Source organism: Drosophila sulfurigaster, chromosome 2R (assembly GCF_023558435.1).
Source record: "Drosophila sulfurigaster albostrigata strain 15112-1811.04 chromosome 2R, ASM2355843v2, whole genome shotgun sequence".
NCBI classification, from domain to species: domain Eukaryota; kingdom Metazoa; phylum Arthropoda; class Insecta; order Diptera; family Drosophilidae; genus Drosophila; species Drosophila sulfurigaster.
The window spans coordinates 24,470,742-24,606,928 of record NC_084882.1 but is presented as its reverse complement, the minus strand read 5'-3'; the positions used below and the strand labels follow the sequence as shown (position 1 = coordinate 24,606,928).

Here is a 136,187-nt window from a genome sequence, read left to right as displayed (position 1 = left end):
AAATTCTCTGCGGTAATTGTTGTTATTGCATTGCCGTTCGGCGGCGGCATATGCATTGTTTAATTTGTTGCCAAAAATAAAACACGTCAATTAAATGTGCAAACAATACAGCGAGAGAGAGGCGAACACGACGCGTGCACAAAATATGAACCCGTTTCTGGTTTTATATGGCATGGCAAATTGGGAGCACGATAAGAGTGTAATCGCTGCTAGCTAAGCTACCTAGATTGTATACCCTGTATGATTAACTAAACTTTTTATAAGCTAAATAAAAATAATCTCTGATTATTCTAATATTAACATCACATAAATTTAAATGCAGTCATTAAATTAATAAGATATTTTTTTATAAAGCATACCCTTCGAAACCTTCCGGTTACAGGGTATTTTGGCGAGAAAAACAACACAAATTGCCGAGTAGTCCAAGAGCATGTTATTTTGTTGTGCATGAAATGATTTTACAAATGATTGATTAACCGTAGCACCATACACATTAAGTATACGCACAGTTGCACACACACACCGATTGTCATTTCGCATAGTTTCTGGCCTTTAATGTGCGCCAACAATTTCATTATATAAGCACCATTTTTTTTTGCCCATTTCCCGATTTTCGTATCCCAATCAATAGTTCACAAAATTTAAAATGTAAATTTGTAATCGATTGCCCATTGAGCTTTTCTTTAATGTCAGAGGTCGGCAAAAGACCGCAGCAAACAAAACGCCTTGATTTTCAATGACATTTCCAAATGGCTTTCATGATATTAAATATCCAAGTGACAGCAGGTGCTGGCCAGCGTGTGGTTTATCATATTTGATTGCTTGACAGCTGGTAGTCAACTGTCGCAAATGACAGAAATCGGGTTCATGGCATTTATTTCTTTATTCAATATTCTATTTTTCGCACATATTTTTATTTTTCTTTAACATTTCGCTTGTCGCCACGTGCAGAAATGTGACAAACAATTTTCATTTAAAATTGCTCAGCTCAGAAGCAACGAGCAACAGCAGCAGCCAGTGAAAAAAGCCAATCAAGTCACTGGCAACAATAGACGCCAGCAGACGTCTGTGTGAAAGGGCTGAGTGACTGGAAGCCGCATCAATGATACGATTAGACTCTCTCAGCTCTCGCAACTTTTGCCATTGGCCACGCACTCAACTGAAACAAAGTTGCTAAAGTTGTTGTCCTTCCCTCCGTCTCACACCAGTCAATTGCCCTGAGGCGAAGCAAATGTGAATGACAAATGCTTGCTAAGAAAGAATGCAGCACAATTGGGCATCAATCATGCGCAAAATTGATTAGTTCAACTTTGAAATGAGACGCATTTCGTTGGTGCCGCAGTGTCCATCTTGCAGCTTGCAATAACAACAAAAAACACACACACACACAAACTTTTACTGCGCATTCGAGAAGCTTCATTGTGATTAATGAGTGTAGCGTAAAATAGCCGCCTGCAGTCAAGCTTATTTTGTAATAAAGCAAAAGGCTAAAAGTCAACTCATATATGCCCTCAGCATGCGCGCACAAGGTCATTAGTTTTATGTAAGTCAACATGCCACCTGAGGATGTGTGAATAAATTATATAACCTTTGCCATCAAGGACCTTTAACTAATGCCCCAAAAAAGTTGTCTGCCAAAGGGAGCACAATTTAAAAATGAAATTTCGTTAGCAATCTTTATTGCTTCGTCGCTGCCAAAGGAGGAGACAATGGACTCTCCAATTTCCAGCTTGACATAAACCTGTTTTTCACAATATGCTCAGTATACATTCGAGCATCACTTGACACTGCACACGCGCCTGCACTTTTGGCCAAATTCATTGAATTCGCAGCAGCAGCAAATGGCAACAGCAGCAGCAGGAGCAGCAGCTTGCAGCAACAACTCGAGTTACTGGCAACAACTCATAGCCATTTCCGGCACGTCACACATTTTTGGAATGTTCCGTAAAGATGACAATTTTATTTCCGTGCTTGCAGCACTTGCAGCGCCAACATCTGCAGCCAAATGGCGCCGCAAGCGTCAAGTGTGCACATTTCTCTACCACTTTGCCGGCGTTTTTTTTTTTTTCTCCTTTCTATTTTACTTTCGCACTTCTTGCCGTTGTTGCTATTTGTACTCTAGCGGAAATGCACTTGAAAGTACGCACGGATTTCCGGCTTGGTATACGTCTCTCAATTGCACCAGCAACAACAACAGCAACAACAACTGTAAACTCAAAGCACCACGACTAGTTTAATGCACAAACGATTGCACAAATGGCAAAGTCGAATTGAGTAGCCATAATTGCAAAAGAGAATGCGTAAAGCAGCGAGGGAGGGGGAAAACTAAGAGAAAGTCACATTTCCTGTCACGTGAACGCACAATAAATGAACGCAATTAGCAGCGTGCATTTGTGGAGCTTCAATAAACGACAACTCGTAGATTTTAAGCTGACGCTTTTAGATTACGACTAAGCAATGAGACAGACATCAGGATGTATGTTAGTTTATAGCTTTGTTTACAGGCATCTCGCTCTTCGAATGGCATGGGTGTGTCTTGTAGGTGTCGTGTCGGTGGCGTTATTTATGATCCTTGCACCAAAATACCCATTGACATTTTCCCCAAGCTGTTACACGCTCACGCCCTTTTTGGTTCTATCCCTGGGCACGTTGTGTGAAAACCCAAAAAATTGTGCACATAAAAGTATGCATTAAAGTTTTATATGTCACTCATACGCCATGTTGCACTGAAGCCACAGCCGCAGCCACAGCAAACATTTTACGAACTGCTCCTGCTGACTCCTATGAGATTGTGCAACAGCAACAGCAACAGCATCAGCAAGAGTAAGTCAGGGAGCTTTAATGTCATTTTTTTATAATTTGTGTGGGGCAACTACTAGGAGTAAAAAAAGTGTTTGCCAGCCACTTGACAGCAAATGCGCATATCAGAAAACTTTTTGTTAATTTAGTGGAAAATAGCATGTCGTTACGAGCATTTATCTTCGCACAAGCAGATTGTGCAAAAGCAAGCGAAGAACAGCAACACGTGCTATATAAACACCAACCACAACAACAACAACAAAATACACAACAATTTCTTTACTGCGTAAATGTTGAATTTGCTGTTCATATTTTAATGCCTCATCAGGATGCAGTGGGCTGACATGGGTCATGAAATTAACTTGATGAAGACATTTATGACAGGTATTAGAGGATTTATAAAAAAAATCTAGTGAATCACACTGTGTGGGAGCCGCAAATGGAATTAGCAGGAAAAAAATTCATTTTAGCATTTTATTAAAAATAGAAATATGAATATAGTACAACAAAATAAACATATTTAGCATTTTATTTAAAATAAAAGCTGCAAAAAGTTTATGCAAACTCGTAATTTAGGGCAACTAAAATAGACAAAAGAACCAAGTGGAGAAAACTCAATTTAAAATGGAACAATAGTAGATGCAGAAGAAGAAAGGAAAACAATGGAAAGCAAATTGTGAAACGAAAATTCGCGTGGTCATAATACAAACAATAGCCAGATAGAGATAAACTGATATTTAGCATAGAAAAATATAGAAAGAAATTTATTTATTCAGTGCAAGACAAATAAGTAACAGATGCAATTAATAAAAATCAAATAAAAGCGAAATTCTTAAGCTGTGCTTCACTGTTTTGTTAAGCCAACTGTCGCCACATGTTCCAGCCATAGACATAAATAACACACAAACTAACTAAGCACTAAGGGAAAGTTTTATGGCAAAGAAAAGCCAATTAACCTGGCCGCAAGCAATTGCAGCATCTTTGAAACAATTCTTCATGACTTTGTTTCGATTACACGACCTTACATTCTAAGCGTGTTAATCTAGCCACCGGCTGTGTCTAGACAGACATTGTTCCTTCTCTCTATGTACCTTTTGGGTTGTGAATGGGGTGAAGCATAAAAAATGCTGCCGTTGAACGTGTTTATTGCGTAGAGAAGTATTGCAAACACGTCGTAGGTCTTGAGCAGCCATTTATATGAAAGCACACTGATGATCGTTGTGGCTGTTTGTGATTGATGCTAACTCACATTTCACTCATTATGCATTTCCATTCTCTACTTTTCACAGCGTCACTCATACGCATCGTTGACGTCTCTTTCTCCCTCAACAGTTGATGGCATGCTGCGACCAAAGCTGATTAACGGGATACAAAAAGTTGCCACTGGCAAACAACACAACATACGCCACTTGAACAACAACAAAGCGCATTTGTTCAATGTATGTTAGCTGTGGTTGACAGTTGGGGCTGGTTGCTTCCCACTGTTTATTTTATGGTATAAACGTTTACATATGATTACGCGTATGCAGCCTCTAACAACCAACAACCGGCAACAAGCCACGCCTCATTGTCGACAAAACGCCCGCATGCAACTGTCGCGTTTCCCTGACACACGAGTTTGGCCACCCGCACCCACAACAACACAACAACAACTGATGCCACGACCTCCGCCCCCATTTGCAAACTTGCTTTCCATATTTTCATGTATGTATTTTTATTTTCAATTTTCCCATCATCGCACGTTTCGTGTAACGTTTTACACGTGAGCTGGGAACAACACGCTTAGTTAGTTGACGTATGTACCGTAAAGTAAAGTTTTTTCTTTTCCAAATAAAAAGCCCTGAAAATTAATGTGCATATTTTCATGACAGGCAGCAATTTGCATATCAAGTGCCTCGGGCAGGCGACTGACTCTCGAGCGGCGGCGCACACAAAAGGAATATTTAAGAATCATTGCCTTTTAGGCAAAAAACTTTTCATAAAGCACCGAAAAAACAATCAAATATTACATTTTATTGTATATATCATCATATTCATAAATCTTGATTGCTGTCTGACAAAACTGAACAAGCTTTGGGGCAACTTGCAATGTAAATATTTATGGAAATATGTGTAAATAAAATCAAAACAGTTTTTGTTTCTCTTCGTTTTATCTGTTTATCGACAGTTCGACACAAACTGCAAACTTTGTTTGAAATAAAGTTTGTAGATTAAGTTGCTTGAGAGTAAAACTGCATGTTTTTAAATATTAAAATGAAAGAAAAATCTGAACATAAAGAAAGATCAAGGAACACTGAAGGATAAGCTGACTTTACTCACATAAAATGGGTAACAAATACCAAAAGAAAGTAAAGATATTCTTTACAATAATAAGAGAAAAGTTGAGTTGCTTTTCTCGAAATAGAAATTAAGTAAATAAAATAAATCGAACTACATTATCTTCATTACGCAATATCACATAATATCAATCACATCACAAGTTAATTCCCACCCACTTTCTATTTTTGTTGAACGTACTTCTGCAGTTAATTGGCACCTAATCCAACTACATTCTTATGACACACATTATTTTCTTTCATTGATGGAAATTTCATTCATGTTGAATGAATGAAAGCCCACGCTCCAGCTCGTCGTTATGTTAAGAAGGTCAGCAGCAGTGTCTTATAGTTAACAACGCAGTTGCGCACCCCTTATTATTTTGTAATAAAGAAAATCATAACAAGACTGTCATGTTGCGACCCACACAAAAAATAATGTACATGTTGCCTCGTGTCTAAACGCCTTGGGGCAATTAATAAATGAAAAATAAATACCACGAAATTTGATTATACCCGTAATTTTGTTTTGTTTTGCAGCTGCTTTTCTTTTCACAGAGATGCTCCAGTAGCTGCGAGCTGACCAAAAAAAGCACAGTCCAAAAAGTTAAGTTGAACAAAAGTCAAAGCAGTGCACAAAAATATTTCCATAACAAAAAAGTTTAAAAATAAAACAACTGAAAGAGAAACTTGCAAATGCTGAACCTGCGAATATCCTGGATGCAAGATAGATGCAGAGAGATATTTATGATTGTCGGAAATGCATTTCCTCCTAGTTTATATACCCATTTTTTGAGCAGTTGACAGAGTATCATAATAATATTGCCCGCAGTCATGCAAACGTTTTGTTGACTGAGTTTTGTGTTTTGGAAACAGAGCTCAAGCTGCAACGTTGGCCGAGTTAAGGCCAACCGAGCAACCACTTTGCATGGGGAACTTTATTTATTTGCCATCCAACGGCAACAACAATGAGAATATACAGAAAAAAAAGGAAAACAACAACAACAAAGTCAAGTTGAACTTAACAAGCAGCTGAGGAATTACAGAGCACTGCTGCCATCCGCAGTAAGCTTGTCCTCTTTTGGTTTCATAATTTCATGTTGCATAATTTCGGGCGTATTGTTCGCAAACGAATCAAATAACATGTATAGTAGTTGTTTTGTTGCTTTGTTGCTTTTGCCTTAATAATTTGAATATCATTGTATGTTGTTCAGACGCCCACTTACACTCACACACATTCCTTTTTGCATGTCAAGTATTTTATTTAAGCAATTATGCGTGGCAATAATTCTAAAATATATACTAAGTACGTCAAGTGTATCTTGTACACACTTGTGTTTGTTCACACTCGCTCGCACACTTATGAGTAGCAGTGTTTACTGTGTGTGCTTGTATGTGTATGTGCGTGTCTGTGTAATTGCTTCACAAGTGTTTGTGTTTGTTAAGAGTCCACTACAAAGTGAGTGCTGTTATTTTAGCCTTTTTATAGCTACTTTTGCTGCTGTCGACACAAGGAATTATTTTTATCGTTAACTTGTATAATATAATAAATATTAACATCATAATAAATGTAATTTAAATCTAAAAACTGTTGCTCCCATTCATTTGAATAGTATAATAAATAGTATTTTCAAACGAAATTTAATTGAAATGTAAAATATATTTCTCCTGTAAAAAATAAACGTTTTATTAGCTTTCTTTCCCATATTTCACAATTTGGCGCTCCAACTATCGATTTCCGATATATTTATTTTCGATACTTTCTTATTGTAAGTGTTGTGTAGTAATTATTACTTAGTGCGTGACGATTACTTAGATTAAGTGTTGTATAATGTGTAAAAATTAAGTAATAATAAAGGAAGCAACTCTACAATCTCACTTAAAATTTTTCTTTTAATGCTCTCCCATAAATTATTTTTTTTCAACGTGCGACTGAATGATAAATTTAAAAAATATTTTCAAATAAATTACAGCTATTGTTTGCCTGGTTTTCTAAGCACCTGCCATCACTAGCACTCCACGAACATTACACACGCAACCTTAAAAAAAAAACACACACTCACAAAACTGCAGCAAAAGAAAAAATGTAAAAACGTTTTCCATTCGACTAAAGTGTGTTGCTGTAATGTGGTTTGGTGGTTTGGGGTCATGGAACCAACACCACATAGCACTGTGGCACTGTCACCACCACCGCTGGCCTGCTCTAACCGCTCACGACACAAGAGACAAAAAACCTTCAGGCTTCCATTTTGTTGTTGTTGCTGTTGTTGTTGTGCTGTCCCTTGGCGTAGTTGCTGCTGTTGCTTCTGCTGTTATCTACGGACAGGGACAAAGGCATTTGCTGCTAGTGTGACAGTAGCATATTTTGTTTTAGTAGCAGTTTATTTAAACAAAAAAAAAAAGTCAGAAGCAGCCAGCAGCCACTTGAACGGACATTTCACCTTCGCAGCAAAGTATGCTATATAAAATTCCAAAATGCCAGACAACGGACAAGCAGCAGAAAAGGACTTAAAGAGTTGCTGCTTGACTTTAAGTGTTGCCAAGAAATCGTTGTGCACAATTTGAATGGCTTTGTGAGCTGGGCACGCGTCAAAACGAAATCAGTGTTGTGCCATTCAAATGCCGGTCATTATCAAGGGGCAACCTCAAGTTGTGGATGTGCAACAAATGCAAAAACAAGTCGAGAAGATGGTCGAACGTAGCTGAGCTGATAAACCAGCAAGTGTTCAAATGCAATTTGGCTTGGCATTGAGCACGCGTCGTGAGTCGCCTGCAAGCTTGCAGATAATTGCATTTAGACGCCATTCTCGTCAGAGCCTCGTGCCCATCACCCCCGACGTTTGGTCGCCTTGAGCACAACTACCCAACTGTGCACACTCCGCACTTAATCAAATTGAGCGCTTGGCAAATGTCACTGAACCTTGAGTTGAGTGGAAAAAGTGTAGTACTAGTATTATTTGCCACACAGTTGTTGCGAGCTTCGTTGTGGCATTAGGTTCAAGAACAACACAACCAAATGAACTTGACGATTGCCAGGACATTCGCCTGGGCACCCAAACCCAAACATAAACACAATGCAAAAAAAAAAAAGTACAAAAATTGAACACAGAAAAATACAAGAAGAGAAAACGCAAAACGACAACATCACGTACAAATTTGTCAGTGGCAATGGGAAACTAGTGTAGCGTCTGGCCAATTGGGTTTTGTGCCAGGTGCCAATAGCATCTAATTGCAACAAAATGCTGCGAAAAAGGAGTGCCACCTCAGCTGTTGCCCCATTGCCGCCACACTGTGGCAGCAGCTGCTGCTGTGTCACGCTCTACAAAATTTACATTTCCTGCTGGCCAGACCATAAAATAATTTGTTTAATTCCATTAGTTGAGTCTGAGTTACGTGCTTTGCATTAAAATTCCAATAGAGAGAGAAAGAGAGCGAGAGCACAGCGCACATGGCATGCTGTGCGGCATGCGGCATGTGGCATGTACTAGCAAAGTAGCATCACTGCAAAATTTGTGCCAATTAGAAGGCGCCTTGTCCAGCGCCATGGGTGGCATCTTGTCAACGCCAGACGATGCGAAGAATTCCTCGCATCAAACTGCGTAAATCAAATGTTTTGTTTTTTTTTTTTTTTGCCTCCCTCAACTTGTTTTTCCTTAGCAGTTTTGTTGTGTATTTGTGTGCTGTGGCGTAGTATCCTCACAGTAACCATATTTATGCGCAAGTAATACATATATATAGTTGCATATATCTAATGAATTTTTAATACACTTTGACCTTGCACTTTGAGTGCGCTGCGTTGGCCAACTTGTCAACTTGGAGACACTCGCTGAGGGTCAGTCAGCCAACCATTCAGCCAGCAAGCGTTGGGTGTGTCTTAGTCAACTAGTAGCTTTCAGCTGAGACGCGTTTTATATATATGCATGTATATAAAAATAAAATACATGAAAAATGCGCATACGCAATGCTATCCCAGGGTCAGGTCACAGGTGTTTGTCAGCTTCAATTGATTAGCTTAACCTTTAGCCTGATAAATGAAGTTGTATGAATGGCGATATATTTAAAATAACAGCGCCAGCTTCATTTAAATGCATGACGAATTTCCTATTCGTATTCTCTTGTGTAATCTCAACAGATCAGCATGGGTTCCAATTCGAATTTGCTTTAAAGTTTCACAGTCGAGTGTAAAGATAAGAAATAAGAACCTTGCCTCGTAATCAAATCATAAGTCCTTTAAAAGGACCTTCGCACTGTATAATTTTTGCATTTCGAATTCCAAGTATGCTGCCCTTTGTTATCAACTTAATATTGTTTTGCTGTCACAATTCAAAATGTGTCTTGTAATTGCAATTAGTTTCACTTCTCAGAAGTGAAAGCAAATTGCAATTCTGTTGCATATTTACAGCGTGCTCTTCGACTAAGTGAACTGTATGAAAATGGAAATATAAATTGATATCGTGGCCAGCTAACCGGGTGAGCCAATTATTTTGCGTTAGTGAGCTGTGACAACGCGCCACATGCCACAGCTTGTTGCAACACACACTTGGCCATTATCTGGGCGTCGCTATCTAGGTATACTAGCAATTTTTTGTTAAGTTCAACCATGTTATATGAATAATAGCAGTTTGCTGGCAAGCTCCGATGGTATATGTGTGCTAACTATAAAAAATTACTCGACTCGACGTCATGTCCAGGTCAACACTTATAGTAACTCTTTGTCTCCCTCTCTTTCTCTCTCAGTGTGCCTTGCACATTTTATCAGTTTTCACTTTTGACGACATTCGTGGTAAACATTTTTCTTCGCCTCTATCGATTTTCCACGACTTAAAACCGCCGCCATTTTTAATGGCTTTCATTACTTGCGCTTGTCTTATTCTTGTCCCCCTTGTCTCACTCCGACCTCCGCCGAAAATTGCAGCGATGAGCTGTGTGAGTTGATTAACAGTCGCGACGTTGTCCTTTGGGCAACTCCTTCACGCTACGTCGACTTTCATTTATCATGAATTTAATTATGAGTGCCGTGCTCGCGCGATGTGCATAATTTTTATTAATTATAAAATATATATATACTCTATAAGTGCTACAAAATGTTGCGACTAATTTGGGCTGCCATCACACTAAAAGGTTAACATTTGACCTTAATCAGACGGCAAACTAAAGTAGAGTAGAGAAGAGAAGAGAAGAAAGAGAAAGTTGATGAATTATCCTGCACATCTCAAACCGCTAATATTAAGCTTTAGCTTTTATTCTTTATTGCCAATGTAATCGATCAAATGGCGTGCAGCTTATTTATAATAATTGCTTTGCTATTGCCATCGATAAAATCGAAAGGGTTGAGATTAGAGCTGCAAATGAAAGACATTTGAAAGTGCACATTTTGCGCAATTAGGAAATGGACAACGTAATTTGAAAGCAATTTTAACCGTTGGCCGCTGTGTCAAAATATTCAAATATTTCGGCATGAAAGAGGAACCGATTAGCGACTACTGACGACCAGAGAATTTTGTAGAAGCATTTACCGCCAAAAACACTTTCAATTAATAATGCAAAACCTTTTGCCATGCATGAAAGCAAAATACAACGCATTACGCATACGCCGCGTATAACAATAAACCGCTGCTCGGGCTATTAAAAGTGTAGGTAGACCCCAGTTTACACACATAGAAGTAGGCTAAAAGGAAACACTACCAGCACGATAACATGCAACTAATGGCTCACTGGCTGGCTGACTGACGAGGTGGAGCAAAAGGCATTCATCATTAAATATTTACACTTTCATAAATGTGTGAGTGCATTCAGGTTGTTAAATATTTTACGATGATTCTGACTTTGTAGACACACTCAAAGAAGACAAAGCGGAGCCAACACAAAGCGTACGCGAATGGAAGGTTTCCCCAAAAGATATACGAATATATTTTATATATATAAATCGTTGATTGTGTAGCGTGAAAAGTCATGCAAGCGTGAATATCGCTTGCAACGCACTCGCAACCTGTATTTCACAATTTAACAGGTACTCGCCAGTGGCTTTCACTTGGAGAAATGATTATTTTTGTTCCATTACACATAAAGACGAACGAAAGAAAAAGATGTCCTAAATGCCAAATAATGCGCTCAAGCATTCTTAAGAGTGCCCAAAGGTATGCGTAATTATTGTGCCTTGCTGCGCAGATATAAAAAATATTATCTAAATGGACATGGGTTTAGGACACTTTGTTGTGTTGTCCTTCTTTTTGCCTGTCCTAACAAATTAAAGTTGCAAGTGCGTTGAACCAGATAAACCGAAAAAAATATATATAAAAGTACAAATTATTAAGAGTTGGAATATTTGAAGCTGAAATGCGATGCATTAAACGAATAATATATCATCTAAATTAATAAAGGTTCATTAAAATATAATTGCATTTAATGCTGTTCAATTTAATTGTTATCATATTTCACAGTTCAGTTATTTATGCACTTAATAAAGCAAACTTTTTTCTATGCTTACCTAAATTTAATTACTAGAATATTTGCAAAAATCATTAAATTATTTAGAAATGAAAAAATGTTTACACACACTGGAAAATAAATGAATTTATGTGTTTATTGAAGCAAGTCAAATGGACACTTGAATTAATTTTAAAGCCCAGACAAAAACTGTCGCAACGCATTATAATTTTTGCTGGTTTTTCCCCCACAACAACAACAACAACAACAACAAGAGACAAAATGCATACTCATACAAATTAATTTCAAGAGATCAAATCGGAGTGCATTACTAATGACTTGCACGAGATGTGAAAATCATTTTGATAAATGTATATGAATTAATAGCCATTTGGCCTATTAAATGCCTGCAATCATTAAGCACATTATACTATAAGTTCCATTTGCTTGATCATAAATTTCGCACTCGCTTGTTCAACAATTTATCATTTATAATGTGGCCATTGCAATTCATTAAACCGGCGCAATTATATTCATAGGCCGTAATGGCACAACAACATTTTTGGACAAATTCCAGCGTAATGCATAGATCGATTGGTCGAAGACTATGAAATACCCTGGGGAAAGGTGTCGGAAATAAATAATAAATAAATACGGAAAACAAATTTAGATTGTATAATAAAATATGCAACTTGTCTTGTAGTTTCGCCCATATATATTTTGATAATAATACTTTTATTGTTGAAAGATTGAATTACGAAAACTATGATAAGTTATCTAACAAACTAAGTCTAACAAGTTTAGCCAGTAAATCAAACTGTCAGTCAGGACACACAATTTTGTGTATATAAAAAAAAAACAATAAATATAGACAAAAAAAAAAATAAATAATCTTGCTTAACTATTAACTAGATTATCAGAGTTCCTTTAATCCAGTTTGCAAATACAGAGTATGTAATGCGAGCAAATACAACTGTGTTGCGTTCAAGTAAACAGACAACACAATTTACTATCCGCACACTATCACAAACAGACATTCATATGCATATGTGTGCTTACACACATGTAAATGTATTGTCGCATGTGCTAATTAAAATATACTTGTACATGCCACAAGACACAACGCAACACACAAACCACTCCATGCGAGGAGACACCCACAATGCGTCAAATGTGGCGTATACGTAATATACAATTAAACACACATTGCGGCAGGACTGTCGGTGGAATGGCAACAACAACAGTTTTGTGGGCCTGTTTGTGTCCAAGCCAATGGGCCTTTGTCCTTTTTTTTCATGTTATCCCTTCATTGACTTGTAATGTAACGAGACGAACGGGAAAGGAAACGAGACGAGACGAGACGCATCGAGGTGGAGTTCGCTCGTGCGTTGGCCTAATTGAATGTAAGCAAACCAATAAAAAGTGAGCGCTAAAAGGCAACATTAAGCAGCAGGACCAACACGTCTCATTGGCAAATTACCGCTGCGCATTGCCTACACGGACCTGGGCATTATCCTTATTCCTTTGCTCCGCACAGAAACCTCAACTAACCCGGCAGAAACGAATCATTCCTAAGTCGCGTTGGGGCTGCCGCGAAATTGCGCAATAAAATTGCATTGTCTTTATTTTTAGTCTTTAGTTTCAGTTCCATGTCGTGGCATATAATGTTAATGTTTGACTTTTCCACACACACACACACACACCCGGAGACATTTATACAGGAGAAAGTTAAATTAAAATTTCATGGCTGCGCACATTCAGTTCGAAACCTTATCCATTCCTTGCTCACTACGAAGCGAATGAAATCAAATCATCTGGTTCCAAGGAAACTATATAGCACGCCAGCAAACTCCGCAAATCTTTACGTGCGGTTTACCATATTCACTGGCTTATGGCAGCGTTGATTGCAAACCTTTTTTAAATGGCTTCAATTACATGTTGACTTGGCCTCAAAATGCGTTGACAAGTCTAGTTACTTGTACATTAAATGGGTATGTCAAGCTGTCAGAGATGTTTATAGAAATTTCTTGGAACTAGAAATGCTTTGAGAGGTTAAAATTTGAATTTGTTTCAGATATTAATATTTATAATTATCGATCATTGTAATTATTTCCTATTCTTGAAAATATTTTAGTGATTTTCTATTATTTTGTAATACATCTTTTAGTGAACTAATAATTTAATAATTCATTGCTGAACTACACAATATATTTGCAGTCCTTTAAAACTCCTTTACACTATATTAATATTTATTTTAAGTAACCTCTTCGATTGAATTTACTTTAAAACTCATATAAAAAACCAAATGCTTTCCGTTTTGAAGATAAACCTCAAATCAATTAATCAAATTAACTTTCAATTCACTGAACTTAAAATGTGTTTTTGCAATTTCAAATTAGAACAAATAAAAAAACTGTTTTAAAGAAAAACTAAATTCTAAACATTTCCCAAGTTTTTCACGTTTAATGGACTTTTACCACAGCGGAAGCAAAACTTTTTTGTTAATTAATAAACAGGCCAGATGCCAGCACAACTTTTCGACCACAAATTAGGCTTATCTTGGGTTAAGCGTCACACAATTGAATTCGAAGCACTTTGCAAAAATGGTTTGAGATCAAAGCAATAGACTCAGGAAAACGTAAAAAAAAAAATTCTTTCTTAAAATTGATATTCAAATCAAACTCACTCAGTTGAAGGTTCTGCGCCAAATACGTAAAACAATTATAATTTCACTCATGAAACGCGTGACAGTTCGTTAAATAATTATTATTTTTTATTACTTTTTTTTTGTGTAATAATTTGACAAAGCGTTGTGTTAATTATGCATTTTAAATGACACTTAAAAATTTAATGCATTTTTTATTATTATTTTGATGTTGTTTGTTGTTGTTATCGTTATGTTTGTTGTTGTGTTTATTCTCTGAAAGAATCGAAAAGAGAGTTTTGTCGCCTTTTGTCGATAATATGCAAATGACACAACAAGTCGGCAGCGACTGATTCGAAAGTGCGGCAAAGTGAAACTTCAAAACTTGAACGCAGCGACGACGACGGCGACGAGTGTTGCAACGTCGGAAACGAACACGAGAAACACGAACGGCGATACGAGAATGAGTTGAACGTCTGAACGTTGACGACAGGACGACTCGACAACAACGACAACGACAACGACTCGATAACTCGACTCGGAGGACATGCCACCTGCATGTCGGACCTGAAATCCAGCGCCTGCCGCTGCGTCTGCTGCGAGCTGCGTTCGTTGCGAAACTGTTTTTGGTTTCCTTTCACTTTTTTTTTTCGGTTTGGTTTGGTTTGGTTTGGCACTTTCGTCTCGTTCGCAGCAGCAGCAGCAGCACCGACAGCAGCAGCAGCAACTGACTTCCTGCGCACAAGTTCGAGTTGGATGCGGTGATGCGGCTTTCGCTCAACTCGATTCACTTCGGGTTGGTTTTCGCTTTTTTTTGTTTTTACGACGGCTTTGAAGGGTGGTCCAAGGGGTGGTAAACACAACATGCTTGCGGTTACTTTGGCAACACACTTTCTCCAAAATGACGTAAGTTCCACTTGCCACTTGTTGGCATGTTGTTCTTGTACTTATTGTTGCTGCTGCTGTAGTTTAAGTTAAAGTGCCGTGAAGAATGTTGGCTAAGAACTTGGCATTCTCAAAGTTTTGCTAGTTTGTTAAATCCGGCCAGATTATTAGACAAACTTATGGTAGCCAACTTTTTTAGCCTAGCAACTCCAACAACATTCTTATTTGTTATATAATCTTTACACACATTATTTTTTTGCAATTTCCTATTCTTCTTCTAAACTTTAGGAGTCAATACATCACTTACACGTGGCGCTCCCCAAAAAATGCCAAAAAGACCAAACGAATCGAACCGAAACGAACCAATACGAACCAAACACAACTACATCGAACTGAGCGGTCCTTTTACAACACGTTTTCCCTAGTTGCGCCTCAACATGTTCTAAGTGGGAAATGCGTTTTGCGGTTAGCCGCAACATTTTCGCCGGTTATGCAAAGTGTGACCAACTCATACCAACCACAGCGTTAGGTAATCGAAGAGCAACGCGTTAATTAAACACAGTTCAACTAGAAACCGGGTGCAAATGAGGTGCCATCGACTTTGGGGGTGCATCAATGCAATTAACGCGGCGTATACGCAACGTACGTATATTGCATAGGGGGGAAAGAAATATTGAAAGTTCAAAAGTCATAAGTTTGAGGTCATTTAAAATGGGGGTAAGCAGCATCTTTACTGCAGACACTTCTCACAAAAGTGTCGATTACAATTTACCTGATTTCAATACGAAAAAGTGATGCGAAGAGCTCCCAACTATGACTCAGAGTCTGTGTGAGTTATGGGTCAAGCACCTCTCAAATGTGGACCTGTATGCCATATCAGGTTACACCGCAGCCAGTCAAGTTATTAACCTGCGTTCAGCACCAAAAAAGATTAAACAAAAAAAAAGAAGCTGTGCTAAGAACGAACTTCTAAATCGTAACTCTTCAAACATTGGAACACCCATGAGAGGGTTCTTAAAAAGAGGGATACATTAATTTAGTTGCAGCCTGCAAATGTAATTCAAGATCAAAGGAAGATTATTACACTGATCAATGGACAGCCACAAAATAATATTATCGCTGCTTCCGATCGCAATGTCCACGTTTTTTCTTAGCTTCCTGACAACCGGGCAGGAAGAATCAATTACACTATGCGCCGCATCTCCTGTATCAACAAAACGAGCGAGAGCAACAGATGGGCCCACTTGAGATCACTAACCATCTCCGATTACTCCAGACAGCACCTCAGCACCTCTGCATCTTCATTTTTTCTCTTCTCGTTTTTTATACGAGTAAGTGAAAGAAACTTGTGGACGGCGGGGATAACGAGATGTCAGTTGTGTTTTTGCCTGCGCAGGAGTAAAACAAAAACATATTAAACATAAGCCGGGAAGCGATGCACGAGATAAACGAAATGAATTGGAGTCTGAAAGTGAAGCCCCCATTTCTATAGAAGTCATTTGAAATGCGTGTAGTATTTTTTCGCCCCGTTTATTGTCGTAGAAGGAAGTTCTAAGCAATTGAAACAAAGGCAATTTGTGTTAACAATGTTTGCAACTTGTACAAATTAAGACGCGATTTGTATGCCAAATGGACATTGCAAAGGGGAACTCATAAAGCGAGTTTAACACTAGAAAGCCAAAAACTTGTGTCTAAGACATTTTAACTGATGTTTTCTCAATCTATCCTCTGATTTTGTCAGTCTTTCTATCACTACTTTTTGTTCTATAACTTCCTAAAAAGTTCTGTCTCCTTATGTTCACTTTATGAAGTTGTTCATATGCGTGCAGTCTAGGGTTAAAGTAACCCCTACTCTAAATAGGCAAATAGGCTATGCCCAGCAAAAATTGAATCGGATTGCGCACGCGTTCCCGCCTCATTTGGAATGCGCAGCGGATAACACATGCTATGACGGCAATACGCCGAAATTATGCTAAATACTCGTATGTGAGAGAGCTGACAAAAGGTTGAACTGGGCGTGCGAACCACGGCTGTCTGGACATGTTGGGCATGGCAAATTGTGGGGCAGTCAGTTGCGAATCTATGACCAATCATGATGGGCACATATTGTATTGAAATGCGTGTCTCAATTTGACAATTAGGCAGCAAAGCATTGTTGCCAACGGACAGGCAGCAGCTGGTCAACGTTTTCTTGGATGCTTACGTGCCTCATGTCGCGTCTGCCAATGCCGGAAGATCGTACTCCAAGCTAAACTAAACTAAGCCCTACGCACACAAATCGAATTAGGTGTCAGGAAGTGTGTCTTATTCGCTTTTGTCGAGTTCAGCGTCCAGTTTTTGCACTTGAAACCCAAATTGCGCAATTCCCAAAATAACTGCGCACACATCTTCCAATATGCTCAGTTGTTGTTATTTTTAGGGTTGGTTGGTTGGTTGGCTGGTAAGTAAAAGTACCGCTATACACACAACAAGTGCGCAAGTGGGGCGTCGCAACCCAACCCTCTGTGATGTCATCTCCGACGTACTTATTAACTGTTTTAGCGAGTCTCGAGAATACGCCAAAAATATCCAACCGAATTGATCTTTAAACACCCGCTCCAAAATTATATACGCTACTGACATGTCGACGTCAAACGACTTAACACAGGCATAAAAATAAGTTTAAGTTTAAAAAAAAACACTCGCGAAATAATCAGTCAAGTTGCAAAAAACGTGTTTTTCCCGTGAGATTAAATTATAATTCCAAGGGTCTAAAAGAATACGAACGTGATAAGATATGTGGATATATGTTATCCTACAACCAGTTACAAAGTAAGATAATGTACAAATTATTAAGAACAAAAGCAAATGAATAGAAAAATAAATATTATCAAAAATTAATAATAGAGATTAAATTATAATTCGCGGGTCAAACTTGTTTGTGAAAAATGTATGCTAACGTGAAGCAGTTTCCAAGTAATATAAATCAAAATTTAGAAATAATAAGTTTTAAAGAAGTTTCTCTTTTATACGCTAACAAAGTGAATGAATTAAAAATTGTCCAATTGGGTATAGCGCATATAATATGCACTTAAATTGCAATTATAGGTATAACAAATTTGCCCCTGCAAATATGATATGGTAAGTCAGTTTCTCTCAACTGATTTAGCTGAATACATCATGAGGTTGTACATTTGGCAGTGTCTGCTGTTATTCAACTGGACATCGGTGGTCCTTAGCAAAGTCTACAAGTTCCCTATCAATACAAAAACGGCAATAAATAAACGCCAATGGACGCGATCGACCCACGATGATCTCGGCGGTTGGTTGGTCCGTATTGTCAATGGGAACGGACACTTTGCCTGTTGTGGCGCATATATTGCACCGCTTTTGGTCGTCACATCAGCCAATTGCATTGAACCGTATCGGAATAATCTAGCTGATGCATCAGCTGAAGGGATTGCCATGCTGGATGGTGAAGATAATTTCTCATTTATTGAAACGGTTTACATTCCCGACCAATTCAAAGTGACGAAGAATTTAATGGACATCGCTGTGATCAGACTGAGACGTCCCATCAAAGGCAAATTGACCGAGTTTATAAAGCTATGCGAACAGGATATTAACGATTCCATGATGATGACATCATTTGGTTGGGGCTACAGCAGTTTCTCGATACAAGCTCCCTCATTGGATCCCAGAAATTCCACTGTGCCCGTTCAGGACATTAATATGTGTAAACAGAAATTTTCGAAATATCGTCGAGTAACAATCTCCAAGAGTGTGTTCTGTGTAACACATCCCACCGATCGTAGACAGTGTCTCTATGATCCTGGCTGTCCATTGGTTTGGAACAATCAACTTTGTGGCATTGTGTCTATCGACTCAACTTGTGTGGATCCCAGTAAGCCGGGCGTTTATACCAATATCAATCAAGTTAAGGAATTTATCGAGAAGATTGATGAAGAAGTGAGAGGCAGTCGGCGGTCTGATTCTATAGATTGATTTTTGTAAAACCTTCTTTGAAACCAAATCGCAGCTTCGAAAGGTCAATCTTACACAACACTACTTCGAATCGGCTAATACCCAAATAAAACCGAATCTAATACAAATAAGTTCTACATGGTTAACGAAACAGTAAATTTCGCAACAGTTATAGATAAACACTTGTTGAAATGAGAGCGCGATTATTATTGTTGTCAGTGTTATTTCTATGTACACTATCATCGATATGGTGTAAAATATATCGCAAATCAATCACAAGAAAAGTAAAAGTGGCAAACCGACTGTGGGGTGGCATGAAATCGAATACGGGACCGAATATGGGCGGATGGCTGATTCGGATCACAAATGCCGATGGTGCATTTGCTTGCTGTGGTGCCTACTACTCGCATCATTTGGTTATCTCATCGGCCAATTGTATGGAACCATTCCGTTGGAATCCGTCTGGCGTCACTGCCGAGGGTACCGCCTTCAAAGAAGATGAGACCGAAAATTTTGCCGAAGTCGAGTACGTTTATATTCCTGATGATTTTGTGGCTGGCCAAACTAAATCGGATATAGCACTGATTCTATTGCGAATGCCGATCAAAGGCAGATTGACCGAGTTTATCAAGCTGTGCGATACTCCGCCAGATACGGGCATCTTTTATAATACATTCGGCTGGGGATATAGCAGCATCGTTGTGCAGAAACCATCAACGAACCCGAGGACTGTAGTTGTTCCGTTTCAGAATAAGGAGGAATGTGCAACGAAGTACAAAGCTGGATTTCTATCGGATACGATTCTGTGCGTAGTTCAACCGAAGGATCGTCGAGATTGCCTCTACGACGACGGCTCGCCGCTGGTTTACAAACAAGAACTCTGTGGCATTGCTTCGATTGGCTTCACGTGCCAGAATACTTCGACGCCTGCCATTTATACGGACATCATGAAGATAAAAAATTACATTAATGAAATTGAAAACACTATTAGAAAAGATTCTAAGGGCCGGAAAATGGTTAGAACTCTATGGGGAGAAAATAATTATTAAGCTTGTAAAACAAGTTTTAGAGCAATAGTTTTTAAAACTTTTATATTTTCAAATTTAAACCAATACATCTTCGAGCAAAACTTATTTTTTTTTATTCTTTATAAGATGAATTTTTTTGCAATTTATCAATTGTTGAATTCAGTTGTAACTTGTTTTATAAAGTTGCATTAGTAGTGGTTGTGAATTCAAATAACTATTAATTTCGCGCTCCTGGGAGGAGCAGCGTTAACAACGTACTGCATATTTGAACTCTTCTTCTTTTCAATCAACTTATCGAGCAACCACCACAAAATTACTCATATGTTATCGATAACATCAGATTACTTTGCCAGCCCTGGGTACAGCTGATTTGCCTATCGATAATAATTGCAAGTGGCTAACTGCTGTTCGTAAACTAATTTTTATTCAAAACTTTTTGTGTCAAATTAAAAAAACGGCAGTATTTATTAAAATAGTAAGCTTGGTTTGATAGTCAATCGTTGAGTTCTAATAGTAGCGTGCCAAGTGTATCAGTTCAACAAATGCTCAGTTATTACCGCTGTTATGCTAAATTCCATAGACACACGCACACACACATACATGCGCTAAATAAAAATTAGCTCGGCAACTTTCTTGGAAAAAGAATTGCAGCTCATAAATTACAGCGTCGATCGGCGTCGAACATTGAGAACAATGGCCCATTTAAAAAAGCTTTACCTAGGCACATCGCTAGACGATCTGGACAAGCACACTGCAATACCAGAACATCGCAACGTGGGTATGAAAACGTAAGTGGAAACTTCAACACACGCCCAAAGCTGTCTCAGAAGACGCTTGGCAAACGATGCTGTGCATGTGCACATTATGCTGATGTCAACAATTTTTTCAATTGCTTTTAGATTACTGAATACGGCAAATAAACTGCTCGAGGTTGCCAATGAGCGTATGCGAGATGGCGATGAGGAATTGGTTTACATCACATACGTGAAGTACTTTAATATGCTGTCCATTATACGCAAGAGACCTGATTATTCCAAGAACAAGTCAGAGGTACATAAGATACTTGGCGACAATACCGACAATCGTAACGCTATGGATAAACTGGAAATAATTTATAAGTCCTTATCCAATCGCTATAAGGAGCTGGAGACATCCAAGAGCAGAATCTCAAATTCAAATCTAAGCACATCAGCCCAATCAATGAGCAATGATGTAATCAATTCCTTGTCAGCTCCAGAAGCATATACGAAGTTGGGTATTATTAGCTGCGAGGAGCTGTACAAGCGGATGCAACAGAAGTCTGTGCTGGTCATGGACTGTCGCAGTAGCGCTGACTACGACGCTTCCCATTTGAACTACTATTGTTCATTCAATGTTCCCGAGGAGCTGATAACACCAGGGTAAGTAATGAGGTCAAATTATTCATATTATTCTTAAATATATATTCTTATATTCATGATATAAGTTTCCTATGAACATTTGTAATTAGTTGTAAATTAAAAATCATTTCATCTTGCAGCATGTCCGCGGGCAGATTACAGGCACGTCTCAGTAGCAAAGACAAGGCCTCCTGGGCATCCCGTTCGGTGAAGGAATCTGTGGTGCTTATGGACTGGAGCACGACGGAGGTGCCTATTGCCACCACGCCTATTGCCGTGTTGTTGGACATATTGCAAAATGTAACTAAAACGCATTTTATTAAATTTTGTATTCTAATTTTCAACATTTTCTTTTGCAGTGGGATCCAGATGTAAACTATCGTGCCCCCCCCTACAAATTCTGGAAGGTGGCTATGAAAATTTTCTTATCCGATATCCAACTTACTGCACCAATCCCTCGGTATCGGCGCCCAAAATTAATAACAACAATGACAATGACGCAATCGATGACATTGAATATCCATCAATAAATGATATCACCATGAAGGAGGACATAGTAATTTTCGATTCCAAAGAAAACCAACGACCCAGCATCAATCGCGCCAATAAGCCCACAACCTTGCGCACCCAACAAAACCATTTGAAACAACCACAAAGCACTCAAATTATTGAGGAACTCCGTGATCAGCACGCAACGCTATTACAGCGGGCGGAAGAAAACGATAGGCTCCTCGAAGATGCATCGAAGAAATGGCGACGTCTGCACTCAGCGGGTGCTTCCCAGAGCAGCGAAGGACAGGAAAGCCTCTATAATCTGCTTCAGCTCGAAAGCGAATCCAAGGATAATGTGAGTTGGAAGTATTTAATTATTTCTACTATAATTTAATTGCCATATATTTTAATGCAGCGACTTGAAAACTATCGTATACGCGATAGGATCATGAAATTGAAAGAAGACGAAGTGCTGCAAGATGACAATGAGACTACCAGACAAATTGAGATCAAGATTGCGGAACGTCAAAGGCTTGATGAGACGCATGAACGCGATCGCCTCGAACGGGAACGTCTTTTGGCTATTGCACGCGAGACAAAGCCACACTACAAGCCAGCAGTTGAACCAACAATTGCACCCAATGACAAATCACCACCACTCAGTCCAATCGATGAGATGCAGCATAGAATTCTCAATGATCAGTCGATAATTAACTCGCGTCCCGTCTACGATCGGGCAACGAAGCCGCGGAACGAAAGTCGAGCAGCCGTCACCGAGACTGAAGCGTCGCGAATCCGATATTTTTCGCCAGTTATTGGTCACAATGTGGTGAGTGGTCGCTAGGCCTATAAATAGCCTTCTGCAAATCAATAGCTTTGGGGTCGTCTTGTCACGTCACGTCACGTTTTGTGGGCGTAAGTTGCATATTTGTTTTTGCCATAACACCGTTCAGTCGCCCATTGTCCGAACACAAAGCATGTTCGAGCCAATTTCACATACAATTTCGAAGTGCACCAAATGCGACAACTGACAACTTGCGTTCCGGGCGTCAAACTTCAGCTGCCAGCAACTTACAATATTTACACATCCATTATTCCACTTCGACGTGTAATTTGACAATAAGCCTAAACTATTAATATAGTATAAGAGAGAGTATGCATTGACCATATTTTTTAATATATATTTATTTTTGCTTGCAGGGATTCGGTCTAACTGGTCTTAAGAATTTAGGCAACACTTGCTATATGAATAGTATACTACAGTGCCTAAGTAACACGTCACATTTACAAGATTTTTGTGTATCAAACGAATACAAGAAGCACATAAGTCGTCAAAATAAAACGAATGGACAGGTCATCGAAGAGGTTGCTGCACTTATCAAGGAACTGTGGAATGGCCAATACAAGTGTGTCGCCAGTCGTGATTTACGCGTAAGTCATGGCAAATACATTATTTATATTACACGATTTCCAATATTTGCTTATAATTTTTTACAGTACATTGTGGGACAGTACCAGAAGACATTTAGAGGCGTTGATCAACAGGACTCTCATGAGTTTCTAACCATTCTGATGGATTGGCTGCATTCCGATTTGCAGACAATTAAAGTGCGGCGTAGAGCCAATAGTGTGCTAGCTTGGGAGAAATCCTGGCTGGAATTTACAAAATCCCAGGAGAGTATGATCTTGCATTTATTTTATGGACAAATCAAAAGCACAGTCAAGTGTGTTACCTGCAGCAAAGAGTCGGCTACATATGAGTGCTTTTCGAATCTCAGCATGGAGTTGCCGCCCAATGCAAATCTTTGTCAGTTAAATCAGTGTATGGACTTGTACTTCAGTGGTGAGAAAATCTACGGCTGGAACTGTCCCAAGTGCAACACGAAACGTGATGCCATTAAGAAATTGGACATTTCTAAGTTACCTCCAATTTTGGTAGTGCATCTGAAACGGTAGGGATTAAGATTTAGAATTTTTCTAATTAGTTGGATAATCATGTTTTTATATGTTTATTTCCTATTATAGCTTTTATGCGGATCCCAGTAATAGCGGTGGATATGTTAAGAAACAAAATTATGTACAGTTTCCTTTGGATAATCTGGAAATGAAACCATATCTAGCACGTGTCGAATCTATGTCCTCAACAAAGACATTCAGATTGTATGCCGTATCAAATCACTACGGCACCATGGAGGGTGGCCATTATACGGCATTCTGCAAGAGCGCTAAATATGACCGCTGGTTTAAATTCGATGATCAAGTTGTTTCGCCTTTGGAATCATCGAATGTTGTCTCCAGTGCCGCTTATATATTATTTTATACTTGGCTGCCGCCACTAAAAGGAACTTGTTAGCAAACTTTATATAGGAACTAAGTTTCCTTTATTGGAACTAATTTTTTTCTTCACCTTATTGAATTGTTATTTTTATTTTCGTTTTTCTACCATTCACCCGAATTCTTACGCATTTACATTTACTTAGCTCTTAAATTCTAGTCGCTCCACTAATCTATTGCTTGTTTGTTGTTGTTCAGTTTACGACCTGTACGTAGTAACTAATCTAAGCAAACATTACCATACCAATTAATACTATTATGTGGGGTGTGTATGTATATAATAACTGATTGAGAGGAAATAACTCAAGTTATTGGATATTTGAGCGTGTTCGGTTTATGAAAAACATAAGTGCATTACACGTATAACAAAAGACCAGCTTAATATACTTTATTATATTTTACAAGCATACTTTAAACCAAATAAACGAAATGAAATTTCTAAAAGAATTGCGCCTTTTTTAATATAGATTTTTAATTTAACGTCGGAAAACTGCGCTAGGCACAATCCAGTGTAACCAGTCAATACCAGTAACAGAATATTCTGAATATTTCGTAAGAAAAAAAGTATATTTTGAAAAGCATGTTGCGGTCACACTGGATCAGTTTCAACGCTCCCAAGCTCCACGTAGCTGATATTTTTTGTAAACTCGCGGAATTTACACGTCCAATGTACCATGTTGGATGTTTAGTCTATTATTATTAGTTGTTTAAGTGAAAAGTGCACTTAGAGGAACGCGTACAAGTACCAACACGAAGCCACGCAGCCATGAATATACCAGAACAAAGTCGTTTTGCGATCTATGCCTTGGGCATCTTTTTCTCCTACTTTCTGTATGGAATTGTGCAGGAAAAACTAACGCGCGGCCGTTATGGGGATCAGGTGCAACCCGATGGCAATGTGGGCGAACGTTTCACCTATACGCTGGCGCTTGTCTGGGTGCAATGCATCTGCAATTACCTTTTCGCTAAAGGTAAGTTGTATGCCGGCAATACGCATGCATAGAAACCTCTCTTACACACACTTGTTTGCTTCACAACAAAGGGATGCTAACAGTGAAGCCACAAAAGGAGGATACCACCCATACGGGCTACTATGCGGCCAGCTCACTCACCTACCTCCTGGCCATGGTCTCAACGAACATGGCTCTGCGTTGGGTGCCCTATCCAACAGCTGTGGTTGGCAAATCAGCCAAACCCATTCCCGTGATGATACTGGGCGTGCTCATTGGACGCAAATCGTATAGTTGGACGCGATATGCTTGTGTCTTAACCATTGTGCTGGGTGTCATACTGTTCATGTTCAAGGAGAGCAAAGTGTCCAATTTGCCCGCTGAGACAACGGGACTGGGTGAACTGCTGCTATTCTTGAGCTTATCCATGGATGGCTTGACCGGTGCTGTGCAGGAGCGGATGCGTGCCTCGAGTGCGCCATCTGGTCAACAAATGATGTTGTCGATGAACTACTGGAGCACATTGATGCTGGGAGGTGCCATGATAGTGACAGGTTAGTGGAGATTATTGAAATATGCTATATTTGCAGTAAATTGTTGATGATGCAATTATCTGCAATGCGCAATTAACATAAGAATAGTTTTACTCGATTTTTACGCTAAACGTTTGCACACTAATAAATCATAGTAATAATGACAACCGATAATGGCATCTATCTAATCTTTAACACAACAAATTATTTCACTATCTGCAGTATGCAATAAACATAAATTGTTTTTGACTTTATTTTAATTTTAAAAGAACATTCGAACTAACAATTGACAGTCACAATGATCATAAATTTTTATTTGCTGAGCTGATAAATGGTCTAACTGGAAAGTTAGTACAATTTTTTTTAATATATAAATCGCTCAAATATGTTTGTTGGAATTAGATTAAGTGTAGATGCACTTATTAAGAAATTAATTAATTTATTTTTTTTTATATCAATATAAATAATTACATATATGCATTTCCTTTCTTTTCCAGGCGAAGGCATGGCGTTTATACAATTTGCGCTTCGGCATTCGGAAGTTTGGCTTCATCTAGCCATGATTGCACTGTGCGGAGCGTTGGGTCAGCTCTTCATCTTCCTAATGGTTGCGAATTTTGGTCCTTTGGCCTGCTCTGTGGTCACCACAACACGCAAGTTTTTCACAGTGCTTTGCTCTGTGCTATTGTTTGGCAACGTGTTAATTGCTCGCCAATGGTTCGGCGCCTTCTTAGTGTTTGCAGCACTCTTTGTTGATATGCTGTATGGTAAAAATTCAGCGGCTACGAACAAAAAACCACCCGGCGAGGGAAAACTAAAAGAGGAACAAAAGAAACTGACTTCCTAGAATTTAATACAAGTGTAGCTTTTTGTGTGTTGCGTCACACAATACAAAATGTAAATGCAAGACAAATTCGTATGTAGCTTAATTTAATTTGTGCTGTAAACCGTACAAACGCTAACTTTTATGTATTTAAGAGAAACATTGCATTCGATTTTTATCTTAAAACTATATAAATTAAAGCATTAGAATTAGAGTAGACCACAATAAATTGGTATCACAATTTTGAATTTGGAACGTGTGTTGCCATTCAGCCAAAACAAAACAGAAAACAAAGTGGCAGCCTGACATATTTTTAAGTGTTGCAAAATTTGCTGAGTCTGTGATATCGATAACATATTGGTATCTTACTAACATCTCTGTTAGTACTATTGCGGTGCTACACATTCATTAGTTTTTATTAATAAAATGTTAGTCTTTCGCTCATTTTATAATTTTTTTCGGCCTAATTAATAGTTAGCCTAATTATTCGACATAGATTTCTATTAGATAAAATATAAATTTAAATAAAACACTAATCGAAAAAGTGTAACGGCAATTCACCAAAATTCGTGCATGCTTTCTGTTAATTAACATTCGGCAAACTGTTAGAAGTTTTGTTGTTTTCCTGTGTCGGTGGGTGTGTGTGTGTGGCCTAACGAATTGTTCGCTATGCACACTTAGCGTTTAACGCTCTCGGTTTCGATTTTATTGTTTTTGACGCAGTGTTTAAATTTAAATCGTATGCTATATATTATAAATTTGTGTTCGTTAACAGCAGCAACGTGCGTGGCAGCTGCATAATAAGAATTTGACCAAAGTAGCATACAAAAAAGGGAAAAATAAAACAAGTGAATTGCAAAACAGTGCAAATGAAAAATTGATCAATTTTATGCAATTCCTTCAAAAGTCATGTGTGTCAAATGTGTTAAATAAGTGTATTATAAAAAGTGTCGGCAACAAAGAGCAGTGCAACTAAAATAATTTGTAAAAAAAAAAAACAAATACTGTATTTTCCTATTCGGTAAGTTGTTGTTGCTGCTACCAGCTGTTTGCTTGTGTGTACTGCAAGGGTCGCCGCCACTGTGCATGCGTACATATATATTTATATATCATCGTTTGTGTGTGTGTGTGTGAAAGATTAATTTTAGCAGCGAACTAAATGGAAAGTGATTGGCACATAAGAAAACCAACAGCGCTCTCATTTAAAAATATTTATTTGTTTGTGGCGATTTTCATTTTGAAGCAGGGTCTGAAAACAGAATCTGCAAATGAAAATGACAGAATGGCACCCTCCCAACACTGTAACACACACACAACAGAGAGGCACACGTGAGTGGCAGTTGGACACGCTTGCTCTTGCTCTCTCTCGCATCGCCAAGATGGTGGTTGATACCGTTAACATTTTGCCGGTTGCTATTGGTGTTGTTGTTGTTTTTGTTGTTCTTGCTGTGTGTGTGACGTAAACTAGACGTTTCCCCAAAAACTTTTCGTTTTGTATTATGTAAATTATATGATTCTTTCTTTAATACGTACAAGCTAAATAAGTATTCTGAGTGTATATGACGGTGACTCTGATTTATGCTTAGACGTCCCCCGTCCATTGCCCGCAGATAGCGAAAATCGCATTTGTTGGACGCTCTTATCAAGCAACAATAAAATGAATATATACGTATAAATCCAAAAGCAAAACAAAGAATCGTAATCGTCACTCACCACTCAAACGTTCAAATACATTCATATGTATTTCTGTATATGTGCCTCATATGAATGGTTTTTCACGCTGATAATTATGAATATAGTATAACAAAAAACAGTAATTAGCAACGCCAATCGTTCGATTTTTTGCATGAAACAAAATTTGTCTGTCGAGGCGCTAACGAAACTGAATGTTGACTTAGATAATGTCTAATGCTATTGTAAATTAAACAAATTAAGCCTCTTTTTGATGGCAATAAACTTTGCTAACGCCTTGATATTTGATAAAATGGAGACAAAAACATTTTCAAAAAATAAACAAAATTATTTCAAGTAATTTTTCGACATTCAACAAGTTGTCTTTTCTGCAGATGCTTTTTGGAATGTATCTTTAGTTGGATTCTGCACGTGTTTCTAGCTGTCATCGTTTGCTACGGTTCAACTGAGGCCAATAAACGCTTTTGACATTTACAGAACATAATTACAGTGAAAGCTCGCTAAATAGTTCGAGAAAATCTATTGGATTAAGTCTTTAAAATAATGGCATGTGAATAAAGCAATTAAATATTTTGTACTTCAATTGTATTCTCTGTTCCCTTTTGAGCAAAAACAAAAATATTGTAATCAACTCAGCATTGTACGTCATTTGTGCTTTTACTGTGCAAAGAAAATGAAAATTGTGGGCCATACGAATATCGAGCGGTGCTTTTACTATTTATAAACACAAGTCTATTTTTCATATTTCACTTTTTGTGTGCCCAACTGTCTGCTCGCTTTGGTTTTTTCGGTTGTTGTGCATTTCTTTTGGGGGGTCTCTCTTGTTCAAAGCGTCCACTATCAACGGCATCATCATCATCATCATCACTTCCCCTATTTTCACCATTTCCACCCACACCAATGATGTCATCCACGAGTCGGTCACATGTTTGGGCTTACGCCCAAAAACGCAAAAAATAAAATTGAAACAAATTTATTTGGTTTTGTACTCGCAAAGATTTTCGCTTTCGGCATATATTGCGGATGGTAAAACAGAAAATGCGAAAATTTTATTGTTTAATTGCGATACTGATTTTGTTGTTGATTGATTGAATTTACTCGCCATGCATCTGCAATATGTCATGACGTTTCATTCGCTACAATTTCCTTTTGTTTACAAGAGCTGTGTGTTTTCTGAACTTTTTGGTTTATTTTCGCATTATCTCTCTCAGCTATATCTCGCATATATATTCTGAAATGTTCAGACACTGTACAGAATTGATTGGCAAAATACTTAGAATCTAGATATATAAATATATATTTTAACTAGCAGTTAAACTCCTTATAAATAAAAATTATAAAATGATTTTGTTTAATAATAATTAATATATTAATTACATATATGTAATTCCTGAAATAACCCTACGTAACTCGTATTAGAAGGTTGTTAAATAAAGGTAGCTGAAGTAGAATAAGTAGTTAATCGCAACATTTTATTGCGGTCAATGACATGTTCTTTTATGACATGTTGTTCACCACTTTCAATTATAGAAACGTTGTTTGCGTCACTTAAATTGACGACTCGGTAGTGAAATCAATATTTATTTAAATAAAATATCAGTAAATACTTTCTTGGTTATTTCGTAGAAATTAAAAATAAAAATGTTTATGAAAATATATTTGAAATGCAATAACTTAAATTATTATTATCAGCAATCTTTAGATCACGTGTTTTTGCTGCTGCTTTTAATGCTTATGTATGCCAGTATTGTACATATGGCCAGATTTTTGGCAATCTACAGAAGAAAATTGCGCATACGCCGTGTATTTCTACGAGCAGAACAGCTGGCAGAGATATTGTTGTCATTTCAAAAGCTCAGCGAAATATACTCTTCGTGCTCTCTCTCTTTGTAACGCACACTCTCTTTCTCTCTTTTGCTGACTACTTGACTTTGCACGGATTTTCTCTCATTGGATGCAGCTTCACTTGCCTTGTTTTTGCACATTTGTTTTGGTTTCACAAGTAAATGAACCCTAACTATGGCACATTTTTCATTCTCTCACTCTTTCGCCTGTCTTACAATTGCCTTTGTATTTTTGATTCTCGCCTCCTGACTGTCAATTTCTGCTCGAAATTCCGAGATATTTCTTTTTGACTTTTTGCTTTTAACTCTTCGTTTGGCTTTGATGGGATTAGCGATGTTTTCTTCCACTTTTGTTATTTTCTTGATTTAAGTATAAAGATTTAGCCCTTATTATTTTTAGATTCAATTTTAATGACTTTATTAATCGCAGTTATAAAATAAAATGTGCCGATGTGGGTCAGAGGAAAATTAAATTGTTAACTGTTGCTTTCCTACCCTTAAATGAAGTATAACAACTTTTCATTTTCTTGCGGTCAAGGCAATTAAGATAACATTATTATGCATGTAAACTCAAAGCTAGCATTATAAAAAGGCAGCAGAAGTGAAAATAATTCAGTCTATTATATTTGCGAGATGTATAAAGAAGGGATTCTGCTGTTGCTCCTAGTTCTACTGGGTAAATACGTTAAATAAAAACCATTTTTGAATATATGCCAACTAGTTTTTTGTGTAGAGAGTTCGTTCCATGCCCACGGTGAATGTCGACTAAATGTTAACTACATTCAGAACTCACTCGGAACTCTCACTTATTACGACGGACATGGAAAACTACAAATACAGAGATTCGCGTCTTTTGATGAGGGTCGTAAACTCGAACTGCACTGTCTCCACCAGCGGGTAATTTCGGTTAAGAATGTGGGATGTAGTCGTGGTATAGTAAATCCAAAAGATCCAGAGAAGTGTGATGCACCAATCCACGCTAAGGTTGAGGCAACGAATGGAGATCATAACTGCCCGGCGACTATGTATCGCATTGGTATCGTGATCCGAAATCAATTTTTCGAGTTATATCGAGCCTGCTATGATAAAGTGAAAGTGCAATCGCACTTTTCGGATGCAGTTATCTATTGGAAACCAATACGTGAGTAACAAAATAATGCCTGATCAACGAGTCAAAATTATTTGCTGCGTTTTGTTAGATCCCAAGAGTCCACGTCCATTCTTCGAAGCTGATAATCTAATCAATCAGAGGCAGGTCGCCTCTTTTACTGCTCAAAGTATGTATGGCGCATTCAAAACGATCTATGGCAATGCACAGACTTATATTAAGGCAGACAGCTCCGGCAGGGCGGAGTCAGTGATAGATCGAGGACATTTAACAGCTGCCGGTGACATGACCTTCTACGATCAGATGTACAGCACCTTTAAGTATCTGAATGTTGTGCCACAGTTCAAGTCCATTAACAATGGCAATTGGTTGCAAATTGAGCATTGGGTGGGCAATAGTATTCCCCATAAAAATGTGCTCCACGTTCGCACCGGAGCTCTGGGTATTCTCAGTCTTCCCGACTTCAAACCACGTCGAACTCTGCAACCTGCCTTTTTGATTCCCGATAAAAGGCAAAATCCTGTGCCTGAATGGATGTACAAAATAGTTCGAAATATGAACAATCAATTGCTGCACGTTTTCCTCACCTACAATAACATATTTAACCCAACTAAGCCGACAGCTCATAAGTGCTGCAAGGTAGTCTCATGTCCTTTAAGGTTGGAAGATTCGGCCACACTTGGATTTACCTACTGCTGCAATCCAGATGCTTTCGTAAAATGTTTGGCTTCTCATTAATAACAATTATGTGTTAATAATGAGTTGCTAGGAAGAATATAACTATGATTTTTGTAATATTCATATTTTACTCTCTTTGATGCTGCGATGTTATCCTATGTTCTTTAAGTTAGGAAGACTCTGCTAGTCTTTGATTTACTTTTTTCTGTAATTCAGAAAAATTTGTTCAATGTTTGGCAAGAAAGCAGAACTAACTTTGCGGACAAGCATAACTAAAAATGTTTATATATTATATTTAAATTTTTCATTCATCTGTACATGTCTACACATGTCCGATTCTTAAAAAATAGGCTGTAATTCCAGAAATATATGTCATTTATTTTTATTTTGAATTGATTCTTTTAAAACGCCAACAATAAATTTCCCATATATGCAATAGTTTATTGTTTTATTAATTTTTTGCATTATTTTATTAGCTGCATCTAGAAATACACAATAATAAATTTATAGGCGTGAGTATTTCGTCCGTCTCTTAATTGCCTCTGTATTTCTGATCCTCGTCTCCTGACTGTCAATTTCTGCTCGAAATTCCGAGATGTTTCTGTTGTTGACTTTTGGCTTTTAACTCTTTATTTGACTTTGATGTGATTTGGCGATGTTTTCTTTGAATTCTCATTTATATATTTATTTCTTTATGTTCTCGAATGTATTGTTATTTTCTTGATTTAAAAAGAAAGATTTAGCCCTTATAAGTTTATTTTTAGAATCTATTTTAATGATTTAATTAATCGCAGCTATGCCGATGTGGGTCGTTGCTTTCCTACCCTTAAATAAAGTTTAAGAACTTTTCTTTTTCTTGCGGTCAAGGCAATTAAGATAAGCTTTTTAACATTATTATGCATGTAAACTTCGAGCTAGCTTTATAAAAAGACCAGCAGAAGTAAAAAGAATTCAGTTTATTATATTTGCGAGATGTATAAAGAAGGGATTCTGCTGTTGCTCCTAGTTATACTGGGTAAATACGTTAAATAAAAATCTTTTTAGAATGCTATATATGCCAACTAGTTTTTTGTGTAGAGAGTTCGTTCCATGCCCACGGTGAATGTCGTCTGAATGTTAACTACATTCAGAACTCAAACGGTACGCTCACTTATTACGATGAAAATGGAAAAATACAAATACAGAGATTCCCGTCTTTTGATGAGGGTCATAATCTTACACTACACTGTCTCAACCAGCGTAAAATTTCGGTTATGAATCTGGAATGTGATGATGGTATAGTGAATCCAAAAGATCCAGAGAAGTGTGATGCACCAATCCATGCTAAGGTTGAGGAAACGGATGCAGATCAGACCTGCCCGGCGACCATGTATCGCATTGGTATCGTGATCGAAAATGAATTTTTCGAGTTATATCGAGCCTGCTATGATAAAGTGAAAGTGCAATCGCACTTTTCGGATGCAGTTATCTATTGGAAACCAATACGTGAGTAACAAAATAATGCCTGATTAAATCAAAATTATTTGCTGCATTTTATTAGATCCCAAAAGTCCACGTCCTTTCTTCGATGCTGATAATCTAATCAATCAGATGCAGGTCGCCTCTTTTGGAGCTGGAAAAGTATATGCCACATTCAAATCGATCTATGGCATAAAACAGAATTATATTAAATTGGACATCAACAAAAGGGCAGAGTTAGTGATAGATCGAGGACATTTAACAGCTGCCGGTGACATGACCTTCTATGATCAGATGTACAGCACTTTTAAGTATCTGAATGTTGTGCCACAGTTCAACTCCATTAACAATGGCAATTGGTTGCAAATTGAGCATTGGGTGGGCAATAATATTCCCCATAAAAATGTGCTCCACGTTCGCACCGGAGCTCTGGGTATTCTCAGTCTTCTCAACTTCAAAAAGCGGCGAACTCTGAAACCTGCTTATTTGATTCCCGATAAAGAGCAAAATCCTGTGCCTGAATGGATGTACAAAATAGTTCGAAATATGAAGGATGAATTGCTGCACGTTTTCCTCACCTACAATAACATATTTCAGAAAACTAAGCCGACAGCTCATAAGTGCTGCAAGGTTATGGCATGTCCATTAAAGTTGGAAGATTCGGCCACACTTGGATTTACCTACTGCTGCAATCCAGATGCTTTCGTAAAATGTTTGGCTACTCTTAAGTAACAATTATGAGTTAATAATGAGTTGCTAGCAAGAATATATCTACGACTTTTTTTAATTCTCATATTTTACTCTCTTTGAATCATATATTTCTGGTGTATTCAAGCATTCAAGCACCCATTAAATGGGTATTATATTTATATTTTGCATTTATTAACCAATGTATCCAAAAAATTAAGTTTCTTATCTGTACATCTCCAATTCTTAAAAAATGTATTTTTAATTGATTTTTTTTGAACGTCAACAATAAATTTCCCACATATACAATATTTTATTGTTTTATTAATTTTCTGCATTATTTCATTAGCTGCTTCTAGAAATACACGATAATAAATTTATAGGCGTGAGTCTCGTCTCTCTCCTCCTTTTTTGCTCTTTATTTGTGTGCACTCTTGATGTTATTGTGTTGTGCTTTCATGAATTAAAATTGCACGAATGCAATACACACATATATACATGCATATGTATGCACTCAGGCATCTTCTCTCCATCAAGAGAGCGTCTTTTACCGCTCTTACTCTCGCTCTCTCTTTCTGTCACACTGGGTTGATGTGTTTGCATTTGCTTTGTTTTTCTGCATTTGTTTTGGTTTCACAAGTAAATGAACCCCAGCTATGGCACGCTTTTGTCCACTCTCTGCCTTTCTCGCTCTCGCTTTCTTTGACTGTCTACAATTTTGTGCTCTCTATTTGACGGCTCTCTCACTGTCGCTCGCGTCTCTCTGTCTGCCAATTAGTGCTCGAAGTTGCGAACTGTGTCTGTCGAGTGTCGACTGCATTTCGCTTGCGACTCGTTTCGTTTTCGTTGTGACTGTGGCTTCGGTTTATTTTGGTGCTGCATTCTTTTTGGCCGCATTTTCGGCTCTTTTTTTTGGCGTTGTCGTCGTTGTTGTTGTTGTTGTTGTTACTGGCCATGCCAATTGCAGAGTGCAGCTGCTCAGTTGCATAAAACAACAACGCGAAATCGCATTTGAAATTCGGCTGCGACTGCCTCAATTTGTAGAGCAATTGAATTAAAATGTTTACAATAAAAATCAATAAAAATTATATATATTACATATTTCTTATTTAATTGTGACAACACAAAACAATTAAACAAGAAAAACGGAGCAATAAAACAGTTGAAAGAAACAAAATATTGTGCTTAATTCATTAGTTTGTTTTGTGCGTGTTATGCAAACGTTTCGTATTGAAAATGAAACGAATTCGAATTCGTCTCGAAAGTGAACAACAGAAACAACGGCAAAAAAGCAAATGGCAGAAAGCAACGCTAAAAAGCGCGCAAAGGTGGCGAAAAGTGCCTAAAATAAAATACAAGAAAATGTTTATTTTATTATTTCTAGTGTCATAAATGTTGAGCAATAAAAAAAGCAACAACCAAAATCACTGTTCAAATTGTGTCTAATTAAAGTAGAGTGAAGATAATAAACGTATAAGTGATATTAATAGCTTTATAATACACATAAAATCACTTTGATAAGTGGCTACATTAATTGATTTAATTAGGTAATTAATTTGCAGCATTGTAAAACTTGTGCAAAAGTCTAAAAAACAAAAACAAAAATACTGTCAATCAATAAATTATTCATTCAACTTTTGTGGCAATGATTCACAAATGCCGGTTGACAAAAACTTTCACGAAACATTCGAATACGTTTTCCTTGTCAAACATTTCACAATTTTCACGTGAAAATTATGACACAAATTAGTCATCACATAGAGTAGACGAAAAATTAAAATAAATATTTATAATTCAAGAAAACACAAGCAATTCAAACGATGACGCAGCGACGCTAGAATTGCTTAATTGAAATTGTCACAAAGTTTTAATTGCTACAAGTGCAAACAGAGCAGATGTTGAATTTTAAAAATAAACTAAACTCTGAGTAAAACAAATATTATGACTGACAACTTTAGTTTTGGCAGTGCTTTAATTAACAAGTCTACTGCTTCAACTCGTGACTATTCTACAGTTTCACATTATATTCAGTCCATGCTCATATATCCAAATTGTCGTGTCCAGGGAATATGCTCGTTATATTAATATATATTACACATACGCCGCATTGGCAGCCGGCATTAAGACACATTTCATTCCCATACTCTCGCTCGCTCTCTCTTCCTCTCCATTTGTCTCTTTCTCTCATGCTCAGGGCAGCAGTTAAATGGCACACACCTCTTTTGGCTTTACATAAACATTTCTTACCATTAGTTTTTCGGCATTCTCCGATAATTGCAATATTTCGTGCTAAAAACTGCAGCATACTTTGTGGCGCCCAGGAAATGCTTCCATTCCTTTCCTGCGCTAACATGGCGCCTGCTTGGTCAGCATTGCATGCAGCTTGGCCATAAAATGCAAACTGAAGTTGACCTATCGATTTTAGTCTACCTCTCTTCCTCTCTCTCTCTCTATTTCTAACTTCTCTCACTCACTCTCTCTTTGTCTTTTGGTCTCTCTACATATATTTTATAGGCAGTTGGGCCATCTGTGTGAGCTTTAAATAGAATAATGCAGAGCGGCGCTGGAGGAGCCGCTGCCAGCGGCGGTGACTATGAGGAAGTGACCGCCGCTCGCCGCGGCCGCTTTCGGGTCACATCATCGACGCCAGCGGGGCCGCCAGAGACGACGCTGGGACGCTTTCGTCTGATGCCCACATGTAAGCACTAACTTCCCCTCATATATTAGCTCATCTAATCAACTGTGCATCTATTTCACTTTTGCAGCCAACTATGGCGCAATTTCCCCCATACTGCAACGCGGCAGATTTGCCGTCATCCCAGAGGAGCCACAGGCGGGCTCGCCAGCGCTTAGCACACCGCCGCCTGGTGGCGCATCGGAAAGACGTTCGCCCTCGCCGGAATGGGATTTTGACATTGAGCAGGTGAGCAATCAAAAAAATAAAATGAAAAAAGAAAAATATGCCGTCATGCCAGACCAAGCCAAGCTGAGCCAAGGTGTTGGCTTTTGGGGGTAGGTTGCGTTTTTTCCTGCCAATGTCGTCAGCATTGTTCTCATTGCAATGCGCCATTTTTATTGATTCGACTGGGCCAACAATGTTTACGTGGAGTTAGTCGAGTTCTGCATGCGACTCCGCAGTGGGAGTCGTTTACAATAGGAATGGAAAAATAAGCAACTATTTATAGCGCAAATTTTGTTTACACCTATTTGTTTGATGTCTACTTTTTTTGACATTATCGCGGTAATTAATCAGACACGTAAATTCTTGATTTGTTTACTTCTTTCTCACTTTTGCGTAATTTCAAATCGCAGCCAAATTGGCGCCTCTATTATGCGGCTTAAAAGCTCGGTGCTATGACACTCGCGCGCACATCTGGCAGCACCCAAGAATGGTGTTGCTGCCACTGCGCATGGTTTGATGGAGTCACTACACGTTCAAGCAAAGTTGAAATTATGGCAATGCCAAAGCCCAGAGTGTAATATTCTTAAATCTGTTCATTAACTAGATAATTTAATTTAAAAAAAAATTGATAGCAATAAAGTTCCTATATTTACCAGTAATTACAGTGTAAATTGTGTAAATTTACAATTATTTGCATTACACATTAACTTAACTTGGTATTTTTAGTATGTGAATTGCGAGTCATTCTGCAACTTGCCACATCTGGTCATACTGCGCACAAAAACAATTTAGTACCAATAAATTTTTTGTCGTGTTAAGTTGTTAGCTTCTGTGCCGTTTTTTATTTTGTCACCAACGTTACGTTTTTATCGGTCGTCCGCTCAGTCATTTTACTGTTTCTGCTCGTTACAATTCGCAGCAACAAGTTAAATGTACTACAAGAGCAACAATTGTGCGTAAATTTTCAATCACATCAAAGCTGCAGGCAAAGCGCGCGCGCCAACGCTGCCTGTTAGTGTATTGGTGTGAGTGTGCGTGTATTTGTGTGTGTTTACCTGTTGCGCCTTTTTTTGCAAATAGAAAGAAAAAAGGAATAAAATAGAAAAAAACAAGAAAACGCGCATCAAACCCAAAAATGTTTGTCAATGCTGTTACAAAGTGAAAATCCAATTGGCTTTTTGTGTAAATATTCTGTGATAAAGCCTTTTAATTGTGTGTTCGTGCATTATTACTGCGCCGAAGCCGACGTCAACGTCGACAGCGCGATTTTAACGTTGCCCGTTGACTGCGCTAAGAAATGATTGCCAAGTAAAGGCAACAATCACTTGTAATGCGCAAAACGATTAGCGAATTATTCAACAAAAGAAATAAAATAAATAAATGAAAATGAAAAAAATCAATAAGCGGCATCAGCTGCATTGCTGCGTGCTGTGATCAGCTGTTATACGCATACACAGCAACAACAACAATAGCAATAGCAGCAACAAAACGACTAATGGAAATTTCCCATAGCAGCCAGTCTCTGTTGTAATACAATTGCAATACGAAATTAATTGTGCCTGTCATGCAGGCATCACAGGCGCAACCTCCCTCTCCCACTCGCGCTCACGCGTTCGTGTTTGCACTCTCGCTCGCTCGCTGACGCTCTCTTTAGCATTGTGTTGTTGTTGCTGATCAGTTTCTGATGCGTGTTCCAATTGGAAAGTCCAAAGTGGAAGTGCGCGCGTCTGCATTAAAATCGATTGTTGTTCCTGGCTTTGTTGTAGTTGTTGTTATTGTTGGTGCGTGTGTGATTTATTCGGTTGTCGAACAAAATGTCTGATAATTGTTAACAACAACTGCAGTAATAACCACCACAACAACAAGTAACAAGCAATAGCTAGTGACATTAGTAAAATGCTCTGTTTGTTATAAATTAATCTAATCAGACGTCAACACTTCAAGTGTTGCAAACAACGGCAACAACAACAACAATCACAAAGCAAGCAAAAAAAACAAAGAAAAAACGAAACAAACCGAAGCGAAACGAAAAGAAAGAAAACACAATAATTTAATTTTAATCTTTATATTACGCTCTCAGCAAATAGTTTAACAACAAAATTGTGCTCTTATTTCCGTGTAATCTTAAAGTGTTTACAAAAGTTCGTCAAGTGTATTTTATTTTGTTATACACGCATGTGTGTGTCTGTGCTTCACAATTCAATTAAGTTTTATTATACTATACACGCAAATACAAATCTACATACATACACATATATGATAAAGTAATTGTTATATCAACAATACAAGAAATTCAAACAAATACTGCATAATCAAGAATTCCAGTTTGTGATTAATCTCAGGTTTGTTTCAACTTTATTTCTACACAACAACCTTTTATTTTATATTCTGCCTTACTTTCATTGTGTTGATATGAGAAGCGCGTGTTCCTTTTATTTAATTTTTTTAATGTAACTTTAGTTTATAAATCATTTAGCAACCTGAATTTAATCGATGGCAGCAATATATAATTGACTTTTTTTAATTTATACTCATTAAAATGCAGAATTTTAAACGAAAATTAAAAGAAGAGAGACCACTCCCCAGATAATAATTCTTAGCTTATCTCATTTTTCTTTATCAGCTCTTGCTTGCACAAATATCGTATATTACCTATTATTTATCCAGACTTCTGTGTTACGTTTAGTTCGCCAGAGTTTCAGCTTTTTTTTTTTTTTTGTTGTTCGTCTGATTTTTAAATACTTTATGATAATACGAAATGTTTACATTTAACGTTTGCGCATTGGGCACGAGCTGTTTGCGCCAATTACCGTTAAATAGAAAGCCACATACTACTACATATATACATATGTAGATACACATATTTGAACCTTGCGTGTATATGGGCTTTAGATCGTTTATTTCAGTCACATGTTTATATAAAAGCACACGAACCGAAACGAACTGACATTCAGATCAGATTTATCGATACCCACCAAAGTGCTCGGCAAGAATGACCCTCAATAATAATAATATTTTAGGTTGTTTTCGCTTTATTTTTTTTTTTTTTTTTTTTTGTGATTCTGATTTTGAATTCTGTTTGTATTGTTTTTGTTTATCTGAACAATTAGTAGGCCATAAATTACAATTGAAAGCACGAGAACACTTGAAGATCAACGAATACTTTGCTAAATTACTAAAATGAACTTGTTTATTTACATGCAGAGAAGGATTAAAAAAAATGGAACTCTGAACTGTTTTTTGAATATCGAAGACATTTTTTCAATACGTTGCCATTATTTTAAACAATGTTTAACATGTTTTTAAAAATGCCTTACTCTGCAGTATTTTAAGCTATTTCAGAAAATATAATTTTGTTGGTTGAGTATTTCTCAACAATTACGTAATTATTCGTGTACTGCACTTAAGTTCATTTCGAGGCCCCTTTTAAGCTTTGTTGTTCTTCTTGTCTTGTCTGCGTTGGTTTGTCTTCACTTTTGTTTTTTTTTTGTTTTCGCTGTTTCCTCAAAGTTGAATGAACCTCTTTTTCGGCCTTTTTACTTACCTCGTAAATCAATATTTCTGCTGTAAATATTTGTTAGCATGTGAGAAGTGTTTGTTAGTTGGCGTTTAAGCTTGATTTGGATACCCTAGAGGAATTTTTTTAAAGTAGGCATATTTATGAACTTAAAATTTGATTTTAAGTAATTCTAAATTCTAACAAAGTATAAATAAGAAACATTTAAAAAAGTGAAATGAATCTAAAGGTAAAAAAAAAATTCTAAAAATATCGATTTTTGTCACTTTATTCTATTTATACAAAGAAACGTAAATTATGTTTTTTTTTAATAAATGAATTCTGGTTTCCGAAAGATTAACACTTCAGGGAATTCTAATTTTACTAAAAATCTTCTCGTTTCGAACATTTAATTTTGTCATTGACTTTTACTTGTTTAAGGTATTTGTAGTCGATTATTATTTACTGCAGCAAATTCTCTCGTTTTTTTTTTTTGTTTAAACACTTGCGTCAGAATGTGACTAAACGTGTTCAAAGCTAATTATGGCAAACAAACTGTGCATAAGTGCTGCCAACTCTTGTGAATTTACGGCGCTGCCAACTTGAAGCAAAATGTCAAAAGTGATCTTTGATATATTTTCTTTATTGATCGATACAACTTTAAATTAATATTTATAAATAGGCCGGAGGTTGTTAACTTACTTTTGAACACACAAAATAAATGAAAAAAAAATACATAGTAATTATTTAATTAGTTGACAACTCAAACAGTGATCGAGATCTGGTTCCACATTGAGCTATTCAAACGCTCCAGCGATTGCATTTTGTCATTCAAAGTCTGAAGTTGCAGATTAACCACATCGATGCGTTCCTCAAAATGCTGCACCACCGCCTTAAATTCCCGTCTCAGTTTCTCCACTTTGCTTTCGTCAACAAGCTCCGCGCTACGCTGTGTGGACGTGAACTCTGGCTCTAATTGAGGTGTTGGTTGCTCCGATTCAGACATACGATACATGCAGGCAATACCGTCAAAGTATTCACCGGGATATTCGGGATCGTAGGTATCGACTGTGTAGGAAATGCCACGTGGTTTAATGAGCACATCCATGACCAATCGGAGATTGAAACAATTCCAGTAATTGGCATGTATATAAAAGTGTGTCAGAAGATTGAGCTGCTCAAAGTGCTGTGAAGAGAATGTCAATGTTAGTTTATCGAAATAACGTTTATCGATAGACAAACCTGTGGATCGATATCACTAATCTTATTCGCTGACACATTGAGATTACGCAACTGTGGCATGCCACGCAATGCGGCCAGCGGCACCTCCAACAAACCCGTGTTACTCAAATCCAAACGCTCCAATTGCGGCGTCTGCCAATCAGCTGGCAGCACTCCTAACTGCGGATTATCGGCGACATTCAAATGTCGCAAACGCGGCACATGCGACAATGCGGCAAGCTGCTGCAACGAATTGTTGCGCAACACCAAATGCTGCAGTGCCTCCGAAATGCTGAAATACAATTCCTGCAGCTGATTGTTTTCCAGATCCACATTGGTTACAGCACCAAATATATTCACGCGATTTAAAGAACAATTCCTAGCCATCAAATAGCCAGCATTGATGCTCAACAGCAGCACCTTCAACTCTTGATTATTGGACACATCCAAGTGCAGTAAATTCGTAGCTGAACTGAAGGCAAATTCTTCCAAACTACGCAAATGATTCGTATGCAAAATGATTGTACGAAGTCGAGTATTATGCTCCAATAGATCATCGCTGATGTATCGCAATTGATTCTCCGCCAGATGCAATTCCTGCAGTGAAACCAGCTCCTCGAAAAGTAAATCAGGTAGCGCGTCCAATCGATTGGCACTCAGATCGAGGTGACGCAATTGTCGCAATCCCTTGAAGGCATCCGGATGCAACACTTCCAGTTGATTGTTGTTGAGAAACAAATATTCCAGCTCTGTGGCATAGTTAAAAACGCTGTCTCCTAACTCGAAAATCTCATTGTCGGAGAGCAGCAGAATTCGCAATTTATTCGCTGAGACAAAGCATTCCCAGGTAACATGACGCACGCCACATTGACGCATGTCCAGTTCACTCAATTTTGGCAATTCGTAGAATAAATGTAGTGGAAAGTTCACAAATGTCGAGTTCTCCATAATCAACGATTCGATATTTTCCTTTTCTTGCGGTTCATAAGTCTTGCCACTCTGTTGCTGCAACTCAAAGAATGCCGTCTCCCCGGGGATATCGTATTTAAAGTGTCGACAGCGACATATTCCACCAATATTTAGTCGATCAATTTGACAATTATCGTGCAGACTTTCAATGTTTACCAACACGGATTTTTTGCTGTCCTCTTGCTGTTGTTCTGTTGTTGTCTCCAAAAAGATTTCTGAGGTCGTCTGCCAATCCGCATCCTCTTCGGTGCGACCCTCGACATTTGATACAACGAACAGCGTCCAGATGAGCAACTGGGCAACTGTAAAGGCGCGGGCTAACATGGCGTATGCGTGTTTCGGGTTACGCGTTTCACTGGCAACTGAAAATGCGATCATCGCCATCGATTCGCGTGCGAGCAAAATATAAAATTTGTGCTTTGCTATTGTTGTTGTCCACATGCTCATCAGCTCTATATAATCATTTGTTCTATTCATGGTGTTTTGATCTTGCAAAAAAAAAAAATCAACGAATGAAAAGTAATGAAAAACAAATTGCTACAAAAATATATAGAACTTGGCGCTTACAAATAATTGAAATACTCTTTCTAAGAAGAAAAGCATTTTTTGTTATTGATTCTCTAGGAAATTCCCATAAATTATGCTTACTCTTTAAATCGCAAACAAAGTTTGCACAGCTTTCTTTTGTTTATAAATTAATTAGATATATTCCGATCGAGTGTTTATGTTTCAATTAAGTTGGCAGCTGTTAAATTATCCATTTCCTGCGTTACACCTTTCGCATTTTGTTTTTTTATTATTTTATTTCATCTAATGCATATTGCCGAAATGATTTACTTTATCTGAAATATTTTAACGATGCAAAGTTTATGACACATTTCATATGCCAGTTTTATGGCAGGGCATAAAATATGTGGAAATATATGTATATAGGAAAAGCTTTATTATTCTGATTACATATATAGATACGCTTTGAATATGTGTATAGTCTACTTTATTTTATTTTTTATTGTCATCATTTTGACATATGTATAATAATTTTGTTGTAGCTAATTGAAGCCGCACATCCGCAGTGCTTGGAAATACTTTTAACGCAGCCACTATTTATATAATTCCAATGAAATACAGCTTGTGACTTTCTGTTAATAATTTCATTTTCATACCTACAATTTACCACAAGCGCTTAGTCAGCTTTTCATATGTAAATGAGAACTGTCTCGCTGTTGTTGTTCAAGTCGCGAGTAATACAGTAAACTAAAAATGGTTCTAACGATGTCGTTGTAGTTGTCGTTGTCGTTGTCAGCTTATCAGAGTCACAGTTCTAGTATAGTTTTAGCTGTTGTTTACACTCTCCTGTGTTTACCTTGCGCTTTGCGAGAGAAACAAATCATATTCAGCTGATAACGTTGTGTTACTTCAACAGCAGACATCAGACAGCTGGACAGCAAATATTTTTGCCTAGGTGAAAGAGTATGTCAAATGAAGAATGTGTCACTGTCAACCTCAGCCAGATGGAACTATTTACAGCAAATCATTGAATCATATCTGAAATATCTAATAAGCTTTCCATCTTGTAGTACAACCTTGACAAGCTGCCCACGTTTTAAGTTTGTTGCCTTTTATTATATATTTTGTATTATTTTTAAATAGATGGTCAATTAAATTAAATACTAACTAAGCATATTCACCAAAATAAAATAAGCTAATTAAGTAGAAAATGACGTTGGTAAAATATACTTATTTGGCTAGAATATAAAATTATTTACCAAAGTTTTTACTTGAAAAACAAATATAATAATACATATGAGAAAAATGTGTTTAACTATTTATATAGTTAGTCCACGTTTTCTTGTAAACAATCATACAAGTATCATAGAGCATTTGCAAATCGACTTGGGTCAGCAAATTTTTGCGTTAAACAATTTCACGCCTTGTTTGCATATGTAAATATTGTTAACGAATGTGAACGTTTCTATATTATTTATTTAGAATACAGTTTTTGTATGTGTGTGTGTGTGTCTGTGTGTGTGTGTGCAGTAGTTTGGCATTTGTTCAACAAGTTATGAGCGACAGTTGGCCAAATTGAAAGCGTCTTTTTCCTTCCCTTACATCGGCCATAAATTGTTGACATTGCATTAGGCTACAGGTGCGATAAATGATGAGAAATTTTCCATCGAATTGAAATGTGTTGTGTGTTGACATTAAGGCTTTTAATTAATTGTAGAAATTTCTATGCAAGAAGTAAACAAATAAATTAGAATTATAATGGCTTTAAGAAAACACGTTCGACCTGCTTTCAATATTGGGCCTTTACAGTGCTTAACAAAAGTTGAACAAAACTAAACAAATGCAAAGTAAAAAGCAAACAAATATATACATTTGTGTCTGCTGGCAGCCAATTAACTTTTGCCAAAACCGTTTCCGATAAGCGCTCAACGAACAAATAAACAAATACCAAATAATCCAATTTGCATTTAAAAATCCAAAAAAAAAAAAAAAAAAAGTAAGTGTTTGTTTTGAGACGCATAATTATCGATCGATCTATTTATTGGCAATTATTGGTCACATTCTTGAATTGCTTATGCTTTGTAGCTTTGAAAGCATACATATATCTACTTTCGCTTATAGTACTATATATATTTGTGTATGTAGATAAGATATAGATACAGATATAGACTGATGCGATTGCTGCTGTTTTGCCCTTTTGTTGTCAGTCAATTGAAACGGCATGACTTCGTTTAGCGATAAATTTTCGTCGTCGTCGACGTTCTTTCAATTCAATTTGCCGCCAATTACTTTGCATACCAGCACAGTGCTCCCTTCTTACCCCTATCTCTCTCTGCCTCTCACTTCCCCTCTATATCTATTTAATATAACCGAGTCGGGACTTTGTGCTCGGTCGTCGCGCTGAAAAATTGTTTGTTGCGTTTAATTTAAATCAAATTTTCCTCAATAGTTTTGCTGTGCAAACAAATGCTATATACAACAAATATTTCCTTTGTGTTTCTGTCTGCGTTTTATTTGTTTATTTATATAGATTATATAGTCGTATGACAAACAATCAGTCAGGCAGTCAGTCGGTCCGTCGGTCTTCTCGTCATGCCCAATAAATGTTTGTGACGTTTTATGGCGCCTTCATATGTGTGGAGACATTAAATGTTTTATTGGGCTTCGCTGCTAAGTTTATCATCATGTGGCAAAATCTAATTTGGAATGGAGAACTGGCAATATCGAAATGGAATAACTATAATTAATACGCAGACGCGTTTCCATAAGCAATTATTGCGTAAATAAATGACAGTCACTTACTTTCGAGAGATACTCTAATTGTTTGTGCTATCGATGGAGATTCTAAAAATATTTCTGTGCTATTTCAATTTCAAATATTTGTATTATCAATATTGCACATCGCTATTCAAAGAAGAGATATAAAAACAAATGCAAACATTACAGGAAACTGAACTCAGAGATCGTCTACATATTAATTCCTCCTCTTTCAACTTCACTTACTCACTCTTTCAATGTCACTTACATTAAGGCAGTTGCTACATATCTTTGCAAGAAAATAAAGAGTCTTATCAGCCGCAATGGCAACGCTGACCAGTGAACTTGGCCCACATAACAAAGCCAGCCAAAGTAGTGCGAGTTCAATGTGTCCTCCAACTGTATATGATACTCATATCTAACAGCTGATATACATACTATACTATATACAAACATATACACCAACCAGTTGCCTAACTAGCTCCATAATATTATATTGTATGTATGCTTGGGGAACTGTATTCAGAACGTGCTTATCGCTGTTGCCTGTGTCCGAAAATTATTATTATTATACACAACCTCAAACTTGGCGAAATATTCGTATTTTTATTAGTTTCGCTTTTCGCTTTAGAGCTTTCAACTTTGTGACATAAGACAAAACAAAAGTTAACTGAATTAAAACGAAACTTGGACACACTACAATTAAACGAACATTAAATCAAAATGTTCATAATTGAATTGAACTAAATTCCTATTATATCAGCCAGATTACGCGGTGTGACTTATCAAAACGAATCTCAAGAGCGACACTTTTGCCACGTTAAGCGTAACATGTTTGTTTATAAAGTGCTTATGATCAGCTTTCGATTGTTCCTTTGCTCAGACCAGTTCTTGTTAGATCGAGATTCGCTTTTGATGGCTGCCGATAAAAAGGCTGATCTAACCGGTGACACATTTCAGTTGCGGAAGCTTTAGTCAACGGTTGAGATGTCATCAACGAAGTGCTGTTATTATTATTATTGTTATTTGTATCTGCTATGGATGTGGCTTATGATGGGGCTCAACAGCTGTGAGTCGACGGTGAAAAACGCAGCAGCCCCCAAACAAGTGTCAGTGTCTCGGCTCGAATGTAATGAAAATCTGTGTGCCGAATTGAACTATCCACTCGACTCGCAAGTGGCATATTTTTCAAATGAAATCGGCAAAACACTGGGCAATTATACGTCGCTGGTGTTACATAATTCCCAGTTGACTCATTTGCCGTTGAATGTATTCCAAACTCTCAAGCAATTGGAAACTCTCGATGTTTATGGCTGCGAGGTACAACATGTGGCGCGGGAATGTTTTCGTTCAGCTGGCAAACTCAAGAAATTACATCTGGGTGGCAATTTGATAAGCAAACTCGATGGCGACACATTTGCACTGGCGACGCAGCTCGAGGAATTGGAGTTGGCCGATAATGAGCTGCAGGAATTGCCAGCGAAATTATTCTCTGGTCTGCGGCAACTGAGGAAATTGTTGCTGCAAGGTAATCGCTTGAAAGTGCTGCCAACGGATGCATTTGTGCAGTTGCAACACTTGCAACATCTCAACGTCGACTACAATCAATTGACAAAGTTGCCGGCGGGTTTGTGTGGCAAACAAGAGGAGTTGCAGGACTTCTCGGCACATGGCAATCAACTGCAGCAAGTTGCAAGCGATGCATTCGCAACTGTGCAACGTCTCTGCCTCTCTGATAATCCCCAGCTCCACACTTTGCACCTTGCGGGCAAAGTGCGTCAGTTGCAGGCAAACAATTGCAATTTAAAGAGTCTCAAACTCAATCAAGCTCAGCAGCTGGAGCAATTGCAGTTGAGTAATTCGAAGCTGCGCAACTTCGACTTTCTGCGCAGTGCACAAAATCTGCTGGAACTGGATTTGTCCGGGGTGGAGAAGTTGCCTGTGTTGCCGAATCCCTGGCCAGCTAAGCTGGTGGAACGTTTGAGCATTTCACGTGATAATCCCGGCGATTGGCCCGATAAAATTATATCACAAATGCCGCAGCTGAAGTATCTGGATGTTTTACGCAACGGGGAACGTGAGATTTTTCTCATTGATGACGATGATGATAACGTTGAGCAGTTGGATAATAACGATTGGCTGTGTGATAAGCAGACGGGAGAATGTCCAACTGTCGAAGTGGGTGAAGCCGATGAATTGTTATGGACTGGAGATGGTTTCGAGACGATATCATAGACATGATTTGACAAATAAATGTTGTTAATAATATTAAATGCGTTTATAACTTAATTCATTTCATGGTTGATCAACGCTCTGATAAGTACAGTTACTGTGAACGATCTTCAATCGTCGCTCAATCGATCGTTGCACATTTTATTATTGGTGTCATGAGAACGCAGAGATCTTGTCATTCATCTCTCGATCGTTTTGATCGTTTGTTGTTCGTCGGCAATCATTGGAGACGCTTGTCAAGTGCAGCGATCTAGGCCTAAACCAGTTTGACGGCTCCACTAAACAGCTGATAAGTTTTGCCACGTATATTTTGTGGCCATTTTATTGGCGCGTGCTCAAACTACAAGTGCTTTGAACTACAATAACAACAACCATCAACAACAACAGCAGCGGCGACATCGTCGACAACTTTTTCGATATGATACCGACTAGTAACGCTCTCGGGGTTCCACTTTGGGATTAGATAGATTAAGACCCGGTATGGCAGCATTTCGAGTAGCTTCTGGCTTTGGGTTTGCCGCCACATTGGCCACCTTGTTCGGCTCCTTGATAATCTTGGGCGGCATGGTAATGTCCAGACTATCCGATTTCTGATAGTACAAATATGCTGTCGACATTAAACCAACAAGCGAGAGTGTTATAAGTGTCCAGCGTAGACCGGAGTTGAATTTTAGGCCACTTGAATGGAAGAGAAGAGGTGGTAAAATAGCCATTGAGCTAAAAGTTTTATAGATACTCACAGAAACAGCGTATATTTGACCATATTCGTATAGGTTTTATTCAGCTGCACGCCTTCTTCCACCCAAAAAAGCGGCATAATCAGTTTACGTAAATGTTTCAACGATTCAATGCCTTCCACAGGCTCCACATCCAAGTTGAACTGGAGACGCTTGGCAGCCTGAAAAGGAGTGCCAGACATCTGCAATGAAAAATATATAGAATTAATATTAAATTAAAATTAATTCAAACTTTAAACCGACCAATTCAAAGTCTATGTAGACCGCATGATCCTTTTCATTTGGATGCAAACCATCCACATCCTGCAGCAGCTTCTCGGCGCCATTGTAGAAATGAGGCATTGAAGCCATTAATGGGCCACCCACACATGGCGCCAGATTCATTGTGCCCTTGGGTGGACACGTGTCAAGATCTTCGGGATCATTGCAAAAGCAGTGCAAATTTGGATCTTTACGCACATCACCCAAATCCAGTGTATATCTTAAAGAAGGCATTCCATGATACGACGATTTGCGTTGATAAACAGCGCCCAGGGAGCGACAAATGTCTGGAGTGAAGGCCCACAATCCAGCCTCACGTTTGAGGCCAGGAGCAAACACTGTGGAATCGGTGCCAATGAAACGATTGCATTCATCACCCGGCCAAATATCCATTTCGGGTTCATCGGCAAACTTCACAACCATGCCGAGTTTTTTGTTATTCTTGACACCTCGACAAACTGTAAAGCGACCCGCATCCGTGTGGTTTGCCTGCAGTTTAAATAGTAATATATACTGATAACTGATTCATTGAATTCATTCACTTACCTGACCCATTAAGGAGAAAAGAAAGTGCGTTTGATTAACTTGTTTCGCCTGCTTCACTTCGCCCGTGTAGAACACAGTGCAAAGCGCCTTGGCTGCAAATTCATCCGAGGAGCAGTCGACATCGATGCCGCGGAAAAACAAATCCATAAATTTGGCCGTTATGAATGCCTTGCCATTGGGAAAGACAATCGTCAATGCCTTGGCAATCAGCTCCATCATGGGCGCCCTTTCACGCAGCACAGTTATGCCGACGGGCTGTCAAATATGATTAGAGGAGAGGAAAGAGTCGTTGAGTGAAATGCACTCCGAGTCATAAGTATGACTAGTAAGTTTTTTTTTCTTAACGTATAGTTTGATAAATGGCAAGCTAATTGCAACTCATTTACGATGCACAAAAGGCAAATGGATGCGACTAAAGCGAAGCGAAAAAAAAAACACGGACGAATTCAGTATACGACATGTGATTGGTTTATTTCTTTTCATTTTTTTCACGTTTTTGCAAATTGCTAAATTGAGTTTTTTTTTCTCCTTGCGACGATAGATTAATTTTGACTTGCTGGGAACGCCAGTTAAGTGATTTGCATAATTTACAAGGGCTTTGTAGTCTAACAATAGATTACGAGGTCTCTTTTAAGTAGCACTTTTTTGTACTGTCATAACAAATGAAAGTTTGCTTGATAATTTTTATTTAAATGAAGGGTTCTATGGCAAAATGCATTTCAAATTCGCAATTAGCAAACCATTCAAATTACAATGATTGTGAGGAAATTTTTGTAGAATCTCATTAAAGTAATAGAAAATTCAAGAATTCGTTACCTGTATCAATGGATGTGGAAAATTGATAACTTCCTCGCCTGTCAGCGGGCTTGATTCCTTCTCATTGAAGATGAATGTATTGCGCATATTATAGCTAACCGTATCCTCAACGGGATCATCTTCCAAATCGTATTTATCCTTCCATTCACTGGTAAATAAAAAAAATTTCAAATCACTCGAGTCACTTTGCATTTTTTGAAATTTATATTACGCACTCAAAGACAAACGGTCCGATCTCCTGAACTCGCGGTTTTCCACCTTGAGCCACCTCATCGGGATTGGTTACGTTGAAAACATAGATGTAGAAATGCAACGGAAATGGAGTTGCAGACCATAAATCGCGAATATCAGTGCCTGGTTTAAGCGTGACTTGCTGTGGATTTTTATTGATTTTGGAATTAAAATTGCAGATATTATAAGATCACTCAACACACACCTTTGATATCATAAACCTTAGTATACTAGGAAATATAACCCAACCGAATATAATGCCGAATATGAAAGTGCTGGCAGATGCAATCAATAATTTCAAACGATGCACTTGCATCTTTCTTTCTTGACTAGTTTCGCGTTGTGTGACAAAAGAATCGTTATCCGAAAATAAAAAAACTGATTTGATTCGCTCAACGTTCGGTTCAGTTCTGAAGTCGGATTCGCAAGGCTTACGTGCTAAATTCTCTCTCAACGCATGTGGCAAATGTCGTTATAAATCAAACCTCCTCCTTCTCCCACCATCCAGTCGCCCAACCAATTTAATTATATTTTTATATGCTAGACGCTGCAAAACAATTGGAGAATCAAATACATTTCATACTCGGTTCGTATAAGGCCCATGTGAGAATATTGCAAGCTGCCTTTCCCACTTTGCCCCATTCGAACCTAAAGCCAATTGCATAGTACTCCATAGTACAGCAAATCGGAGAGAGAAGCGTGTGAGAATAGTACAGGCTGCGTTCGCGATTTCCCTAGAGACTGCTGCTCTATTGAATAGTTATCGACTTCGAGATACCCATATAGCATCATATCGTTAACTTCATGATCGTTAACTTCATGAATTTGAAATATCTGAATTTCATTTTAATTATTTTTAAAAGAAATTTTCTTAACATAGTACGTTTAATTTTTGAGTTTTCCTAATTTCAAAATATGTTTAGATTAAACAACAGAAGAAGGAAATTACAGATATCCATAAAACTGACTTTGAACTGAATAAAAAAGTGTAAATTTGAAATTTTGAATTTCTTAAGATTCAAAAGATGTCATAAAATCCATAATTAAAAAAAAGCTCATTATTCTTAGAGAAAATATAGTAAAAGAAAAAGGGCTTTCATAGATTTTAGATAAATGATTTATACTTAAATTATTTTTAAATATGTTCTGTATTTTCAACGATAACAAATTTGCATCAAAATTATTTCTATTAAGCATCAGGCAATAAATAAAAAAATTATTCAAAAATGTAATTAAATCGGAATTTAAATTAGATTAACTTTTAATACAGTATATTATATTATATCAGAATTTCAATGAAATTGTTACTTCGAAATTTGAGTTTAGTATATTAAATTTTAACAAGTTTTCATTAAAGCCTTAAAACTCGTCTCTATAAATAAACAGGGCATCTTTTATTCGCCTAATATCTCTGCTTCCATCCTCGTAGTGGAATTTTGACTACGTGTCACCAAATATTATTTCTCCAATATTTATTTCGTATTGCGTCGATTATATTATGTATTTTTGGTCAGCCAAATTGACTGGTCCAACTGGCACTGCTAGAATTATATATACTGCTCCATTAAACCTATTTAGATATGCAGTAAATAAATATAAAAAAAACATCACGATTAAGCAATCGACGATGTGCTGAAAACCAGTTGAATGAACTACGGCATCGATAAAACGAGTTTAAATAAAAGTCGAAACAACACTTTATGAATATAAGTTGCAATATTTGGCAAACGTCAGTTGGCCATAATATTAACGTTAACGACAATGGGCCAAAAGTGGCATCCACTTGTCTATTATCAAGATGCATTCGTGTGTAACGGCCGCCTATTATCCATAGCCATAGGGTATATTCAGAGTAAATAAATATTCATTTGATCTATTAGCTGGGCTTGAGCTACCCACCCAACTATTGAATGCTCTCTCTCTCTCCCTCTCTCTCTCTCTCTCTCCCTCTCTCTCCATTGCGTGAATATCCCATGACTTGGCCACACAAGGCTGCAGCAATCAGCAAAATGATATAAACAGAGCAAAACTATTTTCCATTTATGGAAATTGCATTGACCTAAGCGACACCCGGAACACCTGTTAAGGATTCCATAATTATAACACTTGGTCTTGAACCGACATCTACAAACGTACATGGAAATGCACCTCATTTGACCATTTAACAAGAGGCAAATTGATTGGTATTAAAAGGCCAATAAATGATCTAATAATAATTTTATGACATACTTGAAGTGTCCAGAAGTTTTATCTTTAAAATGCTGTAGAGGACAATATATATTTGTTTTGGTTTTTTGGTTTTAAAGTAAACAATTTTTTAAGATTTACTTACTCTGTATTTGTTTTTTTTTAATGAAAGTTAGTACGGTAAATTTACTATATATAATTAGTAAATAGGAAATATCTTAGTCTATTAATCAAAATCAGATTTGTTATTCTAGTTAGCATTGTTGGAACACGAAATGGTTTTGGATTTAACATGAGATGTAGGGGATTAATAAAATAAAATTGTTAAAACCATGTTCTATTATTCCAAATAAATAAATAGTACAAATAGTTGAAAAAGTAAGAGCAGTACTTGTTTTTCTTCGCTTAAATGCGTTTAGTATTAACAGATATTCTATGTTGAATTTTAAAGTTCAATACGACTTACATCTTGACCTTAAAAAGGCAGTTTTTAACCCCAAGTTGCAATGCATTTTTACTGCCGCTTCTGGACTGCGTCAACATGTGTTGTACAAAAGATTTGTTGCCACCTTGGAGGGGAAACAACAGAAGTCGTTAAAATGTCGTTCGTCTACAGAAACATAAAACAGAAATCGAAACTGCATAAAACATGAAAGAAAACAATAAAAAACAGCAAACGAAAATGAAACTTCCACAATGACAAAAAGCAAAAAGGCAAAAGCAAAACACGTGACGCAGACGTCGATGCGATACAACTGAAAAATTGAGCAATTGTGCAACTGAGCGATTGAACAATTGAGGGGCGCATATCTTTTCCAAGTGACACAGAAAATCGAGTCGAGTCGAGTCGAGTACAAAAAAACACACAGTCAATATTTACATAAATAATCGTAAAAAGACAACAAGATATTCGCTTGACAACAGCCGGACTTAATAATGCCAATTCTCTGCAGCCAGAGACTCGAGCCGGCCTCTAAAATTCATTCAGTTTTTTTGCTGAGCAAATGATTATTTGCTGGTCGATGATTGAGCTGCAAACTGAGCGGCAATCTTGTCAAGTCAAGTCACACTGGCATTTCAAATACGAGCTGCACTTGTATTTATTTATATTCGAGAATATGCAAAGAGAAGAAAGAAGAGACATCTTCAAAATTCTCTAAAATTAGACAAAACATTTTATATTAATTTGATGGAATTGCATTTTGCGTGCTGGGAAGTTCTTTTGTTACTGTATTCCTGCACGATCTACTCTTTATAAAAGGTTTTTTTAACTAGATGTAAAAAATACAATTAATTAAAATTGTACTGAAATTTAGTATTAATAAAATATTGAATTTTCTTTTATTCAATTGCGAAGCTTTCTTATTATTTTCACTTTTTAAACACATCAAAATTACGTAGCTTTGGCTCGACCATTTCTTTGCTTTTCTGCTAAGATATCTTGACCCAAATGCATTGTAAATATTTATCAATCTTTTGGCACGATAAGCGCTTGCAGTCTTTTGTTCACGATAGCTTTTGCCTACGATAATTTTTGCCTACACTCAAGTCACAAAGCTTAAGATTTCAGCCAACAAACTGTCGGCACTTTATGCCAATTAACGATCATCTAGCGAATTCCATGATCGCCGCCCACTAATTTCAACACCGCATCGTTAATTTGTGTATTAATTTATGAGAGAACAAAGACAACTCTTTGTTAGCTCGCAGACAATCTTCGATCTATACGCGATAAGGAACAAAATGCTGTTGGCTAAAAACTATTGAATCATTTGCTCTTTGTTCCCTTCCCGCCATGTATTTTGTTTTTGCAATTAATTGGTTGATTTTTTCGTGGCACATATCGTGTGACAGACGGGCGGGCATTAATTGATTATTTCCAACGCGCCACAATCTACTATCAATTGAATGTGAATCACTCACTCTCAGCTGTTCACGTGTGTGTTTGTGGTTTCCATCAGCAGATCGATTGCATAAACCTTGCACATTACATCACTTAACAGCAATTACGACCCACACAGAAACACATAGAAACACCTAGAGTTATATCAGCGAGTACTCAAAGTCAACCACAATTTGCTTTTCGCATTTGTAATTCATCAATATAGTTATTTACATGTCTGCCTAATTTAATCAGCTATATAATTTATGCATTATTTATTGTCATCATGCTGAGTGTGAATGCCTTCTCAGAGAACTTTTTTTGCCTGACGCTCTCGATGAAACATTCCCATATGGAATTATTCAAATTGTGTTTGAATGCCATTATTTTTGTTTGTTTTCACAATTAGAGAATTATTTTAATTACGTGACTGTCATAACTCATTTGTCACTCGCTCAATCTTGCATTATGCATAGCCTTTGAATCGAAGTAAAAATTATTTACGAAAACACGATATTAAGTAGCCGGCCATAAAGGTCAAAGAACACGTACGACTTTTTATAATATTCAATTAATGTCATTTACTTAATTATTCGAATTGTTCTCTCTGAATGTTGCTGACTTTTTGAAAACAGGTAGAATAAACTGTAAATTTGATTATATTTTTAACGCGAGATTTACGTTTAAAACAAAGTGTTTTAAATGATTAATATTGATAGTTGAATTTATTGACAACCCATTGAAATCAATGTAGAAATACAAATGTATTCTTGCATATAAAATTGAATAAACTGTAATATGTATTACTGATGTATTTAAATCGAGATTTTCATTTGCATCAAACTATTTGTAATGCTAATTACTTAGAATTTTAAATGATTCTTGCATAAAACAACAAAAAAATAAACTTTAAGTTTAATGATAATCTCAAGATTCACATGTAAAGCAAAGTGTTCTTAAAGCTAAATATTTATAAATACATTTTTAGACAAAGCATTTATGTACTCTATCGATATACCAAATACAGTCTTCTTGCTTTTATTGAAAATAGGTAGCGAATATCTCCCACTATTTCTTGTTAAATGATTCTTAAATACTACTCATCTATTAAATTGTCAGTTAAATTTCATTTAATTCTTACATAAAATACTTAAACTGTTCAGTTTCCATTCTAAGAACATGCCGTAAAAATAATTATAGTAAATGTGAAGTGAATGCAGCATTAAAATCATACAGAAAATCGAGCTGAGTTTAGTCGACTCGAGTCGCCAGTTTGTCTAGCTCGTTTTGTGAGTCTCTGTAATCTCGAATGCACTCGTCATTGATTAATAGTTTCAACTACAACATGACGTTCGATTTGCTAGCAATTATTTGTGGCCTGTTGCAATTGTTAATGGCCTATAATTAAAAGTCAGCCACAGCTGACGGGAATACTATGTTTTATATATGTATATAAAAATAAAAAAAAATACCTATAAACTACTTTAATTGTTGCAACTTGCAACTGCACGATTGAGTTACAACGTTGCACTCGTAAGTCTCCCAGCTGGATTTGGTTGTTTAATTAATGCTTGAAAATGTATCTGACGCATAGCCCCGTGCTGCCAGTTCAAAATGCTATGCTTTAATTATTCATTGCACTTTGTGGAAAACCGCAGACTTAAGCACTCCAACAGACAAACACTTCACCGCTCCCCCCTTGGATATTCGAGAACCGAACTCATATGTATCTAATTGCTATTAATTGCTGGGTGTATCGTTTGCATTTATTTTGCTCAATTGCGGTTGGCATTTAAGCTCTACGAAATGCAACGCCTCTGCGGTCGCAAATATTGTCTTCAAGTATCCTGCATTGCGAATTCACTTTACAACGAAACGCGGTATGATATTAAATTTAATTATAGTGCAAAACTTGGCGATATTTGCCTTGAAGTTGCTTCAGCGAATTGATTTCGACATCAAACGAGTATTAGATACATTTGTATCTTCTCTATTTTTAATTAGCAAAAATTACTAAATATAGATATTGTAAAGTTTAGGTGTAAATTATGATATCTAGCATTTAATTTAGTTGTAAATCTGTTAGTAGATTCGCTTGCTCATTGAGCATTTCAGTTTGGAAGAAAAGATCCAAATGTTTTTTGCCTTTTCTACGCTAGCTTCTGAGTCATTTTTTTTTGGAGGGTTGTGTGTATGCTTGGTTGCCATATGTTTGTATTTCCATTCCCCAATATTGCTTTCTTGTGGCGTTTGTTTGGTTTTTTTCGTTTACCCTGTAAGCAATTAGTCATTGAGGAAGAGTTTATTGGGCAGACGCAAACAAATTTACTCGTTACCTAGAATATTAGGTATTAAAATGAAAGGAAAACTTTTGCTGCTGGGTATTTGCTAGTCAATCAAAGTTCATATTGTTGTAATTTGTTTTTTTCTTTTCGTTTTGACGACGACGCGTAAATAATTAAATTAGCTTTGTTAGCGCTTTGTTTTGCTCTTGCTGCTCATACACAAAAAAATATACACACGCATTTGTTGTATTCTTTCGCTGCTTCTGTTTTGGATGAATGACAACGAATGCTCGGTTCTCGGTTCGGTGTTCGCTGTTCGATGAGTTTGAAAATACCGAAACAGAAAATTGCCATTTTTTCTAAATGCTTTACGCCGTTGTTTGTCGACCTTCACCTCGTGCTACAAATTTTTTTGTTGTTTTCGGATTCGTTTTTGTCGTTTGGAATTTTGACTGCGCTGTGTGGCAGCGACATAAGTCTCTTAAGACTGAAAACATGTTGAATGTGGCTTGTTTTGTGGTTTGTTGAGAATTTAAGAATCATTAAGAAATAAACTCGTGAAATTTGAAATAAGTAAAAGAACTCTTTAGTTGAATTTGCTAGCTGCTACGTCACTCCGTCGCTCTCTCATATCAACACAAACGAAAGCTGCTGGCTATGAAACTCTAGTAAGCCACTCAGCAACAACACATGAAATTCTTTTGCAGATACGAAACAAAAGTGAATTTCCGGCAAATCCAATGTCGCCACCGAGCAGATCATTTGCCTAACGAACTGTTCAAATAATAAACAAAACATATACAACAATAATAAATCCAAAGTCCAACGAATATCAAACTGCAAATGGCCACAAACTGCGACTACATTGAGGATAATGTGAAACAGCAGCAGATCACAAAGTCAGGAGCAGGAGCAGCAGGAACAGCCACAGCAGGAACAGCCACAGTTGGCACAGCAAATCGAACGAGCGTCAGCTCCAATGCCTCATCCACGATGAGCGAGCACGCGGAGAAGCAGGAGTGCAACGAGAAGCTGCAAATGCTGTGTGGCAACAATCAAATGGACAGCTTCGAGTGCGCCTTCGAGTCCACCATGGACGACCTGGAGCAGGCGGTGCGCGATGGCTACGAATCCGATTCGGAGGCTAGTGCCAATGGCCAGGCCACAGGTGAATCATCGGGCTCCAGTTTGAGCCAGCTGGCGGGGATCGGAGGACTGCAGTACAGTCAACAGTTGACGCCGCAAATGGAGTTGCAGTTGCAAACGTTGCCGCGCGTCAATTCGTTTGACTTTCAGAGCAGCAGCGGCAGCAGCAGCGATGATGAGAACGATGACGATGCCGACGATGATGTGGATGATATGGGTGTGGTTGGTGCATTGAATTTAAGTGCCAAGTTCGCCCGCAGCAGCGATGCACGCTACGATGCGTATCATCAGCGTCCGCCTTACCTGTTGCCGCCGTTCATGGAGCGTCGTCGTCTCTCCCAGTGCAAGGAGGAGGATGACGAGGACGATGGCGACAAGTCACCGCCGGTGAGTGGCAACGGCAACGATGCACCGCGCTTGGAGCGTGCCTCAAAGGCGCCGCCACGCCCACCAACACCTCAAGACGCCGCCTCCAAGGAGAAGTTCAAGGATCTGGAGCGTTTGCGTCAGCAATTTATGCACAAAATCGATCGCATCAATACGCGCAACATCGAAGAACAGTACACATCGTTGCCCCCACCACCGCCGCCACCACCGCCTCCCATTCCGGCCACCATATTGCCCAAGGCACTCAAGGAGCTGCTGCAGTCAAGTGAATCACCGGCTGCCACGCCTCCGCCAGCGCCCAAAGTTGCGCCAGCTCCTCTGGCCATCCCCGAGCAGTTTACGGTGGCCACAGACGGCACATCGCCGGCTGCCACGTTGCAGTTGCCACATGCGGCAGAGCCGCCAATCATCATCAAGGGCAAGTTCAAGGTGTCGCGGGCCCAGGAGACGCCCGAGCTGCGCATGGAGGCGCAACAGTTGCGTGAACTGAAGCCCAGCGCCAATGCTCAGACCATCAGCTTCCCCTCCAGCTTTGGTGGCTACTCCTCGGTGCAGGGTTTGTTCTCGCAGCGCTATGGCAGCAATCGGTTTCCGGTCGCTGCGCCGCACATGTCCAAGCAGTTCTTCGACTCGTCGCTGGTCGAGATACGTGCCCCATCGCAGTTGTCCCTCAACAACGGCAGCCAGAACCAAAGTCTCAATTGTGATAGCAACAGTTTGGCCAACAAGCCGAGGACGCCCAGCGAACGCGAGCTCGACGATATCTGGATACGTCGTGCTCCCGCATTGCCCGCTCAAATGGAGGCAAGACGCACTGCTGATGGTGCCTCGCCAACCCCATCTGCTGCAGCTGCAGCTGCCACCGTTTCCGCTGTGCGTCCCGTTTCCTTGGGTGGCGTCTCCACAATGCCACGCCTACTGCAGCGCAATGAGAGCAGCCACTCGGCGACGAGTCCATCGCGGCAATTGACTGCCTCCGGTTCAGTTTCCGTCTCCGTATCGGAAGATGTAAGTGCGGGGAATTTGTTGTTGTTGGGAGGGGCATTTTCTGAAGTGACTAACTACGATCGGAATTGCGCTCAAGTGTGAGCTAAGTGTGAAACTTAGAGCTGATTCATTTCATTGGGAATATTCATTCTAAGCTGATAAACTTAATACTTTACTTAATAAGTTAATATACAGTACAGTTGAAACTATTTTTTGACGAATCTTGTGTGTTTGAAGGGCTCCTGCTTTGGAATTTATTTTTGTTATTACGGCTAACGTTCATTATATTGGGAGTATTTAAAAATAGAAGACCATTTCAATCTTAAAAACTTAAAAAACCCTTTATCACTCTCCTTAAAAGTAACGGTTCAAAACATGTATTATTCAATTGAAACTTTGAAAGGCTTTGATTAAATTTTAATCTAAATATTTAGAGAAGTTGAGAACCTACTAAAAATAGGCAATATTTATCATAAAGAAAAAAAGGCCTGTTTTCATTTTTCTTTTAAAATGAAGGGTCTAAAAATGTATTATCAAATTAAAATTCTCAGTAATTCTTCGCCATACTTATTGTATGTGTGTTTAATTAAAAGGCTGCAGCTTAGAATTCTATTGCCGAAAATTTAACAAAATGTCGAACATACAAAAATGGAACTCTTGTTTTTCAATATTAAACAACTTTAAAACTTTTCTTTACAATAGAGAAAAAATTTAAAGTGATTATTTTTGGAAATATATATTTATATTATAAAAATACTACTCATTTTTTACTCCAATAATTGACTAGAAAGGATTTCTTCTGCCTGTTTCCAATTTGTGATATTTTTGACATCAACTAAAATAATATAATCTTCAATACTGTAGTTGAAAGTGATTCCCAGTTTGCTGCTCTAATTAAAAATGTGCGAATCTTAAGTTGTCCCCAGACTGGTTCCTCAGACAAAGAAGCGGGGAAACTACCTTCTAATTTTATGACGTACTTTGTCAATCTGTTGTCTAATCTCTTTAAAGCTCTTATCAAAATAGCGTAACGTACCTGCTAAAAGTGGCACAAAAGCCCCATAAATCAAATTAACAGTTCGTGTAAACTTCAAATTCACGCAAAAAAAAAAAGACGAACAAATTAAGAAAAAAAGTGAAGAAATTAAAAGAAAAGAAACTCACTTCAAAGAGAATTGCAAAAGTGTCGTCAAAAAAAAGCGACAAGCAAAAAGATTTGTATTATTATCTCTAAATTCACACGTCGTCAGCTGACGTCATTTCTACAATCATCATTTCGCGATAATTCAATAAAAATGAAATGAATCTCTTGGTGTTGAAAAAAGACTGTCAAGTCATGAGCAAACAACGTGTTGAATTAAATGTGATGTCGAAATTTGAAGAATCCAAGCCTAAGGCTTAAGTTGTTCTGATTCCGTTCTTTCAGAATCTGCAGACAAATATTATCATATGCTTTACGCATTTTGACTCCTTTCGCAGTTTGCAGTTTTTCGACATTCATTATCATAAGGCGGAATCTTCCACTCGATGTGTGCAGAAAATGCTTCAACTGTCTGAAGCAGAAAAAAAAAGTGAGTGAGACACTTCAAAACAACTTTGTCTGGTCTTGGGTACTACAATTTTATAATAAAGACAAATATTGTAAAACTCTATGCCAGAGAGCATTCACAATTCGTTGAGTTATTTTTAGCACACAGCCAAAAAAAAAAATTTATGTTTGGCTTTGTTTTGTAAACAGTGTGTGGGCTGAATGTGAAAAGATGCATTACCTTTGTGGGGTGTTACCTTTTATTTTTGGTGTTTTTGGACTTTATGCCCAGTTCTCCCTCAGCTGGTTTTTTATTTATCGTATCGTATGTTGACTTCTCGGGGAGGGACCAACCTTATCAACTGACAAATGACACAATTTGTCAACAAAGCTCACTTTTTGTTTTTCACTTTTTTTCACGAATCGCCATAAACACAATCAACAGTAACTCTTTTTTTTTTTTTTTTTTTTTTTATATACATTTATGTATATGAGAACTAGTTTATATAGAATATCCATGTACTCCTATTTACATAGGCTCTATTCGTGTGTGTGTGTGTGTGTTTGTGTCTGGGCAAACAATTACGTCAATGGGGCACTCACCACACCCAATTATAGATAGATACTTACTTGGATGTACGATATACATACATAACATATATAGAGAGTGAGATATATATCTAAACAGTCGTCGTTGTTTGCCCTGCCAATGGCAGGCTGCCATGCAAATCACTTGAATACTCTATCATCTACCCATCTCTTTCACACTCGCACTCTTTTCTTTCTCTGTTCTATATCTCCATCTCGCTCCGCTGAATGCAAATATTGAGCTAGTCGTAGACAATGTCCAACAGCTGATGCCAAACACTCCTCTGCCCACAGTTTTCTGCTCGGTTCCGCGATACACAAACAAAAGCGTGAAGTGCTTCTGGTTTTTGTTTTCATACACTATCTATAAAACGGGGGATTATACGGTTCTGTATGAGCTAGGGAATTATAGCTGATTAAAAGACGCAATATTAGAGCACGATGCAGTATCATTTGTAATAATATAAAGTAATATATTATTTTATTGTTCTTAGAAGAAATGACTCACATAAATTGTACTAAGAAAAGTAATAGGGATTTTAGTTTTCTTTGTAGACGCAGTATTAAAGCTGATCACACTTATTTCAAAGTGTATTTCTAGTTCGTTATAGCTTATCCAATTTGTTTTTTTTTTCTGTCTACTCTCTCTCTCTTCCTCTCTCTCTCTGTCTGTTTTGCCTCGCCCATTTAACCCACTTTGCACATTGGAATCAACGGAATCATCGGCACACTCGATTACTTGAACACTTTTAATACGTCCATTAATTTGGCGTTGTTGTTAGCTCATCGAAGCAACAACAATTGAATATTGGCAGCCCTCGGGGCACGTGACTTGGCATTCCAGCAAAGTGCAAAAAAGAAGACGAAAAAAAGTAAAGCAAAAAAAATATAAAGCCAAATTTAATGTGTTGACCTGTTGACTGTGAAACTGCCGTCGCACAATTTTGGATTTGGCTAAAAATAAATCGGAATTCAACCGCAGGTGTCTGTCCGACTGTCTCGTCTGATCGGCGTTCCGTTTTTGAACATTTTTGTGAAAGTTGTCGGAAAGGTCGTACAATTAAAAGGGTTACCCCAATAGTTAGGGTTTAATACTAAGCCGGCAATCTTTATAAGGCAAAGTTTGAAAAACAGTTTGAGATGAAATTCAATTTTATTGAGCTGCAGATATTTGAGGTTAGCAATTGAAAAGAGTTGTGTTAGAGAGCTTTATGTAACTGGGGAGTAAATTGATTTAATTGTGCCTAGCAATTATCAATAAGTTACGTACGTGTATTTACAGCAAACAAGTTAGACAAGCTGTGCTGCAAATGCACAACTTGTAAATACCCTGTCAATGTTTTTTTGTTATTTGCACAGAAATTAGTTGAAATTATTTTTAGCTATTTAATTAATACATTTCGCTTCTATAAATTTAGCATACGCCGTGATCATATAATTACTATAATTGTTTTGCAAAATTGGCTTTTTCAAGCATTTTTGGGATATTCGCAATTTCCGCTGCAGAGCTTTTGTTTGTGTTGTGTGTTTTTCCCCTGTTGCATGTTTAGTCAGCTGAGCCCATTGACATCACAACAACTGTAACTTGATCTCGCTCTCTCACTAAGCTAAGCTTCAGCTGCGCTGATAACTCTCTCTCTCCCTCTCTCTGGCTGCTGTGCACTGCTTGCTTTAGCCTAGGCACAAACCTTGACAACTCACCATTTTGTAAGCAGCGCGTTTTTGAACCCACTTCCCATTGTTTTGCGTAATCCATAGATAAATTGATTAAATTCGATTAAAGGACGCCACAGGACGACGGCGTCTTCAATTAATAAAGCACATTCGATACTTAATATTTTTGTTGTTTCTTGTTGCGCCACTGCAAATTGCGTCTTGTGTTGATTCTTCAATTGTGGGTTAGGTGGCTAGCTCACAAATTGTATTTGTAGACAATTCGGCATAATTGCAGTACAGCCAGGATAATCGCTGTGGGTGGTCCTTATATTTGTATTTGTAGTTGTAATTTCATTTCTTTTTGCTTTCCGCTGCTCTGTCTGTTCAGTTTGTTGTGGCCTGTGCTGCCAGAAACATGCAGGAAGCCGCTGAAGAAGATCCCAATATTACAACAAGCATTCCCAAACCGCATTCTAATCAAAAACGTCATGTTCGCTTTCAGGAACAAGATGGTTTACCACGTGTGCCCGGCTCCCGACCCTCAAGTGCGCCCGCGGAACCCAACGCCAAGGCGGCCAAAAAGGCCTACAAGAAGATGGAGGAAGGAGCAGCGGTAAGTGAAGAAATAACAACTAATCCCATGCGGAGAATAATCAAAGAACTTTCTCTTGCAGCCGCCAGGAGAAGGAGCAATCGCGTCGTGAGAAGGAAGCCCGAAAAATGGAACGGGAGACGGCGCGACGCATTGAGCGAGAAGCCGCCAAGCTGGAGAAGCTTAATCGACACAGCGAGAAGATCTCACGTAGCACCGAACGCATGGTGGGCAGCGGTGGCTCACGCTCCGGTTCGCTGGAGCGACGACGCAGTGGCGAGGATTCGCCCGTGCTCAATCAGTCGACGGTGCACGGGATTGCGTCACCGAATCGACGGCCCACCATCTTCGATGTGTTTAGACCGCGCGCCAAATCGGATGCCAAACGGCACAAGGATAAACATTTGCTCGATCCCTCGTCCGCCGACAGCAGCGCCACCAGCAGCACATATTCCGTATCCGGCGGCACAACGGCAGCAGCAACGTCCGGCGCAGCGACGTCAGCAACGACGGCCGGTGGAGCGACGGCGGGCAGCGGAGCAAGTGGCGGTGCTGGTGGCATCATGAATTCCATGAAGGTGGCCATGCAGCACTTTGGACATCGCCAGCATCCCGCCGTAACGATAACCAATGCCGACGGCACCGTTTCCGCCAAGAGCAAGTACAAAGATGGCAGCGCCCATTTACACCAAGGCAGCGATGCGCAGGTGCGACAAAATCTTTACATCTAACTGTATTCTATATAAAACTGATTATTGTATACTTTGTTTATAGTATTACCACACGGTGACTGCGGTGAGACCGCACGCCAATGCCAATCAACGATCGCCGATGACCAAAGTTATGGATCTGTTCCGCCATCGTTCAAACTCAGCGGTCAGCGAGGCGGACAAGCGTAAAGCGGTAAGTGTCACGGCTAAACTTAACATACGAATTTGGTGGTGAATTCTTTATAACAACTTAGCGAGTGCACAAACCATCTAGCTATGTTAGATTACAGCGCGCTGTTAGCTAAAATGTTAACTGATATTTCGAAGGCAGATCAGTTAAAACGAGAAATACGCATTTTAAAAAATTGATTAAATTAAAGATTTAATATTTAAAATTATGGTAAAGATTAGTTGAGTTGGCTGACATATAATAGAAAAAAAAATATATTAGATGAAAGCATTATTAACCTAATTTGAATACAAAAAAATTTGGCTTGGCCGGACAAGCAGACGAAAAATAGGAATTGACGACCTATGAAAGTGTTCTCTAAAGCAGCTCGCACTGTAGTTATTCTCATATCAATATTCACTCAACATTGACATATCAGCTCTTTCAACATCCCGTTCAATTTCTTTAAAGTATTTTTATATAATCTAAAATCAATTAAATGTTACTTAAAGTAGATTAGGAGCTGCTTTATCTTTCGCAAAAAAAACCCATACAGTCTGCAAGTGATTATCAGCAGTATTTGAGCGTCATTTATAATCTACACTTTGTGCTGAGTCTGACAACTTCATTAAAAATACAGTTATGAGCAATTTTTTGTATATTTTGATTTGATAAGCGATAATGGCTTAATGCGATTTGATTGATAAGCGATGGTTACATTTCAAAATTGCGCAATCAAAGGTTGCTTATCTGCTGCTGCGAACAACAACGGAATCAATTGAACAATCAGGCAATAATAACAAATACAGAATAAAGTCATGTACGCATTTATCATACTACAGCGAAATGTGCCACATCATGATGTGCGAACACAGTTATTTATTTATTATCAAATCCTGAGAGAGAGAGAAAGAGCAGCAGCAGCAGCAGAAGAGAGAAGAAAGCTCTCAGCAACAAGTACAACACAACAGGTGATCTATGGCGTCAACAGCTGTGTGATGCGACGCTCTTCACAGCAATGAGCTTTTGTACGACTTTCTCTCTCTCTCGCTCGCTCTCTATCTTCGTATGCCGCTCTTGGGCTCTCACTTGTCTGACAGTTTTTGGGCTTTGCGGAAAAGTGCCGCACACAAACACACATACACAACCACACACACATAGGCGGACAAACGTATTATTATTACGTATACGGCGAGTTTGTCGTTGTCGTCGATGGCGTCGAGTCATTTCAATTTTGCCGTTTTCTTCTTTCGCACGCTGCTGCGTTTTGTGTGCTTTTATTTTCAATTGCATTTCCAATTGGACGGCAGCTGATACTAGAGACAACGCGCGCGCATTCTCGTTCTTGTCGAAATTGATAAACAACAATTACAAATAAACAACAACAAAATAAAATACGAAATACCAATTTTCAATTTTGATAAATCTCAAGCGGTGCGGCGCGTGTGAGCAACAAAAAATAATATTAAATAAGTATAAAACGAAAATGAAATAAGCAACAATAAAGAAAATTTATTGCTTTGTTTGAATGAAAATGGAAATGTTTGAAATTTGAAAAACGAAATTGAAAACAACATCAGAAAAAAAAACAAAATAAATAAATTCACAAAGTGCAAGTCAAATAAACAAAAGCATAAATAGATGTATATAAATATCACAAACCAAAAAAGAAAAACATTTTAATGAATTAGCATAATTAAAGAAGCATTTAGCACTTTGCATATAATATCAAACGAACGAAATCTGCAAAATCTGTTCTATTTGTAAACAAATTGTATTTATATGCCAATTGCGACAATTTAAGGCAATTATATATATTTGCATCTTTTCCGCGTGTGCGCATTTTAATTTGATTTACTTACGTTTTATTTATTATATTTTTCAATTTTCAAGTTCATTGACGGCGTCCAAAAACCCACGCGAAATATGCTCGATAAAAATATATAATAATAATATTTGTGTGTGCTTCTAATCTGCATTTCTATTTGTTTAATTAAGAATTTTAAGCACTTTTGAAGCAGCGCATGGAAATGAGCTAAACCCAAAAAAAAAACTGTCAGCGCCACAAAAACAAATGGCAAACATGTGATGTGTCACATTTAAGTGTGTGTGTGTGTGTGTTGTGGTTGTTGTTGTTGGTTTTGTTTCCCTGCTGCTTATTAACGTATTCGTGAAATTTTGTTAAATATTTTGTTATGTTTTCGCTTTTAGTTTGTTAAGATTCTAAGCCATTTTCTTAGTTGCTAATTTGTCAAGTGTCTAACTTGGGGCTTCTATGTTGAGTTTTTTTTTTTTGTTTTTCTTTTCGTTTGGTTTTATAATCAGTCAATCGAATTGTTCAGTTCCACTCCCACGCTGCCATATCGATATTAGATAGGCCTGTAAACCGCATTGATAGAAGGCTTTAAAATCTCAGACGCTCCCTTAATTGCTGCAATAAATTTCTGGCAACTTTTGTTAATTGAATTAACACCAACAAATCATGTGTTTTTCTTTTTTTGCATAACAAATCCTGACCAATATATGTATATAAAGGTGATTTATAAGAAATCATTTTATATGACAAAGAACAGTATAATTTGGTATATTTGGAATGTTGTGGTATATCATTTTGGTATATTTTTTTGCAAAATGGCAACAAAATAAAATCTGGTATATTTTCAGTGCAATAGTATATCGCTAAATCAGTGCATCGGTATTTTAATTTGGTATATTTTGGAATGTGATGGTATGTCGATATATCAGTATACATGCATATAAATTTGGTATATTTGATTACTAAAATTGATATAGTTCGGTAAATTTTCAACGTAACAGTATATCGGTATTTTAATTTGGTATATTTTGGAATGTAATGGTATGTCGATACAGCAATATTTAGGAATATCAATCAAGTATATTTTATTATATTTTCGATGTAATAGTATATCGATATATCAGTATATTGGTATTTTAATTTGGTATATTTTGGTATGTAATGGTATGTCGATGCAGCAGTATATAGGAATATCAATAAAGTATATTTTATTACAACAAAAAACGACAAAAATTGGCATATTTTCAATGCAATAGTATATCGCTATACCAGTATATCGGTATTTTAATTTGGTATACTCAGAAGAATAATACCCTCGGTATACTTTAGTACATTTGCTGCATATTAATTTGGTATATTTATATAGACAATACTAAGCTGTAACTTTTTTACTTGTTCTCTCTGCTACTATTATATATTTAAATAATTCTTTATAAATAGTACGCATTTTTACGTTTCGCACATTTCATATAGTTTTCCTAGTGTATTTCCACCCGTTGATGTCTGTCAAAATAGTTCGACACTCTTTAAAGTGACACAGCTGTTTGGAAAACACATCACGAAAAAAAAGCAAAAACAAAAAAAAATTCCTACCAATGAACTGGGGACCTTCGATTGTTGTTATTTAACTTACAACAGTTGCCCCCGAACATTTGCAAAATGTTATCAATTTGGAGCTTTTTTATCTTTTCGGCAAATAGAAATATTTGAAAAGAAGAAATTTAATTTAGAATACATCGGCTCCACAAAATTACCGATAAGATAGCTAATACTACTTATATACTCAAAAACAAAAACAAATAGAGAACTCTGAGCACACTCTGACTATATAGTATATAGTAAATATACCTCACATTGAATATAATGATTATAATTAAAATAACGCGCATAATAAATGGGAGGCCTGTGATTCCTTCAGAGGGCAGAGCAAAAAAAAAAAAAAAATCGAAAAACCTTTGTGTCGCTGATCGATTGACTTGAAATAATGCTTATTATAAATTAGTATTTAATATAGTAAGTAGACAAAACGCGTACAAAGTCACTATCTGACCATCTGTGTCCGCCACTATCTCCGTAAATAAATCAATGCTATTTATATGACCGGCAATATATATTATAATAAATAGGTTTGCACTAAGGGAAAGAACCCAAAGACAAATGAAAAAAAAAGGGTTTGTTTTATAACGAACTTAATGTAATTTACCTGTATATAATACTCCTATTTTGTTTACTTCATTTCACTTTTCTAGGGTATCTTTGTGTTCACGCCCACTTTAGTTTGGTAACGCCTTTTTTTTGTTGTAGAGGAAGTGAAATTTATTGTTGCCCAAAAACATTCTCATTACTTTTTTTGGCCATACGAAATAATTGTTGTTTGCGCAAATTTTCTTTGTTTTCTTTGTAGTTAGCTTGTTAATTAATCATTTGTCACCTTGTTGTTGTAGATGCTGCCACAGTTCTGAGCACGTCTAAGTTTGAAATGATGTTCTATATATGAGTATGAGAGAGTATTCGGAATCTGTTCACAGATTTATTTATTTATTTTTATTGCACACGTTTAAAGGTCAACCACTTGACGACGTTGTGCTTTGCTCTCTCTCTCTCTTTTTCTACATATTTGTTTGACTACAATACCCTGTAAACCAGAAATTGAAGAGTATTCTAAGCAGCCTCTTATTAATGTCTTTATTTTTCTTTTTAATTATAAAGTGCATATAGAAATATAAAAAGTAATCACATAACAAGCACAACCATTTTATTTTTAGTTTAAATCAAATTACAGGGTATCTCCTTAGTTCATCAGCATTCTAGTTCACTTATTTCCATGTAGGCTTTGTATATGGCATTAAATACAATAATAAAATCGGAATTGACGCAACTTTAGATGTTTGTTTTGGACTCTCCGCTGTTAATTGCATATGCGAAGTTATTGTTTTTAGTTTTTTTGCAATTGCCAATTACGAAATGCTTTGAGGTGTTGCAGCAAGAATTGTCATGGATTATTTATTAGCTAATTTGAGTAAACATAACTGAGAGATTGACAACGAAAGCTCATTAATTAAGCTCCTCTACAGACACTTACGAGTAACTATAAACTTAACCAACATTCTGACATTTTTCATAGTTTGTCTAATTAGCTTTAATGAATTTTTCCACAATTGTTTAGTTGCACATTGTTTTTGCCTTATTTTTGTTGTGTTATTCTTACACATTTCTTTTATTTCGCTATTTAGTATTTTCTTTTATGGCAATTTTTCGCGTCAAGAACGTTGCACAAATATTGACAAGAATAACAAACCCAGACCCAGACCCAGACCACATATAGTCATAGGTATAAGCTATAGGCTGTCGCCTGACTTTGCTCGCTGGGCAAATACAGAAAATACAGAGATAGATAGACACCCGCAGGAAATCGAAAATAATAAAAAGAAAATAGAAAACTATAAGATGAAATATATAGAACAACAATAATGTAGAGACCTCCAAATTGTTTCCACATTGTTTTCCCCAGAATTTTTATTTATTAAACGTGTTTGCGCCTAAATTGTAAAATGTAAAATAACTAAAACTATATTCCAGAAATATTCAGTGTAGCCACAATTCATATATATTTCCTTACACCACAGCAGAGATCAGAGGTGACTGCGTAATCGTTATACCCCACATTAACAACCGCTTTTGAATGGGTAAATGAGTTATAAAAGCACAATAGCGGCAATTAAGCGACTGTTAAACAACAACTTCAACTCGATTTCATGCCTGCTTTCATTGCTCTCACTTTAGTTGAGCTTTCCAGTTACACACTTCACACTTAACACTTGTGTTGTAATAATTCTTATCAAATACTTTGTTTATCTCTGCGTTCGCAGATCGCAATTGTCACTTAACAGAGCAGACAACTGTTAACAGTTGGCTGTTAACTTAACAGCGCTCTCTTTATGTTATTGCGTTTTATCAATTTCCGGCTGAGCTTTTTGAATTGCAGTTTATTGGGTCATCAAGAGTTTTGCTACCTTTCAATCAACTATTTGTTGTTCTTCTTCGTTTTATTACAATTTCAATTATGTGACACAATCAATAAGCCGCACGTGCCACGCCCATTACGTACACATCCGCCCATTAAACGTCGATGCGTCACATGCAGCTTCTTCAGTTGGTTCTTTTGCACTTCTCTCTTCTTCTCTCTCTCTCTTTCAATTAAAAGCTTGCGCGAGGGTCAAGGATTAATTTGTGGTCCGCTTTTGACCCAAACAATGCCACTGTGTGCATGTGTGTGTGCGTGTGTGAGTTTGTGTGAATGTATTTAACATGCTTCGCATCTGTGCTCCACTTGAAATGTGCTGTAAATCAGCCGCCCCCCAAACAAAGACGATGACATTTTCATGGTCAGGGCGATGAAATTTTTGTATATTTTTTTATGATGCACCTTGTTGCAATTATTTCATTTACTCTTTGCTTCCTCGAATATAAGGCAAAAAACAATTTGCAATTTAAAAAATATACATAAATTTGCTGAATTTACATAAATGTAATTTGCGCATTTATTGCGAGTAACAACAAAACAATTAAACATATCACAAATTAAAAATATATCAGGTGCCAACAAAAAACCGCAGGAACAAGTATCGTAAAATACAACAAATCAAAGCGTTAACAGCAAACTGTTGTTGCTAGCGCCATCTAACGTACGGAGGCGGTAACAGTGTAGCTACTGTTAACAAATACAATGCAGTACAATGTGAATGCATTTTGACTGAAACTCGGACACATTCAAACGGCTGTGCTTTACCTCAATAATTCTACTTAATCATAATAAACTTAAGCAAATCGAAACAAAATGTCGGCGGTCAAGCGTTGGCTTTATCGCCACACACACTCAACGAGCTCATCTAACAGCGGCCCTCCGCCCACGTCGCCCACAATAAAAACGCCACGCGGTCGCAGTCATTCGCTGGACGTGCAGTCACTGCATAACAGTGGAGTGCGCACCTTGTTAGCTAATGCAAATGTAAGCAAACCAATTTACACTTTACAGGTACAAAGCGAACCATACACCCGTGTGTACGGCATAGGGGTTAAAGTCTTTACAGCGCGCTGTAGATGATGCGATGGTTTGTGTACTCGCTAAGCTCTGTGCTCTGCGCTGTTAAGTCTGCTAACAGTGCGCGGTTTATTTGAATTTTGATACAAAAACAATTACGCGACAATTGATGATTAATGATTTCAATTTGTTTTTCTTTGCAGCGCGTTGCGGCGCATCAGCAACAATTGGCTGTGCAAAGTAAGTACACAATTTTTTGCATACTATTTACTGAATTAATGCAGCAGAAGTTAAACAGCAAGTGCCAGGTACATGTTAATTACATGTTTAATTAACATTTAGATTCAACTTACAGCAATTTATATTATTTTTTGTTTAAATTTCGTATTAAATCGCGACTTATGCAAACCATGAAAACCAAATTAACCTTGACTTTGAAAATTAAAACAACAACACACATACTGGCGCGTATACATACATGTATGTATGTGTGCAGTATATAAAACAAACAACGCAAAGTAAAGCAAACAAACAAACCGCGAAAATAAGCAAAAGACGAATACGAATGTTGAAAAAAATAAGTAAAAACAAAATCAAAATGACTAAACGATGTGTAAAACCTGAAGTTTGAGTAGCTGTGTGTGAAGTGGGCGCGTCGTTGGGGCGGGGCACGGGGGCAGAAGTATCCAAAGGTGGTTAACAGCAGATAAACAGTTTTTATGTTTAGCTTTGCTTTACTTGTTTGTCATGCATTTTACATTTTTACATGTGTAAAATGCGAGTTGGGATAATAATAATGCTGTTTTGTATTATCGTTGGGTTCACTGCTGATTCTGATATATTATATTAGCACTACATGAGCTTTTCTGATTTCAATATGTATGTATGAAGTGTATATAGTTGAACCACAATTATAGTTGCACACATTCTAACAGCAGACAACTGTATAAATATAGAATATGCAACAATCACTCATAACAATTACGAGCGCGCCAAGTCGTAAACAAAAACAACATTCTGATGAATTAAAAACAACTTGTATACATGCTGGGCGCAAGAATGGTGAAGGGAAGAAAGAGGGAGAGCATGAAGCCCCAGTTGTCATATTCGTGTTCTTATTGCGATAACGGCATACAAGAGATCAACATAGAAATACAAGCGACTCCCCCCCACACAAGCCGCAACATAACAATAACAAGTGACTGAGTGGGTGAGTGAGAGAGAGAGAGACACACACATACTTTAATGCACACGCCATTGCGCCCAGCACGAAAACAATGCGAGAGCAAAGAGCGAGGGTAGAGAGCGAGTGCGAATGCGTTTCAACAAAACTAACTGTTGCTGCATTTTTGGTCTTCGCCTGTATGTTTACCCTTTGGTTGACCTTGAAAGCTTTTTTTCGTTGCCGAAGCCGAGACTTGTTTATGTACAGACTGCAGTTGTTATTGTGGCTCCTGGTGGTTGCATTTTCAATGTCATGCAAAGAATAACAGAAAAACAACCAGCACCTGGTTTGTTCTCGCTCTTGCATACCCTCTTTACTCTTAACTCCCCACTCTTCGCTTCGCATGCACAGACTTCGTTCGCTGGAACTTTGTTTTTGTTGTGCACTTTTTTTTTCTACTTTTTAAGCCTTTGGTTTTGTATGTTGTTTTGTTATTATTCGTCGCCGGCTTCATATCAAGTGTCTGGCCATGACGTAATCTTAAAGCATGTGCAGAGCGTTTAATTTAGAAGGGGTGGACAGGCGGGTGATGAGAGGCACGTCTACTTACAAATGTGTGTGAGTGAGTGAATGACTGAGAGAGTCTGTGTAAAGACACTACTATCCCGCATTGTTGACTTTTAAAAAGCAAAAGCTCAAATACTCGTACATAATTCGCAACCCACGACAATTAACCGACATTGATTTTGAAGGCAGCCAGACGTTGTTGACGCGAAAGATGTGCTTGTGTATGTGTAAGTGTAGGTGTGAGCTGTTGTTGTTTATTTTCTGTCATAACCCATTCATAAGCGAAAGTCTGTTAAGCCGCCCCACACTCACACACATGCACACGTTCGTGGAGCATATCTTACTCTGTTAAACTAGAAAAGACCAGTAGCAAATAGAGAGAGAGAGAGCGAACGCGCGAGAATGAGAGCAAGAGCAGCAGACCATAGACAATGTTAAGGGCGCTTTTTGGTGGTGCTGCTGAGGCTGACTGCTAACCTCTGCTGCCTACGTGACGCAGCTCACACAAATAAGAATAGCCACTAGAATCGCAATAATGTAAATATGTCTTATAATTTGAGTGAATGCAAAACACAGCAGCAACAATGTCATACAAATTGTAAACAACAACAATGCGGAACAACACAAAGAGCAGCCACCTTTGATGAAATGCTATATGTACCATAACACTTGTAAGTCTGCTTACACATACTTTAATACATAGAAGTGTACATATGGATGTTCTTACATGTTGACAAGCGGAGAACCACACCCGCCAACACTTTTCGCTTTCTGGAAAGTGCGTGAATACAATGTATGTATGTATGTATTGAGTATAAGCAGTTAGTCAGCAGTAGAAGGCTACGCAGCGCTGTTAGTTAACAGCAAAGGTCGTTTAAGTTCATAACAGAGGCACAACTACAAACTACAAACCAAATACAAAAGGGGAAGATTAGTCAAAACATGCTTAACAGCGACGCGACCACGCCTACTTGGCCAAACAGCTTATCTAACAGAGTACTTTTTGGCTTTCTATGTTCGCTTTGCGCTCGCTAGCTTGATTTTTGTTGTGCTCACCTTTTTTCTGCTGTTACATATACTCACGCACACACACTTGTATACTGTGAGTCTAGCGTATATGCTTTGCGCCGGTTTGGCACTCGCACACAATTGCAAGCTGATACCGTATATACAACTGCATCTGTATGTATATACTAGCGCTCTCCGCACACTCTTACACTAATACACACACGCATACAATCACTCAGAAGTATATCGGACTGGGTTGGCCACATGGCGGCTACGTTGTCGCCTTTCAGTTAATTTTGAAGCGCCGGCCGCGACAGACGTTAACAGCGCCACGTGAATTTTTTGTGCATTAATGAAATTACTTGAACAAACTTCGAGGCACTTTTTGAATCATCAGCACATAATATAAGCAATACTAATTCATTCGACAAAAGGTTTAGCACATCGTTCATTAAGAAAAAGAAAAACAAAGCAAAACAAAAATACCGAAAGCATTTAATAATAACTTTAGAAATATTTTCAATCATAATTAGTAAGTTTAACGTTGTTTCAAACAAAGAAAACGTTTAACTTACAAACTGGATTTTCTAAAGCGGTTTTCGAACAAAAATACACAAAATACATATTTGGATTTTTTCTTGCCTTTTGCTATAAATATGCATGAGCGAGCATTTTAATCTGGCATTTTATAGTTAATAAACAAAGCAAACAAACTACACACAGTTTATATTGTATGCATTATATATATCTGAGTGCGTGAAGTGGAAAATCCATTAAACATTATTGTGGAAAGTTGTGTGAAAAGTGCAACACAAATGAAGAGGAAATTTCAGCACCAAATTTATAAATGAAATTCAAAAACTCGCAAAACAACAGACATTACAAAAAAAAATGTGTATATATAAATATAAGACACTGCACAATTGCGCAAGTCTTAAAATAAACAAAATTTAATTTCGTTAATTATTGCGGTTAAAGCTGCACATCGAAAAAATAAAAAGAAATATATATATATATTCGCTCAACGTCGTTTTTGCTTTGAAAATCGAATCGTGTCTTTGCCGTGCGAGTAACCATGTGATAAAATATTATTTTTATAAAAATAAAATCGACATTTTGCGCCAACACCCGGCAAAAGATTCTGTTATTTTGTCGGTTTTAGTGCCGCGGCCACTTGATTTCATTTTATTGTTGTTTATATAATTAGAGAACGAAAAAGACACAAAATTGATTTGATTTATATGACTTTTGCCGACATCTGTGACGCAAAAGCTGCAGTTAAAATTTCTGTTTTTGATTTGGCCAAAGTGCGAGCAAGTGATCTTCCAAGTATATAAGTATATATACATATATAGGAATATATGAGAGAAATATTCTTGATTGTGGCAAGTGGAACTAGTTGCTTTTAGCTTGTTTTCATTTATAGAAAAAAGCAAAAGTCCGTCTATAGGCAGTTTTTAGTGGCGTCATTAGCACAAGTCAATATCATTAAGAAGAACCAATTAATCTTATTTAAGTGAGCAATTAAAAGTCTAAAAATTGCAAAAATGAAATATAGAAATATGTTTTAAACTCTAATCTCTTTCAATTACTTGTAGTTTGCAATAATCTAGAACTCTTGCACTGATAAGATGCTCCCCCCAGTTGTTAGCTCATCTAAACGCAAAAAAAAAGTGATAATCCCGCAACTATTAATAATTGCACAGCATTATATTGAAGTGGGGACAGAGGCTGTCGCTGATATGATTTACACACTATTACAATCATCAGCTTTATAAATACTAAATTGCGACACATTTGTATGTCTGTCTGGCAATTGAAATGCGCTTGGAATAGGTCAGTTCTACATAGCATTCTATACATACATACATACGAAAACACCCCGAGGAATCTATAAACAATACAACTATATGAGATTATAACTAGAACGCCATAAGTTTCACTTTTGTTATTTTCGCAGGGGTTATTTATACTGATTAAAATAGATTTGGATTTTATGTGTTAGTTTTTTTTTTTGTATTATGAGTGTTTATATCTTTCACAACATCAGCAGCGTAGAACGCATAACATACATAAAAAATTTAATTAAATTTTCAGAGCTAATTTAATTAAAATTTATGCTCACACACTGACAATGCTCTTGTTTTGTTTATGCCACACAAAATAACAAAACATCATGAATTGCCCAAGCCGGCTCCGAAAAAAACAACAACGCACAAAAACAAGTGTGAACGCCACATGCGATGCTGCTCGACTATGACACACCCTGCATTCCATTCTTCTTTCACTTGCAAAGTTCGACCTCGTTGTTAACCAGTTTGAATGCGTGCAGGGTATAAGAACAATAAGAATCAGGGATTGAAAATATTTTGACGGTGGAGGAAGCTGAGAACGAAGGAAAAAAGAGAAAACAAGACGAATGAAAACAAAAAACACGTCAAAGAAATTGCGCAGCGTAAATTCTTCTATTGCGCTCAGCATTTCGCTTTGGTCGCGTGCTTTATTTTCGTTTTCTCTTCTGCTCTTTAGGTTGGTTACTCTACGTTTTTTGGACCGGCAAAAGAGACTAAAAAGAACAGAAGAAGAAGAACAACAACAGCCTCTGGGCAATCTGTGCAATGCGGCAACACTCCAGCAGAAAATAATCGCCGGCTGGAGGTACAAAAATTTCATTTGCGACGCAAAAAAAAATATACTGAAACGAAGTTTGCGTATGTGTAAATGTATCGGAAGTGTTAGGGAAGGGAGTGCAGAATATTATCTAACAGCTTCGAGGTGTTTTCTTAACGAAGCGGAGACCTTCAACTTGAGCCGTGCCATATGTTAAATTCTCTTGATACGTTTCGGATTAGGAAGCTGCGATACTTTTAAGGGCTGCTAACAGCTTTGCAACCATAATAAACAGTCATTAAAAAGTTAGCATATTCCTTTTATGTAACTCGTTTTAATCTTTAGCTTATTCTTATGTAACATCTTTAGAAGCAATTAGACTGACTTAAACGTTGCATGCCACAAACATTTCATGGAGTTTAATTCAATTTGTTAAAATTTCATGACAAACTCGTTATTTTATCGAGACATCATTAAATATATACAATCCAAACTGACCTTCATATTCTATTCTATTCCCTCGAATAGCGTCGCGACACTTGCTGCATGCAACTATTTATAATTTATCTCAGCTAATTTACGATGCGAAATTATTTTAACACTTGCGCTGCATAAATCGCAGCAACATTTTTGAAACTGCGTAAAAGCTGAGATACTTATAGATATATTATAGATAAAATACTATGCGATAACTTTGAAGAGAAACCAGTTTTTGTTTGTTTTGAAAACTTTTCAGTTTTCTGACTTCGAATAGATCAACAGAAAGCTAGTTGAAAGGGTTCGTTAAACCTTTGTCTCTACTCTCGAAAGTTTTCTAGTATTTTCCTCAGCTGCATTTGAAATTATGTCATATTTATCTAGTATAATCTATGGAATACCAGTTTTGGATAACTCTCGGTGAGGTTCACAAATTTATTCAACACGCTCTTTGATCATCAATCAAATTCTTTTTTTGGAGTCACATTTGACGTTGCATTTTTATGTCCGATTGTAGTTTTCCGATCGTTGATTTTGTAGTTTTTGATTGTCTCGATTGTTGTTTCGAAAGATTAGAAAAACAATACTCACCGCATGATTTTGTGCTGATTGTCGTCTCTCTCTGGGGTCGACTGAGAATTGGGTCAAGTGAAGGAACTTACTTAAAACGGCAATTAAATTTCTGTTCAATTATATTCCGAACAACATAAATATTGTTCATATCTGCTGTTTGCTGTTTTTTTCATTATTGTTATTAATCTTGTTACCGTGATGATTGCCTTAATTGCAACACGCTTCACTGTTGTGTTGCTAACTGCATAAATTTAATACTGTACTTAACATACAGGGTGTCTAAGTTGGGGCTACACAAGTTTATGATATGCTACGCATAAACTTGTTATTGTTAACTCTGGTCTAAGCTGAAGAAAATAGTCGCTAAAAAGGTATATGAAATAGTATCATATTTAGTGGCAAATTATCTTCTCTTCTGTCCCACGATTTACGTATTATATATTTCTCTTCTATTTATTTTTTTTCCCCCATTCTTTAAGCATCGCATGCCACAAAGACACTCCAGGCGGTCCCTGGCTGCTTCTGCTTTTGTATTCCCTTTCCTCGCTTTTCACTCTCGAGTCTCTTCAAGTCTCTTAACGAGCTTCTGTCACAGTCTCTCCCTCATTCTGGTGTCGTCTGTGTGTCGACATCGACGTCAGTTTCAGCCTGACCACGCCCAATTAAAAGTCGTAAACAACATGCACACGAACGAGTAAGAAAAGTCGAATGTCCTTGAGCTGTTTTGGCCTTTCGCAACTTAATCCTGTGTCATGTGACAACCTCGGTAGCCAACTGAAACTTTGCCAGCGATTAAACGAACAATAAGCCAGCATACAACAGCAAGAACATCAAGAACAACGACCAAGACAAGAGCCATATAATTGTTAATAGGGATGGGGGGGATGGGGGGGACAAACAATGCGAATGCGAAGCATCACATACAGTAAATGAGCTTATAGAGATACTTTTTCCTTCTCCTTTTACTTACTCGACAATGCCAAACAGGCGACGTTAAACGGTGGCAATTAAAAGTATTGCCAAGTGAGGGACCCGTACATATCACTGAAGATAAGATAGATATTTTCTTTTTTAATTAAACGCAATAAGCTCACAAAATTAAAGATTGCCTATAGAAAAAATGAAAACAAAAAGAATCGAATTTCATAACTTAACTTTAATAGACCACAAACTTTGTAAGCATAGTCAGTCTACTTAAACAAGAACACATCCTGAAAGTTTCAATTGTTTTCTACCGATTTTGAACGTGTGAACGTGACTTTTAGACAATTCTCAAACCAATCGCCCCATAAATTAAATACAAAAACAAAACAGCGTATACTTAATATGCACTTTGCAAATTTCGACACGCAACCAAGTGATACGGTTTATTCAGATATAGAATATATATATATAGTATATAAATGGGCATATCTGTATATGGAATATAAAGGAAGCAACAGAGCAAAGCAAACACACACACCCACTTTCAGAGGCGTTAATTAGCATGCACGATTTGATGTGTCATGTGTGTGTTTAGGGGAGTATATGTTGAATGGATCCAATATAGTGCCTAACCTTGAACACCATTAACCTAGTAGAAAACGCAAAAGAATTGTCCACATTGGGGTTGGTCAACACAGCATTTGCTTTATTTTTATCGCTCGACACATTTGAATAGGTAAAGCAGAACCGAGCGATTCTCTAACGGCAATTGGCAATTCTAATGTCAATATGATATTGATATGTGTATATTTGTGTATGAAGTATAGAATATAGATATGTGTGTGTTTGATAGAGTAAGTGCTCGTATTTTGCCGAAGAGTGTCGTGAAATACATTTGCACAGCGCTGCTTGTTGAGCTATTAAACGAGTATAAACCAAACACACACACTCACACACATTCTGTTTATATATCGTATATCCCTCATTCTGCCAGATGCAATGCCACGTCTTCTTGTTGCTATTGTTGTTTCCTGATAACGACAGCATTTATAATACTTACAACCTGGTAATGTTGACTTTATTTGTTTGTTTATCGTCAAGCAAATAAATTCTAGTTGCCCACAAGTTCTTTACATACGTCGACGTCGTCGTTTTCTACTATTGTAACAAAAGCACAACAAATTAATTAACCTAACGCCTGGCAAAATGTGGAAAATATCTGAGGGTGTGGGACATTGAAAAAACCGGAAAGGGTAATTGATGTGTGATTGTATGTGACTTTGCTTTGCTGAATAATTAAACAAAATTTCTAGATGATTTGCTAAATTAAAGTTGTGTGGAAATTTAAAACCGAAATTTTACTTAAATTTTATTGTCATTTACAAGGGAGCAGAGTACAAACTGACCGCTGTGAAACTTGCGGTAAATTATACTATAGCTTGACCTTGGGTGAACGATAACTGGAATCTAGATGACAGCTATAAAAACGTTTATTGCAATCTTTTAAGCAAATTCCCATAGCTGTCGGAGTTTGCTCAACCTTAACCCACGACCCGTGATTCCGTTTTGTTTTTACTGTATTTACAAACGTATAAACAATCTTTATATCTTATATGTATACTTAAGATGTTGAACCTTTTTTCTTTAAAGATTTTTGTACCGTTAAATTGCGATTTCCGTTTGAATGCGCAGACATTGCAATGCCCGCCTGCAGGACATATCACAATCATTACTCTCATGAAGGTTCCTGCTCTGTCGCTTTCATTTGACATGCTTTTAATGAGTTTGGGTGTGTGTGTGTGTGTGTGAAGAATGTATTTCCATTTCCCTTGGCTGCTGTTCGCCTTTTGTTTGTTGCTGATGAATATGTTGACAGGCGGCGTTCTTGAAATGAAAACGAAACGAAACGAGAAAAAAGATGAAATAGAAAGAACAGAAAATAGAAAAAAAATATTTGCTTAGTAATTTGCTAATAGCTCGTGCCCTCTACTATCTTCATTATCCCACTCCTCGCAGCTATTAGTACGATCTTCTTTGTTGTGATTGCAATTTCCAAGTTCAATAACTGTCAACAACGCCCACGAGGCGAATGTGAAAACACATCAAATCTAATTAGCACCCACGTAATACAAATAATACAAGTACTACAAATCTACAATCATCGTATCTCCTCTCGAGGCTCTCAAATAAAACTACAAAATACGTTGGGCTCATTTACATAAATTTCCATTGACGTCAATGGCGCGTAGTCTCTGAAACATTGTAGGAGCATAACACACACGTATACTATATACGAATATATAGTACATCCTGTCGACTTATGTGCTAAGGACATAATAAATTAGCCAAGCTAAGGACAGTGCGTGTGCCCCTATTATCCTGTTCTTACCTCATTCTTACCAACACGTGGAACAACAAATAAAACAAGTAAGAAAGTTACAGTCGAGTGTGTTCGACTGTGAGATACCCATTTTTAATAAAGCCAAAATATTGCGGTATCAAAATATACCGAAAATACTAAAAATACTAAAATATACCAAATGGTATATTTGGTATATCGATATACTATACCATTCAAAATATACCATAGACGGTAAAATATACCAGATTGTCAGCCAAAGCAACTAAGACCCCTAATAAGGAAGCGTTTTTGCCCATACAAAAGTATTTCTTTAATAACTTCCACAAACCAAATTTATAGCTCTATCTCCTAAAGTCTATGAGACAGCCGAGACGGACATGGCTATATCGTCTCGGCTGTTGACGCTGATCAAGAATATATATACTTTATAGGGTCGGAGATGCCTCGTTCTACCTGTTACATACATTTCCTGCCGGCACAAAGTTATAATACCCTTCTACCCTATGGGTAGCGGGTATAAACAATAAAGCGAACAAAGCTTATTTCCAATATTAAGCTATGCTTGTTGTGTAACATTTTCTGTGACTCGCTGAAACATTCTTCAAAGGAATGTATTCTTAGCATAAACCATTAACTAACAGTTGAATAGATCTTTCTCTACCGCAAATGTGTTTTTGTTGACCTTTGCAAAGTGTATCTAAGCTACGAATTTTTCCTCCAGTAGCTTTTGCTTACACATTATTGCGCTGTCTTGCTTCTATGATAGATTCTTAACTCGCATAATTTTGTTGATAAATCGGTTTCTTAATGTCAGCAGGTTGGCAATTTCTTTGTTGGGTCTCGGGTGCAAAACAAAAAAAGTCTAACGAATAACGGCGCGTGAATCGCATTTATTATGGCGCCTTTGATACTACGAACGACGTAAAGTTTGTAGATATAGATATAGCAAAACCCACGAGACTATGTCAAATTTGTAAGTAGTTAAGTTTTTCTGTCGCATGACGTGTTCAACAATAACAAAAAAAACAAATATATATATTAAAGTCGTGCCCCTCTTTTGAAGACGTGTAGTTTTCATAAACAAGCCAACAACAACAATTACACAAATTTTTGAAGTCAAGATGTCGCGTTCCATTAGAAGTGCAAACAGAAAAGCGAACCCATTAAATGAATTGTGTCGCCCCGAGGAAGCTCAACTCAAGTGTGTTGAGTAGCCACAGTATCTCGAGTATATTTACCGAGAAACAAAACGCAGCCGGCACATTTTCAATGCAAATGTTGCCGGTCCGACTGCTAATCCAAATAGATGTAGTCTTGGCCGTTATATAAGAAAGGGGAAACAACTTGTTGTTTTCTGATGAATAATCATCCAATGCGGGTTCCCAAAGGTCTCGCGTTTTTATGCACTTTTCGGAAAGCACTTTGTGAAATGCACTAAATGAATCATGCGATGATGAGTTAACAGTAGTAGAACAAAAAGGTGCGTGTCTTCGCTAAATTTGCTTCTTTATCCCCCCAGAGAGAGAGAGAGAGTTTCTTCAACTTATTGATTTATACTATATTGTTTATCGTGTGTCAATGTTGTTACTTCCCCATAATGAACGCTTGGCATGAAAGCCAAGTATTGAGGGCTTGTCAAACCGGTCGCCGATCAATTGATTAAATTCAATTATTTCAATTCGAATTTGTGTAAACAGCAGTGAGTAAGGCAGGGACATCAACTCATTTGTTTTTCCCTTAATCTGTAGTATGACAATTAATATAGCAGCCCATTAGCCAATGAGTGCTAATGACTTTCATATAACAGTTGCCTGCACCCGATGATCATCAATCTTTGTGAACATTACGAATTGGCAACGAGTCAAAAACTGCACAACAACAGCAACAGCAATTGAACAAAAATATTGCATAAAACATCTTCAATGACTTTTTCGTTGCAAATTGCAAACGCATCTCCCTGAAGGTTTCCTTCTTTTGTTCTACTGCCTCCCCCACTCTCCTCCCTCTAAACTCGCAACTAATTAACAAAATACAACAGAAAATGAAATACGCCAAAAAGTCCGGCTGTCTGTCTTATTGTCTCTCTACTCGCTTCCGGTCGCATTTATGCATTTGTCTAATTGCACGCCTCCAACGATGCGGAAACAACCACACAGAGAAAGAGAGAGAGAGAGAAAGAGGGAGGGAGAAAGCAAACGCCTACTACAAGTCGCATATTAAACTGACAAGCTTGCGTAGTATATCATTAAAACGACTGCAAAATGCAAGATTGTAATGACAGTTTTATGGGCTTGTACCTTTAGCCTGAACCTTTAGGACAACCCTTGCAACGCCCCTTGCAACGCCAAGGTCACAGTGCAGGTGCTGGACTACGACAAGTATACGACGCGTATGCCATGAAAATTCGAGCGAGTGGAAAGTTCAAAGTTTGCTTTGAAGGCTATCTGCAGTTGAGAATTGTCGTTGTGGGGTCAGTTTGAGGGCAGAGGTCAGCGACTTTTTATTATTGTTTTTGTTACATTTTTCACATATCGATTTTCTCGAATATTAAATGTCGCATTTCAAAAATACCACACTGTGATAATCACAGTCGAAATGTAATAAAAGTTATCGCATTTCTCGACTTCAGCGCTGCGTCATCGAACTCACAAAATCGGGACATATTTGTTTTCAAATTCGACTATAACAATATATATTTGTGCACATATTTAACACACAAACAAAATGGTCAGCGTAATTGGAGTGTTCTCTCTCTATCCGAAGAAACTAAAACAATTTGCAGAGCTAAGCAAGTTTTTGCTGGACTTTTTCGATTCAGTTTTATAGCCAAGTGGCGGCGACTGTTGGGCGCATGTTCAATGCATGACGCAGGGGGTCGAGAAACTAACCAAAAACCCCAAAACAAAACTAAATATCAGAATAGCAAAATACTTACACTTACATATCCGATTCCCAATCACGTTCAAGGTGAATGCTGCTTCTGGGGCGCAACTTAAACTACAAACTGCCAGCTAAGCGGCATTTTAGTGGTTTCAAGTTGTCACCGCACCGAAATATCCACAATGCAAATAAAAACAATCTACTACTACACAAAAATATGCTTACCTCTGAATTTTTGAATAGATATAATCCGTAAGCAAGCTGGAAAAGAAGTAAAACAAAAACAGAAAATGAAATACGTAAACACTTTTAACTGTTATTTATAGTTCGGGTGTACCGCAATCAATTCGTTGATAACTTGAGCCCAAATAACAACAATGAGTACCTTTCATAGTCCCCCCTCGCTTGCCTCTGTTATCGCCATTTCTGGGGGTCTGTGAGGTCTGACATCTCAGCTCTACGACAAGTGCTAATGTCTAGTGGGGGTCTGTCACAGACTGCGACTTTTGATAAGCGCTTATCAGCTACTAATTTGGTCGTTGCCGCCAATAATAATGTGACAAGTTTTGAATATACTCGTAGTAGCACTTCACAAACTTGACCTAAATGCGCAGTTTGATTTCCATTCCTTGTCGTTCTACTACCATAACAAGCCAATATACTACACTTAGTATGTATAATACATGCATATATATAGTATATTGCCGTTTATATACTTTCACTTTCATAGCACGCATGCGTTGTCCATGTGGATGCTACTCTTTCAGAATTTTCACTTTCATTTGATTCATTTCGTGGAGCAGGTCACGTTCCTGTCGTTTGAATACTTTGTGGCGTCTCTCTCTCTCTCTCTCTCTTTCTTTTTCTTTTTTGTTGACTTTGAAAAATTCGCAAAGTATTTTCAGGTAGAAGGGGTAGCAACCCCCTAAAGATTTAATGCGTCTCGTTGGCGCATTTCCCCATCGCGCTAATGTTGTTCCGAGTGTTCTGAGTGCAAAACCGCATGGGAAATTGCTGTTCAATTGCATGCGCCCAAGGTCATTTCTCTAATGAAGTACTCTTCATTACACTGATGGACACAACAACAGTAACTAAGCCGCAACAATATTTCACTATTGAACGGTTAACAGCCCTCTGTTAAGTGACAGCGGCAGCATCAGACATCAGAATGTTATGATGTCTTTTACTCTCCCACGCGACTCTCTGGCGCTCTCTCGCAGCTTATGTTGCTCTCTATCACTTGTTTACACATTGCACGTGCATATTTGTCTTCTTTTTCATTTCATTCTCGGTCTCAGTCTGTGTTGGCATTTTTAGGCAAACGGTTGTGTTTGTGTGCGTATCGTATCCATATACATATAGTATATATATATGTGCTCTCTTGTGTCTCAATATTTCGCATTTAATTTACACAAATTTTGATTACATTTATGGACAAGACGAATTGTGGTTTCATAGAGAGAGGGCGGGAATGGAATAGGTGCAACTTAACCTCAATTGAGCCCTACGCTCGGTCGATTGCGCAAACATATTTAATCAGCTTTCGAGCGCCTCTCAAAAACTCTATAATCAATAATCGTAATTTCATATTGTGTGTGGTTCAACCTTTCTTTCATTTCCATTTTTATTTATCAATTACCTTCGTCTATTTCTTATACATAAGTAATTGACTCTGCCTCTCGCTTGGCACTTTATTCGCTCTTGTCTTTCGACGTGTGTTAGTGGCGTTTTTGATAAAAATAAAAATATAAATAGAACTTTTGCTTGCTTCACTGCTTGCTGCTCGCTGCTTGCTGATTCTGATTCTGGTCGTTTCTCTCTTTCGTGTTATTTGTTTTTTACACAACGATAAAGTTTATTTAAATGCAAGCCTACGAAGAAGCTATTATCAGCTTTATGCAAAGAGTATTTGTTTGACATGTACATAAATATGTATAAGTATATATGTACATATATTTGTGTTATTGCATTTTACAATCGTTTTGCTGATCAACGGGGACTTTGAACAGTGCTTTGAGCCTAGAGTGTGAGCAGGCGACAAGTTTGTCGTTATCGTTTTTGTGTTCAGGTGACAAAGTCATCGCGAGTTGGGAAATTTATTTAATGCACGAGGATCATGTGACTAAAATGTCGCAAGCAATTGATTTTTTTTTCTGTGTGTACATAGAGAATTCGCAACAATACCGGCCACAGCAGCAACCACAAGCAGAGCAGAGCAGCAGCTGCCGCAATACTATACAACGAAAAATAAAATGAAATAAAAAATATAATAAAAGCCATTCGCGCATTGACACTTGGCCATGTGGGTGGTGAACTTATTCAAGTGCATGTTTCGCGCAGTCGCTGCGCTCTGTCAATGACAGACTGCGTTGCCTGCGCTCGTTCCCTCTGTTAAGTCACTTAACAGCATAGGCAAATGTTAGTTATGTCTGTTGCACTCGCACCCGTTGCTGCTGTTTCCAACAGAATTTGCGAATGTTAATATCTTGCGCAAATAATGACAAAAGTGTTTAAAAATACATGCTCGTAAACATGTATACATGCATTTGTATGCACTTGTACTTATAAAAATAATAACGCGGCAAACAAAAAACAAAACAAAACACACACGCATACGCATAAGCACACACGGCAGCCGTTACCGCTGGCATCGACGTCGACGGCGACGTCGTCTGCAGCTTTGACTTAATTTGAGTGCATTCAACTTGCAGCGGCTACTACGACGACGGTTTTCAAAGCGATAGAGAGCAAAAAAGCACAACAAAGCTTTGACAAGTGCAAGTGCAAGCAACAACAACAACGACGACAACTTATGTGCTTTTCGTTTTACAGTACTACAAGGATTATGTGACTTTAGCAAAGAGAAACCCCAAAGCAAGGGCAAGAAAGAGAGTGAAAATAGTGACACACAAATACAATTACTACATTTAAGACATTTAAGTATATGCATATATACATTGACAAACGCGGTAGCTGCAATTGACAACAACAACAACAATAACAATATCAACAAACACAAAGAGCACTTGTTTCAAAAGTGTGTAACAACAAAAACAACAATAACAACAAAACAACGACAACGGCGTCGCAATGCATGGAATTTCCCATCTCTATCGGCAACACGCCGTCGAGAAGCAGCTGAGCGGCGGCGGCAGCAGCGCTGACAGCTGGTCGCAACACAACAACAGCAGAAACGTCTATGGCTATGGCAGCAACAATGAACCTTCATCCTCGCTGCAGAGTCATCACCTGTACAGTGTGGACTCCTCAAGTAGCTCCAGCAGCAACTCCAACAACTCAAACAACTCGACGATGGGCGGCGTAACAGGCAGCGCCTATGCACAGTGGCAGACAGAGCGACACTCGCAGCCACAAGCTGTGCCGGATGCCCTCAAATCTCTGGCCAATCATCACTACAACAACTCGCCCACACATCATCAGGCAACGGGTGGACAAAGTGGCACCAGCTGCGGCCCACGTAACTCCTATGACAGCTGCTACACCAACGGCTCTGGCATCAGCAGCAGCTTGAAGCGCACGCCATCCTCGAAGCGCAGTTTCCTCGAACGATCTCACAGTCCGGCTATTTATGGCGTAAGCAGAGATTTATATACCCTGCATATACCCTACAGCACTCGAATCTCTTTAATTGAATCGATACCAAAGATTCTTCCCATCTCTATTCGATAGTAATATTCAATCTGTACCGAGATTTCATCTAAAGAAAGACTTTCAATTATCATCATTTGAAAGTAATAATATTTCAAATGATATCTCTATAATTGCCAGATCTCTTAAAAACATTTGTGTATATTCTTTACATTTCTTAATCAACTTTTTTATCCTATATTATCAAGTAAATCGTATCTATTGTCGATAAGTTCGTTCACTTTAAATATCTATCATCATTCGATAGTAATCTCGATTTAACTGTTATCGATTAGTCCTTTTCTTGTAGTAGATTTTTTCCATCTCTATCGCATCCTATATTAATAACCTGTCAAATATCATATTTGCAATTGATATCACGATCAAACGTTTGTCAACTAGTCCAGAATCTTCTCTTTGATCACACTTTTGGTGAATCATTAGTGCTGTGGTGTATATTCAGGATCTGTTCGATCAGACAACGTTGCTAACCAACGCAATTCCTTACAGAGCATGCGTCGCGGCGCTCCCGATTTTGGTTCACCGCCGCCGCAACCATCGGGCGGATATTTTCCACACGATCTCGACGACATCTACGAGAGTCAGGCAGATCATCAGTATTTCACACATACAGGCGCCAGCGGACAACAGCGCAGCAGCGAGCGACCCACTGCCATATCCATATTTAATCGGGTCAACGCTGCTGCAACTTCTCTGGATGATTACAGCATGGGAGGATCGCGTCAGTCGATGAATAGCACTGATAGCGGCTGCATTCCCATGCCCTCTGGCGGTCCCTTTGTGCGTCATCGTTTCGATAATGCATCATTTGCCAAAAGTCTCAGTGTTGACGAGTCTGGCCCAGATGGTGGCCATGCTGCCCACGGTCAGTCACCGCACAAAGAGGGACACAAGAATAAGCACCATCACCATCATCATCACTCCATTCAGGAGATGTTGAAGCACTTTGGCAAGAAGATTCACGTCTGGCCGCGTAAACATCACGATGCCCAGAGTGTTTGCACCTCGCCACAGAATGATCCGCAAGAGAATTTCCGTACACGTTCCAAGAGTTTGGACGTGAACACACTCAGCAGACCGAATCGCATTTTGGATGATTGCGGTGCCACCTATAAGATCTATGATCGCATTGTTAAAGAAGGTAAACTGGGTCTCTAAACAATATTTTGGTACTTGCTGTGCTTCTGCTTTAATTATAATACAACTTTATACCTTTTATATATTATATATCTTTAAGTACAAATTGTTACTAACTTGTTTCTTAACATCTTTACTTGTTAGGTGCTCATATGCGACGTGCTTCCGCTGACTTGGAGAAACGACGCGCTTCAGTTGGTGCTGCTGGTCGAAGCTTTCGAGGGGATGGCACCCTCGATCCACATCATGCAGCTATACTATTCAGAGACTCCAGAGGGGTGAGTAATCGAATTAATCTATCAAAATTACCCAATTTAAGAATAAGATACAGCATAAATATAGGGGGAATTCTCCTTTAGTTCAGCGCTGCGGTTTTCTTTCACCCTCTTGACATTGACGAATGACTTGAAGCAGCAGCTACTTACGTGCCCCTTCATCCTTCTCTTACCACCCATACTTTTTCCTTTTAAATCATTTTCTGCATGCACTACCATAATTTCTATTCAAGGCCACAACTACAACTTTACTTGCACTTGTTGCGGCGTTGCGCCTGCCTTAAGCTTTTTATTTTTATGTAAGCTGCTTAGGGGTTCTCGATTTTTACTCGCAGCCCACAAGTATGCAACGTTTTTTGGCCTCGCAAAAGTTCAACAGCTTTGAATCAGTGAATATTTCTGTATTTGATGCCATGCCTTTATTTTTTGCAAGCTAATGATTGTTGTGGTTTTCCTTGATTAATTGAATTAGTCAGAGTTCACAATAAATAGCTGATAGCTGATAACTCTCAAATTGGTTGTATTTTGTCATCAACCTTAGCTTTATCTATGAGCACTTTGTTGTTGACGTAAACGCAAGGTCAACTTAGTTGGCTAAAAAACGTTCTTACAGTGTTTTGAGTTGTTTACAATTTTTTCACACTCCGCAATGTGGTCATTAAGGCGGAACTGGTTTTTATCATTACTATTAAATACTATGTACTCTTACTACTACACGCGTTTGTGTGTGTATGCGTCTGTTTATCACATGCAAGTACACAATATTTTACGCTCACATGTCAAGAATAATATTGCTCTCACGCCGACTGTTGGCTTATTCCTGACGTCAGCTGCGGTGAAAGCCCCGCGTTATTACCCATATAATCGAGTGGGTGACTGAAGAATGAATGTATGTATTCTTTGGCTGATGATGATTAATTAGCGCGTACATTTCACATAATTCACGTTTCATTGCCTAATGCTTAAGCAATTTCAATTTGAATTCATCTCTGCTCTGTCTGCTCGACACTCAATAGAGGAGTCCATGGGGCAATCTATGGCATAGTTTATTTTGTTTATCAGGCCTCCCTCTCTATCTCCCTCTTTCTCTCCGAATAAACTTACACAAGAAGCTTTTCACTCACTGAGTGCGCTCTGTAATGGCGCAGCTTATCCTACTTGTGGGTGTGCTGCACTCTCTTCGCTCTCTTCTTGTATTTGTACTCACTCTCTCTCGCTTGCTCCCTCTGTTTGTTTTATGAAGAATCTTCAAGAATGCGAACAAACGAGCGCCATGATTTTTTTGGTTTCCGAATACACTTGCAAACAGCTGAGTATATGCTTCGTGCTAATGCAGTTTGTAACGCTCAAATGTCAAAAGTTGTTTTCATTTAGTACGCAGAATTTGAAAGTGTTCTTGCTGTGTGAGCGATGCTATCGCAATGTTTTTCCGTAGAGTGTTTACACTTCGATACGCCAAATAGATTGGACTCTCTTTCGCCGAGTGTTTATTTATTGTATGTATGTGTATGTGTATTGAGTTTGCTTAAGCTTTAGCACTCGCCGCACACACATGTGACGATCATATGGCGGCGGTGACGCTCAACAAAACTGTTAACCAGTTTACGTTTACATTTGGGAGCGCGCAGACGTGCCCGGAACAGGAACAGAAGCAGCAGCAACAGTGAAGAGAATAGCAAAACGCAAAGCAGGCGATTGCAAATTCAACATCTACGCATTGTTCATTACAAGGCAAAAGTGTTTATCAGTGCATGCGCATGCGTGTATAGTGTGTGTGTGAGTGTGTGTGTAATTCTATATATACCACATACTTAAGTGTGTGTACTTAGTAATTAAAGAGTGCGTTCGTCTTGGTGCTTGCACATGTATCGTCGTCGTTATTCCGCCTTCGAGTCGAGCGCGCCGCGCATTGGCGTTCTGCCGTCAGCCGCTGCAGTCGCTGCCCAGGTCCAAGCACAAGCTGAAGCTCAAGCTAAAGCTCAGGCTCAAACAGAGGCCAAATTACCACAAAATCATCAGAAAAACAACAAATTAAGCGTGCGCTTTGACCCAAATCTACCCGATAATGACAGCAATAACAACATCAAGAAGAGCGCCAACAAAAGCGATAAAGAGAGATACAGGGAGAACATCAGTTATGACAGTCTGCATGCGAAGGTTGCGCGTAAGGCGCGCTCTCTCAGCAATTCGCCACTCAACCGAAAGAAGTGTTACAGTCATCTGCCTACGCTGATGTCAAACAACGGGCCCACGGCCAGTGCCAACTATCAGCTGCTGAATAGCGCGAATCTCGCTGATTTTGTAGACGGTCAACATCATTCGCAGCACGTAAGCAGACGCGATGACAGCATCGGGTCCAGCAACAATAGCATCAACAACAGCAACAATGGCGCAAGCAAAACAATAAAAAACAAAGCAAAAAGATTGCAGAAAATTGTCAGCAACTTTGAGTGCTGCTATGCCGGCAGTGCTGCTACGTCGCAAGACAACAGCAATAACGAGTAGTAATAATAGTCAACAGCAGCAGCAGCAGCAGCAGCTACTACAACAGCAACAACAGCAGCAGCAACAACAAAAACAAATGCGCAGTAACAATAGCAACAACATTGCCAATGGTCTCGTACCGGGCAAACGTTTAAACGCGGGTCATTCACCAGCAACAGCAGCAACGGCAACAACAACAACAGTCCCCATTGAGCTGGGCTCAGCTGGACTGCAACAGTCGCTTGTCTATCAGCGACGCAGCAGCCACCACACTCACAGTCACAGCGCCCACAATTCCCCCCTGCGCCACTCGTCACCCGCGCCACCGGTGCATCAGTGTCTTTTGTTGCGACGTCGCAGCGACTACAGTGTTGAGCAGATCGAGCAATGGAAACGGCAGCAGCAGCATGCTGGTCGAAAAATTAGCGTAAGTCTCGAGTGTGTGCGTGTGTGTGTGTGTGTGTGTGAATGTGAATGAGAGAGGAAGAGAGAGCTTTTAGCTTTTGCGACAATGCAATTTCATTTATCTTGCATTTACCTTATTTTGCCTAACAGCTTTCGCACTCATTGTCGGTTCATTTGCCTTGACGACTGTCCCATTTGGTCAATTTTAGCTGTTACAGCGTGACAGCGAGAGAGAGAGAGAGCAAGTTCGCTAGAGAGCAGCAGTTGGAATAAGCTCTCTCTCCCGCTGCCTCTCACTCTGTCAATCGTATCTCTTTTCTATCAGGGCGAATTGTTTACTGAGATTGCAATTGTTCAATTTGTCTGTTTGTCTATGGCATTTGCGATTGTTGCTACTTGTTCCACAATTGCACATTTCAATGCTAATTTCGATGCTATTATTTTTTATGTACTGTATATATTTATGTATATATTCTCTATATACAAACCAAAGATCGAGAAAGAGAGGGAGCGTGAGAGGGACACCCATAAATATTTCATTGAAGTTTGCATTCTTTTATCTGTGATTGCGTCGGCAATTTTATGATTAAGCGATTACGCCTCAGAGAACTGTTTACGTACTTTTCCAACACATGTATCTAAGTACGTACTATATACTATACTATATGCACGTATATATAATATATATACAACGTATATTTCCAGATGCATAAATGTATTAGCTAAATTACACTCTTGATATGGAAACGTGACAATTGTCGCTTGACCTAAATGAATGTACAAAATACAATTTTAGGTTCCCAGTGGGACCTTGAAAACTCTGTTAGACGAGTGTAATTTTGTGATATTTGTTTAAGCACTTAATAGATAGTTATATTTAACTTATTTATCACCAAGTTTGTGTGCTTGCATCTAATTTAATAAACAGATAAGTGCTATAATTGCGACTGTTGAATAGCTAAGCATTGTATCAAATGACTTACTTTTTATTGCAAGTCCTAAAATACTATTTTACATTTTAGAATAATTTACATTAATACACACTGAAAATATATGAATATTTATGACAATTTCGTATTTTCATCTCTTTTCAGTTACCTGTTGCCGATCCTTTCCTCGAGAAAGTCAATCTATCCGATTTCGGTAAGTAAACTTTTATTCCCATGGGGCGTTCTGAGAAACAAATGCGAATTTTGTTGCAAATAAATTAGCAGGCAACTTTTTTGGCAGCTTGCCAAGAAGCTGACACTTTTTTTTCCGCTGTGAGTCTTTGGGCACACGACGATTTAGGATGTGCCATATGTAGCGTATAGAAACCTCAAAAAAGTAATATACACAAATGTCGCCATTTAATTTAATCAACATCATATATTAGAGGGATTAAGAATAGAGAATTTGCGTAGGCGCCCAACGACAAGAACATTATATACTGTTTGGCTATAAAACGCTATCTTCCCTCCCTTTTCCGCTCGTGAGAATCGTAAACTTTGGGTAGGGTCCCAATAATGATGCGTAACTATTTGACGTAAACATCGAACACACCTCCTTGTTTTGGTTTCTTTGAGGCTAATTATAAGTTCCAAGTACAAGCCACAATGATTTATATTTTTCAACCTTTCTCTTCTCGCACTCTCTCTCTCTCTCTCTCTCTCGTTGGCACTCAACGTTTCTCAGTTGCATTTAGTTGCCAATTTGAGGCATTTCATGAACATCATTAACGTCATATTCAATATGATAGTTCTCCTGATCGGTGGATCGTTTGGTTCCGCTGATTTTTTTGAGTTGTTTATTTCGGCTGCTGAGATACGAGTAATTTAGAAATTGATTTTAAATACACTTATACGTACGCGTTTCTCTCGATTCTACACATACACATACACATATATTCAATATATCTTTTCGTTCTTGTATTGTATTTGTATTAGTGTTTTGTTGTATTTTGTTTTGCGCTTTAACGAAAATCTTTTCGCTTTTCCGACCGAGTGGGAAATCAGAGAAAATACAAAAACAGAAACAGACTAGAGGATCAGTTTATGATAAAATCTCGAAACGTTTAGACGGGCGACAAACAAAATAGAAAATTAAGAAAAGCGCCGCCGAGACAACCAAAAAAAAAAATATAATAGTTTTTTCCACTCACCTCGCGTTGCGCGAAGAGTATCCATAACTCAAACAATTCAAAGTGCAATTGAAGGTCTACCGCGCTCCTCCTCACCCCCCGGCCCTCTTCGTGTTCTAACGCCTTCCAAATCGAAGACATTAGTCATTGGTGAAGAATTCAAAGAACAAAAGAACGAATTACTTAAACGAAAACGAATATATATCGTACGAATGAATATATTCGTTCACTAACTAAATACTATATATACATATATATTCGATCGAGGCGCCGCGACGCCAATTTGCAACAAAACCACAATTAAAATTGCTTTGCAATTGTGCAAAATAAAAGCAAATACAACAAATTCAACAGCAACAACAACTATAAACGGAAAAAGAAAAAAAAACTCAAAAGCATTTTAATTAACTTGTGCAGAGGCAACTCAAGAAAAACGAAAAATAAAAAACAAGCAAATAAAAAGCCACTAATCAGAGAGACAACAACAATTACTAAACCAAAACAATAAGACCTAAGAAATAGATATACACACACACACACACACGCACACACACCAATTTGTGTTGCGTGTGTGAATGGTGGGGGGACCTTCACCTTTTTTCAATCTGCTGCCTCTTTGTTATTGTTTTTTATTTTTTAAATTTTATCTGACCGATTAAAGACTTACTGCTGTTTTTTTGATAAATATGCCTTGGCAACAACACTCCACTGCTTTTTAGGGCAGTTGGCTAATTATTTTAACTACTTTCAAATAAAAGCGTGTATATTTCAATATCCATTTTAGCCTTCGCATTTTTTTAAATTTCTCTTTCCTTATTTTTTGGCAGCTTTGTCATCGCGGACAGCGAATAATTTGTTTAAAAAATGTGTAGGAGCTGAAATTATTATGAAGAAAATGTGAAAATCTTTATATACAAAAGTATTAGATATATGAATGTGAATTATTGATATTTTTGCCCAGGAAGAGATTGAAAAGAAATACATTTTTGCCAACAAATCCGAATGTAGTGTCAAGGGAATTAGTTTGTTTATGATACATTTGCATATTTCAATGTTTGTCACATAGTTTTTCCAAATACTCAAGTCAGAAATTATAATATATTGTACCACTGTTTTTGTTTTTTGTTTTGTGTGATATATTCTAAACGTGTGCCGCCTATGAGAATTTAATTAATTTCTTGGCACAAGTGCTTAGCTAATTTTCGTAAGCGCTTAGACAATGTGAAAACATTATTGTGAATATTGCATTTGTTATTTTCTGACAGTTGACGAGGGCCCATAATCTTTGGGTGTAACTTGGCATGTATTTGATTAACACCCTTTTTTCAGTACCGCCTTTTGTATTTGGTATAGTATTAATTGGTTTTCATAGATTGTCGCCTCGCTCTCACTCTCTCCTCTCTCTCTCTCTGTCTTTCTCTCCGTGCAATGCTCGGTTTGCCATTTCTGATGTTGGGGGCAATTGTCGCTTGTGCTTGTACCCAAATTGTTGAATATATTTATGACTGAATAAATTTATAAACTATTTTCGGTTCCTCTATTTGTTTGCCTCTTTCCTATTCTCGCCACACACTTTTATTTCTACGCTAAATTTATGTTAATTAAAATGTCTAAATGTAATTTATTGAAATGCAGACAAAGCGCGCGCGTCGAGAAAAAAAAAGAACATAACAAATAAATGAAAAGGAGAACAATTTATAGTCAACGTTGCTGTGGTTTTTGTTGATTTTTTTGATTGCCTCAAATTGAAAAACAAATTGAATAATAAATAGAATAAATATTTAGTTAGTGCGCTGCAGTTGTCGTTTTGTTTATCGCTGCGTAACAGTGAGAAGCGCGTCGAGGGGCGCGCTGCTGTTAACGTCGCAGTCGCTGTTAAGCCGCTGTTATGTCACTGTAAGCCTTGATACTGGCTTAATTAGTTGTTCAATTAGCGGCCTGAAATAGAATCGAGTGTGTGCCAGTTAATTGACAGCATCCACTGACTATCAGAGTGTCAGAGCTAATGGTGAAACGTAGTGGTGATTGATTCTCACATCCCCCCTTTGCCTTAACCCCATTCCAATTTCATCGGGAATCAATCAAACGCATGTTACAGTTGCACTTCTATTCAAATCATGCGGGCCGCTTGGTGCTCGGCGGCAGCGGTCGACCCACCGATGTCCTCTACTATCCCTTGGAGAGCATCAAGGAGTTTGAGCAAATATCTGAGGCATGGAAGCGACTGCTTGCCCAGTTGCTCAATAAAGGCGCTGGGCCCGGTACATATTTCTGATCAACTGATTTATTGATCTCTTTCGAAATCTCAATTTACATTTATTAGCGACTGATTAACAAAATATTTCGATTGTTTATTCTCTACTTGCAGAGGAGGACGACTCACAGATCTTTGTGAAGTTCTTTCGTTTTCACAAGTGTTATGATCTGATACCCACCTCCGCCAAACTGGTCGTCTTTGACACTCAACTGCTGGTGAAGAAAGCCTTCTATGCGCTGGTCTATAATGGTGTTCGTGCAGCGCCACTCTGGGACTCGGAGAAGCAACAGTTCGTGGGCATGCTAACCATAACGGACTTTATCAAGATCTTGCAAATGTATTATAAGTCACCCAATGCGTCTATGGAACAGCTGGAGGAGCACAAACTGGATACGTGGCGCAGTAAGTTAGAAAAAAAAAATAAATCAATTTAGCCAAACACATGTATATTAAATCTGAGTACATCTTTTTATAGGTGTGCTGCATAACCAGGTTATGCCATTGGTCAGCATCGGGCCAGACGCTTCCCTCTACGATGCCATTAAAATTCTCATACACAGTCGCATCCATCGACTACCGGTGATTGATCCAGCGACTGGCAATGTCCTGTACATATTGACACATAAACGCATACTGAGGTTCCTGTTTTTATATGTAAGTTGAAATGCACTTAAATGAAAGATGTGAGCTATATCACTATCATGCTCGATTACAGATTAATGAATTACCAAAGCCCGCATATATGCAAAAGAGTTTGCGCGACCTGAAGATTGGCACCTACGACAACATCGAGACAGCCGACGAGACCACAAGCATTATCACAGCGCTCAAGAAGTTTGTGGAGCGTCGTGTCTCGGCTCTGCCTCTTGTCGATAGCGAGGGACGACTCGTAGACATTTATGCCAAGTTTGATGTGATTGTGAGTATTCCTTGAACTTGGAAGAAGAATCATTTAGTTAATGAATTTTCCAATTTTTGTAGAATCTCGCCGCCGAGAAAACCTACAACGATCTCGATATCTCGCTGCGCAAGGCGAACGAGCATCGCAACGAGTGGTTCGAGGGTGTGCAAAAGTGCAATTTGGATGAATCGCTGTACACGATAATGGAGCGAATCGTTCGCGCTGAGGTGCATCGTCTGGTGGTAGTCGATGAGCACCGCAAAGTCATTGGCATCATTTCACTTTCGGACATATTGCTTTATCTGGTGCTGCGGCCCAGTGGTGAGGGCGTCGGTGGCTCTGAGAGTTCGCTGCGTGCCTCTGATCCCGTGCTGTTGCGCAAGGTCGCCGAGATGGAGGCTGAAGCGCCGCCACGCAGTCCATCGGCTGCCAGCTCCGGCAATCGTAGCCTTATCGAGGACATACCCGAGGAGGAGACAACAGCAACAGCAACGGGAGCGCCAGCTTCAGCGTCATCGCCAAAAGGCGATGCTGATAGTGATAACAATAAATCCGCCAGTGAAGACAAAGCCAATAATAATCAGCACGAGCTGACGCCCAATGGTGATAGCAATAACAGTCCAACCGAAGTGTCCTTTGCCGATGAGGCGCAAGAGAATGCCGACGACCAGGTCGAGCGCAGTAATTGTGATGAAAATAATGATGATGATGATGATACTGATGCTGATCAGAATCGGGATCAGGATCGGGAATTGGAGCGCAAAAAGGCAGCCGCTGTCGCTATCAATGCGACGGCGCGAACGGGAACAGGAACGGGAGATGACGATGATGGCTTGAGCAGTGCTGTTTCGGCTGCCTCGGCGCTCGGTCAGACGCTGGCCACGCCCACGGCGCGAGAGATGGCGCTGGTTAGTGAATAAATTTTTAATTTAAATAAATAACAAAAACAAGAAACAACCCAAATACAAATTAAAGAAAAACAAAAAATACAATTATGAGAGAAAGAAGAGGAGGAAACAAACAACAATAATAAGAAATAAAAGCAAAAACAAAAACCTAAAATAAAGAAAGAAAATTAAATTTGAATATTATTAGTTGTTAGGCGCAAAAGTTATTATTATATACGAGAAAATATGATTACAACTATTAAATATTATTATAATTATGTATTTTACAAAAAGCAACTAAAAACACATAACAACAAACACACACCTGTTAACAAGAAATGTTTATATATATTATATTTAAAAAAAAAGAAAGCAAAACAAAATCAACAAATTACATTAGCATGTCTTTAAATTATGTAATTGATTATTATATAATAGTATAGAACAAGTCAAAACAAAGTCGTTTCTGTTTCTATTCTACAATACAATACTTGATATCTGGATGAAGATTTTGGAGACTGCGGGCAGTAATGCAAAAAACCATTGGGGGCTTAGAATTGGGTTCAATTCTTATTTCACTTATAAATCACAAGCGCTGGTTTCTCATGTTTAAACGAAATGTGGTTTACAAAACGACATTTAAAAAGTAGCGCCAATATCAATGTACTTCATAAAGTGTAACCAATTTAGCTGGAAAATGTTGCAGGTAATTTCTGTTGGTATATTTCCTCACGTAAAGCAGTATCTTATCAACTTGAAAATACGGCCACACCGTCAACAACTTGCACGTGCATACAAATCGAAAGCACATCGGGTTCTTTGTTTATGTTGTAAAAAAAAGGACAAAATGAATCATTTTGAGATACGTGAAGTGCCTGGAAAAGGTCGGGCGATGATAGCAATCAAAAACTTTGCTGTCGACGAAATCATTTTCGAAGAGGAACCTTTTGTATCCCATCAGTTCTCGTGGAATGCAGCCTATGGCTATGCAGCGTGCGACAATTGTATGAGACCGGTATGTGATAACATTGGAATGCGCCAAGTATTTTCTAATTCATCCATCAATTTAGTTGGAAACACTGGTAGAAAATGTGCGACGCCTCGCCAATAACAATGCTATAGTTGTACCGCTGGTGGAACACGATCCCACAGCCGTTTGGGTGCCACAATTTACACAGTGTCAACGCTGCAAAGTTCGTTACTGTTCTGAGGATTGTCTGGTATACGCCAAGAATAAATATCATCAAGTGGCCTGCATGGGTGCCTTTCGCAGCGACGACTCTCATCCCATTAATGTACTCAACGAGACATGGAAGAAGATGCACTATCCACCAGAAACAGGCACAATTATGCTAATTGTGCGTCTGATGGCCATGTATAAACAAAGCAAGAATAAGCCAGAATTCCTTGAGCAACTGCAATCGTTTCAAGCTTTAATTGTTAATCGTGAACAGAAGATATATCACAAATTGTTGGGCGAGAAGTTTGAGCAGCAAATGGAGCAATTATATACCGCATTTTGCAATGCTTTCAATGATGAGGAGTTCGCAATGGCAAGTTACAAGTTAATATCATGTATAGCACATCTATTAAGTTACTTTTCTTTTACAGTTCACCACACCTGATGCATTCAAGACCCTGATGGGCATATTGGGCACCAATAGCCAGGGCATTGCCACCAGTGTGCTTGCCCAGTGGGTGACTAAGGTAACAGACTTGCCGTTGCCCGAAGCGGACAAAAAACAACTGGACACTGTGATCGATGGGCTATACGAGAAAGTGGGCGATTGTAAGTTGCCTTCACCTTCAATATAATGACAGTCTTACTAAGTTTAACTTAAATCACAGTTGCTGGCGAGTTTCTGAACAACGAGGGCTCTGGTTTATACATTCTCCAGAGCAAAATTAATCATAGCTGCGTTCCAAATGCGCAGTCTACGTTTCCCTACTCGAATGACCTGGTCGTACTCAAAGCTGTGGCGCCCATTCAGCAAGGCGATGAGATCTGTATTTCCTATTTAGACGAGTGTCAGCTGGAGCGAAGTCGCCACTCGAGGCACAAAATATTGCGCGAGAATTATATTTTCGTTTGTCAGTGCACCAAGTGCAGAGCACAAGCTTCTGATCCAGATGTGACTAGCGATGAGGAAGAGGATGACGAAGATATGGAGTTTGATGACGACGATGACATGGAATAGGCTAAACTGGCTACCAGTTTATAGTTGATATTCATTGTGTACCCATTTGATATGGATATTAATGTATAGAAGTAATGCGACTACTTTTGTTCATACATATTAATATATGTATTATATATATTAACGTACTTTAACTATGCGTATATAGATGTAGTTTACAAATGGCTAACAAATCTCTTTAGGCACTGCTTTCAGCAGCAGCAACGGGCGTCAAGTTAATAAGATTATTGCTACTCTCTGCCAACTCGGCAATGGAGACACGGCCACGCTGCTTAATGAACTTGGCCACTGCAGCGAGTTCCGCTTCCGAGACGTAGATAAACTTGCCACGATCGTCGATTACGCCAGTGATGGTTCCATTTGCCTGCAGCTCTTGAATACGTTCGATGGCTTGCTGGGTCTTGAGCTTGAATGCCGTGGCCAAATCCTCGAGGAGAACAACCTTGTTGTCCTTGATGTACTGTATGAAGTCGGCCAGTAAGTTTTCCTTTTCCTCGGCATCGCCCTCCTCGTAGCCTTCTTCCTCCACACTGAATGCTGCCTTCATTTTCAGATACTCCTCATGTTCCTTGCGTTCGCGCTCTTCCTTGGCCAAGCGTTCTGCTTCGGCTTTCTTGCGTTCAACCTCCGCTTCCAGCTCATCCTGCTGCTTGCGTTCGGCCTCCTCCTTGGCCTCCTTCACCTTGCGTTGTTCTCGATCGTGGAGTTCTTGTTCGCGCTGAAGGCGCTTCTGCTCCTTAGCCTCCATCTTAGCGCGTTTCTTGGCGCCCATCTTCTCGTCGAGGACAGCACCCTGTGGTACTCGCTGTCCATCATCGCCAGCTACTGCGTCATCCTCGTCGGAATCGGCTGGAGGCGCTACTGCAGCAGCTGCCACTGGGGCTGCGGCTGCTGGCGCATTCTGACGCAAGCGATTGCGCTGATTGCGAGCGATTTGTGCACGTCTCGGAACACCTTCCTGTGCACGCTGTGGGACGCCACGTTGTGCCTGTGCAGCAGCGGGCTTTGTTTCTAATTGACAGAATTGCAAAGGTCAGTGTGATGTTGCGATTTTCATTCATTGTCAGTGTCTTACCAGTCTTGGCATTTCGGTTCTGAAGGAAGTAAAGTGTGAGCAGCACAATAAGCAGCGCAGTGGCAATGCCTATAAGTAATATCAGGTCCATTATTTATTCAAGATTGCACTAGACAGGTATGACAAAAAAGTTAAACGTCAACAAATGTGTCAGCTGTTTGAGGTTGGTGCTGCCAGATTAACGCAATTATTGTTTGTGTTCGAAGGATGGCAGCTCTGGCAGTTGCCAGCAACTGTACCAGCTGTTTTATTTGATGCTGCCAGACTAGCGGCATTATTGTTTGTTTTTCGTGTGTGTGTGTGTGGATTTTGCTAGGTGGCAGCCCTGGCGTTTGTCAAATTGTAGCCACTTTGTCTCTTTTTCTCATGACGTGTCGGCGAGCTAGATTCTTTTTATAAAACAAATAATCGTAGCTCTTGTGGAATTTTGTTTAAACCGAAATGCGCAACCAACTCATCTGCCTGGCCTTGGTGCTTTGCACCCTGCATACCGCCTGCGGTCTGTACTTTCACATATCGGAAACGGAGCGCAAATGCTTCATTGAGGAGGTGCCCGATGAGACGACTGTGATTGGTAAGCAACAAACAAATTGGGCAACTGCCCTGTTGGCCAAAATACGTATACAACTCTTAAAGCTAACTCTGTTTCTTGCAGTCAATTATAAGGTAGAACTGTATGATCCGCGCTCCAATGGCTTTATGCCCTCGTCGCCTGGCATTGGAATGCATGTTGAGGTGCGCGACAGCGACGACAAAGTGATTCTATCGCGTGTGTACAGCTCACAGGGACGCATGTCGTTCACATCGCACACACCCGGCGAGCATGTGATCTGCATGTACTCGAATAGCACAGCGTGGTTCAATGGCGCCCAGTTGCGTGTGCATCTCGACATTCAGGTGGGCGAGCACGCCATCGATTATGCCAATGTGGCACAGAAGGAGAAGCTGACCGAACTGCAGTTGCGCATACGTCAGCTGCTCGACCAAGTCGACCAGATCACCAAGGAGCAGAACTATCAACGCTATCGCGAGGAACGTTTCCGTCACACCAGCGAGAGCACCAATTCCCGTGTGTTGTGGTGGTCGCTTGTCCAGACTTTGGTGCTGGTGCTGATGGGTTTCTGGCAGATGCGTCATTTGAAGAGTTTCTTCGAGGCCAAGAAGCTGGTGTAAACAACATTGGCAAATCGAACTTGGCCAACTTTATTGGTTATTGGTTGACTTCATCAACTCGTCTCGTAAATGTTTTTTTGATGGACGCAACCAAATTGCGAACGCGAATTTCATCGATGTATCATCCAGATGCGTGTTTAGTTTTAATTACCTAGTTGGGGGTTTCGTGTGCCGCGCTAAAATACTTTTCAGCCTAATTTAAATAAAAATCAATTGTAAAATACTTGTAAAATGTGATCAATCATTGTTATTACTGTGTACTATATTGTTATTGTTATGTTATCACCCACCCAAGTCCCGTGACTTGAAGTTCCCTGACTAAGCCAGACTTGGAGACTCGTTATCAGCGTGTTGAGCCCAAGCACATGACAGGGAGAGAGAGATAACCTGCTGCAAGATGCAACTTACATTTGCTTTGTCGCTCGCTTTTATCGCAATGTTTGCTCTTGAGCGACGGCGACGTGCACACGCTGTCAACAAAGCAAGGCAACATCAACAGCAGCAGCATCGGTGGCCATCGTCGATTAGGCAGTTAGTAGCTGTAGTGCCGTGCTACACATCGGACGTTGGCGTGGGAGCAGCACGCTTGCCAAAGAGCGAGCACATTGTGAGAGTGCAAAACCACAGACATAAAAGCCACAAGGCACAAAACCAAATCGGACACAACGCTGGTAACTTGATCGGCTCAACTTAGAAACAAAACAAAAACCGACAAGCAAGTTGCTTAAACAGCGGTTAAAAACACCTGGAAAATGTATCGAGCTACTGAAATTGGCAGCGAAGAAAGTAAGTTTTTTAGTTTTTACGACCCTAAAGATAAACGAGATATAAAGCTAGATAATGTATCTCACCTCTCTTACTCTCTGTTTACTCGATAGCTTTGCCTGCGCTCGCGGAACTAACACAAGCAACAGCCGATGGAGAAGCATCACAGCTGACGAAACCACGCAGTTCCCTGCCCAACTATGGGTTTGCTCCCATATCAAACATCCGTCTTGAGTACAAGTATCCACGTGCCGTATACTTCATATTGGCCACCAAGTTCTTTGAGGCTTTTGCGGCAAATGGCATGCGCAGTAAGTGTAATGTGGAAACTCTGACCCACTTATTACCAGTGTAATGCGGTAATTCGCGTAGCACAGCTTAGCTAGACAGTACGCTTGCATTGTTCTGCCCAAAAATATTCCACAAGCCACGCTTATCAGCGGACAGACTTTGGTGCATGCACACAGAGGGAGGTCTTATTTGATAACTTAGATCTTAGATCATTGGCTGCTACTGTAGAATGCGATGCAGTGTGATATTTGTACATATATTGATTCAGCAGCAATTTTTGTTTGTTTGATTAAAAGATAAGGATGCAACCGAAAGCTGTTTTAGTAAATAGGAAAAGCATTTGGAATTTTTTCATTAAAGCCAAGTAAAGTTAAGAGAATGAATGAATGATTTTTTTTTACAGATTTTTATTCAAATTTGTTAATGATAGAAGAGGAACAAGAAATTATATTAAGTCCCTTACTATAACCAATTTAAACTTTCATACTATCTTTCTTCTATTCCCATCAGCCATCTTGGTGCTTTTCTTGCGTGATGATCTGAACTTTTCGGAAAGCTTCTCCACGATCATACTGCACATATTCAACTTCTTTGGCCAATTCTGTCCCATTATTGGAGCCGTGCTCGCTGATAGTTACATGGGCAATGTTCGGACTATATCTGGATTTTGTTTCCTCTATGCTTTTGGATGGTTCCTGCTGACGATGACGACGCTGCCCTATGTTGGCATGCCAGTGACAGCATTGTAAGTGGAATCCGCAAACTAATATTATTGCCTAACTTACACTATCGGCAGTTTGCTGGTATCCATTTCCTTTATAGCGGTAGGCAATGGATCAGTGCGAGCCTGCATCACATCGTTGGGTGCACTGCAGTTCAAGTTGCCGGAGCAAGCTGTATTCTTAGCGGAGTACTTCTCCTTGTATTATTTTGTCTATTACTTTGGCATATTTGTAAGCAAAATTATTCCACCGCTAGTCAGAGCAAACACTCAATGCTTCGACAAGACAACTTGCTATCCAGCTGTATTTGGCACATTGGGCAGTTCCTTTATGATGGCTTGGTGTAAGTAATTGTGAAATTAATTACATCTTTCCATTGCTGATTATAATTTGTGCTTTTGCAGTCATCTTTCTAGTTGGTAAATACTTTTATAAGTCGGAAAAGCTATCCGGCGATAATATTCTTTTCAAGTTCTGTGGCTGCATTAAGACAGCGCTTGTGGGCAAGTGGAAGCGTCGAAAGTCCAACAAAAAATACACTTACTGGCTGCAGAATGCTCTGGGTCCTTATGATGTGGACTTTGTCAACGATGTGTCCAAAGTGTTGCGCGTGAGTCAACAGTTAGTTAGCTGCTATCACCACGATATCAAATTGAATTATCTTTGCAGATTAGCAAGCTATTCATTCCGCTGCCCATTTACTTCGCGCTGCTCGCCCAGCAGGATTCAAGCTGGACATTTCAAGCGACTATGATGAACACTACAGTGATGGGTGTGACCATACAACCGGATCAGGCGAAGGCTGTGGGTCCCATCCTTCTATTCATATTGATACCGCTGTGGCAATATATGACAGCTCCGCTGCTGCGTCGTCTGTTCGACTGGGAACTGCAACCGTTGCACAGCGTCACTATTGGTGGAATCTGCTCTGCTGGTGCTTTCTTTTGTGCTGGAGCGTTGCAAGATCGAATTATGGTTAGTTAACAAAGTGCTGCATATTGAAATGATTTGATTAATGAACTACTTATTCTCTGATAGGCTGCACCCATCAATAGCATCAACATTGGCTGGCAAGTTCCGCAATTTCTGCTGCTCATGATGGGCGAATTGTTGCTTTCGATTCCAGGACTGCAATTTGCCTTCACCCAAGCGCCGGCCTCAATGAAATCTGTGGTTACCGCCGCCTGGTTTCTCAACAATGCCTTCGGTAATCTGATTGTGGTGCTTATTACGCAATTAAATATGCTGAGCTCACAGAAGGCCGAGTACTTCTTCTATGCAGTGGTGATGCTGATAAGCATTATCATATTTGCTCTGCTGGCCTTTGAGTATGCGCTGCAGGATCGTAGGCGTTACTTCCAAGCCAGGGACTTGGTTGTGCTGCTGCCTGAAAATCCAGACGAAATGCCCACGTCCAGCAGCCAAAGGGCGAGTGTGTAGTTAAACCTTCAGTATTGGTTTCCACTTCAATTATGGTATGGCTCTTAAAAGAGAAGCAAAATTACGAACAAATCTACATAGCTAAGTTATTCTTACACCCTTTAAACAATTACAGAACTGAAGCAATAAAATATACATCATTTTTATAGAATTACATTTAATTTATGCACAGGAGAAAAGAAACATGGACAATTGAAATTATTCGAGTATCTTGAACATGTACTGCAATTCCAAATTTGTATCATCTGGCAGATCAGTACAATGCACAGCATTCAGCACCTTGGATACACCAAATTTAGAGCGCAAAGTATGCGGACGCAGCAGCTTGGCAATTTCCGGATCCATTGGACCGCAAAAGCTGCGGAATTCCTGATACGAATTCTTCTCGGGATCCTCACAGACAATCTCCAAGCACATGCAAACACCGCTGGCCAGCTGCGCCACCATAGGAATAAACTCAGGCAGGATCCCGCGATAAACTTCGTAGAACTCCTCGCAATTGGCTCGCGCCATGAGCAGCATACGCATTGCTTCGATTTTAAAGCCAGATGTTAAAATCTCATTAAGTATTTGCCCCAGAAAACCATCCTTGATGCAGTGCGGCTTAATGATGGCCAAAGTGCTGTTCTTAAAGCGGCAATCCTTGATAATGCTATGACGCTCCTCGAAAAAGAACTTCAAATCGTTGGGAACCTTTTCTTCGCGCTCTGGACAATAGAAACCATAGCGCACCTCTTCCCGCTCGAAGAGTTGCTGCATGCTGGGCGACAATTCGATCTTAGTGGAGGCATTCTCTGTATTGTACTTGGAGCAGGCTGCGATGATCTCAGCCACATTGTCACCGATCAGTTCCAGGCTAATCGCAGGTCCAGCTAGCAGTTCATTCATTAGCACGCTATAAGGTTAAAGGTTTAATGCAACTGAATATTAATGTATTGTGGTTAACTTACGATGTGTGGACATCGTCATCCTGTTTGCTGGACAGAAACTGTGTAACTGTTTTCGGTGTGAACTGAACCATTAAGGCGTTGTTAATGTTGATCTTGTTGTCTATGAGTGTGGTCAGAAATTCACCCAGATTCTTTGGCCACATGCTGCTCTTAAGCAGCGCAAATGCTCTGCAAGACATTATTTATTAAAACTCTTTCGATATTGTTAGCTTTCACTTACCGCTTGCGGTATTTGGCCAAAGTGTTGCGAGTGACTTCATCGCCATAGTCAACAATATCAAATTGCCGTCCAAACACATTGATCTTCGAGCCAACAAAGAAATCGCGATCACTTAGTTCAGGGATTTTGGTTCGTCGCAAAAACGTCTTTTTGCTCCGCTGATCAAACTGTCATTTGCGTTAGTTTTAGTATTTATTAGTTATTTGAGTTATTTCAATTTAATTTACCACTTCGACGGCGCCGTCGCTTAAATAATATGTTAAAAGATAAGTGTGTGTAATTCCCGCCTCGACATGAAACCATTCAGCCACAAAGGCGAGCCTTCCCGGATTTGTGGATTGCATCTGTGCTCTCATTTTGTATATTTAATAATAAGAAACGCTCCTTGTATTGTACGTTTTTAATGTTAATTGCGGGGTTATAATGATTGTTGTCACTTGGCATGTTTTGTTGTTTGGGTAACATTTCAAAGCCTGCTAAACTTCTACCCGCGTTGCCAAGCGACTGCTGACAGAGTTGCCAGATGTTTTTAATTGAGTTATAAGCAGCAATCGAAATATTTGTTTATTCTGCACTATGGGCTACGAGTTTATTTTTTTAGGCAAAACTTCAGCAGGACCAAGGATCATTAGGTAAGGACAATTCTATAAACTTATATCTATATTTTGGATGACAAGTTAAAAGGACTAGCTATAGGGTAAGTATTAAGCAAAGATTACCGCAAGGATAGTGCCAAGATATAACCTATTTTTTATAAATTACCTATTAGTTGTAGTCATGACTTCAGGATATGAAAAACATTATTATTTGTAATAGGGCTATGAACTGGCCAAATGATTTTCAAATCGTCCTGCTATTTTCGGAGCCATCCAGGATGTTGGATTCTTAGATGACCCCATATTTTTTTATGACAATTTCGTTTTCATTCTAATGAATCGAATGCATTTAGTCCTGTCAAAATATGAATGTATATACCTTTGATAATTTTTGTAATAATATTAATGAACGTGCAGGAAATAAATTTTTGTAGCATACTTTAAGGATGTACCAATTAAAATCTTTTTAATTGTTGATATAACTCGGCAGATTCTGAAATGATTTCGAAGGGACACTCATTTTTGTATTCAGAGAAGACAACATTGACATTCAAAGATTTTCAGGATCAATCCGAAAAAATTATCGAAAATTTTACAAGGGGGTGGCATGCAAAAATTGTTCTAAAAATGCTTATTCCGGCGTAACTCCGCCATTTGACGGACGATTTTGATGTCCTTTTCCAGATCGATAGATATTTATATAAGAATCCAGAATCCTGACCAATATCCTTAAAAGCCCTTTAAACGACCGAGATAAAAGGATATTTTCGTATATAATAAACTCGCCATATCTCCGAAGTCCTTGTGGGTATCAAACTGAATCTAGTGTCAAACAATATATTTTGAAGAGGACTATTAACTGGCCAAAGGACATTCAAATCGTCCCGCAACTTTCGGAGATAGCCAGGATTTTACGAATTCGACAATTTTCTTAATGCTTCGAGAAAATCATTTTTTGTTGCATACTTTTAGGAAGTCTCAATTTCACATATTTAAAAATTGAATCTGATCTAATTGCTTAAATTCTATTAAAATTCAACAGTTAATTATTGACGCCAAGAAATTAACAGTATTTCGAGTTTTTGTTTTTATTTTAATTTCCTCTTTATTTACAGGAAACAAAAAATTAATAAATTGCAAATGAAACTTCGCAATGAATTGGTTGTAGCTTTCTTCCTGTTATTATTATTGTTGTGGCGAAAATCCAGCGAAATATTGATGCACTTCTTTGTTCCTTTTTGATGTTTACCCTCGCTAACAATGCGCATTTGCTGCGCAAGGTTATCGGTGTAGTTTTTGGAATTGTGTTTATGATCGCATGAGTCTGTGGTTTGAATGTGTATGTGTTTTGTATCTGTGCATGTTATAGTAGTAGAGGGGACTATGTGTATGTGTATGTGTGTGACTTAACGGTATATAAGGGTCTCGGCTATAGCTACGACTCTAATTACTGCTTCTTGTCACCCTCCCCACCCTCTTCATCATCCTCATCGTTTTGCGACAGGCTGGGGATGTTATCATCAGAATCGTCATCTTCGTCCACATTGAAATCGTCGAACTTGTTGTTCCAATCTCCGCCGGGACTATTCAGCAAGTTGCCAAACATGCCGTTGTCCTTGGGATCTGCTTTAAGATACAATTTGGAATTCAATTAGATTAACTACGCATTTTTTAGGAAAAACTCAGCTTTCTTACCTTCTTCATCGTCAGACTCGTCGCGCCACTTGGCGAAATTGGCTTTTAGGAAATGCAATTTGGTTTTATCCGTGGTCAGAGTGGGCCAATATGGTCCGCTCTCCTTCTTGGGTATTGTGAATTCAAGGCAACGTCCAATATTCTTGCTTGTCACTTTCTCCGGCTCAACCGCATGCAAAAAATTCAATGTGACTTCATATTTCTTCGATGCATCCAGTGCATTTACACCCTTGAAAGTGAAACTGTTGTCTGTCACTCTATGAAAGAACAAAAATTGTTAAGTATTTGCACTGAAATTTATTATTACAAAAAAATTCAACTTACTTCTGTTCAATGTCCTTGCATTCCACATCGATGATAACGTAAACCAAATCGTTGCGCTGAGCCCACGAAACGGGTGGGGGAATAGAACTGAAATGGGGAAGTATTGAATATTTCATTTTTTGTTTTATTTACAAATAAACAAAACGCGGCTTGGAAACGCGTCTTGACATTGCCGACCATATTTACTATTGCTGCATCGGTGGTAATTCGGCCATAGCAACAACAATGGCATCGATGTTTCTAGAACTAGTTCTAAAGTGCAAAACCAAATCGTTTTTGATTGATTTGCATGGAACAAAAGTCCATGCTGTGGAAATTTCGACAATGGGGGCAACACTTTAAACAGAAATTAGCGCCAACACGAACATAACCTCAAACGTCAGTGAGTTTTTTTCGTTTCAGATGGCACCGCGTACTGTCCCAAAAATACAACAATGCAGATGCGCATGGGACACGCCCACCGCTAGAATGGCAAGCAATACATCTCAGCAACGAATAGCGCAATGCAATTATCACCAAACTAAAGCATTTGAACGACACACATTGCAAAAAATAGACGCCGACGTTAAGATGACCCCACAGTAGTGAAAAGCACGCGTCGCACAAAGAAGCCACAAAAAGAAGAGAGCCGCCGACACAGCTGAGACAATAATATTGAATTGTACTAACTAATGCTAGCACATGGACTTACCCTGCTGCCGACATTTTATTGTTGATACGTTAAGGCTATTTATCAATTATCCAAGCCGCTAACACTGCTTGCAAGTCTATTTTCAGCAGAAAATGCGATTTTCAGCTGAATTGTCCGACACAAAATGAGAATGACTGCTTAGTAACTCGCACAGTGTTTGCTAACGTTCGACTGGCAGTTAATGCCTTGCACAGCACTGTCGATACTATTTTTTTTCTAAACTAGTGTTATTACTCGATATACGCCACTGACATATATCGCTGGAAATAATTTTTAAATCGATTCATCGATATTACATGAACATCCCTATTCTGTCATCTGTGTGAAAAAATAGCAAGAGCAAGAGCAATAAAAGTGAGTCGAACTGTTACTTAACCAAATTTTAGCATAAGTTAAAGTTTTATATTTTTGGTAGCAATGTTGCGTATTACTGCCGGTAAATTCGCCACCGCCATGCGCGGCACCGTTGGCACCACAGCCTCGCGTGTTGCCGCCGTGCGTTGCGTCCACGGATCCGAGGAATCGGCCGAGGAGTTCGACAAGCGTTACGAGAAATACTTTGCTCGTGAAGGCATCGACGGCTGGGAGGTGCGCAAGGGCATGAACGATTTGCTCGGCATGGATCTGGTGCCCAGCCCAAAGGTGATCGAGTCCGGTCTGCGCGCTTGCCGTCGTGTCAACGACATTGCTTTGGCCATCAGGTGGCTGGAGGGCTGCAAGGATAAGTGCGGTGACCAGAAGGCAACACTCTATCCCTACTTGTTGGAGAAGATCACACCAACTCTGAAGGAGCTGGGAGTGCCAACTGTCGAGGAGCTGGGCTACGACAAACCCGAATTGGCTCTGAAGTCCGTATTCGATATCTAAAGCGTTTACTTTTCCTTTAGTTTAATACACACACACATACAAAGCGTAACACACATACAAAGAAATCCAATGTACTTGGTGCGGATGAACATGTTATTGGATTGCAAATAAAAGGAGATTGGAGTAAGGCTATTACATGGAAACAAAAGTTTTTGTTTGACATTCGTTTCTTGGTTATGTAATTGCACCGTGCGCAGGTTATGAATCTGCGTGCACGTTCAAGCCTGCATGATGCGACAATCGAACGTTGCGAGACACTCGCGTTAAATTCAAAACAAATTCGTTTATTGATAATGTACAAATGGAGTTTGAGCAGTTTTAAGCTACACATTATTTCCAGCTCTTGAGCAGCTCAGCTGCCTTGTTAAGATTCTCTTGCTTCTTGATAAAGCAATAGCGCACAAAGTCCTCGCCTAAATGCTTATTGGGTTCACTATAAAAGGCACTGGGCGGAATGCCCTGCAGGCCCATGTTTTTGGTCATCCACTTGGTGAACTTGTAGTCCTTGTACTTGTCGGTCTCCGAATCCAGGTTCAGCTTGCTTGCAAGGGGTGTCCAATCCGCCAGCATGAAATACCCTCCCTCGGGTATTGTGGGACGTAGTCCAGCCTCGTTTAGGAATTTGGCCATAAAATCTCTCTTAGGTTGCAATTCGCGCGGCAAGCTATGAAAATAGCACTCTGGTTTGTCCAGACGTTCAAGTTCCAACTCAAAGCTGCGTGCTACACCTTCTTGCAGTGGCGTTGGGCAGGTGTAAACCGAATTCTGATGAACCATTTGCAAGTTTCTTATCAACTCGTGCGGTCCATAAGCCCAGCCGGTTTTCCAGCCCGTCACCGAGAAGGTTTTACCTGCCGAGCCTATGGTAATGGTGTGCTCCCACATGCCAGGCAAGGTGTTGATTCGTACGTGTTCCACTCCATCGAAGACGAGCCACTCATAGACTTCATCCGAGACGCAGAGCACATTCCACTTGCGACACAAGTCAGCAATGACCTCCAGCTCCTTGCGATGAAAGACCTTGCCAGTTGGATTATGTGGCGTGTTCAGTATGATCATTTTCGTTTTCTCATTGAATAGTTTTGAAAGCTCGTCTTCATCCAGGACCCAATCGGCAGAGCTGATGGGACCTTCTTTCTCGCGCTATGAATACGAAAGGCTCAATAGATTGTAAAGAATAAATGATGCGACAGTTTACCAATTTCAAGGGAATGAAACGCGGCACTCCGTTGGCCATTTTGACCATTGGTTCGTAGCAGTCGAAGAAAGGTTCAATAATGATGACCTCGTCACCGTTATCAACGTGTCCCATAATTGTGGAATACAATGCTTCGTAGGCGCCCGCTGTTATCAGTATATCGTTCAACGGGTTAAGCTCGCGTCCAATGAGTCCGCTGTAAAGCTTCGCCAGAGCCTGCACCAAACGCACATGGCCCTAGACAGAAATCGCATTTAATAATTTAACTCTTAGTTTTCCTTCGTCCACTTACATTGCCTCTGGTGTACTGATGCAGTAGCGGATTTGGATCCTTGGCAATATCAGCGAGGGCATTGGTGACGTAGTCAGGTGCAGCATCATCCGGGAAACCTTGGCCAAGATTTAGTGGCTTATACTGCATGGCTAGGGCAATATATTCGTTCCACACGCTGGGCGTACTGCCCTGCAGGCGTTTTGGCAAATCAAACTTGTCCATGGTGTCCTTGGCTGCGTTCGCTGCTTGATGCTGATGCCGTTGGGTGATCGCAGCGTTTAAAGTGCGAATGCCAGAGAAGCGGGGTAAGGTGCAGACACGGCGACAGGTTTTGAGCATCTGAAATTAGATGAGCTCAGTTATCGTACACGAAGTAGTTTCAAGAAACACGAGACACGCGTACCGTGCGTGTTTTCTTTGGGTTTTGGTTTATGTTGGGTATGTCTGCTATCACAAATGTTTAAATGCAATCGTTTTTCTGAAGAATGAGTATATTCTAATGGACTTATGCAGTTGCGTGACGTTGCATAATGGAACTATTGAAATAATACCAAGTTGGAAAAGGTGCGACGAAAACAGACAATTTGTTTATGCGCTCACCACACAAATCACACACACAACTAAAACCAATATCACAAGCGTTGCTCTCATTCGCAATGCTCTCTTACAACTGTAGCGCAAATTGGCATTGTGACAGCTTTTTTATATTCATGTAGCAGATAAAGCAGCGTTCAGTAACATTGCGGTTAGCGTAATTATGCCTTAATTGTCAAATATTGTAAAGTTTACCACAATAACATTAGCGGCTTATCACAGCACATCTTCTTCGTCTTTTTGCCATTCACAGTACTTGCAACGCGATTAGTGTTGGCAAACGACAAAGTGGCGAATTGCGCGCTATTCAAATTTTTCAAACACGTCAATTAAGCAAATGTCTATAATACTTAATTTTAAATATCAAATATAAGATATTAAATGCAAATATCTATAATACTTACTATTAACTCAAAATTTTTTAAATCTTGCAAATGAATTAGAAACAAAAGAATTTTTGAAGATTATTTTGAAACATTAATACTAAGGAATGAGCTAAGTTTTTGCTAGCTTAAATACATTCAAAGGTAATAATTCCTTTGTTGATCAATTGCTTCCATTACTTCTAAGACTTCAACAGTTCAGATAGATCATCCACTAGCACACGCCTTTGTATGCAATAAAGAAAAGTTGTTAAATGAAATTTGAAAACCATGGGTGCTATTCCGCCTGTAGAGGTATTTTTCAAAAAGTAAAACACATTAAACCATTTTTGGGGGTTTTATTTATAAAAACTGTGTGTTAATTACATAAAATTAAAATGAAATCATGTAAGTAGTACAATTGACAAATGATTAATAACATTTTTAAGTATCTCAACGCAAATGATGCTGGATGTAAGTAAGTAAGTACGTCATATGTTATAAAGGTTGAAGTTTTTTATATGCATTAATATTTTTTTGCTTGTTATGTTTTTCTTTTCATTTTTCGTTTGTTTGTTTTTGTTTTGCAGAGTTTTAACAAAGTAAAGCTACTAAACTTAAATCACAGATAACACTAACGTGTTTGTTACAATATATATGTATGTAAGTATGCTTTATATGCGTATATGTATGTATGCAATTGGGTCTTTTTTTCGAAATCATAGAACGTACAACAAGACTGACTTAATGCTACTTAGAAAATCGCTAACATTATTGCTGAATTTGTTTGTTCGCTTGTAATCAACTTTGCCACATTTGTGTGTGTGTGTGTTTTATTACCTTAAATGCAACAATTTCTCTTATATACTATCAAACAATACGTTTGTGAGTGTTTAAGTGTATGTGTGTGTTGGGGTGTGAGCGTGTCTGTGTGTCTGTAAGTAGATTTAACGGAAACGATTCATCAAATGATATGCGCTTGTTGCTTTCCCTCCATTTCTCCATATCCTCTTCGTTCCCTGTGAATGGCACACATTTTGCGCTATGCGAATGGCAAAAACGAAACTGCATTTAGCTGTGTAGCTGCTTCTTCCCTTTGTTCGTTATATGGACGTGGTACTCGTTAATAATGGACATAGTGCAAGTAAAATGCAATTGCTTAAACATGCACCTCCGGGCAGTCTTCGTCCTTAATTGATGTGTACTGCACTTTCTTGGCCACATTATCAAACACCGGCGTCATCATATACTTCAATTTGTCGCGACTAACGTAGACGAGAGCCACCAGCAATCCCAGCAGGATCATGGTGAGCACGATCAGTAGAAAGATCAGAGTGGCCGTGTGTCCACTAATGTGTGGTTGCAGCTGCCCGTAAAGCTGCTCATCTTCAGCAATATTGAGGAACGAGGCAGCTGCCGCCATCTCGGATGAACACTCTCCCATATCCAGTTGGAGGATGTGCGCCGGCGCCGGATCAACGTGCTGAATGCCATGGAAGCACATCAGACTCTCTTGGTTGCGCACCGTAACGCGTGTGGCCTGCAACCACGTGCGGAACGAAGAGATCTTGCAGTCGCATACGAAAGGATTGAGATTGAAGTCCACGATCAAGTCAACGGTGCGATTCTCACGCTCCTGCAGCTGGTTGAGCACACGCATGTCACTGGGCTTTACAAACTCAAACTTGTTGCGCTCCAGATCGAGGAAGCGCAAATTGTTCAGGCAGCGCACCTCAAAGTTGATGTCCTTGAGCAGATTGTCGCCCAAGTGCAAATCGCGAAGCGCAGGCAAGTCGCAAAACACATTCCGATCCTTGAAGTGAGTAATCTCGTTCTGCTCCAGATGCAACTTCTGCAGTTTCACCAACTGGCTGTTGACGAAGATATCGTGTAGATCCTCGCTCAGCTGCGGAGAACTGTGATCCTCGAAGGCGTCGGTCAAATGCAAACTCTGGAGATTGCCAAAGTTGGAGAAGACACGCGGATGATGATGATTGACCTCATCGTCGTTGCGTGAGATGCTCAGATTGTTGTGGTTCAGTATGAGACGCTCCACACGCGGCACATGGTGATAGCTCTTGCCGCGTATCTCGCGTATGTGATTGCTGCTCATGTCGACAATCTTCAGTTGCTTGTAGTCATTGATGCTGCCAAAGACATTCCACGGCAGCTCGGTGATGTAGTTGCCGGTGAATATGAGTATCTCCACCTGCTCGGGCATATGCTCCAGCACACTGGTGTTATTCAATCCCGCGTTTGTGCAGTTTACGATATATTGAATCGTCCCCTCGTACATCTCCTTGCCACAGGCGCAGGCCGCTGGGAAATAGGGTCCACAGCTGGATGAACTTTCCGCGTTGCTCAGCGACAGTGCTGCGCTAATGGCTAGCAAAGCCACCAGCAGCATCTGTGGCTGCAGCTGTGGTTCGTTGGCCATTTCACTCCTGCTCCCGCTCCGGCTCCGGCTTCGGCTCTTGCTCCGACTTTGACTGCGTCACGAGATATGGCTGCAATTAATAGCAGAGTGGAATGTTTTATTAGTTGCGAATGCATTTTAAACTAACCCAAAGCCAGCAAGGCCACAAAATGCAGTTGCCTGCCACTTGCCACACAACCTCGTGCTGTTGGCAAGCTGGCAGTCAGGCAGGCAGGCAGTCAGTCCCTTGGCTGTAAATTTATGCTGCCCAACTTGCAGATTTATGAGTTTATGAAAGGCTAAGCATTGCTGAACAGCAAAGCGAACACACCTCAACCTCAAACCAGACCGCAGCATATTCACCTCGACTCCACTTCCCAAGTTTTGTTGTATCGTCGTCGTCCCCCCCGCTCCTTTGCTTTGGCCCCCGCGGCCAATCAACGGCACCCACGGCGTATGGGTAATTTTTGTTTAGTGCCAAAGTTTTTTTTTTGTTCGGTAGCGCCAGCCACAATAAACGCCAAAAGGGCACTCAAGCGAGCTGACGAGGTATCCACATAAAGTTACCCCTCAGTTAACATCTCGCATCTCTCCATCTTTAGCACACGACCTTTCTACCTCTGAACAGAGTTCGACCGCAGGCAGCAGCAGGCAGGCACCACTGAACCTTATTATTTTTCGGCTTTTATTGCTATTTGTTTAGCATCGACTGAAGAAGACGCAACCAAGCAACAGACGTGGCCAAAAAACCACTTTTAAAGCTTACGAAACAAAATCAAAGTGCTTCCCAGAGATGAGAGAAAAACCTAAAGATTATGCCTGACACCTAAAAAGGACGCTTACTTTAAAGGACGACTTACAGTTGCTGTGCAAACATTGTTAACGTTAATTAAAAGATAAATGTTACACGGAATTGTACATATATGTTATAAAACTTTACAATTGCCGAGTAGTTTACGTGAGTGCAATGTCCCAATTACTTTTTATATGCCAGAATGCTTATGCTCAACTAGCATGCTATTCTCTCTGTATAGTATTATTAGGCGACTTTATGGTGAAGTCGTGTGCCTGCTATAAAAGTGGCTAAAATAAAGCTGAATATCTTCTTCTCTTGCCCATTGATTACCGACGTTTTGTGGCCAGCTGTGTGGCTCAATTAGTCACCAATGCCTGATGCCCCATGTTTCTGCTGCTGCGACTGTTTGTGTGTGTGTGTGGGTGTGTGTCCAGCTGTGGCCAAGTCTCATTCAATGCTAATGAGGCCATCGAATACCTGTCGCTGTATTGCAAAGCTAACGGCATTTTAATGGCCTTCGACTCACATCACGCTTTCCAATTAACGCTGATGGTAAATACGTTTTTTTGTAGCTTGCAACATATTTTATCCGGACCAATTGACACTTTAATGTGGCGCCGCCAAGAAATATGAACGGAAGTAACGCGTGTCAATTTGACGTTAACCAACACCGGACAGGAAACAGTCGGAGCAGTTCGTTGTTGCTCCTTTTGGTTGCATTTTTGCTTTTGTTGCTTTGTTGTTTTTCATTTTTGTTTTTGTTTTTTTTTGTAAGCTCTTGTGCACTTTTTCACACTTTGTGCACCCGCAGTTGCTGATTGTTGTTGTTGAGGAACAAGCAAGGCATAAACGCCATTTTATGCCCAAAACAAAGCAACAAAAGAAAAGCGCCGAGCATTTTGCAAAGCCAAACAAAATGGCGGACGACGGCGCACTTGAACTCAAACTCAACGTTTATTTTTACGCCTGAGAGTAGGTATATGTGTGTGTGTGAATGTGTGGGTGACTTCCTGTTTGGGCTAAAACACAGAGGCCAACAGCCACAGACTTGTGCAGTTGCACATACTTAAAATTTAACTCGCTTGTGCTTACATTTTATTCCTTTGGCAATGTGTGTATTTTGTGTGTGTGTGTGGCTGTTGTGTGTGTTAACTGTTGCAATAATATTCCACTTCCACTCATTCTGCGCTATTGTTTTGTGCTCCGCCCACCAACAACTCCCCGTCTGACGTACAAATGTTTACCTTTTCTTTGCCTACATCACGCTTTTTAATATTATATTTTATATGCGAATGTGCTCTATGAAGTGCAAAACATTTTAACTATATCAATTGGTGTGAAACATTTTCTCTAAAATATTTGCTATACAACTAAATATGAACAAACATTTGATCATTATCCCACACAAGTTTCACCAGTTTCATCGGCAAGTGTATTTAAAAGTCGAGCAACTTTCGCTGGCTTCTTCGGATTTTGGTTGGTTTGTTTCACGTTTTTTGGGCTTCAATTTATGCATGCGCGTAAAATAATAATAATAACCAGCACAAGTGTAATAATAAAAGTGAGTTTTGTATTTTGCATTCACAATTTTGTTCCTTTTTATACCCCGTGTGTTTTTTTTTGTTGTTTTTAATTCGTTAGTCGTAAAGTGGCGGACACTTAACAGTTGCATTTGCAAAGCGCTGCCTTAAAATGCGAACGGGAACTGAGGATTGTAGATTGCGGTTGCCTGGCAGATGGAACGAGGAGGTTGAATGGAGAATGTAGGAAACGGCAAATACGAAACGGAACACGGTTAATGAAAGGTGGGCACTCAATTTGTAACACGCGATGTGAGCGTTTTCTGCATATGTTAGTGAGTCTGTGTGCGGTCTAATTAGAGCATAAACGTAGAGTGGTTAAAAGGATGACGGTAAAACTGAGGATGAGGATGCCAACGATGGAGAGAGAGATGGCAAAGCACGTGTAGATAAGGCACAAACGGATTGCATCATTAAGCAGTGGCATGTGGCATGCTACGCTCATAGTTACATATCACAGCATTATTCAAATGCAATTAATTCTAAGCTATTTGCGGGTTTATTTCTTTTATGTTACATTCTTTTTTTATGTGAAACTCAACTCGACACAATTTGCTGTAGCGAATTACTTCTAAAGCGTCAGAGTGCTGATTTGCAGTATTTCGTTGCCTACTTTCGGGCGCTAGTTTGCTTTGAGGCCAAGTCACGCCAAACATTTTTGCACTATGGGGTAAATTACCATTTCTATTAAAATTTAAGACATTTTGCAAGTCCAAACTTTGAAAATTTGAATTTAAGAAATTCTGCATTCTGTAAAAATGTTTTTAAAGCATTTTGTTAAGCAAACTTTTCATTTTTATATTTACTACTAAAACTGTGTTTTACTTTTGCTTCTTGAAATTGAACTCAAAAATGTTAAATAACTAAATTGTGCCATTTAATAATACTCAAATATGTTTTATTAAGCCCAAAGTGCATTGCAGCCAGTGTTGCATATTGCATTAAAGTAATTTTGTTTGCCACTGAAGCTGAGAAAATCCGTTTGGCAACTGCGGCAATCGCGTTGCCAACTGCATTACGGAAATAGTTGGAATAGGGAAATGCTAATGCGGGCAACAAGCGTTTAATGTCTTGGCACTGCAGTCATTAAGCAAAAAAGTTTAAAAGCTTTTTGGCCCTCCACCCCTCCCCTCCCCTCCAAAGAAGAAAAATGGAATAGAGAGTGCGAAGAGAATGGACTGAAAGTAGCTGCCGCAGTACAAAAGTGGCTAAGTGGCAACTAACTGTTGTTGGCTAACCATAAATTATGCGGCTGTGGCCTCTACACTTCATACTCCACACCCTCTGCGACCCTCCTCTAAGAGTTTGCATTGTGTGCGTGTTTGTGGTCTTTTCTTTTTTTTTTGCGGGTGGCGCATGCGTAAGTGTGAAGTGTTCTTTTTGTTATATTCTTTTGTGGCCTTGCTTTCATCTTGTTGCGCTCAATGAAGTTATTGGGCATATGAAACATTTTGGTTGGTCGTGCCAAAATAAATGCAATAAGGACAGCTCTTTTGATATGCAATTAAGTGCGACTGCGAGCCTGCTCCAAACTCAATTAGTAAAGTTGCGCAGTAGCAGTGTGCGGCACTGGGGACACGTCCAGAGCCATGTCCTTGCCCATGCTCACGTCTGCCACTGTAGTGCCTGCAAACAGCAAACAGCCACGGGGCATGTCTGCAGCACGTTCGTGGCCCGCGGTAGTGGTCGCATACAATACCAAATTGGCGCACGTTGGCTTCATAATTTCATTATGACTGCTCCGCGTGAAGCAAAAATTACGAGACAGCGCGCACAGAAGTGCGGCATCGTGGCATCGTGGCATCACGGCAGCGGCAACGCGCCGGTGTGTCTAGAGTCCGAGTGCGAGTCTCAGTTTGAGTTGCGAGTCCGAGTCCAGTGTTAAGTTCTGGCTCACGTTGTTGAAGGCGCGGTCCGGCCAACGTCCGTTTAGACTAATTAGCAGTCTGCTAATTGCACTTGAATGGCGGAGTAAAAGTAACTGGGAGCTGCTAGCTGCCACTTGCTACCAAGTGCTGCTCTTCTGGGCGTGCTTTTCATTCCCGTTCCGTTCTTTCTTTCTTTTTTTTTTGGTCTGCCAAGTTTCTCGCACGCAAGTCGCACAACGGAAGTTGTGAAAAATTATCTGACGTCCTGTGTGTGTTCTTCTGTCTATCTGCCAGTCAGTCTCTTCATTTCTCTGTGTGTGGCTTGTGGCTTCGTGAAGCAAAAGGAAAAGCAAGCCAAGCTTCCACTTTATGACGTGCCACTAAAAATTTGGTGCACACAATATAAAAAGTGCATCTTTGCATGCTGCAAGTATGATTTGGTTTGCCATAAGGATTATATGTGAATCTCCGGCTGGCATAGGAGAACAGTCTGCTATGCAGCAGACTTGTTGGCCATAAACTTTGACAATACAATACGAGAATCAAGTGCTGCCATATGGATATATCCAAAAAGTCCAATCATGCAATTGTGTACGTGCAACCGTATTGAGCCATAAAAATGTCGTTTAGTTCTGCGCTCTCTCCTTCTTTCTCTGTCTCCCTCTTTCGAAAATGCCGAGCATCCAATGGCAATACACTTTAAAATGTGTAGAAGAGCAATCTGCACCTGATTCTCGATGTCCCTTGCCTGCCAATCATTTAGCAAGTGGAGCAAGTGGAAGCCAGTTGGGCTCTCAGTTGGTCGATTTGGCCCACCTGGCATGAATGCAATGAAACGACGCCTCACGCTTTTAAAGCGTAAATCGAATTCAAATTGGTAATTGGAATAAAGCGCAACAAACGGATCTCACGCCAAACAAGCAACCAACTGGCAATACTCTGATGTCCGCACCCAAAAAACACGTAGTAACATTCCTGTGTATGTGTGTGTGTGTGTCTGTTGCACGTGTTGCAACAGGGAAAAGAACAAAAAAAAAGAAGAAAAAAACGACAGCCATTCGCAATCCGTTTTTGAACAGCATTTATAGCTGAAGCCGGCAGACAGCTGTCAGCTCTGATCCATGACGCGTTTTCCCAGACTCCACGATTGTTGTCAAAAATTCGATGCGCGTCGTCATGGGAGAGGAGGCAAAAGGGCGCAGAGGAGTGCATGTGGTGGAACAGTTGTGGGCGACAATTTCAAATTGCTTGGCCTGACCAAACAGCGTTTTCGCAGATCGAAACAAAACATAGCAACACGCAGTTGCCTTGCGGCCATCTCGCTTGCACCCAGCACCCGACAACTGTTTCCCTCTTTCTCTCTCTCTCTCTTGCTCTATCACTTTTCATCTCGCGCGTTTTTGTTTTGGAAAATTTATGCCTGAAACGCGGCAAACGCGCTCTGGCGACACTTACAAATTGCATTAAAAGCGACCGCGTTGAATTAAAAACTCGCGCCATGAATTCGCTTTTTTGGGAAGCAAACACAGCATTTAGCTCTCTGAATATTGTATTACATATTTGTTTTTGCTTCTCTATTGTTGTGGTTCTTGTTGTTGTTGTTGTTTTAGGGCAGCAATGCTTTTCGTTTGCATATTTTTAGACGTCCTTTCTGCACTAAAGGGAATTGCCTCGCAATTCAAATTGAAAAGCTGAAAACTTTTGCAAGTTTCGGCGAGCGAACAAAGCTTCCATTAAATAAAAAACTATTTCGATTGAGTTTGATGGGCGAAAGCTTTCCACATAATAAATGGGAAAAACGAGATTGATTTAGTCCCTGTGCCTGCCAAATCAAGCTAATTACTTTTGCCTCTGGCAATTAAAACAGTTTTAATTAATGCGCATTGAAATGTAGTCAAAATATGCTTAAATATAACTGCCGCAGAGAGCAATAAACTAAATACACAAAACATTTTGCAAATATTGATTTATGTGTGCATTCAACAGCCAGACGTCGACCTTCATTATGTTATTTGCCGTTTTGTTGCTTGTTAGCGAATAACAAATAACGCTTTAAGCTGTGTTTTGCTCCCATTCAATTCGCAACACTTTCATCTCGAATGGAGCAGAATGCCAAACGGTGTCTAAACTTGTAAAACCTTCAATCGACCCTCTAAACAGTTTCACATCTGTTGTGGCTTCTAATGGAAACTTTGCACTCTCTCCGCTTTTTTTCTTCTATTTTTCCGTTTTTTCCTTGCCTAAAAAAACCACTCGAAATGTATAAACTGTTTTGGCGTTTTTCCTCTTTTTTTTATATTCTTTTCTTGTTTCTTTTTTTTCGGTTTTGTGTGTGCTACGCTGGAGGAGCTGGCACTCAAATACAATATTTTCGATTTCATCGTTGACAGGAAATGGGTTTTTGTGTTTCGGCTGCCCAAGCTTGGGCGTCAATTTGCCCGCTATAAAAACTCTGAATGAATGAATTTTTAATAAATGCCAGCTCGAGTAAAAAGCGTGCAACTACAAGGGATCAGAGGTTTTTTTCTTTTGTTTTTTTGGTTTTCGTTTTTTACACTCACTTGGCATATTTTGCATTTGAAATTTTGTGCAGCAGCTCGAGCTCCACTTCCAGCTGGCTCCGCTGCTGCTGCTGCTGCTGCTGAGTTTGCTTTTAAGCTCGATGCGCTGATAAAACAAAAACAACGACGCAAAAGGCAAAAAAGCGAAGAGAAAAAAAAAACGAAAAAATAATATGAAATGTACAAAACTCGGGCGTTTGTTTGAGAAATGTAAATCTGCCAAATGTTTTTATGCTGGCGCTTTCGGCTTTTGACTCTCAGCTGTTTGTTTCCAATTAGAGAGTCTCTACCACGGGGCGTATGATAATTGGATAGCCATGCATGCCCCGCCTTCTGCGGACCCGTCTTTGGTGCCCAAGCCCAAGTAGAGTAGCTCGTCCAAGGCTCTTTTTTTACTGTTAGCTGTTAGCTTTTAGACGTCTGCAGTGTGCTTTTGCTCTTTGTCCAACAGATAAATGGACAGCACCCGTGAGACCCCGAATGGGGAAGCGGGGATGCAACGGGGGTGGGCAAGGCAAAGTCAACAACAACGTCAACAAACATGGCTAGAAGTAGAGCAAGAAGTGGAAGCAGCAACAACAAAGGCGCGTCAACAGTTGACAAGTGGTTCCTAAGAAGGAAGCTGGCGAATATGAAGGATAAACACCATGAAATACTCTAAAAATTGAGTTGCAGAAACGCTTGCTTTAAAAATATTAAATTAACAAATTGAGAAGTAGCCTCAACTCTATAAATCTATAAACAAACAAGAATTAAGCTAAAAAATATAAATTGAAAAGCATTTTCAACTCATTAAATCTTTAAACAAACATTAACGCAAATTGAGCCAGCTTTAAAAAATATTAAATTGAAAAATTGAAAAGTAACCTCAACTCTATAGATCTATAAACAAATATGAACATAAATTAGTCAGAATATCTTTGTAGCCTCTTACAGCTTGATGATGAATGCAACATACCCTTTAGGCATTGCGAAAGGGTAACGACGAAGCTAAAGTATACCTTTGAGCGGCACTGCAATAAGATAGCAAAATGTGGGCGAAGTGAGATGGCTATAAATACTAGCAGACGCCTTGGGAACGTCGTCGTCTGACAGTTGCTAAAACTATGCCAACGGCACTTAAGGTTAAAGCAGCAGCAGCAGCAGCAGTAGCAGACGAACAAGTAGTTGCCGGATGGCAGGCGGGGTCAGTGTGGCAGTCGGTTAGTCAATGGTCGCTCGCAATGGACGCAACAGTTGGTTGGCCACTCGTTTAGGGTTTTTGGTACCCAGCGTGCAGAAACAGAACAGAATGACAACCGCGACGACACGGCAATTTGGTCAGGCTCGAAGCACACAAACAAAGTGGCCAACGTGCTCGCTCTTGTCTTTATTGTTGTGCTTTGTTTGCTGTTGCTGCTGTTGTTGTTGCTTTAGTAGCTGGAAAAATGTTTGCTAGCAGCCGTTGCACATTATTGTTGCGCCTTTTATGAGTGTGCTACACATTGCGTATACGTAATATGGCAAGCTGTTGATAAAGCAAACAGTAAATTGTTGACTATGCAGCAATTTGAGTAAAATAATATTATTTCTCGTACACTTGACTTTTCAAAATATATATAATATTATTTCTTAAATTTAATTAAAGTGCGACAAATGCTTATCCTTCTTAGTTCTTTTCACTCGTCTAACTAGCATTATTTATGGAGGCAAGTGTAAACTATTTCGCCTTCTTGCTTGGCAGTCGTCGGAAGCACTATTAATATTTAACCCTCTTAACAATACTGACAAATTCTTGCAATTAGAGCAGGCGCCACTTTTGCGCGCTCCACGCTTCGCAAATATTTGGCGCAATTTTTCATATTAAATGACAGGCAATGTGCGATGGTGTGGGAAGTGGCGGCAGCAGTGTAAAACGGCCAGCAGAAGGTCGCCGGAAAGTGGCACAAATAAAAATTGCAGTCGAGGCTGTAAAAACGGCGCTCAACTTGTGCCAACTGTGATCAATCTTCATTGTTGGCGGCACAGCGACGTCGCCGCTAGCAGGCAAAAGAAGGTAAGGAAGTGAAAGGGGTGTAGTTGGGGAAGGGAGGGAAGAGCTGCGAGAATCTGCGGAAGTATAGTCAGCTGCAACATATTTTCGGTGCTGCAGGAGGCGGAACTGAAGCATGACTTGTCCTCAGGCGCTTGCATGTCCTTGTCAGAGGAAACAAACAAGCAACAGGGAAGCCAACCCCATCCATTTTGCTCCCCATTCAATCTGAAATGCAAAGCGAAAGCCAAAAATGAAAACCAACCGAAGAAGCACAAAGAAAGAGTGGCAAGAGAAAAATGGCCGGCGAGCAGAAATAGGAAAATTGCAAAATATTTGCAATTGTCGCCATAGCCGAAACACACACATCGACGGAGTGAACACAAGTGTGCGCAGGGTATGCAGGACTGCAAGATATCCTGCAAAGGATTTAAAGATATAAACTACGATCTGAGGAATGACTGTTGAAATTATTAAAGTTTTTACAGAAAGTATTTTTAATAACCAAAAAATTATAGTTCTCTATTAACCCCTTTCCACTTTCCAATTACAGGTCATTGAAATAAAAAAAGGCAATGCCCGAGCAATTGGCGAGATGAATGAAGATGAAGTACTAGAGCAGCCAGCATAAAGTAAACTCGAATGTGGACATCGACATGGATGTGGACATGGTCAGGGGCTCAGGCTCAGACTCACGCAGTTGGATTAGTTTGCCAGTTTGGCTGTTGGTTTCGGCCAGAAGATTGATTGGCCTCCAAGGATGCCAAGAGTCCATTGCGCTCTAACTAAAATTTAGCTATTTTTTTCTTTGGTACATGGGTCAGTCAACTTATCTAGGCATATGACCTCATATAATCGAGGGCAAATCGAAATAATTACTTTATAGCAAATGCAGTCTCTTAGATGACTTTGTATTTGCTCTCGATTTTTCTCTGATTAATCTTGGCTTTCGTTGCGAAGCCATAAACGCAATTTCTTACTTCCTTTCTCGCTTTTATCGTTGCTTTGACACTCGTCACACGGCGTTCGGCATCTCGTTGCTTTTTGTTCGTTTTGCTCGCCAAACGACTTTGGAAAATCTTTTTCATTTCTTTATGGGCTTTGTGTGCGCATTTGCTTTTGTTTTTACTTTTGTTTGTTTCTATGCTTTTGTTGTTGTTGTACTGCTTGCCGTTTGCTTCTACAACTTGCAGTCATTTGTATTACTTTTGTTATTGTTGTTGTTATTGCTGTTTGTTTTCTTTTTTTCTCTCTCTCTCTCTTTTTTCTTTCTATGCGTTGGCATTGCAATTGTGCATTGGATTTCCAGGGAGGAAGAGAAGGAGGAGGGCACAGTCGCGGTCTCTCATTGTAAATTGCTTTTGTTTCACAAGTGTTCTGGGGCTCAAAAGAGTGTGAAGGCTTCGGACAGACCAAAATCATGACGTAGGTAGGTAGCTAGAGGGAGGAAGGTGTGTTTATGCAGTGCGAAAAGTTTCTGTCTTTTCCATTTGTTTTTCTTCTTTTTTTTGTCATTTCTCAGCATCAATTTTGAGGTCTATAATGCAAAATGCTCTTTGCTTTTACCAAAAGTGGATGCTGCCATTTGAAGAGGAAAGCATTGCTTCAAAATAATTGAGATTTCCTTTTAAAATAAAGTTTTGTTTTTTTCTTCATTTGTCGATTTAAAGCTTTTAAATGTTTGGTGATATCATAAATTGCATTTCATTGAGCACAATTTATTCGAAAATATATTTATTCTTATCCCCGTTTGAAATTGTTTTCATTCCGTTTAACAAAGAGTTGCCAACTTTAAGCACAAAAGCCCGCAATTGAAGTGAAAGAGAGCAAAAGAACGCAATTGCAATAGATAGAGAGAGAGAGAGAAAGAGGATTAACATTAAGTTTACTGTTATTTGAATGCACTTGCAACACTCAGCAAGCTCATTGGCAACTGTTTGCTGGACTTTAAATACTGCCACCAACCGCTCCCTAACTAACTGTCAAGCTCAAAGACTTCTGCTGCTGTTGCTGCGAGCAGTGCCAAAGGAAAGAGAAACCAATTCAGAGAAATCCATAAAAAACCAACATTAATGCCTTAATTTTAAGCTTAGCAGCGAAAGTTGTAAGCACACAAGGGCAACTATAAGAGATGAAGGGACGAGAAGCTGAGCGGAGGCTAACTAGCAACTTTTGAGCGCACACAAAAAATAAAAGGAAAGTGTGAGAGAGATAGAGAGAGAAAATAAATATATATATAAAATCTTGGGGAAAAAGTTTTCGCACGATTTTAACGCATTGCAAAGCGCTGCTTAAGCCATAAAAGTACCGCCTTGGGAAAGGGGCGGGGAGAAAGGGATGTAAATGCTATGCCAGTCAGGTCACAAGAGAGCTAACGCCAACTGCAATTTGCCTAAGGGCGCGCGGTGGAGGTGGAGGTGGAGGCGGAAGGGATTGTAAGCAAAAAATTGGCAGTAGACCTGCGGAATGATAAAAATTTTTAGCGCGACAAGTTTGCTTTTTCAATTTGATGTAAAGCAGCAGCCTGGGACGGACAACAGTTGAGCGGAGTGAGGTGGAGGGGAGGTGGAGACAACACTGTGGGGTCGGGAACTATGCACAACTTGTGCCTTGAGCTGGTCGCGACGGCAGCAGCAGTAGCTACAACGAAAATTGAAAATTGCTTGAATTGCATTTTTCGCTCAAGACAGCAACTGATGAAGGGTCGCAGAGGGGGTTGAAGTTACTGCAAAAGGCGAGGGAGAGAGAGAGAGAGAGATGTATGTATTCACTGAAGAACTTGGCTCAAGACAGACAGATAGACAAACAGAGCTGCCGAGAATGCGCCTTACAGCCAGCAGGCTGGCAACGCGGCGTATGAGCAACTTTCCACTCAAGTGCTACAACTTGCAATTTTATGTTTGTTATGACATATTCCCAACTTGCAGGCAACTGTCTCTGACTCTGTCTCATTCTCTTCCATCTGCTCAGTTCAAGCCGAATGTTTGCGTAATTAAATCATTGAGACTCTGACATGGCTTTATCTGTGTGCAATGTGGGTGAAGGCTATGCCAGACGACTGCGAAGGATGCCTGTAAGCCAGATTGAAGTAATGAGCAGATTCCCTCACATACACTCACACACAGACACACACACACACACACACAGGCAGTCAGCGAACACTTCGCGACCACAAAACGTAATTGGAACTGCGGATGTGGAAACCAAACAGTGCAACTGACTTTGAGCTGCATCTTTTTCCATCTTTTATTTATCTGTGCTTTTCAGTTCTCTAGCGAAACGTAAGTGCTGCATGCCGCTGTCATGATTGCTTAAGCCCCAAGGGACTGCGTAATTGACAGTGGGCCTGATTCACAGACAGATATTAAATAAAATTGAATATTTTCATTTTCCTGACAGACTTGTTTGAGTAATTAATTAACTGGTTCGACAGATTCATATATGAGTGGATACTCTTTTTGCTGTCTTACCTTAAGTAAACGTTGTGTTGATGGAGCTCTTTTCGTTCCTTGAATCGTCTTTGCAGTTAAACAGTTGCTGTAATGAGAAATAATGAAAATAATGTTAGTAAAAAATGTTCTAATTTAAATTACATTTACATTAAAAAGTTGTTTAATGTAGCTGAGTTTATTTCTCAGAAGTTTTGTTTATTTTTTGCAATGCAATTTAGTTTCATCTTCTTAGTTGTCACTTCTGAGTTGATTTCTGTCTGCAATTCATAAATTATTTAAAAGTTTTATACAATTAATGTCCTCAAGATATTTGCATTTCTAATTTATTTCAAACAACTTTCAGTTTGACATTGAGGCTGCTATTTATACTCGTCCACATTTCCACACAGCTATCATCTGTCTTTTTCTCTGGGGAGCTGTCTTTCTGCCTAACACCCTCCCCCTTCACTTCTACCCCACTTCAACTAATCAAGGCAAATGAAACTTTTCCCATTTAAGGCTTATAGTTATTGTTGTTGCTGTTGCTGCTGCTGCTGTCACATAAAAAAGTTCCATAAAAAATAAACAGAATTGCGATAAATATCCAAAAACTGACCTAAGATCCGAAGGCCAGCAACATTTGCCCAGTTAAAAGTCCACTCAGCTCAAGGGTTCTTGAGGGCAAACAAATAATATGCTGCTGCAGATGGCAACAACTTGACTTGGACTTATCTTGGCCAGACAACAATGTAACACAACTGCACACCGAAATAGCAATAGAAATACAAAATACAGAAAATAAAAGAATAGAAGACACTTGCAATTGATAAGCAGCAACAGCAAAAGGAGACCGAGAGCAATAAACGCAAAAGATGTACAAACTGTGGTAAACATTCGAGATGTGCAAACTGAGCTAGTTGAGCGGCGAACAATATGGAAAATAACAAAATAACAAACATGCCACACACACATACACAATGTATGCGTCTTTTGGTTAATGTTGCTGCACTTATAGGAAACTTGTAAATAGGAGAGTGGAAACATGTGACCATCATGGACACAACAAAAAAAAAAAAATAGGGATAGGGAAAGAAAGAAAACAAAACAAAATGGTTGAAATTGTGTTTCGTAGTGGGCGAGCATCCTATCGTCCTTTTCATACTGTGCAAATATTTATGTAAACAAGCAAAATGCATTATGTGCCCAGTGCTGTCTTTATTATATTTCGAAAAAGGCACAAAACAAATGGCCAAAGTTGAGAAAGGAGCTGCCAGCCCAGCCAGCCAGACAGCACAAGGCAGAAGGCAGCTAACAGCAGGCGGCAGGCAACTAGAAGTAAGGATACAGGAAGCAGGCGGGCAAGGAGCCAGGAGGCAAGCAGGCAGCCAGGCAGTCAGACAGGCAGCCAGAAGCAACAGCTCTCCAATTGAAAGTCAAAACAAACGAGCTGCAGTTTGCCACGCCCACAGCAGCAGGAGCAGAAGCAGCAGCTGCACAGATGCCGCCCATCTCTTACTCTTGTTGCTGCCATTGTCTTTGGACATAAAGTTTTGACTTTCGGCACGTTTGCCATTATGCATATGCTTTCATTTTCCCATCTATTCGATGTCTGCTGCTTCTTAGCCTTTGACTTGCCGCCAGTCTGCCAAGCTGCCAAGCTGCATGTGTGCCAAAGTCTAAGTGTGTGTGTGTGTGTGCAGCCGGAAACGGAAATGAAGCACAAAAGTTTCATAGCATAGCTAGCCCTGGGCATAGCCATAATAGTTAACTACACACACACACACACAGCAGCTCCTCTATGCTTGTTCTTTATTTTCAGTATGTTTTTTTTGTTAGCATTTTCATTTTTGGTTCTGGTTGCTTTAGTGCTATTATTTTAAATTATTTTATGACCTGCACTGACCATGATTTACTTATAAAAGCCAAGTCATAATTCATGGTCGGAACTAATTGTCTGAAAATTTTACGAAAAGCTGCAGCTTAATTGAAATGCGAGCACAGCAGCAAGGGCAGCGAGTGTGCGGCTGCTATTAGTTCTGTCTGCAACATGTTTGCATCCTGTTTATGAAGGCGTCTTTAAATTAAGTGCTTAGCCAAAGTGCTGTTGGCTGGCACATTGCATATACGTCACGTCGACTGGCCAAGAATATTCGTTGTGCTTTTGCGGTTTGTTTGTGCATTGGCCATTTGTCGTTTGCAGCACTCTATCTCTCTCTCTTTCTCTCTTTCTCTCTTTCCTTCTCCATCTTGCTGGCTAACCAATTTATGAGTGCATGAAATGTGTATAAAGTTGACATGCACTCAACGTTTCGCACAAAAAGATTTAGAGAGATGCAAGTCAAGTTCAAGTGAAGCTTTGTCCTCCAGTGAGATTCACTTCTTTTTGTATAGGGCACAACTCAACGTTGGCTGCTAGACACATCACGGATATTAACGATTCAACTACATTTGCGGGACTTCCTTTTTTATATTTATACCCGTTACTCATAGGGCAGAAGAGTATTATAACTGTGTGCCTACAGGAAATTTATGTAACAGGCAGTTGGCGGTATCTCCGAAGCCATAAAGTATATACGATATACTCTGATATATTCAATCTAGCATATTTTGTAATCTATGACATATTTTGAAAGTAGTAGTATATTAATATACCAAAGATAGCCTTCGGTATATTCTATTCTTTTGTTTCTTAGTCTGAGATCTAGACTGAAGATTTACTTATACTTTATACCATATTTTGAATTATTATTATTATTATTTTGCTATGTTAATTTGGTTTTCCTTTTATTTAAAACGGGCAGCTGGTATCTCACAGTCGAGCATACTCGACTGCAGCTCTCTCGCCTGTTTTCTTTCTCAAGTGTGGCACACTGTTCATGCGAGCAGCTGCAACGTTGATTGCGTAAATGAATGGCAAACTTTTATCATTCCAGTGTAGTGCTCAGCAAGTAAACGATAAGGTTGACGAGCCACAGCATTCTTTCCCATCACGTTGATAACTATAAGTGCACATTAGGTTACGATGGGTTCTCAGCATCACGTCCTGGCTCATTTTCACACTTTCCTTTGCTTTGCGTTTTCTCAGCTTATCACTTTGCTGATACTAAACATTTTAAGACAGTTTTTCAATGATTTTGCGCTTCAACTTCTGATTAGCTGGTAATGAATTAATCCTCTTCGCTCCTAAAAGTATGCCACATGTTTTTTTTTTTATTTTTTTTTCGTTTTCGATTTTTCTTCTCTGCAGGTCGGCTTTTCATCTTGTAATGGAAAAAATCTGCAAACAGAGTATATGCTTGACTTCGATATAGAGTATGGCATGTTGTTGCTTCTTCTGTGTGGCAACAATAAATCGTGCTCATCTTGAAGATACTGCTGTTGTTTTTGGCTTTCATGTTAGTCTGGCTCCGTCTGGGGTCCGTCTTTTGTTATATGGCAAGCAGTTTGCATGCGGCTTGTGGCTTGGCTCTTTGTGAGAGCCTGTCCTGTCTCTGCTGTCCATATGCCACATGCATTATCTATTGTTGTTCTCGCCAGCATCGTTATGTTCGGCTTTATGGTGGATTTAGGTCTGGTTCTGACAATTCCCACCTCCCTTCATATATACATACATATGTACATATATAGTGGATACTTGCTTTAGATTTTACCCTATAAACTGTAAATCATTTTGCGTTCCAATTTCATCAAGTGCCCATGCTGTTCGTGCAATCAATTGAAACACTGGAAAACCATGTCCAAGAGAAGACAAGAAATTGATTTTCTGAGAGTGTGTGTCGGTGAATACCTAAGTCCTGTCGGTGTGTCTGTCTGTCTGAATCCTTTATTCATATTTTATTCATTTAAATTGCTGGCTTAGTATTCACTTTCGATAGCTCAATAAAGCACAAGCAGTGTGTAGCTATCTTTCAATTAAGTTTTCTTGTTCGTACAACGTCACAAAAATTTAACACATGACTAAATGGATTGTCATTGTCTGCTGTTCCTGCTGCCTGCTGCTGCTACTGCTGCTGCTGCATTCCGGCCACGCCCAGTTGCATGTCAAATAGTCAACAATAACAACTGTCGAACATGATGAATTAGTGTGTGTTAGTTAGCAACTCGCTGCTTTGCACAAAAGTCATTCATTCTTTTTGGCGCACATAGCTCCATGGCATTACTTCATTTTTAACACAACCCACAAAACCCTGCGGTTCCTTTTCACCCCCTGCCCACATTCTTTTCTACACCCCTCGAAGCGTTGGCTGGCGCTGATGTTGCGTTAATTTGCAGCCAGCTGCCAAATGTCAAAATGTCAAGTGAACAAAATTTCGCATCATGAGAAATGCATGACAGAGCGTTGCCGCGAACCGATTTTCCTCTACTTTAGTGTGCGTCTATGTCAGTGTGTGTGTGCGGGTGTGAGGTTGTGTGTATATGTGTGTGTGTGTGTGATTGTAACCTAAACCCAAGCCCAAGTGACTGACACTTTCCCGACACTCCGCTGTGTAACCAGCAAAAGCTGGGCTGCCTTGCCTGTCTGAAATAGTTATCGGGCTTCCCCCCACCGCACGCTCCATCAGCATAATGATAATGCCCATTATTAGCAGTTGCAAGCATTTGCATGCATTTGAATTTGCATTTCGCTGCCACGATTCATGCAAACTGTTCAACAAAAATTTAAGACTTTTAGATACTAAAATTTGCCTGACAAAGGAAGTGCTTAGAGAAATGTTGCACAACTGCTTTTGTTTGTTGAGAAAGAAGTAATACTCGTTAGCATATTTAAAGAAAGTATTTTTATACCCACTACTCATTGGCTAGAATGGTGTTATAACTTTGTGGCTCCAGGAAATGTATGTATTACTACGAGGGTTAGTTGCTTTGGCTCACAATCTGGTATATTTTGCACTCTATGATATATTTTTAATGTAGTACTATATCAATAAAGAAATTATAGCCTTTGGTTTATTCATAGTATAATATTCGATATATAAATTTGGTATATTTAAAAATGAATAACGTACTGTTTTGCTTTTATTCAAAATGGGTGTTGGGTATCTCACAGTCGAGCACACTCAACTGTAGATTTCTTACTTGTGAAATTATAATTTCCGTTGCTAACGAAATTTATAAAAATATTTGTATAAATATATTTGTAAATACCTATTTAATATATCACCATTAACTGAAACCTTTCTTTTATATAAACAAATATTACGTATACGTCAAATCACTTTTTACAACTAAACTTTGCTGTCTAGTGTGACATGTAGCATTGCACGGCATGCGTTATATGAGAGTGTAACTACAGTAGCAGACTCTCAGCAGCCTCTTCTCTGTCTGTCTGTCCTTGATTTATGCACGCATTATAACCAATTACATGAACTGTCGGCTGCTCTGAGCTGCGTGGTGGGAGCTAACATAAGTGCCGCAAGCCGTTACAAGTTGGAGTCAAATAGCGATTTCGTGAGTGGGTTACATTTGGAGGCGCTAATTAAATTAGCGGCTGTGCAGTTTCTCTTCCTTCTCTCTCGCTCTCTCTCTGTCTCTTGCTCGGTCGTGATCTCTTGGGGTTGCGGTCGTGATTTTGTGATTAGATTCACCCTGCATAAGCAATCCCAGAGAGGTGCGTCTATCCCTCTCTCATTGTTTTCTCGCAATTGCTGCAGATCATTGAGTTGAGGTGGGGGACTAGGGAAATGCAGATGAAGCCGGCCAAATGTAACTGCCGTTGGCCTGCACCTAATGCCGTTGTACTTACTTCAATTAAGCTTTGGCTGTAATTAAATTGCAAGTGCCAGCGGGCAGGATTAGCTGATGAAGTGCCTGGTCGGGGGGGAGGGGAGGGAGGGGAGCAGTGAAGAGGCATCCAAGTAAGTTGGTTAATAGAGGCAAAGCTCCATGAAATTGTTCATCATCATATGATTTGATGCCTTGCTGCAGTTGAAAGCCTAAGTCCTAAGCTCAAATTAGCTCTGGTCTTAGATGTCACAGCCTCAAAACATCACTCTAGGTAATTGCTTGAGCTTGCATTGCCAATAAAGCTGATTACGGCTGCTAATGGGAAAATATTCGCATTAAGCTCGACTTACTACTGCCAAAAGCTGTAGTTGAATTCAATTTACATTCTCTCACATCAATCAGTGTCAGGTGAATGGAAATATCTTCGGCAACGTTTACGATATTAAATGGTATAAATGTAAGATTAATATACTCCAAGCTCACCCGAAATGAAAATAAAGCAGAGGTGGAATGAAAAGTGATTCAGGTTAAAATTAAAGGCAATGATGCAGAGAGAAATCATGCTGCAAGTCGAATTCTTAATGCTCTCGAAATGTTGCATAACTTGAATCAATGTTGTGTGTATCTATTAGATAAATTGATAAGATACAAATTATATTTTCTGTATTCTTTGAAAAACAAAGCACTTCTGAGTTCATTATATAGTATTTCATTTAGGTAATTTACTATTCGTATAGGACTTTGTTGCACTCACAGCATTTAGGTTACATCTTATTTCTGCTAAGCAAACTTTTCTATCAAGCTATTGCCTCCCACGACAAGCAAAATGAGAAGTTCTGAATTGACAGGCTGTCGCCGTTGGCAGCTTAATTAATTTCTTAAGCTTTGTCTCAGCTATTGGAGCTGAAGGTGACTGCAATGCAATGCAATGTTGAATGACTGCCAGCGGCAAACTGAGGCTGTGGGGGTTAAAGGTTGGTGGAATAATCAACGCATTCATTGAAAAACGCAACGCGACATTTCCGTTGCTGCTGCTTTTGCTGCTGTTGCTTTTGCTGCGACTGTTGCCCTGAAATGAAAATGGGAGCGAGTTGCGTGGGCGTCCCTCTTTTCTCTGCCACTTGCCTTCCCTTTTGTGTGAGTAGGTGCCTTCCATTCCTGCCTCCCTCACTCCCCCTTCGCCCTTCGCTTGCTACGGGTTCGGCATTTCTCTTTTGTGCCTTGGGCTTGCTCGCATCGTGCTGTGTTCTGTTGTGTCATGTGCGTGATTTATGTCACACGGAATGCAAATACATGAGTAAACATGCAAAACATTTCACAGACCATGATATGTGTGTCTGCCCACACACTTACATATATGTATATGTATATGTATGCATATGTATATGCTGAACAACTTATGTACCTATGTGGAGTGGAGAGTTCGACGATTGTCTGCAGGCTTCTTCTACCGTCTCCGTCTGCCGTCTGCAGAACTCTGCGCGCGGCTCTAATACAAAATACAAAGAGCAAAGCATACGTAGTAGATGTTCCTTAAATAAACCACAAAACGGATGGCGACCGGGTTGGCTTTGACAGTTTCGCAATGGGTCGGTGATTAGGAGCAAATGGTTTTTTTAACTGTTCTACAAATGTACGACATTTAAATGTGTTTTCCACCATTTCTCAAAAGTAATAGTAAAGAAAAAAGTGTTTGCAGTTGCAAAGTAACTCATTAGGCATTTATAGCGTGGTAAAAACTGGGTTAAGTGTGTTTCAGAATTCCATATAATCAGCATTTATTGACTGTCAATCAATTTGACACGTCTCGTTAACGAATTTAATCGATTGCCCTTGTCATCAATTTGACGTGCAACGTTTTTAATAGCCTGAATTATAAAAAATATCGCTTGTAACAACAAAAGGGAAAAGCAATAATTAAAAAACGATCACCTGCAAATACTCTTTGGTAATATAAAACAACTACTAAAATCGCAAT

General features: G+C 39.1%; 19 protein-coding genes and 2 long non-coding RNA genes across 27 annotated transcripts; 14 read left to right on the top strand and 7 right to left on the bottom strand.

Annotated features, from left to right (window-relative positions):
• The first annotated feature begins 18,228 nt into the window (after positions 1-18,228).
• On the top strand, positions 18,229-19,053 carry LOC133836760 (seminase-like). Its single transcript, XM_062267349.1, has one exon. It carries the CDS (start codon positions 18,229-18,231, stop codon positions 19,051-19,053), a length of 825 nt encoding a protein of 274 aa, XP_062123333.1.
• Positions 19,054-19,204: 151 nt separating this feature from the next.
• Positions 19,205-20,171, top strand: LOC133836442 (seminase-like). The gene has a single exon (XM_062266936.1). It carries the CDS (start codon positions 19,224-19,226, stop codon positions 20,079-20,081), a length of 858 nt encoding a protein of 285 aa, XP_062122920.1. The 5' UTR covers positions 19,205-19,223; the 3' UTR covers positions 20,082-20,171.
• A 268-nt stretch (positions 20,172-20,439) lies between these two features.
• LOC133836441 (ubiquitin carboxyl-terminal hydrolase 8) lies at positions 20,440-24,700 on the top strand. The gene is given in 9 exon segments (XM_062266935.1): positions 20,440-20,848; positions 20,960-21,460; positions 21,580-21,739; positions 21,799-21,825; positions 21,828-22,286; positions 22,347-22,760; positions 23,132-23,362; positions 23,429-23,883; positions 23,957-24,700. Coding segments are annotated over 9 exon segments (2,670 nt in total). The 5' UTR covers positions 20,440-20,753; the 3' UTR covers positions 24,285-24,700.
• A 164-nt stretch (positions 24,701-24,864) lies between these two features.
• LOC133836123 (solute carrier family 35 member B1 homolog) lies at positions 24,865-27,023 on the top strand. The gene is made up of 3 exons (XM_062266442.1): positions 24,865-25,236; positions 25,308-25,769; positions 26,246-27,023. Exons 1-3 carry the CDS (start codon positions 25,032-25,034, stop codon positions 26,593-26,595), a joined length of 1,017 nt encoding a protein of 338 aa, XP_062122426.1. The 5' UTR covers positions 24,865-25,031; the 3' UTR covers positions 26,596-27,023.
• A 3,615-nt stretch (positions 27,024-30,638) lies between these two features.
• On the top strand, positions 30,639-32,323 carry LOC133838444 (uncharacterized). The gene is made up of 3 exons (XM_062269557.1): positions 30,639-30,783; positions 30,841-31,248; positions 31,307-32,323. The coding sequence occupies exons 1-3, from the start codon at positions 30,741-30,743 to the stop codon at positions 31,951-31,953; spliced, it is 1,098 nt and encodes a 365-aa protein (XP_062125541.1). The 5' UTR covers positions 30,639-30,740; the 3' UTR covers positions 31,954-32,323.
• A 151-nt stretch (positions 32,324-32,474) lies between these two features.
• LOC133837103 (uncharacterized) lies at positions 32,475-34,268 on the top strand. Its single transcript, XM_062267762.1, has 3 exons — positions 32,475-32,908; positions 32,971-33,378; positions 33,434-34,268. The coding sequence occupies exons 1-3, from the start codon at positions 32,866-32,868 to the stop codon at positions 34,081-34,083; spliced, it is 1,101 nt and encodes a 366-aa protein (XP_062123746.1). The 5' UTR covers positions 32,475-32,865; the 3' UTR covers positions 34,084-34,268.
• Positions 34,269-39,052: 4,784 nt separating this feature from the next.
• LOC133836128 (uncharacterized) lies at positions 39,053-98,846 on the top strand. Its single transcript, XM_062266448.1, is given in 13 exon segments — positions 39,053-39,282; positions 57,775-59,608; positions 63,862-63,960; positions 63,962-63,972; positions 64,034-64,658; positions 64,726-64,854; positions 71,891-71,927; positions 89,204-89,337; positions 93,318-93,366; positions 96,711-97,001; positions 97,075-97,253; positions 97,315-97,518; positions 97,581-98,846. Coding segments are annotated over 12 exon segments (4,296 nt in total). The 5' UTR covers positions 39,053-39,282; positions 57,775-57,910; the 3' UTR covers positions 98,421-98,846.
• Positions 41,064-43,000, bottom strand: LOC133836951 (insulin-like growth factor-binding protein complex acid labile subunit). Its single transcript, XM_062267575.1, has 2 exons — positions 41,679-43,000; positions 41,064-41,622 (listed from the first exon to the last, which is right to left on the bottom strand). Exons 1-2 carry the CDS (start codon positions 42,948-42,950, stop codon positions 41,200-41,202), a joined length of 1,695 nt encoding a protein of 564 aa, XP_062123559.1. The 5' UTR covers positions 42,951-43,000; the 3' UTR covers positions 41,064-41,199.
• Positions 46,540-48,344, top strand: LOC133836950 (carboxypeptidase N subunit 2). Its single transcript, XM_062267574.1, has one exon. It carries the CDS (start codon positions 46,878-46,880, stop codon positions 48,123-48,125), a length of 1,248 nt encoding a protein of 415 aa, XP_062123558.1. The 5' UTR covers positions 46,540-46,877; the 3' UTR covers positions 48,126-48,344.
• LOC133836949 (sensory neuron membrane protein 1) lies at positions 48,413-51,138 on the bottom strand. The gene is made up of 7 exons (XM_062267573.1): positions 50,919-51,138; positions 50,698-50,855; positions 50,483-50,630; positions 49,667-49,921; positions 49,103-49,609; positions 48,863-49,041; positions 48,413-48,800 (listed from the first exon to the last, which is right to left on the bottom strand). Exons 1-7 carry the CDS (start codon positions 51,027-51,029, stop codon positions 48,551-48,553), a joined length of 1,608 nt encoding a protein of 535 aa, XP_062123557.1. The 5' UTR covers positions 51,030-51,138; the 3' UTR covers positions 48,413-48,550.
• LOC133836132 (uncharacterized) lies at positions 71,935-87,152 on the top strand. 2 transcript variants are annotated; one of them, XR_009893681.1, is made up of 2 exons: positions 71,935-74,861; positions 86,965-87,152. It is a non-coding gene; the product is annotated as an uncharacterized LOC133836132 (long non-coding RNA). The 2 variants fall into 2 exon arrangements; XR_009893680.1 differs by lacking the exon at positions 71,935-74,861 and adding an exon at positions 83,881-85,588.
• A 295-nt stretch (positions 98,847-99,141) lies between the features above and the next one.
• On the top strand, positions 99,142-100,713 carry LOC133836130 (histone-lysine N-trimethyltransferase SMYD5). Its single transcript, XM_062266449.1, has 4 exons — positions 99,142-99,402; positions 99,458-99,940; positions 99,999-100,176; positions 100,236-100,713. The coding sequence occupies exons 1-4, from the start codon at positions 99,235-99,237 to the stop codon at positions 100,583-100,585; spliced, it is 1,179 nt and encodes a 392-aa protein (XP_062122433.1). The 5' UTR covers positions 99,142-99,234; the 3' UTR covers positions 100,586-100,713.
• On the bottom strand, positions 100,670-101,903 carry LOC133836124 (DDRGK domain-containing protein 1). The gene is made up of 2 exons (XM_062266443.1): positions 101,661-101,903; positions 100,670-101,596 (listed from the first exon to the last, which is right to left on the bottom strand). The coding sequence occupies exons 1-2, from the start codon at positions 101,749-101,751 to the stop codon at positions 100,764-100,766; spliced, it is 924 nt and encodes a 307-aa protein (XP_062122427.1). The 5' UTR covers positions 101,752-101,903; the 3' UTR covers positions 100,670-100,763.
• A 91-nt stretch (positions 101,904-101,994) lies between these two features.
• On the top strand, positions 101,995-103,070 carry LOC133836125 (transmembrane emp24 domain-containing protein eca). Its single transcript, XM_062266444.1, has 2 exons — positions 101,995-102,234; positions 102,316-103,070. The coding sequence occupies exons 1-2, from the start codon at positions 102,102-102,104 to the stop codon at positions 102,831-102,833; spliced, it is 651 nt and encodes a 216-aa protein (XP_062122428.1). The 5' UTR covers positions 101,995-102,101; the 3' UTR covers positions 102,834-103,070.
• A 136-nt stretch (positions 103,071-103,206) lies between these two features.
• Positions 103,207-106,091, top strand: LOC133836118 (peptide transporter family 1). The gene is made up of 7 exons (XM_062266433.1): positions 103,207-103,619; positions 103,712-103,909; positions 104,400-104,634; positions 104,686-104,954; positions 105,016-105,221; positions 105,281-105,586; positions 105,650-106,091. Exons 1-7 carry the CDS (start codon positions 103,586-103,588, stop codon positions 106,049-106,051), a joined length of 1,650 nt encoding a protein of 549 aa, XP_062122417.1. The 5' UTR covers positions 103,207-103,585; the 3' UTR covers positions 106,052-106,091.
• Positions 106,092-106,191: 100 nt separating this feature from the next.
• On the bottom strand, positions 106,192-107,689 carry LOC133836122 (nucleoside diphosphate kinase 7). Its single transcript, XM_062266440.1, has 4 exons — positions 107,449-107,689; positions 107,222-107,388; positions 107,002-107,169; positions 106,192-106,946 (listed from the first exon to the last, which is right to left on the bottom strand). The coding sequence occupies exons 1-4, from the start codon at positions 107,575-107,577 to the stop codon at positions 106,250-106,252; spliced, it is 1,161 nt and encodes a 386-aa protein (XP_062122424.1). The 5' UTR covers positions 107,578-107,689; the 3' UTR covers positions 106,192-106,249.
• Positions 107,690-108,896: 1,207 nt separating this feature from the next.
• LOC133836126 (uncharacterized protein CG16817) lies at positions 108,897-110,688 on the bottom strand. Of its 2 annotated transcripts, none has more exons than XM_062266445.1 (4): positions 110,528-110,688; positions 109,837-109,923; positions 109,513-109,769; positions 108,897-109,443 (listed from the first exon to the last, which is right to left on the bottom strand). In XM_062266445.1, the coding sequence occupies exons 1-4, from the start codon at positions 110,539-110,541 to the stop codon at positions 109,265-109,267; spliced, it is 537 nt and encodes a 178-aa protein (XP_062122429.1). In that variant the 5' UTR covers positions 110,542-110,688; the 3' UTR covers positions 108,897-109,264. The 2 variants fall into 2 exon arrangements, with proteins under 2 accessions (XP_062122429.1, XP_062122430.1); XM_062266446.1 differs by having other exon boundaries at positions 108,897-109,440.
• Positions 110,689-110,944: 256 nt separating this feature from the next.
• On the top strand, positions 110,945-111,542 carry LOC133836127 (cytochrome c oxidase subunit 5A, mitochondrial). The gene has a single exon (XM_062266447.1). It carries the CDS (start codon positions 110,945-110,947, stop codon positions 111,392-111,394), a length of 450 nt encoding a protein of 149 aa, XP_062122431.1. The 3' UTR covers positions 111,395-111,542.
• On the bottom strand, positions 110,948-113,733 carry LOC133836119 (kynurenine aminotransferase). 5 transcript variants are annotated; one of them, XM_062266437.1, is made up of 4 exons: positions 113,656-113,733; positions 112,885-113,205; positions 112,593-112,829; positions 110,948-112,537 (listed from the first exon to the last, which is right to left on the bottom strand). In XM_062266437.1, the coding sequence occupies exons 2-4, from the start codon at positions 113,203-113,205 to the stop codon at positions 111,725-111,727; spliced, it is 1,371 nt and encodes a 456-aa protein (XP_062122421.1). In that variant the 5' UTR covers positions 113,656-113,733; the 3' UTR covers positions 110,948-111,724. The 5 variants fall into 5 exon arrangements, with proteins under 5 accessions (XP_062122421.1, XP_062122418.1, XP_062122419.1 ...); XM_062266434.1 differs by lacking the exon at positions 113,656-113,733 and adding an exon at positions 113,467-113,605; XM_062266435.1 differs by lacking the exon at positions 113,656-113,733 and adding an exon at positions 113,535-113,570.
• A 657-nt stretch (positions 113,734-114,390) lies between these two features.
• Positions 114,391-128,590, bottom strand: LOC133836121 (trophoblast glycoprotein). The gene is made up of 2 exons (XM_062266439.1): positions 128,525-128,590; positions 114,391-116,329 (listed from the first exon to the last, which is right to left on the bottom strand). Exon 2 carries the CDS (start codon positions 116,257-116,259, stop codon positions 114,982-114,984), a length of 1,278 nt encoding a protein of 425 aa, XP_062122423.1. The 5' UTR covers positions 116,260-116,329; positions 128,525-128,590; the 3' UTR covers positions 114,391-114,981.
• Positions 123,057-124,621, top strand: LOC133836131 (uncharacterized). Its single transcript, XR_009893679.1, has 2 exons — positions 123,057-123,905; positions 123,970-124,621. It is a non-coding gene; the product is annotated as an uncharacterized LOC133836131 (long non-coding RNA).
• Positions 128,591-136,187: the final 7,597 nt, after the last annotated feature.

Excerpts from the sequence above, each read along its gene's own strand:
- LOC133836760 (XM_062267349.1), top strand. The coding sequence starts at position 18,229 with ATGAGGTTGTACATTTGGCAGTGTCTGCTGTTATTCAACTGGACATCG.
- LOC133836442 (XM_062266936.1), top strand. The coding sequence starts at position 19,224 with ATGAGAGCGCGATTATTATTGTTGTCAGTGTTATTTCTATGTACACTA.
- LOC133836123 (XM_062266442.1), top strand. The coding sequence starts at position 25,032 with ATGAATATACCAGAACAAAGTCGTTTTGCGATCTATGCCTTGGGCATC. Across the intron at positions 25,237-25,307 it reads CAATTACCTTTTCGCTAAAG|GGATGCTAACAGTGAAGCCA; the intron begins GTAAGTTGTATG and ends TTCACAACAAAG. Across the intron at positions 25,770-26,245 it reads AGGTGCCATGATAGTGACAG|GCGAAGGCATGGCGTTTATA; the intron begins GTTAGTGGAGAT and ends TTTCTTTTCCAG.
- LOC133838444 (XM_062269557.1), top strand. The coding sequence starts at position 30,741 with ATGTATAAAGAAGGGATTCTGCTGTTGCTCCTAGTTCTACTGG. Across the intron at positions 30,784-30,840 it reads GTTGCTCCTAGTTCTACTGG|AGAGTTCGTTCCATGCCCAC; the intron begins GTAAATACGTTA and ends TTTTTTGTGTAG. Across the intron at positions 31,249-31,306 it reads TATCTATTGGAAACCAATAC|ATCCCAAGAGTCCACGTCCA; the intron begins GTGAGTAACAAA and ends GCGTTTTGTTAG.
- LOC133837103 (XM_062267762.1), top strand. The coding sequence starts at position 32,866 with ATGTATAAAGAAGGGATTCTGCTGTTGCTCCTAGTTATACTGG. Across the intron at positions 32,909-32,970 it reads GTTGCTCCTAGTTATACTGG|AGAGTTCGTTCCATGCCCAC; the intron begins GTAAATACGTTA and ends TTTTTTGTGTAG. Across the intron at positions 33,379-33,433 it reads TATCTATTGGAAACCAATAC|ATCCCAAAAGTCCACGTCCT; the intron begins GTGAGTAACAAA and ends GCATTTTATTAG.
- LOC133836951 (XM_062267575.1), bottom strand. The coding sequence starts at position 42,950 with ATGTTAGCCCGCGCCTTTACAGTTGCCCAGTTGCTCATCTGGACGCTG. Across the intron at positions 41,623-41,678 it reads TTAGTGATATCGATCCACAG|CACTTTGAGCAGCTCAATCT; the intron begins GTTTGTCTATCG and ends TTCTCTTCACAG.
- LOC133836950 (XM_062267574.1), top strand. The coding sequence starts at position 46,878 with ATGTCATCAACGAAGTGCTGTTATTATTATTATTGTTATTTGTATCTG.
- LOC133836949 (XM_062267573.1), bottom strand. The coding sequence starts at position 51,029 with ATGCAAGTGCATCGTTTGAAATTATTGATTGCATCTGCCAGCACTTTC. Across the intron at positions 49,922-50,482 it reads TTCCACATCCATTGATACAG|CCCGTCGGCATAACTGTGCT; the intron begins GTAACGAATTCT and ends CATATTTGACAG. Across the intron at positions 48,801-48,862 it reads GTCAAATATACGCTGTTTCT|TGGCCTAAAATTCAACTCCG; the intron begins GTGAGTATCTAT and ends CTTCCATTCAAG.
- LOC133836130 (XM_062266449.1), top strand. The coding sequence starts at position 99,235 with ATGAATCATTTTGAGATACGTGAAGTGCCTGGAAAAGGTCGGGCGATG. Across the intron at positions 99,941-99,998 it reads ATGATGAGGAGTTCGCAATG|TTCACCACACCTGATGCATT; the intron begins GCAAGTTACAAG and ends TTTCTTTTACAG. Across the intron at positions 100,177-100,235 it reads ATACGAGAAAGTGGGCGATT|TTGCTGGCGAGTTTCTGAAC; the intron begins GTAAGTTGCCTT and ends CTTAAATCACAG.
- LOC133836124 (XM_062266443.1), bottom strand. The coding sequence starts at position 101,751 with ATGGACCTGATATTACTTATAGGCATTGCCACTGCGCTGCTTATTGTG. Across the intron at positions 101,597-101,660 it reads GAACCGAAATGCCAAGACTG|AAACAAAGCCCGCTGCTGCA; the intron begins GTAAGACACTGA and ends TCTGTCAATTAG.
- LOC133836125 (XM_062266444.1), top strand. The coding sequence starts at position 102,102 with ATGCGCAACCAACTCATCTGCCTGGCCTTGGTGCTTTGCACCCTGCAT. Across the intron at positions 102,235-102,315 it reads CGATGAGACGACTGTGATTG|TCAATTATAAGGTAGAACTG; the intron begins GTAAGCAACAAA and ends TGTTTCTTGCAG.
- LOC133836118 (XM_062266433.1), top strand. The coding sequence starts at position 103,586 with ATGTATCGAGCTACTGAAATTGGCAGCGAAGAAA. Across the intron at positions 103,910-104,399 it reads TGCGGCAAATGGCATGCGCA|CCATCTTGGTGCTTTTCTTG; the intron begins GTAAGTGTAATG and ends TATTCCCATCAG. Across the intron at positions 104,955-105,015 it reads TTCCTTTATGATGGCTTGGT|TCATCTTTCTAGTTGGTAAA; the intron begins GTAAGTAATTGT and ends GTGCTTTTGCAG.
- LOC133836122 (XM_062266440.1), bottom strand. The coding sequence starts at position 107,577 with ATGAGAGCACAGATGCAATCCACAAATCCGGGAAGGCTCGCCTTTGTG. Across the intron at positions 107,170-107,221 it reads TTGGCCAAATACCGCAAGCG|AGCATTTGCGCTGCTTAAGA; the intron begins GTAAGTGAAAGC and ends AATGTCTTGCAG. Across the intron at positions 106,947-107,001 it reads GATGACGATGTCCACACATC|CGTGCTAATGAATGAACTGC; the intron begins GTAAGTTAACCA and ends TTAACCTTATAG.
- LOC133836126 (XM_062266445.1), bottom strand. Across the intron at positions 109,770-109,836 it reads TGCAAGGACATTGAACAGAA|AGTGACAGACAACAGTTTCA; the intron begins GTAAGTTGAATT and ends GTTCTTTCATAG. Across the intron at positions 109,444-109,512 it reads CGAGTCTGACGATGAAGAAG|CAGATCCCAAGGACAACGGC; the intron begins GTAAGAAAGCTG and ends TGTATCTTAAAG.
- LOC133836127 (XM_062266447.1), top strand. The coding sequence starts at position 110,945 with ATGTTGCGTATTACTGCCGGTAAATTCGCCACCGCCATGCGCGGCACC.
- LOC133836119 (XM_062266434.1), bottom strand. The coding sequence starts at position 113,517 with ATGAGAGCAACGCTTGTGATATTGGTTTTAGTTGTGTGTGTGATTTGT. Across the intron at positions 113,206-113,466 it reads TTGTGTGTGTGATTTGTGTG|ATGCTCAAAACCTGTCGCCG; the intron begins GTGAGCGCATAA and ends ATCTAATTTCAG. Across the intron at positions 112,830-112,884 it reads ATCAGTACACCAGAGGCAAT|GGCCATGTGCGTTTGGTGCA; the intron begins GTAAGTGGACGA and ends ATTTCTGTCTAG.
- LOC133836121 (XM_062266439.1), bottom strand. The coding sequence starts at position 116,259 with ATGGCCAACGAACCACAGCTGCAGCCACAGATGCTGCTGGTGGCTTTG.